The sequence below is a fragment of the Ochlerotatus camptorhynchus genome, unplaced genomic scaffold (genome assembly GCF_037179485.1).
Source record: "Ochlerotatus camptorhynchus isolate MF236.1 unplaced genomic scaffold, CSIRO-AGI_Acam_v1.1 ptg000002l, whole genome shotgun sequence".
Lineage (NCBI taxonomy): Eukaryota > Metazoa > Arthropoda > Insecta > Diptera > Culicidae > Ochlerotatus > Ochlerotatus camptorhynchus.
In genome coordinates this window covers 944,690-1,045,867 of record NW_027040494.1, presented here as the reverse complement: position 1 = coordinate 1,045,867, position 101,178 = coordinate 944,690, and the positions used below count along the sequence as shown (strand labels likewise).

At 41.4% G+C, this 101,178-nt stretch overlaps 3 protein-coding genes across 3 annotated transcripts; 2 read left to right on the top strand and 1 right to left on the bottom strand.

The window, feature by feature from the left end:
- The first annotated feature begins 844 nt into the window (after nucleotides 1–844).
- LOC135700797 (G-protein coupled receptor Mth2-like) lies at nucleotides 845–82,118 on the top strand. The gene is made up of 5 exons (XM_065221479.1): nucleotides 845–1,859; nucleotides 1,934–2,069; nucleotides 63,726–64,148; nucleotides 64,215–64,575; nucleotides 79,858–82,118. The coding sequence occupies exons 1-5, from the start codon at nucleotides 1,332–1,334 to the stop codon at nucleotides 79,982–79,984; spliced, it is 1,575 nt and encodes a 524-aa protein (XP_065077551.1). The 5' UTR covers nucleotides 845–1,331; the 3' UTR covers nucleotides 79,985–82,118.
- A 3,258-nt stretch (nucleotides 82,119–85,376) lies between these two features.
- Nucleotides 85,377–85,961, bottom strand: LOC135717447 (uncharacterized). Its single transcript, XM_065239568.1, has one exon. It carries the CDS (start codon nucleotides 85,959–85,961, stop codon nucleotides 85,377–85,379), a length of 585 nt encoding a protein of 194 aa, XP_065095640.1.
- Nucleotides 85,962–88,145: 2,184 nt separating this feature from the next.
- Nucleotides 88,146–89,559, top strand: LOC135699114 (probable G-protein coupled receptor Mth-like 1). Its single transcript, XM_065219356.1, has 3 exons — nucleotides 88,146–88,600; nucleotides 88,667–89,089; nucleotides 89,150–89,559. The coding sequence occupies exons 1-3, from the start codon at nucleotides 88,498–88,500 to the stop codon at nucleotides 89,500–89,502; spliced, it is 879 nt and encodes a 292-aa protein (XP_065075428.1). The 5' UTR covers nucleotides 88,146–88,497; the 3' UTR covers nucleotides 89,503–89,559.
- The last annotated feature ends 11,619 nt before the right edge of the window (nucleotides 89,560–101,178 follow it).

Sequence of the window (101,178 nt, the reverse complement as noted above, 5' to 3'; positions counted from 1 at the left end):
GTTGTATACACCAAAAAAAAAATGATGGTGATGTAAATATCCATGCATGCTAAACTTGAAGCATGTAAACTTCCTTTTCAGGTGAACTAGCAACTTGTAAAAAATATTGCTTACAAAAATGGATGGTTGCACACAATATTTAGAATATTTCATTAAATGACTCATAAATTTACACGATCTGTAATGTGAATTTGTATGATATGTGACGCTCCATTTATGTGCATCATAGTGACAGAAATTTACACTACTTTTTCGAACTGTGTAGCTTTAGGTATCAGTAGAGCTTCCTTCCGCAAAAAGCAAATAGTTCCACACGGCAAGAGAGCACAATACGGACTCCTGATTCCCATGTTATATATCTGTTCTCATGGATTCATTGAAATTCTCCCGAAAATTTGTTTGGAATTCTCCATGTATTCTACTTAAAATTTCTTGAAGTTTTTGATATTTTCCTTACAATGCCTTTGGAATCAAAATTGGTGATTCACAGAAGTGATCATTGTTTAACCTAAAGCATTTTCCCAAAAACGCAAGTCCAGTCGTCTGTGCAAATAAATTAAATTCCTTTCCTAACAGTCCTACGGGGCGGGGCGGGAATTTTGTGAACATCGGTCACAATTTGAAACAGTCACCAAAATGGCTAGTATTAAAAATTGTTCACCAATCATTTTGGCGCCTCTCGCCCAAGACGTGAGTGACTGTGCTAATGCCTGTTGGAAGTGCTTAGTGGCTGGAGCATTACCGTATGCTATCCAAATCACTAACTAACCCAGCAAGCAAAGCAGTGCGGCTGTTGTGGTAGATAAGTGCGCACGAGCTAGTAGTGCCTCTCTTGGCTGGCGTCCGCTCGCTAGTCTACATATGACCACCCGCCGATAAAGTTGTCCGCTCGAGCTAAACTTGCAAAGTGTGCTGCTTACACTGTTTGGTGCAAATGGGGTAAATGGTTTTATCGTGGTGCTTATTGAAATCGCTTGTTGCGTCGAAGACAGAAATCAATTGCAGAAGTCAACAAAAGATTCAAGCACCTTAGGTGCCAATTGGGAGTGTCCGCGGTTTCGGATTCGGGAAATTCGTTTCCCATTTATGATCATGTAAACATTTACGGCTTGTGGCGAGGAACAAATAGTGTTGATAAATAAATATATCCTACATCCGATTTGCCTGTTTGGAGAAGTGGTCATTGCCGGGCAGGTGTTTTATACATTAGCGAAATAAGGAATGAACCAAGCTAGGTCTTTGGTTGGTTTCTATGATTTGGGCAGAGCTCAATTGTGAAGTGACTTTCGATCGAAGCTATCCGAATAATCGTGTGGTGATTTACTCGCGCAATGCCAAAGATACGGGCTGGTGGGTTCTTATCAGTTGCGCACAGCTTAGTCACAGTTGTGGTTCTTGTTGTTGCTGCTGCTGCTGGAGGAACTGATAGCGCTGGGCAGCTGCCTTGCGAATTTCGTGATTCAGTGAACATAACTAGCGGAGTGCGCGATACCCTGGGGAATATCCTTTACAGTAACATTAAGTACACGCCAGAGCATTATGCGGTGATAAACTACGATTATGTTGAGTATGACGTCAGAATTAGTGTTCCGAACTACTATCGAGGCTGCGTATGCCAAGTGACGAACTGTGTTAGATTATGTTGCCCAGTGGGCCAGTGGTTCGTCAGTCGTGAGGAAAGTGTCACCACCTGCGTCGATGGTAATAGTCTTTTGTCGCCTGCTTTGTTGACGAATGTAACGACTGCGAATGGCGTTCGATTGGTGAACTTAGTTGAGGATCAAATATTTGGATTTGTCCATCAGAAACCATGCCCGGCGCTGCTTATCGAGGATGCTTCCCAGTGGGCGTTGGATGACGTAAGTTTCAGTCGTGCATACGGGCATGTCAACGGAAAATGGAGGTGATTATTCACTTGTTCGTTCATCCTCAGGCTGGAGCTATTCTATTGATGGATATGGTCGTACCCCAGGAGGAGTACTGCCTGGCGGTGGGTGATGACACGGGTTTAGTTGCAGCTTACATGTGCCCGTTGCCGCTGGAAGAAGGAAGCATCACATATTCTATTGGTAGGTGGACGATGCTTGATTTTTTTCGGCTAATTAAAACTGATGGCGCCATAGTTGATGGGAACATATTTGACATATACCTATATAGACAATCTCAAGAGTAGATGAACTGTACGTTACCGATTTGATCAATGTGGTTAAAATATGAATTATACAGAGTGTAGTATTAACGGAAGGGCGATGGTGGGCTGAAGCCAGGGTTCCCAATTTGGAGGAAGCCCCCGGCTTAGAGATATCAATCATATCCTTCTCAACTTAGCGGCGCCGGTAGTGTAGGGGTAGGCGTGATTACCTCTCAACCCAGCAGGCCTGGGTTCAATCTCAGTCGGCATGTTCTGATGCATAACATCTCTGAACACGCCTTCCTTAGGAAGGGAAGTAAAGCCGTTGGTCCCCGGTTTATGCGTTGATGGGTCGATAGGTAGGGTCCAGGTGTGGGAGCTGCCTCCCTGGCGTCGGAAGCATTGGTGCTCAGCATGGAAAACAAGATCGACGGAAAACAAATCAAGGAAAAAAAAAATTAAAGTGTTGTGTCCTAGACACGACCGCAGTATGACGTAGAACCAGAGATGCCAGATTTTTTGACGTAGGACTACGTCTTTGATTTCTATATGGGGGTACACTTTGTAAAAACCGAAAATGGAACATATAACAAATTAAGAAAGATTTCGAACGTTAATAACTGAGCTGCCCCTGGTCCAATTTCACTCATTTTATCACCAATCGATCAGAAATATGGCTACGCATCGATAGCAATGCTTTCGAATGTTGAATTTTAACAAGGAACTATTGAAAAACTGGTAAATGTCCAGCATTGTCCAAAAGCGTCGAATTACTTAACAAATCCACCAATTACCTACATGCATATGCTGCTTCCCCAGCACAGTCGTCAGAGAGTAGTAAGTAGACGAAACAAGTCGAAATGGCATTCGCCTCCGATCCTCGGGCGCGTGCGAATAGGGAGGATGGAATTGCGTAATATTGTGCACGCTCATCGCCATACTCAGAACCACACGCTCCCAACGACCACACCACTGAGTGGTGGTGTTCGGTCGTTGAAATTAGTAGCAGCAGTAGCAGAGCTTTCGGCGTGTGATGTTGAAAATTGTTCTCCAGTCACAACAACGAGCGAGCTGCAGAGCCCACATAAGCAACCATCAAAGGAGGAAGAAGCTGCACCGCTATGCTATGGATCGAAATCAGTAGCTCTTCGTGAGTCGCTGCGGGTCGGTCATCTATGCCAAGCGTGTCACCCTCGCTCCAAACGACATACAGCTCGACAGCCTCATCCGTGTTGAACACCCAGCTCAGCATTACTCAACCATCACTACAAAACGGTCCTTTTCAGGACCACCATAAATTTGTTAAGAGTATTATTTGGACATTTGTCAAGGTCATCAGTTCCCGCAAGCAGCTTCTAGCTATCAAGGCTCAACCTGGTCTCTATAGAAGGTGTGGAATTGTAGGCCCGAATGTATTGGTGAGATTAATCATCGTCCGACCATTTTCCAGAACACGCTGGTAGGAAGTGTTAAAAATCCATACATAATTGGAGGGAAGTGGGAATAATTCGCTTTGGGTGTATATTCAGTCCCCAGAAAGCCAATTAAATCAAATTTGTGAAAAAATTAGCTCTCACGAGTTCAATCTCTCGAAGTCCCTCCTTTTTTACATATTCTGCACAAACGATACTTCCTCCCCGCCCCATTCATATAATTCGGAAGGAAATCCTGTGAGGGGTGAATTAAATACACTTTAATACCAAAATGCACAAAACTTAAAAATTCATAAATAACAAGAAATTCAAAATACACCTTTTAAAGTCGGGTAGATGAATCGAAAATACTCAAGTTGACAGTCCCTTGGATTTTCTTCATCAACTTTCTCTTTGAAATACATACTACAAATTTGATACGCTTACAAATAAAAAACGGAAAGAGTTAAGATAATTGATTATTGATCAATTAAAAGAACTAAATGTTCACATTTGTTCCGTCCACTAGCGGTCCTACGTCAAGCTTCCGTTCGTGCCCCTAGGCACAGACCCTTCTACTTTTTCTATGCAATTCCGTAGACTTATTCAAATCTACGGATTTCTATGGATTTCTTTTTTAGTCGAAGTTGTTTTTTTAGTTCTAAGGTTTTATTTTACGTTAAATGATAAATCGATGAAAGAACTTTTGAAAAATTACTAGGGACAGCCCTCTGGGATTGTACGCAATGGTAACGTTAGACTACGTGGTCTTATATAATAAATGTTATTTGTTAACTGCAGCAGGAATTGTGTTTTGTGAAGGAATAGGAATTTGAGCGAGGTTCTCTAAAAAAAAACTTTTGATATAAATTTTAGTTGGGCATGTTCAGAAATTTAACTCTTTTGGAAAATCATGGTGGCCCTGAAAAGGGCCGATGGTGTACAGGCATGAATACCATAATACTGTTGCACCTGTAGTTTTTGGCATACTTTCACTGATTGCTTTCCGGAGATCCTATGGCTAAACAACATAGCAAGATGTGCGCGTGAGGACTTCCACGGTGCTGAAATTCAATCGTGTCAACCAGCTTGTTGAATAACACCCAGCACGTGACTGTATCATTATTCATCAGAGTTGCTCTTTGTAGTGCAGTCGATTCTTGGATAGAATCTGTTAAGTCATTGCCATTGTGTCCTTCTGACAATCGATGTAGGAGATTCAACAAGTGGGGCCACTTCATCTCATTTGCACTGAGTGTGAGAAACATCGTAGGCTTTCCCAATTAATTATATGACTTGAGTAGTAGCTATACTGAAGATCCGAGAGATGTCGCCCCTTCAGTGGTAAATAGGAAAATCATTTTTGCAGTATGGAGAATATCAGAAAATCCACGTTTTCTGACTAAATATACTTTCACAGAAGGAAACAAATAAACGAGTGTTTACCTAATCACCATAGTAATGTACTCGTGCAATTTTCATGCATCTAAAACTGCCCATAAAGACGATAATGAATAAAAACTGAAAATTTTCATGTATTTCCAAATGGTTTCCTACCATTCTCATACATTCGAAAGTGACTGGCCCTCTGGATGTGGATGATGTCAAAGACAACAAAACATGATTAATTGTCGCATTATGGTGAACAAATTTCTCTTCCTTTGTTGCCAATACTGTACTGAATTCGGTATTGATTTGAGGAAGGATAGATTTCGCTCAATGCACTGCTCCATGAATAAGGCGGTCCTTAAGGGTGACACGTGTGATATTTACGGTCCCCGGGAACTTAAAAATGCATTGCAAGCCTTCGGAAACTCTAAGGCGAAGAACTTTCATTGTCATTTACAACATATGTTGTGGTTTGGCCACACGCCGGTCTTGACGACGAGTTTCACTGGATGCAATCATGAGATATGTCACGCCGTGCTCGTCATATATTAATGACAGAGGAACCCTGTTTTGCGCGGGATTGATTTCCAGACATTTGTCCTCAATCCAAAGGAGCGTTTCCTGTTTCCCAAGCAGCAATTCTGTCTCATTATCCACGGCAATGGTTTCCAGCTCAATTTGAGGATCCACTGCAGGGGTTTCAAGACCATCTTCGGCGATCTGATCAATTGTGATCCCGTAGCGGTGGTATAGTGGTGTCGTAATCTAATAAGAAAGCCACGCTTTAACCGTAGTTTCCTTTTGAAGCCAGACAAGTACGACGACTTATGGATTACGTGATTTTTGTTGAACACGTTGAAGGCCTGATCATCATCAAGCTGACGGGGAAGAGAGCGTCGTCTCTCTTACATAACGCAAACGGTTGAACAACATTCGAGCAAAAATAAAATTTTCAAATAACTATCATATGACATATGTGATTTCGTTCTAATTCCTCAATTTGGTGTAAATTAAACCATTTCTGATCCGACCATAATAACTAGGACATCGTTGCTTGTTATATTCAGAATTCACACAAGCAAAACATTAGCAGCTGTTATTATGAGAAAAACTAAAATACATACATTCGTGACGGTCTTCGGCGACAGTGTCGTATGACAGAGCCTGTCATATGACATTTTAGTTTGGTACTGTAATTTGAAAGCTTGTTTTGCAAGTGTCGGAAGCAAAGGCAGTTGATTATCACAGAAAATGTGTCGACTACGGTGACCGCTTACAAGACTGGTCTCGACACGACTTTTATTCGCCTTCACACGGCACCGTCGAAAACATTTCTCTTCAAGCAAAGATTGACAGTATATTATGGGAACTTTCGGCGGAGTGAAGAGATGCCATGTTTCACACACAGTCTGACGTTTGCTTACGGGATATTTCATAGGAGGGAAGAACTACAGAGTCGCCGTCAACGCCAAATTATTCCATCAAAAAGCGGATAAGTGAGCAAGAAAACGGTTGACAAGTTGCAGGGGTATATTTTACTTTATGCTTCTTTCCCTTCAGAATCAGATTATACTCTAGATTGTAAAATTCGATTCTGAAGGAAGACGTACACTGAAGAAAAAAATCCGTAGAAACTGTACCGAATTCCGTAGATTTTGCCTACGGATCCGTATTTCCGCAAAAAATTGTAAAATCCGTAGATCTATGGAGATTTCCGTAGCTCTGGCATCTCTGCGTAGAACTACGCAAAATTGATGAACACTCCCGAGCATAAGCTTAAGGACACCCCCAAAAAACATGACAAATTTGTTATGTTCATATCTCTGCCATGATACGTCCAATTTTCGTTCGCTTTAGATCATATGAAAGGTATTGAATGGAATTTTTCTCGTAGGTAAATGGTTTAATATAATTTTCAAATTTTGTGTGCTAAAAGTTCACCCAAAATTACAATATTTTTTCAAAATTTACTCTGAAGAATCGTGACTGATTTTCTCAGAATTTTCAAATAAAAGTAGTAGTAGAACACTTAGGGATCGTCCATTCATTATGTCACACTTTCAGGGGGAGGGGGGGGGGGTTTTGGAAACTGTGACGAGCCTTACAAAAAACAATTAAGGTCCATATACAAAATGTAACAAAGGGGTTGAAAATGTGCCAAATGGGCGTGACATAATTAATGGACCTTCCCTTATGCTATACCATTCATACCATTCAAATAACCTTTGGAGATCGGAAATTGAACAAAACATATATGCATGGTTTTTTGGGGTGTCCTTAAACTTATCATCGGTGGTGTATGTCATACATTTTTAATTATTATACTTTATCTTAAATTTTTAAAGTATTTCAATGTTTCGGTTATGGTTCGCGACGATTCATGTTAGCATAATCAGACCACGGTTCATCTTACGAATGAGATAATGTATTTAAATTTAATATAATGGTTAAGAATTGACAGAATTTCCCCTACATAACTACCTTGGGTTGATCAATGTTGAGTTATTTTGCTGTGATCAATGTACAATGAATTTGACATTGACATCGACTACAATAGGAACTGACACTATTTCGTCACACATCTTTTGTTGATTTGCACCTCAGTATAGTACACAAAAACGCCATGCATGTTGTGGGATAAAACATTTGCCAAAAAATACATTAATTTTTTTCAGTAGCTCCATCATTAGTTTTAAGTTAGGATGCTGAAGCAGAGAAGAAAGTGAAGATTGCATTTTATGATAACGCAACATGCAGTTGTTCTACCTGTCAGAGGATAGTACCACAGACAAACAGACGTAACTCTTAGAAAAACTTGATCTTGAAAACATAGTATCTTAAAACATATAACCTCAGTAACGACATCTCTCTGGCTTCTCGCGGAAAACAAGCTTGCTCGCTAACTCGTAAACAATATTGCATAAAAGTTCTATAGAATATATAGAAACGTCAAAGTAATCCGATGCCAGCGCTGCGGCGAGTAGTTCGCGGAACTGATAATATTCTAATCAACCGTTAAATGCATGAACGAAGATACACAATGAAGAGTTACGTCTGTTTACGCCTACGTAGGGGAGGAAGGGGTATAACGATCCTACGGGGTTAAAGCACCTCTTTGTTCTCCATAACATAAACTTATCATGCATCATCATTTTGTACTTAACAGCGTGTTCGTAGAATGATGCTGTGACTTTTCTCAAATCAAACGTTTGGTTTCCAATAAGTAGGTGCTCCAAGCGGCGCCGGTGGTGTAGTCGTAAGCGTGATTACCTCTCACCCCAGCAGGCCTGGGTTCAATCCCAGTCGGCGCCGCCGGGATGTTCTGAGGCATAACATCTCTGATCACGCCTTCCTTCGGAAGGGAAGTAAAGCCGTTGGTCCCCGGTTCATGAGTTGATGGGTCGATAGGGTAGGGTCCAGGTGTGGGAGCTGCCTCCCTGGCGTCGGTAGCATTGGTGCTCAGCACGGAAAACAAATCAAGGAAAAAAAACGTAGGTGCTTAGTACAACATATATTGAAATTTAGGGGATTTAGCTATTGAATTTCAAAGTCAGTGCAAAAGCTTGTATACAGGTTCTCCACCTGTTTAATGTTTGATAGTAAACATCATAGTTAAGGTACACCGGTGTAAGTTGAAACAGTACGTATATCTCTTTGGAAGTGAATATTCACTGTAATTATTTTTGAGAGGCATTGTGTACTACCGCAAACTATATTAGAAATGATCTCAGTGATTATTCACTTCCGCGAAGAGTTACATCTACCGTTTCAACTTCCCAGGCGTTTCTACTTGCCTCTGTGTAGAGTAATGGATTTTGGTAGGACCAATTCATGTTATTTTCGCACTGCGTCCAAATGTATGCCGTGTTTTTACCCTTCTTACAAAGAAGGGTATAGATATCACTTGAAAAACCGACTATCGATCCGAGGCCGAGGAGGGCCGAGTGTCATATACCATTCGACTCAGCTCGACGAGATCGGAACATGTCTGTGTGTGTGTGTGTGTACGTGTGTATGTGTGTATGTGTGTGTGTATGTAACGAAATGAATGCGCTCACGTTTCTCAGCAACCGCTCAACCGATTTGGACAAACTTGGCGCCAAAAGATAGGTCTTGGGGTCCCATTGAACGCTATTGAACGGTTTTGGAATCGGTGAACCGGTTCCGGAGATATGGCCGGAATAAGATCCGGTGAATATCGGCCTTCACGCTGGATTTAACGGAAAACGTATCAAAACCATCATGCGACACATCAAATTACTACAGAATTCAAAAATAAGATCAATGCAAGTCGTGTTAAGTGTTCCAGACCACATTGGACACACTTGGACATGTTCTGGGTACTCCGGGGAAGTTGCTTGAATATGAATTGAATTAAAACCCATTAAATCACATTAAAATACGATGATAAGGTGATTGGTAGCCTCACCAAATAGACTACACCCGGATATAGTCCGGGTACCCCAGGCAGTGGCGTAGCGTCACTGGATGACACGGGGGTGGGGGGCTTGGTCACTGATAATGACAATAAAATAAATAAACTTGAATAAGTAAGAAGGGTCTGATCACACCATAGGTGGATAAATTCGGGTTTTTTTCTATGAATATTACATATGGACATGAAAAATGTGTGTTTTGTGAAAAATTAAACTTTCTAGTTTCTAATAATACTAAAAAAATGAACAATGTTCTCGAAATAAGATATTATTGAAACGCGGGCTCGTAATCACACAAGCAATCCTGAGTAATTACGCTAATTGGGTTCTTTTATTTAAAAAAAAGTTTGTCGATTTTTATACATCATCTGAAAGAGCTTCGTTTTTTTTAGCACAACGACATTTTTTTTCGAAACCGTAGACTTTCATCTCGATTTTTAAATCAAAGTTTAAAGCAAAATATTAACACTGTTTGACACTAAACTAACAAATTGACAGCTCGCTCCCATACAAAGTCCCACTGAGGGGCGCTAAGATGGTGATATTTGCTAAAGCAATTGCCCTTATTTAAAAAAATTCCAGTACTCCAATTTTGATTAAATTTCGAATTTCGGTTCCATGTTTAATGTAGATTATGAATATGCCTTTACCTCAATCCCCTTAAAGAGCCCAATTGGAAACAGTAGATAGAGCTTCTTTCTCTACGATGCGCGGTATATGCATTTGGGTTAACATTCGACGCCCCTCTCTCTTTACATATTCTGCACAAAAAATACTTTCTAAGCCCCGCCCCTGACAGGATTTCCCACCGTTATTTTTATGAATGGGGTGGGGCAGAAAGTATCTCTGGTGCAGAATATGTAAAAAAAGATGAACTTCGGATGTTTATCTAATTGCATAGATAGAGGTACCGTACAACGGGGTATCTTTGATAATACGGGTAACTTTGATAGTATAATGTAAAGATTAAATTTACTCGCTACACTTTTTTCAAATTGGAGACATTGGTTCCATGTTGTAGCTTAAGGTATTTCCGTTGATATCGTATATAGTTTTATATAGTATGTGTTACATATTTAACAAATAGATTAAAAACATTTTTCGTGTTTTTCGCCTGTTTGAAAAAGCACTCAAAGGGTGGTGTTCACTTATGAAATGTATCTCCGATATAGCCATCACAAATTCAATGTTGTATTCTTATTGCTTATGATGTTTTCTGATTACATACTCATTCAAAGTTTCATATTTAAAGAACTAAATTGTTAGAGTTTCACCCATTTTTTTCTACATTCATCGAGCATTATTTTAGTTAAACAAATTACTAACGAATTAACTGTTGGATCCTCAGTACTTGTTTTAAAAATATAAAATTTGAAAAAACATTCATTGCTGTAAAAATTATATAGAATATACTTTAAAAAACTATCAATGTTACCCCATTTTACGGTACCAGATATGTTTTACAGTCAGTTGGTGGTAAATCACCCACAGAATAACATCAAAGCGATTTTTTTCTCAAATTCGAAGCTCTCTGGGGAGTACTTGGGTAAAAAAGTTAACGGAATTAAACTTTTTTTTTACTGCATTGTTGTATGCTTAACAATTATTTCCCGGAAAAAAGTGATCGTTAAGGTCCATGTTTTTTTCAGGTTGTCGTTATAGAGGAGAGTGGGGGTTGTTTTGCATAAATAACTTTTCCGCGTTTCGTATTAGGGGCTGTTCATTAACTACAAAGACAAACTTTTGGGATTATTGCCCCTCCCTCCCCATCGTAGTTAATGAACAGCCCCTTAGTTGAACGTGACCAAATATATCATATTAAGGTTCAATTTACTTTGATGCTTTTTGGAAAATTTCAAAAGCAGTTTTTTCCGACGCATTATTTCAGATTGCAAAAAGCTCGCACTACTCGATTCCTTTTGATATTTTACGCAAAATGACGCGAGCTTTTTGCAATCTAAAATAATGCGTCGAAAAAAACTGCTTTTGAATTTTTAAAAAATGCATCAAAGTAAATTGAACCTTAACAATATGATCCATTCATGCCTTTTCCAAATATTGCAATGGCGACCCGCTAAATATTGCTGCACGCACCATCTAGCGTTGAAAAAGGTCAGCAACAATCATTCAATTACAATCAAGGGGTGCGAATATAGCACTTATTACAAAAGTACGAGTCACATTATTTTCATTAATTACATTATGTATATTACTTTTAAATTTGTCTGACATGTCACTGACATAAAATAATATGCTGAAATAAATTCATTTGAAATATTAAACAAATTTTCATTTGGTTTACCCCTCGTGACGATAAACAAATACATTGGTAGCCTTTTTGGCCACAGAGGTGCTTTCATCGCTAAAAATTTGGTTCGCCAGTTAAGTGAAAGAGTGGATCATATTGTTAATATAATATATTTGACGGGACCCAAGTCACTTTTAACCACTGAACTGCTTCTGCTTACTGCAGGACCAAGCGTCACGCCGTCGGAAGCGGTAATGAGCAGAAGCGACTTTTAAATGATCTTTATTTCTTGTGCTTGTGTGGTTTACATGCATGAATTTTCAAGTGACACAGATGCGTCTTTTCAACTTTGGTACATTTGACATTTTAATTAATAATTACAGTTCCTAGTTCTATCAGGCCTGTTTTAGAGAATGACCACCTTGGTGAGATTGGTTTGTTGTGAGCAGAAGCGCGACAGCAGTGCTGTTTTATATCTTTTCAGAACGATGTGCAACCAAGTGGTACTTGATGCCCCGTAACGTGGGTAGATCACCTTTTCGTGGTGCGTTACGGGATGTAAGATCTACCACCGATTCCTAGTCCTGACTACACAGCAAAAAAATAATTTTGATATCACGTCAAAGTGGATGCACTACAATCATGTCGAAAATATGGTGTAATATTACTTGCTAAAAAGGACAAAATTACACTAGTTTACAAAACAACATAAAAAGTGTGAACTTTAGTGGTTGACTAACGTTTCTAATGCAAAATCTTACGCTGAATTCAATGCCGTGATCAGAAAAAATTAAAGTAGAGCCATTTTTGAGATATACAAAAATTTTGATTTTTTGAATTATATTAAATATTATGTCTTGATTAAAAATTTAATTTTGAAGTCATTTAAAAATTTACAGAATTTATTTTTCCTGCGAATTTTCCATAAAAATCTTGTTTTAATCAACATTTTTAATGGGATAAAAAGATTCAAAAAATCATTACATAATTTATTCTTAAAGTCCATTAAAAACTGGAGAAAATGAGCCTTTAACGGATGAAATCGGTTGGAAATTGTCGAAGTTATGAAATTTTTTGTAAAATCATGGAAATTGAATGTTCCAAGATTGGCCGTTGTCCCGCTCCTAGGTTCATGCACCACTTCCAGTAAGCCTTTCTGCGGACGTGTACGCATACGGTGAATTTCACTAACACTACCAGCTGTCACGCAAAATTAAATGGGATATTTTCAACAATATAATTTACGCTAGTGTTTGTGAGACCGCTCGGCGAGAACCTAACGCAACCAACTCAATTTGACAGCTTTCTTTCTTTAACATTGCTTAACGATGTATACGACAAAACGTGAATTCAAGTGTAAAAATGATCCTCACAAGTTTTGTTACGCGTGTGGCAACTATATATTTACAAAATCGGTCAATTTCACTGCTTCGTTGCAAACTGTTATTTTAAAATTGATCCTGGAGACTTTGACGAACCGTGGATTCCAAAAGTATTATTTAGTTCGTGCAAAACGTGCTTGGCTAGGTGGATGTCAGGCGCAAGGTAAATTGATTTTTTGAATAACTTTCATATAAACAATTTATGTACAGCATGGTAGTGCTTTGTTCTTTCCTGATCGACATTATCTTACTTCATCTATTTTTGATAAGTGTTAATGTCTTACTTAAGTGAGTTATTATTTGTTATCTGTCAGTCGCTATTTGTCCTTTGACATGCCCACCATATGGCGTCGACCGTTTTGTCATGCAACGGATTGTTATTTCTGCTTGACAAAAGTTAAGCAACAAGGACGTCACAAAACAGTTGAGTATCCACAAGTGGCTTCTATGACAAAACCTGTTCCACATTCAAGTTCGGTCCCGTATCCTGTTTATCCAAAGCGGAAACGAGCGCCCTCTGTTGAATCGACCGTTACAAAAAGTGAGGAGGAATTCAAGGAGGAATGCGAGGAAGACTTCGAGGTGGAATTGGAAAGAAACCCAAAACTGTTTACACAATCCGAATTTAATGATTTGGTGCGAGATCTCGACTTATCGAAAGAGAAATCCGAATTGCTGGCATCACGCTTGAAAGAACACAACATGCTGAGCAAGGAGGTCAAAATTTCTTGTCACAGGAATCGTCACAAGAAATTTGACAAATATTATTCTACAAAGGACAAGGCATGTTTTTGCCATGACGTAAACGGCTTGTTTGAAGAGTTTGGTGAGCCATATGATCCAGCTGAATGGCGTTTATTCATCGATAGCAGCAAGTTGAGCTTGAAAGCCGTTTTACTGCATCAAGGGAATGAGAAACCTTCTATTCCATTAGCTCATGCCGTTAATATGAAGGAAACGTATGAATCAATGGCTCTATTGCTCAATTTGATAAATTACAATCAACACAATTGGAAAATTTGTTCCGATCTTAAGTGGTTGCCATGTTGACTGGATTGCAACAGGGATACACAAAATATATGTTTTTTTTTGTGTAAATGGGACAGTTGAGCTCGTAAGGAACACTACGTCCGAAAAGATTGGCCAAAACGGGATAATTTCACAATTGGTAAAGACAACGTTAAAAATGATCCTCTTGTGGTAAAAGAACGCATAATACTTCCACCACTACATATAAAACTTGGGCTACTCAAAAATTTCGTCAAAGCGTTGCAAAAAGAAGGGCCGGCATTCCAGTACTTGAAATCAGTATTTCCAAATTTATCTGACGCAAAGATAAAGGAAGGTGTATTTGTTGGCCCACAGATCAAAAAACTGCTCAATGATTCCGCATTCAATACAGTTTTGACACCAGATGAGGAAGAAGCGTGGAAATCGTTCCAGCGTGTTGTCACAACCTTTTTTGGAAATTTCAGAAGCCCAGATTATGAGGAAGCCGTCGATGAATTGCTCAAAAATTATGAGAAAATAGGTATAAATCAAAAATATTGTGTTTGTTACATATAATTAATTTCAAATCCTTTTATTTCACTAAACACAGGTGTGAATATGTCTTTGAAGATACATTTCCTACATTCTCACATGGATTTTTTCCCGGAAAATCTTGGCGACGAGAGTGATGAGCACGGCGAACGTTTTCAGCAACAAATGAAGATGATGGAACGTCGTTACCAAGGGTTTTGGGATGAAGCAATGATGGGTGACTATTGTTGGTTTCTGATTCGAGAAACAAGTACAAAACATCGAAGACAAAGTCATTCGATTCTCAATCATTTTTAATAAAACCTAAATAAAATTCTTTTGTATCAACTCGGTTTTAAATCCAGATATGCCTTAATCAAATTGATATGTAGAGAAAATAATCTCCCATGAAAACTTTACATGCGATTTTGATGCTTACAACGACACCTAGAAAAGGAACTCTAAAGCTGTTGTATTTCAGCAACAATTTTAAGTGTTTTACAAAAATGCTCATAACTTCGACAATTTCCAACCGATTTCATCCATTAAAGGCTCATTTTCTCCGGTTTTGAATGGACTTTAAGAATAAATTATGGAATGATTTTTTGAATCTTTTTATCCCATTAAAAATGTTGATTAAAACAAGATTTTTATGGAAAATTCACAGGAAAAATAAAAAAATGCTGTAAATTTTTAAATGACTTCAAAATTAAATTTTTAATTAAGACATAATACTGTAGTGAACGATAGCAAATTTATTTAGCTTCATTTTCATAAAAAAAAAGATTTAAAATTGGTGCACTAGTTCCAAAGATATTGACATTTTAGCAATCGTACTTTTGTCCAAAATTCAAAAAATCAAAATTTTTGTATATCTCAAAAATGGCTCTACTTTAATTTTTTCTGACCACGGCATTGAATTCAGCGTAGGATTTTGCATTGGAAATGATCATCACCTTACCGAGTTCAAAAATGTTGTAAACTAGTGTTATCATTAATACAATGCATGAACTGACATTACGCTGCTTTTACTGCATTTGTTTATTTATGTGGTCATAAAAATTACATGAAATTTTCGACATGATTGTAGTGCATCCACTTTGATGTGATATCAAAATTATTTTTTTGCTGTGTACTTCTAACTAGGGGAACAGGATTTTTCAGTAATCAAAGGGGCACATCTTAGTTCTTGCTACTTTTTATGCCTTGTTGACAGTGACAAAACTCGGCTTTGTCCACCGAGGATGATCTTGAAACAAGGAAAAAATGAGTTAGTTAGTCTTCATCTATGTGATTCCTAATCTTCTAAATATTCGTTGTTCACTGGTTTGAAGTGGTTAAGACTAGGGTGCTGATGCATGGTCATTATCGGTGTCAGTCCTTAATTTTGTTGCTAAGGAATCCAATTTTGACTGACAAAGGGGCACGCCTTTGGAGGGTTTTTCAAATCTCCGAAGGGTATAAATAGCGGGACCTTTCAATTAGAGTCGGATCCTTGCGATAAATGCAAGAATGACAACTGTAAAAAATCGAATTCTTCATCATTTCTCAATAGTGACGGAGTAATATGGCATGCACTAAACAAAGGACACGGGATATACTACAATAGATCAAATTGTTGGTCGCAGTGGTGTTAAGTTCCGAACAGAGGAAAAAAAAAGTGGTACTTGATTGTGATGACTAGGTTTGAGAAAAACGGTTATTAAATGAAAACAGTGATAAAATTATCATTTGTACATGTTTCAAAAGTTTTATTTCAGAATAATTGGAAAAATATTTAATTCAGCAGGTTTGTAATGTAATATCCTATGGATTGGCGTATTTGGATTTTAATTTCATCTATAAATGACAAAGTTACAAGCGTTCAAAACCTAACACTACTTCACCACACATATTTTTTGATTTGCACCCCAGTATAGTCGACAAAGACGTAGTTCTACGCCAAAAAAAGAAGATAAAAGCAGCTTTTCGCTATCAAAGGGGACCTCCTTCGAATGGGTGATATCAGTTGCTTAGTCATTTGACGAAGGCATGAATCATTCTCATTTGAGAAACGCTTGATATCATTCAATTGAGTGTAACCTACACATAAACGCTGCAAACCAGCGATGCCCTCAACGCCAACATTACTCAAGCCATCAACGAGATTCAGACCGATTTGTGCGCCAGAGTCATGGAATATGGAACCTCTCGGATGCACGCCACCAAGCGAAGGCCATTTGAAAGATGTCATAATACATACATAATGGTATTGATAGGCCTTTCAATCGAAAAATAAATCTCCTCAATATTTCACACACAGTTTGTTTTATTCAACTTTAAAGATAGGAAACGCCTCATGGAAAATCCTTAACTAAACAGTCAGGAATCCTTATTGCCGGTCTATGGGGGCTGTGGTGGATTATGTTATTTATTTCAATATATAAAGTTATACTGTCATGGACAAAGTTGTTGTACTGAGATAGACCAACAAGCCTGTGTCATTAGATTCAGGTTTAATTGCGAGCTACGCCGCTAGAGATGCTTTACTTTTAAGTTACTTATGACGGGCGCTATAATATATGGATCTTAGGTCCAACATGGAATATTTCGTGATCCTGGCCATATAGAAAGTTACTGTTGTTGTAAGTTGTTTAAGTGATCGTGTCCTTTTGTATGGCGTTCATATTAGTTCAGAACTCTCTCACTACGCAGCGCTAGTGTGCACATGAGCTTCGTATATAAGCTGTATCTCAAAATCCTGGTCAGATAGAAGGTTACTGTCTTCAGGAAAGTTGTTCAGATGATCATGTCCTTTCGGATGGTGGTCATATTATTTCAGAACTCACTCACTACGTGGTGCTAGTGTGCACATGAACGCAACAACCACCCTACTGCTTTCTCTCTGAGATGATCACGTTGGTCATGACGAGAGGAGCAACACAATAGTCGGGTAAAGAAGAACTGCATTATAACACACCATCGACTGGAAATACTTTCCCAACGTGGGGCTTTAGGTAGTGATGAAAACGTCGCTAGAACTATTCCACAGCCGCAGTCAGTTTATGAGCAAAAAGAGGGAGGCACATTTTTGCCTGTGGACTTAGAGACATACTTCAAGTCCCCGTGTACATCATACGGGTTAGGCAAAAATGTGCGTCTATCTTGAAAAACTGTCGCATTAATGGCCCTTCGCTCATTTTCAACTTCTATTCAATTTTCATACTGCCGTACTCTAACGGAACTATCCACCTACCCTCTTCTAAAGATCATTCTCTAGCTAATAAATCATCACACTAAAGCCACAGACAAACAGACATAACACTCGCAAGTTGTTCATCGAACAAGCATTTATCGGTCAATTTAAAAGTATCTTAGTTGGTAGTACCGCCACTTGTAGCGCGCATAGTCAATTCCCTTGCGTTTGACGTTTTCACACCACCGCCATCTGGTCAGCGTACTACCCACCACAGTGTACTCAACAGATGGCGGTTATGTTATAGCGACGATATTTTACAGTGAGAAATATTCTATGAGTTATGTCTGTTTGTCTGTGCTAAAGCTTCATGTTAGCATTTCCAACCAACTCAGCTAGAAGTAGCTGACTAAGTTCGCCAGATTTGCTTGTATAGAGGTTGAGTAAAGGTTTCCTCATATCGTATAAATGAAATGAGAAAAGCGTTTACATTGCAAAAATTGTTAGTTGGGATGGCTGCTATGCAGAATACAGTGTTGCCCACAGTACAGTTGCTTAATCATGCCATAAGATTATCTATCTCTTAAATAATTAATAACTATTTAGTTTGACACTTGGCTGATAATCGATCTTCTGCAGTTGAAGCTGATAAAATTCCCCATCCCAAGTAACAAAATGAATTTTATGGTACACTTGAAGAAGTATTCAAGACAAGTTCTATAAAACTGAACATAAAACTAATTATTCTACAAACCTACTCTAAAACAGCCATAAAACCATCATAAGACGAAGGAGGCCCATACTAAAGAAGGTTCTCAAGAGTAGTTTTTAAGGCTCGCTTAAAACTTGACATTCCTATCGATACATGCTTATATTGGCATTCAAGATCTCTTTAAACCTCTGATAAAACTACGACAAGTTGTCATTGTGTTATGTTTTTCTCTTCAAGAGTGCTTCCAGTACGTGATAAGTTTGTTTCACAGGTTCCAGTTTTTGCTAGATACGTAGCTTGTTTCTTGATGGAAAATCTGTTCGAGTTATAAATTCTTCGATTATTTGGTATTCCTTTACCTATAACGATGTGAATAAAAATTGGTCATGGACATATTAACAAAGACGATCATTTTCGAGCTTGTAGTTCAGCGATTTTCCATGCTATATTTATTTTACCGTCGTTAAGCAATACAAAAGTTCGAAAAATCTAACGCGCCTCGACGATATTGCTTAAATATTGATTTATTTAAAAATAATAATTTTATTGGCAAAGTGATAAATTTGAAACAGGCAGATTTTTTATGATTTTGAAAGGGATTTTACAGATTCCTTTGTCAAATCCAGAACCTTATTTGGAACGGTAATAATCAGTTGACATAACTGAAATCGAATGATTATTATCGTCATTTATGTGTCAATGGCTACATTCCGAGAATGTCAAAATCAATCGCCATTATTTTCAATGGTTTGAAATAAACCCCTAACAAGATTCTGTTAAGACTAATCTTTCTTGCACAGAACTATGGAGGAGCGTGATAAGTTCAATTAACCTTGTTGTTTTCTTGAATAAGATCAGTTGGCCTTGAATACAATTAGTGATTGATATTCAAGACAGATAAGTTTTATGTAAGATCGCCATGAGTTCAGTGCTTCTATCACAAACATTGCAAATGTTAATGTTCAAATGGAAAGGTCTTATAATCAATTGTTGTTGCTAATTCCAACTCCATCTTGATTTTATTAATTATTCTAAACAACACAACTTATGTAGAACTGTACAATGAAAACATCGCGATGTAATTAAATGTTTTATAAAGTATTGAGAAGTAAAGTGATTTGCAATGAATAATTTAATTTGGAATATTTCTTATACCCCCTAGAACCTTTTGGTATGTAAATTGCAGTAGACTAGAAAATAGCTCGTCATCGAGTTTGTTATTTGAGCATCGGAAGGATTGTTCTCCGGCTTTGTTTCCTTGTGTCTTTGTATACCTATTCGCACCTGTTCGTCTTGTTTTGAAGTCGATGCTTGCTGAGATGAAGGCATGTTAATATATTGGATAGGTTTTTACTCAATTTCCGTTTGTAAGATCCACTATTTTTCATTTTTTTCCACCTGTTGGCGTCCATTAGTTTTGACAGTTTGTTTATGTATTTTAGGAAAGTCTTTCTCAAGAGTTTTTACTCTCGGTTAAAACCTTTTTGTTTTAAGAAAGTTTTATGCCAGCATTCTCATACATTACATTAAATTTATAGAAGAATGCCATAAAACTTTTTCAAAACCGTTCTCAAGTTTTATGAAAGCTTAAAAAGAAGGCTTGATAGGGAGTTGAAGTGTCTCTTAAAACTGTTCATAAGGTCAATCACACATACAAAAGATGGAGTTTTATGAAGGCTTCTACAAGTATTCTTGAAGCACTCTTCAGAAATATCAATGATATGAGGCTAAATTTACTTGAAAAAAGCAATGATAAAACCACATAGACTCAGCCATGCTTTGATAAAACCACCAAAAACATGAATAAAACCAATTAACATTTGGATTGTTACTTGGGATAAGAATAGTAATAGAACATGTTAACAGTATAATATGGAAAAAGGCTAGAAGACAATGAACAAATAGTTTGGTTTTCCCATAGTAATTTCCATATGAACTTCATATGGTTTTTGCCGAGCCAGTTTTTTTTTTATTAAATGAGTTTAAACTTTCAGAGGCTAATCAGGACCCGATTTGGAACCGTTTGAGCACTGTGGAGCGAACATTTCAAATTTTGCATCGGTCTAGTGTCCACGTAGACATTCTGGAAACCCGCACCCCCCTCTTCTTAAGTTGTATATGGAGGTATATGGACAGCCCCTTTGTAGATCAATGGTTTGTCTATGTATAAGCTCATTTAAAAATATATCCCTTTTTAAACCAACAAAAATCCATTTGTGAGCACAAACTACTTAAAGAGTGGCAGGTGGCTCAAGATTGAACTAAGTGGATCTGAAATTAGATGATAAATACTAAAAAATCCAGAAGGTTTCATTTACTTTTAGTTGTATCCAACGACAGACAATAGCAAATTTAAAAGTACATTAGATGTCCATTAGGGTAGGTACTTCAAATGTAGGTTAACCGTTTTGAAATGTTGGCGCTGACTTTAATACAGTTTAGGTCATTCGTGACTTGTCCGGGGATGAGATTTGCACTCGTAACCTATAGCGTGAGTGGCATGGATGCTAACCACTATCCTTTACTTAAAATCACTTTAAGTCCTTGAGTTTGCCTTTGTTATTATTATTATTTAACTTTATTAAGGAGGCTTTCAGCCTTGGGCTGGTAAATTTGCCTTTGTTTCAAATACCACCACCAATCGCAACCGGTTCGATGAATCGTTAACCCTCCGTTACTCGCGCCAACTTTTGTAACACGAGTACTCGCGCATTGTACTTTGTACAACAGTGTGAGTTTTCCATTGCCATTTTGCAGCCGAGCTACCAATCGATATGAAACCAACGGGTATTCCTTAAAAACTTGTTTTTAATTAAACAAGCTAAACTTTTATCACAGTTTACCCCCAAACAATGCGGATAATAGTGAAAATGGGAATGGAAACCGCGTAAACGGTGTCCGTACTACGTGGGATTTGACTTAATTGCTTACAACATGGAAAATCTCGAGATCCTGACCAGATAGAAAATTACTGTCTTCGGCAAAATTGTTCTAAAGATCATAACCTTTTTGCTGGTGGAGAGTAGTTGAAAAAATTATCACTACGTGGTGCTAGTATATACGTGCAATTTTCGCATATACAATAGCTCGAGTTCCCAACCAGATAAAAAGGCATAGTTGTTCAGGAGGTCAAGTATTTTCGCAGGTGGACAGTAATTCAGAATTTTTTCACTACGCGGCGCTAGTGTACACGTAAAATTCTCATATTGTGGCTAAATCGTCAAACCTGCATAGATAAGCGCTCTGTTTTCGAATCGGTTTTAATAGTATCGTTTAATACCATTTGGACTGCAACTTCAGTGAATCGATAAACAATTAGCTCCTGTATCATCCAACATAAAGGGTGATACGGTCAAAATTTGGTCAAGGGAAAACGCGTGTAAATCGGTGAAATCGTTTATTTAAAAAATCAAATTAAATTTCTTTTTCAAGTTCAATTAGTATAAAATTCAGGAAAAATATTCAGTTAGGCTTCCGCTTTTCCAAATCCGAATTGCCGGGCCTTACGCTTGACCCCTGCCATCAGATTTTGTACAGCCACCTTGTCCACCTTCTTCGCCGCAGAAAGCCAGTTTGCCTTGAACTGCTGCTCGCCCTTAGCAGTTTTTTTTGGTCTTCTTTAGGTTCCGCTTGATAATAGCCCAGTATTTCTCAATTGGGCGGAGCTCTGGCGTGTTGGGAGGGTTCTTGTCCTTGGGAACCACCTGCGGCGTACCACTCCATGGCCTTTTTACCGTAATGGCAAGATGCCAAATCCGGCCAAAACAGTACGGAACAACCGTGTTTCTTCAGGAAAGGGAGCAGACGTTTATTCAAACACTCTTTCACGTAAATTTCTTGGTTGACAGTCCCGGAAGCTATGAAAATGCTGCTTTTCAAGCCACAGGTACAGATGGCTTGCCAAACCAGATATTTCTTTGCGAACTTTGACAGTTTCATGTGTGTGTGTGTGTGTCATCCTCTATCCCTCACCCAGCCGGGGGCGTTGGACAAGTAGAACTGCGAATAATTTGATCAAATCTCATGCTCCGTAATGGTGCCCTTTATGTTGTGAAGACTAGTACTTCAAAAAGGGTAACTTTTAAGGCAAGACAGGGTGTCCTCAACAAGTTAAGGGAACAGGATGCACTAAATGTCCACAACAGGTACAGCAAAACATCACATAGACGCCCTTATTCACACTAACTACTCAGGGGGTAGAAGGTCAAGAAGAGCCACCGCCGCCAACTAAAGCTTGAACCGGGTACCTGGGACTCCCACGATATACCCGCGGCAATTGTCAGCAGACGATGCCCTGTGCGTATTTAGTATGTAATATGTTTTATTTGGATACACAAAATGTTTGAAGTCATGCGTCATCTAAACCATAATTTGCATCACCACAAATACACTTGTCAACAATCTTTAACTGGAACGTTCTCACCAAATCACTTCACCCGGGAGCGCATTCCCGATGCTTCCACGCATTTTTTTTTCCCTCCACTCCAACCACACAACAACCAAATATCACTTTTCTTCACTTTTCTTTTTCAAGTCACTCCGTGCACAAAAGCAATGCACATCTCAAAACCCTGAAAATAGTTCAGCGCACTTCTCATCACCGCGTAAATAAACAGAAATTTCACTCGCGATGCCACAAATTTCTGGTCCGGGAGAAACAATCCAACCACGCCAATTTTGCAAACATGATGAATCATGTTTTCTTTCTCGATTCTAAAACTTCTCGGAAAGCGAGAAACCAACACTCACACACGTATAACCGTCCGGGAGGCAGAGTGCCAGCGCTAATCCGGCAAATGAAGCCGAAAACTATGAAAGCGAATGCACGCACAAAACAGAGAACGAACTTAACACACAACCGTATCCAAAGGCGTTAGAAACTCGACTCCTTGCGAACTTTGACAGTTTCATGTGCTTGAAAATATCTGCTACCTTTCCCCTTCCTTTTGCCGTATAAAACTCCTGTCCCGGAAGCTGCTTGTAGTCGGCTTTGACGTAGGTTTCGTCGTCCATTACCACGCAGTCAAACTTCGTCAGCATCGTCGTGTACAGCCTCCGGGATCGCGCTTTGGCCGTCGTATTTTGTTTATCATCGCGATTTGGAGTCACTACCTTCTTGTAAGTCGATAGTCCGGCTCGTTTTTTGGCTCGATGCACGGTTGTAGACGATACACCCAGCTTATTTGCGGCATCTCGGAGAGAGAGGTTAGGGTTTCGCTTGAAACTACCGGCAACTCTCTTTGTCGTCTCAGCGGCTTCCGGTTTTCGATTTCTCCCCGATCCAGACTTCCTGGCTGTCGACAAACGTTCCCCAAACACTTTAATTACATTTGTAACGGTTGATTTGGCAACTTTTAGCGATTTTGCCAACTTTGCGTGCGAGTAGCTCGGATTTTCGCGATGCGCGAGCAAAATTTTGATACGCTGCTCTTCTTGCTTGGACGGCATTTTGACAACTGAAGAGTGAATTCCAAAATTAAAATAAGAGCAACATTCTACACACACACACCTTCAAAATGAGGGGTGTTCAGGTTTTTTAAATGCAAAATTGAAAGAAATACGTCAAGTTGATATTGACCAAATTTTGACCGTATCACCCTTTAAAGTACGCATCGAGTTTTGCCCAAATCGAAGTGGTGAGCTGGTTTAAAAATTCACTCCCTGCTTCTATTCTGCCGCCATTGACAGTGATATTTCGTTGCCAGGAGTGTTTGTGTTTTCTTTAGGGAACGATCGGTGGTGTTACTCATTATCTGCTTTGTGCTCATACTGTATCTGTGTTAGTTGCTCTTTGGGTAGTACTAGAATTTGCTGTTTCTATTTTGCTTCAGTTATTCACACGTTCCACTGTTTACGATTAGATAGGATAGCGATAGATATACGACAGTCTCAAAAGTCGTGTTGTTCAACCTGAGCCAGTCCTGGTCAGAAGTTAAACAGTGCGTTGTAGCTAGCCCGGACGATCCGTCTCTAAAACGTGTGGCTTAAGCGCCACTCCACAAGGGAGACCACACGCCCAATGTAAATTTGCCCGGTTGAGATTCTCCTAAGGGCGAGTCCATTAAATTTCCTAGAAAGGATTTACGGATCAGGCAAGCCAGCTTCCAACTTAACGGCCAAACGAGAATTCCCTATTATCCCCATGGATTCTCACTCAAGAAAGTCACTCAGAGAAACGGTAGAGCTCACGCATACCCTAAAACTCTACGAGAGAGAACTTCTCATCATTGGTCAGTCCCGTCACCTGCCACTAGACGTCTCCCCAATCTGGTAGTGGGATGTACTTCCCACCATTCAAACTCAACAAGAGGACGGGCAACGAAAACTAACACGAACGCGGAGTGATGTCAAACACATTCAAATAATTAAGCTAGGGAGATTTGGAATGGGAAAACAACATTTATTAAGGTTCAATTTACTTTGATGCTTTTTGGAAAATTTCAAAAGCAGTTTTTTCCGACGCATTATTTCAGATTGCAAAAAGCTCGCACTATTCGATTCCTTTTGATATTTTAAACAAAATGACGCGAGCTTTTTGCAATCTAAACTAATGCGACGAAAAAAACTGCTTTTGAAATTTTCCAAAAAGCATCAAAGTAAATTGAACCTTAATAACATGAACGACGATATATGGAGTGCCTCTTACTGTTTATACATTCGTACAAAGTTCGTTTTATTTCTGTTTCTGTGTGTTCTTTCCTATTCGCTCTCCTACTGTGTGCGGTTTTTCTCTCTCCCTAGCATACTCTCCTTCTCGTTTTGTCTCTCATGTGCTCATGTGCTCAGTGTTATGTGTTGTTGGGTGTCGTCACAAATCGGTAGCTCAGCTCTTCCAAGGCATGTGCTCCTGGTGACAAGATTTGCCGCGTCGAATTACGCGCGCATGCTTTTGGCGGAATTGACGAGTCACGAGTTTCGGCAAATCGTCACGGAACTCGACCCAAATTACATCAGCCTTAGGACTGGCAAAAAAAAACTCCGTGGCGCCCTCACCGGACGCCACACTCCACAAAAAATCAAAAGATTGGTTGACTCACCAGATGATGGCTTGTTGTAGCTTACGTGGGTTTCGGCCAACGGTTACAGTCGATGACCGGTTGGCGGGTTCGATGCACTCGGTGTCGCGTTCGATGACCGTAGAGAAAGCGTAACCCCTTTGATGACGGTGGCAAATGGCGGTTCGGCGTTTCACACGCCGATGCGATGGCGGTTACTATGCCGTGCCGGTTTTGATGACGAGCCGGCGCCTGGATCCTGTCCACGTGGAGGTCCCTCGAGCCTCCTCGGACCGATGTGTTGACGGATTTTCCGCTTCCGGCCGGTTGGCAAATGCCGGGAAATTCCGTCCGACGGGGAGAAGAATCGCGCTTGGGTGCGCAATTGGTTGCTGCGGAATGTAGGTACAACACTACAACAGAAAGTTGAACACAAGCACGAGCGCGGACAAAACAGCACATTTAGAGCACACCAAATTACCTTTTTTTTCTATGCAACTATCTCCTACCGCACAACTCTAATTCACGCACACTTTAGGTTCTAACTAAACTAAAGAACGAACAGAAAAACTTTAATTAAATTAAGTATCCGACATCACTTTAACATAGCCTACTTTTCGCTATACTAACGGACACGAACAAACGCGCACACTTCTAGATTGGTGGAAAGTCACGGACGAAATGGTCGAGCCTGTGAATCCTCAGATTAAGGAAATGTAAGACTCGGACGGACCAGAAGTCCATCTTTTCCCGAAACTCATCGTGTACTTTCGTGAGTCCAAAAACACGAAAGATAACTTGGCCGATAGAAGTGCCGTTGTCTCTTTCCTACCTTATTCATAAATTAAATGGACCCGCCTTAGGAAAGATTTCAGCAAAAATGCTTGTGTCTTCCTACTGCCTACCCTAAGGAATTTAATTCAATAATTTAAACCTATTAAATTATATACAAATTCATGCAAAATTCCTGATCGTTACAGCGTGCGGTGCTGATGCGTGAATAGAGTCGCTGTTGTTGTGTATATCGGCGTTATTTCGCATTGTATAGGAAACCTAGCTTGCAATTGTACAGTGCAGTTCTAGTTTCAGGGTAGATTTCTGAGTTTTGCTATTTCCTGTTTCCAACTGAATTTACATACTTCTCCTGGTAGGGACTTCTCTCTGAAAGTGTGCTGCAGAAACGTAGGGTGAATTTGATGATCATGGATCCATGTAGAATTTGTGGCAATCCAACTGAGCCCACGGATAAGACCGTCCTGTGCAGTGGATCATGCTCAAATTTTTTTCACCCCTGCTGTGTTGGATTAAACGCGACGAATCACAAAGCCTGGACGGCGAATGTGGGACTACTGTGGTTTTGTGACATCTGCCGAGTAAATTTCAATCCTGTTGTCATGGACCGAGAGACAGTGCTGCTGAAAACATTAAGGGATCTTCTGGTACGTGTGGATTCCATGGACCTGCGCATCGGACAATATGGAGAAAATTTGAAAGTTCTCAATACTATGTTATACTTCCTTCAATAATACTCGAAAATTACAATTTGCATTTAATGCTGTTACAAGATATGTTTATAAAATTCCTCGCTTTGAACATATTGGCATCAATCACAAGGGGATTTTAGGTTGCACTTATGAAAATTACGTGAAGCTGAGAGTATGTACCCAAGCTTACAAAATTCTGAATGAAGGTCCTGTTTATTTGCATAATTTCTTTTCATTTTTGAGGTCATCTCGCTCAAGAAATTTAACACTCGCTAGATGTCGTACAGAGATCTACAGATGCTCTTTTCATCAACGTGCTGCGAAATTATGGAATGAACTGCCTATGAATTGCAAACAAGCTGCCTCATACGTATACTTTAAAAATCAATGTAAACAATTATTTTCGAGACGGAACCGATCATCTCTCAGTGTAGTACGAGCTTTGAGAACACATGTGGTTATTTGTACTACGCTTAATACTTGTATTAAATAAATAAATAAAATAAAATAAATAAATATTTAATATCTCTAGATTCTGACTCGATAGAAAGTTACTCTCTTCGGCAAAGCTGTTCAGGAGATCATAAACTTTTTGATGGTGAACAGTAGTTCAGAATCTTCTCACTAGGTAGCGCTCGTATACATGTTAAGTTCTCGCATGTGATATATCCTGACCAGATAGAGAGTAAATGTCTTTGGCAAAGTTGTTCAGGAAGTCAAGATCTTTTCGTTGGTGGACAGTTGTTCAGAATGTTCTCACTACGCGGTGCTGAGCAGATAGAAAGTTGCTGTTTTGGGCAAACTTGTTCAGGGGGTCAAGACTTGCTGGCTGGTGGACAGTTGTCCAAAATTTTCTCACCACGTGGTGCTAGTAAACGTGTACAATTCTCGCGTATGCTATAGCTCGAGATCCTGAACAGGTAGAAAATTACTGTCTTCGGAAAAGTTGTTCATGAGGTCAATGCCTATTGCTTGGTGCACAATAGTTCAGAATTTTCACATTACGTGGCGTTAGTATACACGCGAAATTCTCGCATGTAAAATATCTCAAGATTCTGATCAGTAGAAAGTTACTGTCGTCGACAAAATTGTTCAAGAGGTCATAACTTTTTCGATAGTGAAAAGTAGTTCAAAATTTTCTCACTACGTAGCGCTAGTATACACGTGAAATTCTCGCATTTGGTTTGTATCGAGATCCAGATAGAAAGTTACTGTCTTCGAGAAAGTTGTTCAGGAGGTCAAAGTCTATTGCTTGGAGTACAATAGTTGAGAATTTCCTAAGCGACGCTAGTATACACGTGAAATATTCACATATAAAATATAACGAGATCCTGACCAAATAGAATATTGCTGTCTTGGGCAAAGTTGTTCAGGGGGCCACGGCCTTTTGGCTGGTGTACAGAAATTCAATTTTTTTTTTCACATCATTGTATTTGCGCTGTTATACACGTGCAATTCTCGCATTAGATATATTTCGATACCTGCTAAACTGTCATCGGCAAAGTTGTCCAAGAGATCAAAACTTTTTCGTTGGTCGACAGTACAGAATTTTCTCACTACGCGGTGCTAAGGTATACGTGAAATCTTCGCATATATAATATCTCGAGATCCTGAACAGCTAGAAATTTACTGTTCTTGGAAAAGCTGTTAAGGATATAAAGATCTTTTAGCTGATGAAAAGTAGTTCAGAAATTTCTCAAAACTTGGCGGGCGATTCTCCCATATCAAATATCATATAATAAAAATACAATTTACATCATCCTAAGTGGGATAAGACAAATAAATTCTGGACACCCTACTGGACACATAAATTGGGGTGAGTCGTTCCACTTGTATACCTCTGATAAATTAGTGGTGACTGTGAAACACGTATCTCAGATGGAAAACATTATCTTAAAAGATCAATATCGCTGAAACTTCCACCAAATGAATGTTTAGAGTCTCCCTTTCATTTTAGGCTGATTTCAAAGTGTCTTATCGAGGGGTCTAGAACAAAAAAAAAATCCCTGTATTTACGTGTGCACGGACAACGAGACTAACTCAGAGAGGGAGGCAATTTTGCTTAGTTGAATGGAGAAATTTATAAAATCGTACACTCCCGATTATGTGTTTAAAGACACCCCCAAAAAACATGTTCATATCCTTGTCATTTTACGTCCAACTTTCGTTTTTTAGAACATTTGAAAGATTTTGAATGGAAATACGAAGAAGCAAATTGGTCAATATTATTTTCAAAAAACTAGAAGGGTCTGTGCCTAGGGGCACAAACGGAAGCTTGACGTAGGACTGCTAGTGGACGGAATAAATGTGAAGAGCATTAAGTTCTTTTAATTGATCAATTATCAATTATCTCAACTCTTTCCGTTTTTGAATTGTAGGTGTACCAAATTTGTAGTAATCTTTTTAAAAGAGAAAGTTGATTACGAGAATCAATCAAAATCACTTGCACCCCTGCTTCCAAGTCAGTGTGGTCGTTGGGGGCTTGTGTTTCTGAATATGGACAAACAAGCACAGATAAATTCTATTCCAACTCTTTACTGATGTAAGCTTGATGGCCCTGAAAAGGTCCGTTTTACTGAAGAGGACATCCATGGCCACTTACACTTGGCGTGTTTAGTGTAGGTGACAGCATCACGGACCTCATTTTCCAGGAACACCTTCAGCACACCTCGTAGATCAGACCGGAGATACGTCAGACATCGCCACAGTGAGCCAGCTGCGGATGGTGGTTATCTCGAAGAATTTGCAATGACGATTGACACCTCCTTTGCCACGACCAGTCAATTGTTGCTTATTGGGTTCCTACTTCCTACTGCTGCTATAGCTGACCACGCTGTCCGCAGCGAAAATGAGCTGATACCAGTTAGTTAGTTTAGTTTAAATGATCTTTATTTTAGTTTAACTTGGACGATTACCATATAAATTTTTTACTAAGTGATTTAATTGCTTTCTTCATCTTTAGGTATGGGCAAAATTCAAAATTTGTTTTACAGAATTAGTCCTAGACTTAGTACACGGTCGACCACCTTGGTGGGATTGGTTTGTTTTGTTTTTAGAATTTGAAGAGAAACTACTTAATACTACTATTTACAGCTTAAAACTAACCTACTCTACTATAAACACTTAACCTACTATGTACAAATTGCTTATTAAAGCATGTTCAGAAAGATTGCATTTTTGAATAAATTTAGTTGTCATATCATCAATTTTGGAATCTACTTTGGGAATTTCTGCCTCTTGATGGAGGTCTGCTATTCTTGTGTCGAATGGACGATCTAGGATCATCCTCAACACTCTATTCTGTGCAACCTGGATTTTGTTCCTGTGGGTCTGAGCGCACGATTCCCACACCGGGGCGGCATAGAAGATCGCGGGGGCTATGATCTGTTTGTAAACAGCCAGTTTGTTTTGCCTTGAGAGGCGGGATCTGCGGCAAATGAGCGGATACAAACACCTAACCAAGGCGGAGCACTTAACTAGGGTTTTCTCTATGTGCGAGCGGAACAGGAGCTTCTCATCGAACAACATCCCGAGATAAGTAACATCAGTGGACCACTCGACCCTTGTACCATCCATTATTACGGTACAGGAGGGAGACGGTTTAAGTTTTGGTGATTGTCTGTGAAGGAACATGATCGCTTGGGTTTTCGAGGCGTTGATTTTGATTTTCCACGTGGTGGCATAATCAGTAAAGGTGTCAAGGCATCGTTGGAGCTTGTTCGTAATTTCACGAGGCATCCTACCCTTGACGGCTATCGCGGTGTCATCTGCAAACAGAAAGAACACGCAACCGTCTCCTAGAGGAGGGATGTCCGACGTGTAGATGCTGTAAAGCAGTGGTCCCAGCAGACTCCCTTGCGGAACACCTGCTGGGATCGGAAATTGTCCCGAAAGGGAACTATTCAACGACACCCTGAACGACCTTTGCTGGAGATAGTTACGGGTGATTTTCACAAGGTATGGTGGAAAGTTGGAGTTACAAAGCTTGTATATAAGTCCGTCGTGCCAGACATTGTCAAACGCCTTTTCGACGTCTAACAAGGCCATGGCTGTGGACTTGGATACAGCTTTGTTACTTCGGATGTTATTTATCACCCGCACTAGCTGATGATTGGTGGAATGCCCCTTGCGGAACCCGAACTGTTCCGGAAGAAGAATGTCATGTTCCTCCACAAACTTGTTTAGTCGGCTGAGGATCAATTTTTCGAACAGCTTGCTCAGCGCTGAGAGCAGGCTAATCGGTCTGTAGCTTGACGGTAGTGAAGGGTCTTTCCCAGGTTTGTGGATCGGGATGATTTTTGCCACCTTCCAGATGCTTGGAAAGTAGTGCAGCTCCAAGCATCTGTTGAGGATGGCAGCCAGCAGCGAGTGCACCCTCGCGCTGAGATTTTTCAACTCTAGGTTGAATATTCCGTCAAACCCGGGAGCCTTCATGTTCTTACTGTGTTTCAGCGCTGAGCAAATTTGTTCCTCTGTAATCCGTTCTTCTGGAGGGACGGCACAAGGGGAGGCATCTAACGTCTGGACGCACTGCACAACCTGGTTCTCGAGTGGACTTGGGATTGTAGAGCCAAGCAAATGCGACTGGGCAATGTGCTCCCCAATTGCATTGGCCTTCTCTTCGTTGGTGATAAGCCGTTCGTCATTGACTCTAAGTGGTGGAATGGGCTTGGGGTGAGACTTCAGCACCTTGGCAACCTTCCAGAATGGTCTGGAACGGTCGTCCAGGTTCTGAACGAGCCGCCCGAAACTCTCGTTCCGGATTGAGACCATTCTGGAAGCGATCTGCCGATTCAGATCGACCATTTCGTATTTACGCTGCAGATCCCCAGTCCGCTGAAACTGGCGTCTACGAACATTTCTGAGCCGAATCAAGAGTTTGGTGTGGGAATCAATTGCTTGAAACTTACCCCTCACAGGAACTCGTCGAACGCACTCTTCGTCAGCCACGGATATGGCTTGATGGAGACCCTCCAGGGCCCGGTCGATGTCATCCACTGTGTCGAGCGGTGGGTTGTCGTCGATGTGGCGGTCGACCACGCGTCGAAACTGGACCCAGTTGACTCGATGGTAGTCCTTCCGCTGGCACGGTGCAGGGGCCACGTTGTAGCCCAGCTCGGTCAGCACCGGTTGGTGGTCCGAACTCAGGTCGTTGACGGCAACCGGCTTGGCTAATCTGGTGTTTGCCAAGAACAGGTCCAGCGTCGATGGGTTGCCCGTCGGTGATGTGAAGATTGGTTCGTCCGGAAACCAGACGGAATAGAGACCATGCTGGGAATGGTCGAATAGCAGGCGGCCGTTCTGGTTCTGCTGGTAGTTCCGCCAGGCCTCGTGCCGGGCGTTCAGGTCCCCTCCGATTACAAAGCGGGCATTGGTGTGGGTTATGATGGCAAGGTCGTTCTTGAACTGCTGTGCTGTACCATTGCTAACGGTACATTGCCGGGGGCAGTAGACAACGATGAACCGGACGTTTCCGGTCGATGTTTCCACCTCAACGCCGACGGCCTCGATGATGGAAGTGCGGTAGTGGGGTAGGGTGCAGTACTTGATGCCTTTCTTGATGATGACCGCGACACCGCCCCCCCTGGAGCTGGTGCGATCAAGCCGGACAATGCTGTGGTCGGGCAGCCAGAAGCTGTCACCGGTCTTGAGGTGGGTCTCGGTGAGAAGGCCCACGTCGATGTCGTGCTTGCGGAGGAAGTCTGCAAGCTCAATGTTTTTCGCCCCTACGGAGCGAGCGTTCCAGTTGGCGATCTTTATGGGTTCACGGTCCATAATTAGCGACGAAGGAGATGATAGCTTGGAGCTGTTGTGTTCTTGTTGCGCAGGTGCGCTTGATGATGATGGCCTGGGCCAACAGTGTGACGATCTCATCCGTTGACAGCGGAGAATCGTCTGTAGCTTCACCGGTTGTACCGGCCAATCCCGGAGCAGGGGGATCCGTCGATGGCCCGGAGGCTTGACCGGGTACTGCAGCGGCAGCCAACTGTTGGTTGAGCGGGAGCGGCGGCAACACTGGAATTGGCCGTGATTGGACCGGTGATAACGGAGGAAAGTTCTGCGCGTTGTTTTCTGGAACCTTCTTGCGACCGGGCTGGCTGTTGGACGAGGCCTTCTTCTGGATCTCGGCGTATTCGGCCCGCTTCGGACAGGCCTTACTCGTGGCCTTGTGGGCGGCACCGCAGTTGGCGCATGTGGGAGTGGCTTCCTCGATGCTGTCGCAGTTGTCGATCTTGTGGTTTTTGCCGCATTTGATGCAGCGGCTGGCCATGCGGCAATTCCTGGTGCCGTGCCCGAACAATAGGCAGTTCGAGCACTGAGTGACGCCACGGTGGGTGGGTTTATACCGCTCCCACTTCACTACGATGTGGAACAGTGTGCGTGTCGTCTGGAGATCCTTCACGGTTGTGGAGTTCTTTTCCAGATGGACCAGGTAGAGCTGGTCACGATACTTGATGGCCTTGCTGCGGGTCATCTTGTGGACTTCGACCGGCTTGAGGCCGTTCGCCTTAATCTCGTCCATTAAGGTGGTGGTGTCCATGTCGTGGAGCCCGCGCAGCACCACTTTCAGCGGCTTGGTGGCCTCGATGTCGTGGGAGAAGTACTCCAGCTTCATCCTGTCCAAGAGGGCCTGGACTGCGTTGTAGTGATTTTCGGCCGAGACCATCAGTTTGTAGCCTTCCGTGCACCGTTGAATGGTGCAGCGAAGGCCCTGCTTAATGTAGAAATCCAGCTGCTCCCATAGCCCGGGAGGGAAGCCCTTCACATAGAAGGGTGGCAACTTAACTTTTTTCGGCACCGTCTCAGGGTCCGACTGCGGCTGGGCTCCGTTCTGCAGGGCGGAGAACGGATTGTTGCTCAGCAGCTTTTTTGCTGCTGATACGGTGGCGCTGCTGTCTTCAGGTCTGGGTCGTTTAGTTCCGGGAGGCCCCGGCTGCGGGTCCGCAACGCCTGTCGGGATGGGCAATGGGGTTTTCTTCTGCTTCTTCTAGGCTGGCTCGGTGGTCGCGCCGTCTCCTGGGAGAGTCTGTTTTCCCGGTAAACCGGCACTCGCGTTACCGCGCGATTTCTTACCCATGGCTGGGTCAGCGAGAGCGTCACTACACAACGCGGAGCTAATTCGACTTGCGAACGAACGAACGAAACTAGAGAGAATTCAAATCGACTGAACTGCTCAACAGTCTGGCAGCGAATGAGCTGATACCAGACAGCAGCGCTGCTTTATATTTTTTAGGTTAAAGCAGAATGATGTGCAACCAAGTGGTATAAAAGCTACAAAGACTCCTCCCATAATGAGTAGTTTGCTATCAAGTAGCGACACTGGCTCTTTTCTTTTTGCGTACACGGCGAATGAGAACGACCCAAATTTGAGTTTAGTTCACTCATAATCGCCAAAAGTGTAGGAACTCAGCGATGTGTAAATTTGTCTCTTGGTTTCCTGTGGAAAACCTATAAAATCTGCCATAAAATGAGGAAATTGACGAAAATATTATTCAGTCTCGGAGTAGTACAAATAGACTTAGTGAATCCAATCTTTACTTTTCTCAAATTCGGGAATTTTTCCCTGGAAAAACCTGGGAAAACATTAGGCAAATTTACTCATCGCTGAGTTCCTGCACTTTATTTCTTATTTCTGAGATAACTAAACTCAAATTTGGGTCGCTCTCATTCGCCGTGATAGATATCGGCGCCGGTGATTAGCGTGATTACCTTTCACCCCAGCAGGCTTGGGTCCAATCTCAGTCGGCGCCACCGGCATGTTCTAAGGCATAACATCTCTGGGAGCTGCCTCCCTGGCGTCGGTAGCATTGGAGCTCAGTACGGAAAACAAATCTCGCGTCACTTTTCAATAGGCCCTATCTACATTGATCGATTCACTTCATCGACACTCTCTTTCGTAAATAACTCGGCTTCACAAATGTTTCCTGCCGTCTTCGTCGAATTAGATGCTAGATTGTTGCTTCTACCATCGAAAATATCCGGCCGTGGCGATTCAAAGTTGATCAAGGTTGATCAAAATAATTTGTACACCTGCTTCCAGCTTGATTACATGAGCATTTTGTGTGGTCGTTGTATCTGAATATGGACAAACAGGCAGATGAATTCTATTCCTACTCTTTACTGTAATAAGCTTGGTGGCCCTGAAAAGAGCCGTTTTGTTGCCAAAGTTGGTGATGATTTAACCTCCTAAACCAAACAGAGTGCGTCTCTGTCACTTCAAAACGTAGATGACATCCATGGTCGCTTACGCTTGGCGTGTTTAGTGTAGGTGACAGCATCACGGATCTCATTTTCCAGGAACACCTTCAGCACAGCTCGTAAATCAAACCGAAGATACGTCAGACACTGCCACGGCGAGCCAGACAACGGATGGTGGTTATCTTGAAGAATTTGCGTTTGGTTCTGAATATGGCGATGAGTGTACAAAATATTACGCAATTCCATCCTCCCTATTCGCACGCGCTCGAGGATCGGAGGCGAATGCCACTTCGACTTGTTTCGTCTACTTACTACTCTCTGACGACTGTGCTGGGGATGCAGCATATGCATGTAGGTAGTTGGTGGATTTGTTAGTTAATTCGACGCTTTTGGACAATGCTGGACATTTACCAGTTTTTCAATAGTTTCTTGATGAAAATCAACATTCTGGAGCATGGTTATCGATGCGTAGCCATATTTCTGATCGATTGGTGATAAAATTATTGAAATTGAACCAGGGGCAGCTGAGTTATTTACGTTCAAAATCTTTCTTAATTTGTTACATGTTCCATTTTCGGTTTTCACAAAGTGTACCCCCATATAGAAATCAAAGACGTAGTCCTACGTCAAAATGAGAGAGATTTTAACAAAACACATGTGTATTATGTAAGTACTTAAGCTTATGATCGGGAGAGTAGGTTACTCAGCGCTGAGTGCACTACGATTTTTGGAAATTTCTCCGGACAACTGAGTAAAACAATCTCACGACTGAGATAGTCCTATGGCTCGACTGAGATAGTCCTAGACTGGCTAACTCGTGTGTATATATTTTATACATTTTACATTACATTACACATTTTAGACGAACTGAGTAGATTCTTCTCGTTTAGATTTAGGATAAGTGTATGTAACCATAAATTCGACATCACACTCCTAGCAGCGTAGGAATAACGGTATAATGAAAGAGATGATAATTTCATATTATCAGGCCTTTTATTTATGACTTTGGTTGTACCACTTAGCAGCTCGGTATTTTATTTTGCTGGATCTCAACGAAAAACTTGCCACGTGGTGAGAAAATTCTTAACTACTGTCTGCCAGCCAAAAAGTCTTGACCTCCTAAACAACTTTGCCGAAGACAGCAACTTTCTAGCTGATCAAGATCTCGAGCTGAATATGCAAGAAATGCACGTATATACTAGCGCCACATAGTGAGAAAACTCTGAACTATTGTCACCCAACAAAAAGATCTTGACTTCCTGAAAAACTATGCCGAACACATTTACTTTCTATCTGGATCTAGTGTCATATGTAGCTAAAATCATTTACGCCACAATTTGCCGATAAGACAGAAAAATGCATATCATGCAATTGCACTCACGTCTGCAGCGTCCACTTCTACCATAGCCTTGCCAAACAGAATTATTAATTTACCTTTCCTACACCCAGAACAGCGAACCCGAATGCGCGGATCATGTTACATCTTTCAATACGCTAATAGCCTAGCAAGCACATTGACATCAATGAAACAAACATAGAATTGTCACACCGTTATAGGCATCTCACTTTGCCTACAGTAATTAAATATAATTCTCACCATGCCGATGCAACAAATTGTATTATGACAATAACTCCGTATATAAACCCAAGCAGTTGATTAATAAAGCCAGATAGTTTCGATCAAAGAATCACTTTGGATTGCGATCCTCTCCTGCCCAACTTGGGATACACAGGTTTGGACACCGCTAAAAGGAAAAGAAATTCCTCAAGGTTCTGCGATCCACCGCATCCATGCCTTGATTATGCCGCGAGCCTGCATACTTGTAAAAAGGCATAATACTAGAGATATTTTATAGGTGAGAATTTCACATGTATAGTAGCGGCGTGAAGTGAGAAAACTCTGAACTACTGTTCACCTGCGAAAAGGCCTTGATCTCCTGAAAAACTATGTCAAAGACAGTACCTTTCTATCTGGTTGGGAACTCGAGATATTTTATAGGTGAGAATTTCACATGTATACTAGCGTCGTGTAGTGAGAAAATTCTTGAGCACCAAACAATAGGCTTTGACCTCCTGAATAACTTTGTGCAAGACAGTAACTTTCTATCTGGTCAGGATCGATAATTTCAATGGGATTCTGTCCAATGTTACTATGGAGATTCATTTTTATCAAATTTTAAGAAATCTGGCAATTTTTGGGAGACTTTCAGGGTCATTTTGGCAAAGTACTTGAGCACTTAGGAAATACTGAAGAGAATTTCAAAACAATTCTGATCTTACCTACAAAGCAGTTCAAAGGATAAGTTTGAGAAGAATGTGACGGTCATTCTGAAGAGCATACCAATACATATTAAGAATATTCCAAGTGAATTTCATAGAGAAAAATTGAGACAAAATTATGCCGATTCTTGGAAATTATTACCAGTTTGAGGGAACTGTGGAATGAGAGAGCGATTTATAAGAGATTACAAGAGATAATGCCAAGCACTCATAGAATGTTACTGAAAAGGTTTGGATACTATCAAGATTACTTTAGGGGAAAAGACGTATGTATGTGTATGTGTATACAATTTAACTTCCACTGTCCGGCAGTGATTTTATGGAAGAAAAATGTTTGCAATATAATCTATTATTATCTTATACTGATCCCATTGCAAACAATTTTAGCCCGGAAGTTGAAAGGCGATAGCTCTGTTGAGATTCAGAAACCCATTTCAGAATGCCTGGTCACTCACGTCCATTCCGAGGTTACTTTCACTTACAACAAGCCCCGCATACACGTAGTATCGATATAAAATGTATATTGGTACTGCGTGTACACTTCCATCATCAAAGCAATTCCTGCTTTGTAGATGGCACGTATTTTGTAGGATGCATTTCATATTTTTATATCTAGTTGTAATCAGTTAGATCTCACCGCTTATGTATTGTGTCCTTGCTGCTGAATCTTTGTCATCTTGAGTCTCGTTGCGTCCTGTTGAATAATCGGCATCTGTAGTGGAATACTCTTCTCTCTCTTCCTGTATCACTTTTCGATGTTTTTCGTATCTTTTCTTAAATCCCCGTTTTAAATTTCAGTTTATTAAAATTGTTTCAAAAATTGTATAGAAATCCAAATGGAAAAGTCTCACCAGACTCCACCAGTTGCTCAACATTATCCAAAGCCTTCACCAAACTTCCTTCTCTCATTCTTTGTGAGTATGCGCTATTTCACTCTTCTTCTAAAATTTCTTAAGGCACTTCACCCAGGTTTTTCAAACACTCTAGAGGTGCCTGTTTTGCCCGCAAATCGGTTCCGGAAGATTCCCTCAGAGAAATAACGTTTTATCCTCGACAAACACAAGCAGCACGGAACGGGTTCCCCTCGACAAGGACACATTTCAAAAGATTTTTGTCTGAATCACGAACACTTTAGAACACTTTTGAAAGCATCACTCGCGTTTGAAAATTGCATAAAATCATAAAACTTCATTCGAAAAATTACAGCTGCAAAAACAAAATACGTCAACTTTTCACCGCGGTCTACCACGATCTTTGGGGAATCCAGAAAAGACGTATGATGAAATTCTAGGATGATTCAAATTGAACTCTGAAAAAAGGACGAAGATATTCTGTGAAGTGCTCCAAGTAAATTCAGACTAACTAAAAATGTAATGATCTGAGACCCAGGAAATATAAATTCCAGAATTTGGAATCATTTCAAGATCCTGAGACTTCAAAAGTGACGCTTTCAGAACTTAAATTTAGTTATGTGATAAAATTATTCTTTGGCATAATTATCTGTAATGGTTATGTAGTTTAGGTTATCTGTGTGTGATGTTGGCCTTTTATTCTCACTTCAGCCAGGAGGATTTTAGTTTAGAATAAAATTGTCTACTGGTCTAGCGGGTGTTGTGAGTTGTATGACTTCAAGAATTAAATTTTAAGTCTGATAAACCTCAGGGTAATATTATAATTATTAAGAACTGGTACAACATCAAATAGTAAGGACTAAATCGCTTAGCTTGGCTTAAACAAATCATCCCATGAAAGTTGCTTGATTCTTTGCTGCTTCAGAATCCTAAAAACATTTTCTGCAGTTTAACTCAATTTTGAAATGCTGCGTAATGGATATTTAAACTTTATGGGTACACTGTGTCAATACTTTTCTTAACTTTGGTATGATTTAAGCAATACTAACAAGTTTGCTTTATATAATTTTATAATTTTTTAAAACTTGGAATTCATAAACATTCTGGTACTTTGAATAAATTCCAGATGATCATACTGAGCGATTTTTATCGGAGATCGGCAGCTCACTTTGATTTCAATAGCATTATGTTACAAACAAGATTTTTTGGAGCATTCCAGATTTTTCCAGATTTTATATTTTGACTAGTCCAGATTTTTCTGAAAATGACCTGGCAACGCTGCTTATAGCTCAATCTCAAGGCTGTCGTAGGGAAAAGAAAGCGACAGCCGTTGGAATACTGTCATGAGGCGGTACTTTTGGTATGCCTGGTTGGGAATGATCAACAAAAGATGTTATAACAGCTTTAATGTTGAAAACAATCCTAATCAAGACGGTGGATACGCAAAACGTCAATAGCTCGTGAGATTTAAACAATAATAGCTGGATTAAGCTCCCATGCAGTAAACAATGGAATAGTATCTTTTCTCCGTGTTGTGTATATTCATCACTGCTACTATTATTTTGATCATTTGTGATACATTTGCCGTTTTTATATTGCTTTATCAGTATGTCATATCACTATTTTGAGAAGCGACCGAGATAGACTGACCAAAGTCATTTTCCCAGTAAGGTATTACATTTCGAATGGAATGTACTACTTGACTGGGACCTACATTCCAAATATCAAAGGGTTCTGTCAATCCCTTATCCAGAAAAATACGCCTTTTATTCAAGATTTCTGCACAAGGCAGGGCTGGTAGTGGATAAGCTATAATAAAGTAGTGAGTATAGTAACTAAAATAACGAAAATACTGACTAATAGTGACATTTATTGATCAGAAAAAAACGGTTACATTATTTCGTTGACTGCGACCCACTTCAAGAAATTTTATAAACTCACAATCACAACCGATCCTGAGCATTTTTAAAAGCAGTTTCCATTGAAGAAGACGAACAACCACCGGAGTAAAAATTAAATAAAATAAGCTAAATTGAACAGTTCCAATCTTCCAAAGATCGATCCAAGATCGCCCAATCCTAACGCAGAGCGACAGTATCTGGCCGGTACCGATTAGACTTCTTCACTCCTCCGGTGGCCATCTGTTTGAGAGGAGCCTTTCCTCCGGTGGACTTAGAGCAACCGTAACGGTCGTTGTCATTTGCGCGACTATTTTAACAGTGCACAGCGCTCTCATTTTAGTTTAGTCACTCTTCTCTTCACCGGTCGCTGCTATCGTGGTTATCAAACACTGGTGGTGAACACTGTAGAAATGGTGAACACGTAATCATTTTGAGCTGGCGCAAATAAGAAATTGCTAAGTTAAAATCCAAGTATAAATCACCATCTGTTATTTCTAGCGAGAATAAAGTGTCATTCCATCGTTTTCCGTTGGCGGTTTAAGAAAATACTGTGCGGTGAATCAAATAAACCAATAAACAAAGTTCACACTTTTTGGTGCCTGGAAGTCATTTTTACAATCGATGACAATAAAAGACGTGATCCGAGCAGTGTGCTTTGTGTTGGTGCTCATCTGTATTCCGCCTTCAACCAAAGATGTCACAAGATCAACTTGCACCCAAGCAGCTTCGAAGTGGTTCAACAGCTGGAAAAACAAGATCGGACTCCGACATGAGTGTGTCTGATCTTGCGAATCTAATGAAACTGCAGTTTGCATCGTATCAACAAAGTACGAAGGAAGAACTCAAGAGAATGAGTGATTCCCTGAGTGATTTCGCTTTGTGTCAAAAAACCACCAAAGAAGAACTAAAACAAATGGGTGCCTCTCTTTCGGCTCAAATGAACAAGCTGAAAGCCGATATTTCTGTTGACATCGAGCAGCTACGTGAGGAAAACAACAACACCTTTAGTAAACTGAATGTTTCCATTGAAAGGACCAAGTTGGATGCTGTGTCTGCAGTGGATCGGAATGTGCGTATGAACCACCTAATTGTCAGCGGTGTGCCGTTTACACCGAGAGAGGATCTATCTGCATATTTTTCGACGTGGTGTTAGTCTCTGGGATATGCGGAAAACTGTACACCCATGGTAGATATCAGGCGACTTACGAAAGGAACTCCAAAGGCAGGAGCCGCCAGTTTGCTGTTAATCCAGTTTGCCATAACGGTGCAGAGGAACGATTTTTTCGCACGCTATCTACGCTCTCGCAACCTATCGCTTTTGGAGATTGGATTTTTGGTGAATCAGCGGATCTTCATCAACGAGAACCTTGGGCTCGCTACGAGGGGATTACGATCCAAAGCACTGGCGATGAAGAAAAACGGACAACTTTCGGGAGTCTTCACTAGAGATGGGATCGTCTTCGTCAAAACGAATGGAAGTGATCGTGCGGTTGCTGTAATGTCCGAGAGTGAACTGGAAGATATAATGCAACGTTGACCTATCCTTTCTTGCTATTGTTTACATCCTTGCCTCCGCTCCTTTTTATCCCGTGTCTCCCCTCCTAAAAGTTAAAGTTTTTAGTTGAACTATAGTGCTGATGTTGTTGCTGTTGCTGCTGTTGGGCCCGAGGACTGGGCGGTACGAGAGATGGAATGGAGCGTTGCTGTATTGGTGAATAATGCTATTAATAATTATTTGCGTCACATCTTGTAAATGAAGTACAATAAATGTTTGATAACGTAGATTTTAGTTTAGTACTCAATTATCGTTTCCTCCTAATTGCTTCCGCGTTTTCTCATGCTTATGGCTGATAATTTCATCTATCACGTCTCAACGAACGTGTGTTTACCCAGAGTAGTACTGAAATCGGCATTGGTTCAAGGGAAGCTTTCAGTGTGTTGCATCAACAGCCAGAGTATTTGTGCTCGCAAGCTTAGTAAACTCGACGAATTACGCCAAATACTTTCTATAGCAAGAGTTGATGTTGTTTGTTTGACTGAGTCCTGGCTCAATGAGAGAATAGATAGCACCACTTTATCAATGCTAGGTTATAATCTCGTTAGACATGACAGAGTGGGACGACTAGGAGGGGGAGTTCTGATTTATATAAAAAAGGAATCAAATTCAATGTTGTCGGGAAATCGGAAAATCGAGCTAATGTATCGCAGACCGATTACTTAGCGCTGGAAATTTCAATACGAAATGATAAAATCCTCCTTGCTTGTTTCTATAATCCTCCTGAAGTTGATTGCACTGATGATATTGACAACATTTTACTGAACTTTGGAACTAATTACGGCCATACACTTTTACTTGGAGACTTCAATACAAACCTACTTAATATTAATGCTACCAGAACCTCTAGATTAATGTCAGTTTTTTCATCGTTCAATCTTTCTACTCTAGGAAATCAACCAACATTTTTCCATACGAATGGGTCTTCTCAGTTAGATTTAATGCTTTTTAATGATGAGTCCAAAGTTTTAAGATTTAATCAAATAGATGTCCCGATGTTTTCCAATCATGATCTTATATTTGCTTCGTTTGATTTTGACATGGAACAGTGCGATAACATAACTTCTTTTCGGGATTACAATTCCATGGATGTTGATGGGCTGTTGGATGCTTATAATGAACTCGAGTGGTTGAGTTTCTATCAAACTGCCGATTCACACACAGTTCAATAAGCAAAGCTATGGTTGATCGTGACTTGGCGTACAAAGCGTGGAAAAATTCAAAGCTCATTGATGATCACAATTTATTCAAACGACTACGCAATAAAGTCAACCAGCTCATTCATAATGCAAAAAAAAACTATTTTACAGTGCATCTAGATCCCAAATTACCCGCCCAAGAATTATGGAAAAGATTAAAATCAATGGGTGTTGGTAAAACCAACTCTTGTCCGATCAACGGATTAAATTCCGATGAAATTAATGTAAGTTTCGCCAAGAACTTTAGCTGTTCTAGTAATTCGAATGAATATAATTTCCAAAGTCAAAATGAAGAACACATTCCTGAGAATGAATTCTACTTTGATATCGTCAGTGAGGTCGATGTAATTAATGCAATGTATCATGACGGCTGTTCGCAACGGGACGTCAAAATCGTCATCGGCGACATGAACGCTCAGGTAGGACGGGAGGCAATGTATAGACCGGCAATCGGGCCAAACAGCCTGCATGCCGTATCGAACGACAACGGCCAACGATGCGTGAACTTTGCAGCCTCCCGGGGTATGGTAGTTCGAAGTACCTTTTTCCCCCGCAAGGATATCCACAAAGCCACCTGGAGATCACCTGACCAACACACAGAAAACCAAATCGATCACGTTCTAATCGACGAGAAATTCTTCTCCGACATTATCAACGTCCGCACGTACCGCAGTGCGAACATAGATTCGGACCACTACCTAGTTGCAGTATGCATGCGCTCAAAACTCTCGACGGTGCATAACACACGTCGAAGTCGAACGCCACGACCCAACATTGAGCAACTACGGGACACCGGAGTTGCCCAGGACTACGCGCAGCAGCTGGAAGTTGCACTACCCACGGAAGAGCAGCTTGGCGCAGCTTCTCTTGAAGATGGCTGGAGGGACATCCGTTCAGCCATAGGTAGTACTGCTGTAGCGGCACTAGGTACTGCAATCCCGGACCGAAGAAATGACTGGTTTGACGGCGAATGCAAACTGTTAGTAGAGGAGAAGAATGCAGCACGGGCGAGAATGCTGCAACACCGCACGAGATTGAATGTGGAGCGATACAGACAAGCGCGGAACAGACAAAACTCGGTTTTTCGAAGGAAGAAGCGTCAGCAGGAAGATCGAGATCGCGAGGCGATGGAAAATCTGTACCGCGTAAACGACACACGGAAGTTCTACGAGAAGCTAAATAGTTCGCGCAAAGGCTACGTGCCGCAAGCCGATATGTGCAAGGACTTGGACGGTAACCTTCTCACGAACGAGTGTGAGGTGATTGAGAGGTGGAAGCAGTACTATGACGAGCACCTCAACGGTGAAGCAGCAGAAAACGAAGGTGGCACGGCAACAGACCTTGGAGCACGCGCAGAAGACGACAGGCTACCGGCCCCTGATCTTCAAGAAGTTGAGGAGGAGATCGGTCGGCTGAAGAACAACAAAGCAACTGGTGTAGATCAACTACCAAGTGAGCTATTGAAATACGGTGGTGAAGCACTGGCTAGAGCGCTGCACTGGGTAATTGCCAAGATTTGGGAGGAGGAGATATTACCGGAGGAGTGGATGGAAGGTGTCGTATGCCCAATCTACAAAAAGGGCGACAAGTTGGATTGCTGCAACTACCGCGCGATCACACTGCTGAGCGCCGCCTACAAGGTACTCTCCCAAATTCTATGCCGCCGTCTGTCACCATATGCAAGAGAGTTCGTGGGGCAATACCAGGCGGGATTCATGGGTGCCCGCGCTACCACGGACCAAATTTTCGCGATTCGGCAGGTTCTGCAGAAATGCCGCGAATACAACGTGCCCACACATCATTTGTTCATCGATTTCAAATCCGCATACGACACAATCGATCGAGATCAGCTATGGCAGATTATGCACGAGTACGGATTTCCGGATAAACTGACGCGATTGGTCAAGGCGACGATGGATCGAGTGACGTGCGTTGTTCGAGTATCGGGGACACTCTCGAGTCCCTTTGAATCTCGAAGGGGGTTACGGCAGGGTGATGGACTTTCGTGTCTGCTGTTCAACATCGCGTTAGAAGGTGTGATCAGAAGAGCTGGGATAGACACGAGTGGCACGATATTCAGGAAGTCCATCCAGCTCCTTGGTTTCGCCGATGACATTGACATTATGGCACGGAACTTTGAGATGATGACGGAAACGTACATCAGACTGAAGGCTGAAGCTAGACGGATTGGACTTGCCATCAACGCATCAAAGACAAAATATATGAAAGCAAGAGGTTCTAGGGAAGACAATGTTAGCCTCCCACCCCGAGTTCAGATTGACGGTGACGAAATCGAGGTGGTCGATGAGTTCGTGTGTTTGGGCTCACTGGTGACCGCCGAAAATGATACCAGCAGAGAAATTCAAAGACGCATTATGGCAGGGAATCGTGCCTACTTTGGACTCCGGAGGACGCTCCGGTCGAATAAAATTCGCCGCCGCACGAAGTTGACTGTCTACAAGACGCTGATTAGACCGGTGGTCCTTTACGGCCACGAGACCTGGACTATGCTCGTGGAGGACCAACGCGCCCTTGGTGTTTTCGAACGGAAGGTGTTGCGTACCATCTACGGTGGAGTGCAGATGGATGACGGAACGTGGAGGAGGCGAATGAACCACGAATTGCACCAGCTGCTGGGAGAACCATCCATCGTCCACATTGCAAAAATTGGGCGACTACGGTGGGCTGGGCACGTCGTAAGAATGCCGCACGACGACCCAGTGAAAATGGTTCTAGAAAGCGACCCAACAGGAACAAGAAGAAGAGGCGCGCAGCGGGCAAGGTGGATCGACCAAGTAGAAGGTGACCTGCGGACCCTTCGCAGACTACGAGGCTGGCGAACTGTGGCCATGGATCGAGTAGAGTGGAGACGACTTCTTCGGACAGCAGAGGACAACAAGGCCTTAGCCTGATTGGTAAGGTAAGTATCATGTAAAATCAAACGCAGTTGGACTAGATTTGCTTCCATTGAAATTTTTGAAAACTATTTGCCCTTTAGTTATAAAACCAATTACTCACATATTTAATTCCATCATCTTATCCAGCCGATTTCCCGATGGATGGAAAAAGTAAAAAATTATTCCCATAAAAAAGAAATCTTCCAGTGATGCCATAGACAACCTACGTCCGATTAGTATTCTAAGCGCTTTATCCAAAGTTTTTGAACGTTTGTTGAAGCTGCAAATTTGTCAATACGTCGATCACAATAATCTTCTCAATACCCATCAATCAGGGTACCGTCCAAAACACAGTGCGAAAACTGCGATGTTAAATTGGAAGAAAATTCAGGAAGTTAAATAATGTTTAAAAACGTATTTCCCGATTCCCCCGGATTTACCAGAAAGAGCCATCGACTGTTTATTGATTCATGTGTAGCCAAAAACGGTGAGGAAATTGAAACATTAATCGAAAGAGTATCCGTAAAACATGATTTTTTTAAATTTTATTGGCTCAAAAAATTTGAGATATTCAAAAGGATACAAGTCTCTCACAATAGTTTTCTCCGAGATTCGAGCGTGGGCTGACAATAATGATTTTTATATTTAAAAAAAAAACGGTATAAATTGGTATAAAACCTCAAAAATCGGTATGTTTGTACAACGTTATACATATGTACATTTACCTTACACACTGTATCGATACTACAGACTACAAAACCTCATACAAAACAATAAACAGTGTCTCACATGCCTCCGCCATGGCAGGGCGGCCGAACAATCGGTGTGCTTTATTTCTTTTCGTATCAACACAACGTAGGAATCCCACCCGTGCGCGATCACGGTATTATGAGGAACCTTATCTGTATGTATATCGGTTATCTAGTTCGGAAATCGGTATAAATACCGAGAAATCGGTACATCTGGCATCGTTGGTCCTACGTCACCATTGCGTACAACCCCATAGGGCTGTCCCTTGTAGTTTTTTTTTTCGTTAGTTTCCACCGGTTGCTGGTACTGCATGAACCATTCGCTAATGTCTTGTTGTCTCCGGAGATGAGCAATGTCACCCTCATGCTTCCCTGGGGAGGACGGACAAAAAATATATGCCCTGTGTTTGCTAAAATCGAAGGCTACAAATCAAGAAGACTGGCAACTCTTCCAAAAATCCGGAGACAGTAACGGCAACGCCTCTTCTGAGCAAAAGTAGAACCTGTGTATGATGGTTTTTTGTTAATTCACACACATAGGTCGAAATAAATAGCTGCCAATTATTGCTTTTGTTATGCTTTATGCGAGTAAAATTCCAGCTGAAACTGAACAGATGCGCAAGTAAATTTGTTTTGAAATTTTAAACTATGGCAATGATGCCATTCACAATGATGGTGGGACCTTCCTCGATTATTAATTTGCTATCTCAGAATAATCTTCCACTTTTTCTACGCCCTTTAGTGATGCATTTATGGACATTCGTATGTTGAATAAGTAGAATGTATGCCCGTTTTGCACAGCTTTGGCACCTGGCCACAGCGAGTGGAGTTAAGTTGTGACGCTCGGCAACTTGGCACAGTACTTGCCGACTATTTGAATGTCACTGGCCAATCCGACACTGTTGTCATCATTCTCTGGAAGGGGTCGGTCGATTCCAAGAAATGTTAAAGCATACAGAGGATCACTATCCGGTGGTTTCATGTTTTGACAACATCTAAAATGGAAATATATTATTTATCAATACATACGTACCGCTTGGGATTGTAGTCCTTCAACCTTCGCCTTCCGTTGGATCGTGATGCAGGTATCGAATCTTTCTTCTTTTTGAATCCTTGAATTTTCAGCAGCTTCCGAATGACGGTAGATCACTCAATGGTGGTGGAAGCTGCCAATTCCTTATAATTGATCGCTTCCAACAGGCAAAATAAACAATATTTCGGTTCCTCGTTCACAATAGAAATACTCAAAGGGAGAGATGGGCGAGAAAAACAAAATACAATTCGGCAGCAGGAATTTGTACCTGAATTATCCTGAAACCCTTACTAGTAGCTAGCATTTCGGATGACTTTTATTTTTGATTCGATTTACGTGTAGAATAATAATTGATTGCATCGCAATATTTTGCACATTTTTTGGTGCCATCAATTAACCAACTAAGGTCAATTAATCAATAGAGTTACAATATTGTTTTTGATTCCAAAAACTAGTTCAATTTGAGAAGCACACGAAACATAATGGTGATTGAATTTCTGTTCGATTGCAATACTCTTAAATTCAATCTAGTAAGAACGAAAAATCCTCGGAAAATTCTAGTGGGAATGTTCGATTGGCTGAGATTTTGACAGTTCATTTGACTCAAAACATTCTCTCCGCCCATCTCTCCCTCTGAATATTTCTACTTTAGCTAGCAGCAAGGTTGCAAAGACTCATTTCAGCTGAAATAATGTTTTTCGGAATAATAAAACCAAAAGATGGTATGATGGCATGTTTTACTTGTAACTTACAAGAAGAGGTTACAAAGTATGCGTTGGAAACATAAAACCTGTAAATTTTGCTTTCTATGAGTCACAATCAGCGATTTGCTGATCGCTGAGTGCGTGAGTGAGTGAGTGAGTGAGTTTGTGAAAAATCGCTGATTGTGACTCTCATGAAGTGAAATAAACAGGTTTAATATACTTTGACTATATGTTTTTAGTATTACTTCTACGTGAAGTCAACGATTTACATAGTATGAAGATGCTAATTTTAAATAACAGACTGTAGTAGTAATTTTTATACGATAGATGGAGTAGATGAAAGCATAGAGTTGATAGTTCCGTTAGAGTACGGCAGTGTGAAGATTGTATATAGATATTAGACAAGCGAGCTAGGACAACTTTTAAGGAAGGTACAAATCGGTTTTTTCATCTCTCTTTACCAAACTCCCCCTTTGGAGAGGGATGGTGAGGGGTGTCCCCCCCCCCCCCGCCACCACTGGCAAAAAGAGATGAAAACCGACCCGTTCAAGTACCAACTGTGTGTTTGAAACAGTTCTACCGATTTTTACCGCACTTCAATTGTTATTTGAAGGAAGGCATCCAGTCGTAGGTTTGGAAATTGCAACTATTGTTTACCCCTACCACGATATGTGCTCCTGTCATCGTCGACTTCACGATCTCGAGGGGACACGGGTGGGGTAGGTGCTGCTACTGTACCTTTCGACCATTGACAGTAATTGATGGTATGCTCCCATCCAGAGTTATGTACTTTGACTATATGTTTTAGTATTACTTCTACGTGAAGTCAACGATTTACATAGTTGAAGAAGCTAATTTCAAATAACAGACTGTAGTGGTAATTTTTATACGATAGATGGAGTAGATGAAAGCATAGAGTTGATAGTTCCGTTGGAGTACGGTAGTGTGAAGATTGCATATAGATATTAGAATAGCGAGCTAGAACAACTTTTAAGGAAGGTACAAATCGGTTTTTTCATCTCTCTTTACCAAACTCCCCCTTTGGAGAAGGATGGTGAGGGGTGTCCCCCCCCCCCCCCGCCACCACTGGCAAAAAGAGATGAAAACCGACCCGCTCAAGTACCAACTGTGTGTTTGAAACAGTCAAACACATTCTTTGCAACCTCTTCTTGTATCCTACCAATTCAAAATTTGATCATGGCATCTAATTAATTCATAATTTAGAAAAACATTGTTTTAGCTGAAATGAGTCTTTGCAACCTTGGCTAGCAGTAACACTTCCTTCAGCAAAAAGCAAATTGATCCACAAGACATGAGTGCACGATGTGGACTGATTGCACTGATGCGTGGTATTTACGTACTGGTTTGCATCGGGATTATTTACTGCATGATTAATACACACTAAAAGAGTGCAATCAAGCTTTAGGAATATTAGTTCGTTCGAAGCTGTTGACACAAGCAGCTGTGTGTTTTTTTTTAGGTGCGAGTCACGCGGTAGTCTGTTTTTCGATAGGAACTCATTGTTGCGGTTCCTGCTCATTGGTTGAAGTTCGTTCGTTTTGGCCGTTACCCCGTTGGAAACAAGCAACTAGTGGAGATTTCGGTGGAAATAAAGCTGACGATCAGATTTAGCTTCCCACATGGATCGGGGAAACCATCAATGGAAAACATTGCGAATTTTATGAAATCGCTGGATGTGGATCCCACTCAGATGATCGCTACATTTCGAATAGCGAAGGAAACCAAGATCAAATCAGAGGATTCGATGCTTTTTATTGTTTGAAAAACAACCGTGAATAATTAGTTTTTCATTATACCGATGGAAAGTCAGTCGAGGTACACATGTCGCCTAGAGTGTTTCAAAATAGGTCAAATCTGGGATTTCAAACGCTACCCTCTGGAATGGTAGTTTGGGGGGTCAGAATCACCCTGCCAAAATTTGAAGTGATTTGGTTCACGGGAACCCCTCGCTCAAACGGCTTGAAGTTTGTATGGGGAAAATCGACACATTCGCGGCTCTAGGTGGCGCTGTAGTGGGTTGATTTTCTTCGTGTACAAAATGTAGCACCTTTGGAGTATTGGGAACATCTTGGCTCAAGACCGGATGTGAATCCGAGTTACCCCCGAAAAGTTATTAGCGTTTCAAACGAACACCACTTGCTTTACTTCTGGGGAGGGCCTAACGCGCTTGTGCAGTTTTTATTTTTACGAACAGGTATACGAATAGCAATGTTTGCATAGGTATAACTTTTTTGTTTAACAATGAAATTGGTTGAAATTTTCACAGTGAGTAGAAAAATGTTCGAAATTATGGTCTACTAAAAATTGGAACAGATTGGCCAAGTGGTTCCGGTTTTATTCCGGGTTTCCGAGAGGCCATCGGGGGGAGAAAAGGTACCACTCGTCTAGAACAAGGTGGTGCTGGAAATCCACAGCAACAGGCATCTATGGGTAGTGCTGATTAATATTTTAACAAAATCAACCCATAGCCTGGTTCTAAATACTGAGCGTCCACTGGAAGGCCTTCCGATGACCCGGATCAACCTTAATCTGGTTTATTATGTACTTTTTATCAAAGTAGGCTTTGATTATTCTCTGCAACTATATGAAATGTAGTAAATTAATGATTTTAGATACATAAGCGTTTCAATGGCTTCAAGTGGTCACCAGATGACCCACCGGAAGATCCGAAACATCCGTAAAATTGATTGCTGTGTAAATTTGATCAAAGTAGGCCTTGATTTTCCTCCACAATTATATGGAATACAGTAAAATGGTGATTTCTGAAATATTAGCTGGTCATTGGCTCCAAATGGTCACCAGATGACCCACCGAAAGATTTGGAACATCCGTAAAATTGGTTGCTACGCAAATTTCATCAAAGTATGCCTTGATTTTTCATTGCAACTGTATATAATGTAGTAAATTTATGATTTTTTATATATTAGCTCCACTGGCTCCAAGTGGCTCGCCGAAAGATCCGGAACATCCGTAAAATGTATTGCTGTGTAAATTTGATTAAAGTAGGCCTTGATTTTGCTCTGCAACTACGTGAAATGTAGTAAAATGGTGATTTTTGTTATATTAGCTGTTCAATTGTTCCGAGTGGTCACGACATAACCCGCTGGAAGATCCGGAAAATCTGACAAATTTATTGCTGCGTAAATTTGATCAAAGTAGGCCTTGATTTTACTCTGCAACTATGTGGAGCGTAGTAAAATGGTGATTTCAGATACATTAGCTGTTCAATGGCTCTGAGTAGTCACCAGATGGTCCGTGAGAAGATCCGGAACATCCGTAAAATTGATTTATGTGTAAATTTTATCAAAGCAGGCCTTGCTTGTTCCCTGCAACTAAATGGAATGTAGTAAAATGGTAATTTTTTTAGATATTCGCTGGTCATTGGCTTCGAGTTATCACCAGATGGTCCAGAAAATACGGAACATCCGTAAAATTTATTGCTGCGTAAATATGATCAAAGTAGGCCTTGTAAAATGTAGTAAAACGATGCTATTGATGTTGCTTCTTACAGTCGTTAGTTAACTGCCTCCTGTCAAAGTTCATTCATGAGTAAATCTTCATCTTAGCTTTCTTCAAATTAAATTCAACATTTCAAAACAGTGAAAAAAATGTGGTAAGCATAGGGTTTAACATATCAGCATACACCTGCAATTTATGTTGAAAGCTGTTGAACAACATCGCCGCACGTTTCCAACAAGTTCACGGACTACATTAAAACAATGTAAACATAACATTTATCTTGCACAATAAATAGCAGTGTGAGTGCTAAACAAAACTCAGAGTACACTGGAAAAATAAACTCATAATTTCATAAATATATTACTTTTGCTTTCCTTTTTGCTCGGGTATGCTCTTGGAGTTAAAAATTGTTTAAATTTGACTCCTTAAAACAGCTATATTAAATTGCTTCTTGTAATCGTTACTTGTTTGTTGACTATTTTATCTTATAACGGCGCCGGTGGTGTAGTGGTAAGCGTGATTACCTCTCACCCCAGCAGGCCTGGGTTGAATACCAGTCGGCGCCGCCGGGATGTTCTGAGGCATAACATCTCTGATCACGCCTTCCTTCGGATGGGAAGTAAAGCCGTTGGTCCCCGGTTCATGAGTTGATGGGTCGATAGGTAGGGTCCAGGTGTGGGAGCTGCCTCCCTGGCACGTCGGTAGCATTGGTGCTTAGCACGGAAAACAAGATCGACGGAAAAAAACAAACCAAAGGACTATTTTATCTGCAATAAAACCTTTGAGGCCGTATTTCACTCAGCAACTCATTTTGCTTATTTCTTCCGGGGACTTTATTTTATGTATACTATCTGGAAGTGGGCAAATATTGTGGTTGAAGGGACTATTTCATACAAAAGCATGTTTCAAGTAGACCTGGAAACCGGTCATGTAATCGGCATCGGTGGCGCAGGAACTATTTTCGCCTTGGTAGTACTTGCCACACAACGTGATGCCGCTGGTTTAAATCATTGATAGAATAACCTGGAAAAAGTTTCTTGGTACATACTCCCAACAAACCCCCCGCCGACTGTGAAATGTCAGGAGCGACAGCACAATACCGAACAGCAGCTTTTTATCACCTCGGAACTCATAAATAAGAACGGCTATTTCGTAGATTCCATGAATTCCGAAGAAACCAAAAGAGCTAGCTGCCAGGACACCCAATTTTGTCCTGCCGCTCATCGGAGAAGTTATAATGATCTACGCCCCCAGAATCAAAGCCTGGAGAGGTAATGTCACCAGCACACTTAACGGAAACCTGACTAATTGAGTGTTGTTTTCAGCACAGTTCTAAGCCATACCTTACCCGCCGAATTGGAGAACAATTCCACAACGAGTCCTACAAACATTTTCGAAGGTAGAAATATGAATAATTCTGCTGGGAGAAAATGTTCTAATTATAATTTGTCTTGTAGCTCCCATCGGAATGGGTGAATCTGACAGACACCTAGATGCATTCCAATCAGAAAAAGGCCTTTATATGAGGTAACCAAAACGATTTAATTTAGTCATAGCTGGAAGCTACTCGCTATGCTTATACAGGGCCATTTCTTTCGTCGTCACGCATTTCTCTCGGTGAACGGACTACAAATCTGGAGTGACAGAGTCAAAGTTATCATACATGGGAGTATTCGCCATTAAGCAGTGGTAGTGGTTAAGTAGCATTGTCATCACGGGCAGCATCCTTCCCGCAGCCAGAGTAATAACCCGCAGCAGTAGCGTCGAAATACACTGCTCGGGCAGAAACACCATGAAGCTCAAGTAGTGGTAAAGAAACAGTGGACGGAAAACGGCGAAAGTAAACAGTAAGTTCACTATGCTTTCAAGTACTGTGGTCGTAAGAACACGAAGGTTCGAAGCAGCAGCATCAACACAATGCGAGGTACCTGCTAAACTGGTGTAGTGTGTAACCAGTATCCAAATTAACTGGTTCAGAAGTTATTAGTTAGTAAGTTTTTGAGGTTAAGGCCCAGTTAGGTCCAGGGGGATTACCACCGTTTATTGGAATCCTAACCGATGAGTTTAGTTTCCGTCGGCGGGCACTCTCTAAGACTCATCGAGCCGGTACCCCATACACGGAACCCTTGGAGTCTTCATTCCTTGAAAGACGACACCCAACAAACCATCCGCGACCCTATGTAGGATGAGCCAAAGAAGCTAAGTCACACACAATAACCGTGAACCCAGTACCCACGATTCAGACTACGAAATATCCATCATCTTAGGTATAAGTTATATTGTGTTGGTATGTGTAGGTATAAGTTTTATCATTTATTCCCTCCTCCTCGTATGTACTAGCGAAGCTCTTACCCTCATTTATGTGTTTACCTGAATAAACGTAACCCTACACTGATAAATTGAACTATTCCCATTTTGCTTGAAATTTAATCAATTTGAAATTAAACTCAGTTTAATCATATCGAATGACTAAAAATTAATCCTCTCTTTCTCAAAAATAAGCATCTGATATTAATCCCAGTTTAATCATGGTTGATTAGATTGTAGATTATCTTTTTTTGAATAAATTTTAATCATTTTTGATTCTATTTTAATAATTTTTGATTGAATTTTAATATTTTTAGATTATATATCAGTATTGAAAAAGAATAAAATTTAATACTGGAAAGATTATTTCGAATTTAATCATGCATTACTACTGCCGAAGTAATCACGGCTCGGACTCAATAAGGTGAAGCGGGAAACTGCATACTTTTTAAGCTTTTTTGATTTAATTTACCTTAGAGTGTAGCAGCACACTTGTCGCAAACGGCAACTCCTATGTGATTTATTCGGGTTACAATGAGGTTGCCTCAACCTTTAGAGACGGAAGTGTATTGCTTGGGAAATTATGCTTAGTGGGACTAATACACATTACATTACGATGCTTTCATCTGATATTCAACTGGCCTTTGCGCACAAGGAGCAATTGGCTTCAGTCTTTTTGGATATTAAGGGCGCATTTTATTCGGTTTCCATAGACATACTGTCAGACAATTTGCACAGTAGTGGATTACCCGGTATTTTGAATAATTTCTTGTATAATTTGCTGTCAGAAAAACAAATGACCTTCAATCTAGGTCAACTGACAACTTCTAGAATTAGCTACATGGGCTTACCCCAAGGTTCATGTTTAAGTCCCTTACTTTATAATTTCTATGTCAAAGATATTGATAACTGCTTAGATAATCTATGCACGCTTAGACAGCTTGCAGACGATGCCGTGGTTTCCATGAGAAAAAAAATCTTGACCAAAAATCAAATCAAAGACCATTGCAAAATTCCCTAAATAATCTGTCTTTCTGGGCAAGAAATTTAGGGATCGAGTTTTCACTGCAAAAAACTGAATTGGTAGTGTTTACAAGGAAGCGGTTTCCAGCCCAACTGCATCTAAATCTTTTGGGCAGAGACATTACCCAATCTTTAACCTTCAAATACCTTGGAGTCTGGTTTGATTCAAAATGCACTTGGGGTACCCATATTACGTATTTGAAACAAAAGTGTCAACAAAGGATCAACTTTCTACGATCAATTTCTGGGACATGGTGGGGTGCTCACCCGGAAGACCTCATTAAACTATATAAAACGACTGTTCTTTCAGTTCTTGAGTATGGCTCTTTTTGCTTCCACTCGGCAAGAAAAAGCTAACTAATCAAATTGGAACGTATTCAATATCGTTGTTTACGTATTGCCCTTGGCTGTATGCATTCAACACACAATATGAGCCTAGAGGTCCTAGCGGGCATAAAACCCCTGCACAACCGTTTCTGGGAGCTCTCATTAAGAATATTGATTAAATGTAGTGTCAGTAACAACCTTGTGATCGAAAACTTCGAAGAAATGCTCGAATTGAGCATCCAATCTAGATTCGTGCGAATCTATCTTAATTATATGTCATCGGATATTAGCCTTCCCTGCTATAACCCCTCTCGTGTATGCTTTACTAACTACAGTTCCCCCATTGACTATGATCTCTCCATGAAACAGGCTATTCAAGGAGTTCCAGATCAACTTCGACCTATCTCAATTCCCCGCATTTTTGCTGAAAAGTACCAACAAGTCAATTGCAATAGAAGATTTTTCACTGATGGATCACGCATTGATGGATCCACTGGCTTCGGCGTCTTCAATTAATACTCAACCGCCTTTCGGAAACTTCAGGAACCTTGTTCCGTTTATGTTGCTGAGCTAGCAGCAATCAACTTCGCATTGGGGATGATTTCCGATATGCCCATAGACCATTACTTCATCTTCTCGGATAGTCTCAGTTCGATTGAGGCTATTCGGTCGATGAAACAAGGTAGGCACTCATCTTATTTCCTTTCAAAGGTAAGGGAGCAGATGAGTTTGCTGGTCGAAAGATCATATATGATTACCTTTGTATGCCTCCCCTCACATTGCTCAATCCCAGGCAATGAGAAGGCAGACTCTCTCGCAAAGGTGGGCGCACAACAAGGCGAGATTTATGATAGAAGAATTTCACATGATGAATTTTTCCCACCAGTACGTCAGAGTTCTCTTTTAAGTTGGCAAAACGATTGGACAAATAATTCTCTTGGGCGGTGGTTACATTCCATTATTCCAAATGTTTCTTCGAGAGCGTGGTTTAAAGGTCTGGATGTAAGTCGGGGATTCATTCGAGTGATGTCAAGACTTATGTCCAACCACTACTCGCTAGACGCACATCTCTATAGAATAAACCTCGTTGACAGCAATATATGTAGGTGCAGAACCGGTTATGATGACATCGATCACGCAGTTTGGTATTGCCCGGGTAATGACGCCTCCAGAGCACAACTATTGGATACCCTAGTGGCCCGAGGTAGACAACCCTTCCGTGAAGTAAGAGATGTATTGGGAACACGTGATCTTCCCTACATGCAAGCGATCTACGAATTCCTTTGTTTGTCTGATGTTGGAGTTTGATGTGACTATCCCCTCCTTTCCAAACAATTTCCCGCTATTGTGTCCCAGTCTTATTATCCTCCTGTTCCTGTGCTACTTGCCCCTGCCCAGCCAGGATTTGGTCAACCGTCCGAGAGTAGTATCTGAAGGAGGCTTCAGAAACCAGTTTCCTACCTATATCCTTCCAATTGAAATTGTTACCTATTAACCTCGAGCCCGCCACGAGTAATTGGTACCCAATACTAACATAGAAATACTGCTATTTAAAATGTAAATCAAACATTACTTATTTTGGCTCCGCAAAGTGTCACACACGACTGAGCCTAGTAAATAAACGAACTAGTTAAAAAAAACCTGATTGTAAAACTCAATTTTGAGACTTGTTTTGGATATCTTAAATATACAGAAAATGATGTCTAGTATATGTTTTTTGAGCTTCTGGAGTAAAGTGTAGATAACATTAACTAGTTGTTTTATTTAATTTGTGCTGTAAAGTAAAGTGTCATAAATAGTAGTAGATTTTTTAAAATGTCCACAGGCAAACAAATGTTTGAACACACTTTTATGAAAATAGACGAAGGCTACAAGCGATCTTTGACCATACACAGGGTTGCTTCCACTCACTTGCTATAAAAAAATATTATTCGGAATTATGCAATCATTAGATGCAATAATGCTATGTTGTACTTGTAAGTAACAAGAAGAGGTAGTAAAGTATGTGTTTGACTCATAAAACCTGTCAATTTTGCTTTGAGAGCGTCACAATTAGCGATCTTATGATTCGTGAGTGTTCACTCAGAGTGAGCGCTCACGAGTCGTAAAATCGCTGATTGTGACGCACTGAAAGCAATTTTGACAGATTTTATGTGTCAAACATATACCTAATGATCTCTTCTTGTAACTTACAAGTACTAATTAGCATTATACTATATCATGATTTCATAATTCCGAAAAACATTTTTTTATAGCAAGTGAGTGGAAGTAACCCTGACCATACATACGAAGTACATTGTGATCATAACCAAGTGTACTCCTAATAGCTACGATAAATTTACATATTTTAAGATATTTTAAGATATTTTAATTAAATTTATGTGTTGGCCCAATGTCAGGCGCCATAAGGTTTTACATTGGTCTATTGTTTAATTAATTTTTAGTAAAATGAGCTTTCAATTTCAATCAATTATTTCCATGACATTCGTAAATATATCATTGATGAATATATTAACATGCTTGACATTGTTTTCCTTGCTAAAATGTGAACGTTGTTAGGTAGGGAACGAATTTTTTTGATTTTTTGGCCCAATGTCACCTCCGCTTACGGTATCACTAAAACACTTACCAAACAAAATCTTACACTATCCCATTTAGTTTAAGGGTAGTGTTAAAATGTTTCCCCGAAATTACATTTGAACACTACCATGAAAAGAAAGGGGATAACTTAAGGCTTCGTTGGATGCGTGGCTCAGAGATACTGATTTTTTTTTAATATCCTGAAACATTTTATTTGATGATGGAAATGTGTGTCAACCAGTTTGCCAATCGATTAAAATACATGCGATGTTTGTGTGACTTACACGCCTACACACTTGCTAAACCACTACGCCGGAGCTGTCCTCATACGAAGCAATTAATTTTACTGATGTTACAATGAACAGCTAATATATAAAAAATCACCATTTTACCACATTCCATATAGTTGCAGAGAAAAAGCAAGGCCTACTTTGATCAAATTTACGCAGCAATAAATTGTCAGATTTTCCGGATCTTCCAGCGGGTTATGCCGTGACCACTCGGAACAATTGAACAGCTAATATAACAAAAATCACCATTTTACTACATTTCACGTAGTTGCAGATCAAAATCAAGGCCTACTTTAATCAAATTTACACAGCAATACATTTTACGGATGTTCCGGATCTTTCGGCGAGCCACTTGGAGCCAGTGAACAGCTAATATATAAAAAATCATAATTTTACTACATTATATACAGTTGCAATGAAAATTCAAGGCATACTTTGATGAAATTTACGTAGCAACCAATTTTACCGATGTTCCGGATCTTCCGGTGGGTCATCTGGTGACCACTTGAAGCCATTGAATCGCTTATGTATCTAAAATCATTAATTTACTACATTTCATATAGTTGCAGAGAATAATCAAGGCCTACTTTGATAAAAAAAATACATAATAAACCAGATTAAGGTTGATCCGGGTCATCGGAAGGCCTTCTGGTGGACGCTCAGTAGTTAGAACCAGGTTATGGGTTGATTTTGTTAAAATATTAATCAGCACTACCCATAGATGCCTGTTGCTGTGGATTTCCAGCACCACCTTGTTCTAGACGACTGGTACCTTTTCTCCCCCCGATGGCCTCTCGGAAACCCGGAATAAAACCGGAACCACTTGGCCAATCTGTTCCAATTTTTAGTAGACCATAATTTCGAACATTTTTCTACTCACAGTGAAAATTTCAACCAATTTCATTGTTAAACAAAAAAGTTATACCTATGCAAACATTGCTATTCGTATACCTGTTCGTAAAAATAAAAACTGCACAAGCGCGTTAGGCCCTCCCCAGAAGTAAAGCAAGTGGTGTTCGTTTGAAACGCTAATAACTTTTCGGGGGTAACTCGGATTCACATCCGGTCTTGAGCCAAGATGTTCCCAATACTCCAAAGGTGCTACATTTTGTACACGAAGAAAATCAACCCACTACAGCGCCACCTAGAGCCGCGAATGTGTCGATTTTCCCCATACAAACTTCAAGCCGTTTGAGCGAGGGGTTCCCGTGAACCAAATCACTTCAAATTTTGGCAGGGTGTTTCTGACCCCCAAAACTACCATTCCAGAGGGTAGCGTTTGAAATTCCAGGCTTTGACTTTTTTCCATATAACGCTGAAACACTCTAATGTCGCCTGCTGGGGACACCGTTCAGTACGTAAGAGTTTACGACCTAACACCAGGAGTCCCGGATAGCGATCTAGCATTGGTTCTAGGGAAATACGGTGATGTAAAGCTTTCAGATGTGTGAGGTCTATATGTGGATGTAAAAAAGGAGATTCCCAATTCGCTGCATTTTCTCAATCGGAAGGGGGACATATTGCAAGTAGATGCAAGTAGATGCGAAATTCCCTGAGTTTTTTTTTAAGAATTTTAACGGAGGTTTGCGATAAGAAAGCGTTATTAAAATGCATTTAAAATATTTTATTTTTGGAATAACAACAACAACGGAAATTAACGTTCTCGTTTTTAAGACATGACAATCAGCTTTACTATCAAATGCATCAAATGCTGCAGATTCACATTTACTTTAATATAGTTTGTCGAAGATCTCATAATATTCAATGTCTTGAAGTTTCGTATTTCAAGCACAAGTGCAAGTAATTCTCGTGACACTTGAGTCTGTTAAATAGACGAAGTAGAACAATGGTGTTTCGAAGCTTGTTTGTTTAGATAATATGTTTTACATTGGAGTGTTTTTTTTTAAATTCAATGTCGATTAGTTTTAAAGATTTCATCAAACGTGTTTCGAATGTTTTCAAAACCAAGTGTTTAGACTTAATCGTTATTCTTAATATTAATTTTTCACATTTTATTCTTTTTTTTTATTGCATTATCTTTTCTTAAATTTGTAACATTTACGATTGAACTGTTGGTGAAATAACCGAATCAGCAGTATTATTATGACACATGTTGCTAAATGTAAACACGCATACCATTGGCGATGACGGCGGAGATGCGTTGAAGGGATAGTAAGGTACTAAAGAAAAACACGTTCAAACCCATTTTAGTTTCAGGTTATTTATTTGCTAATTGCCACGTAAGTCTAATCTGTAGTAGTGATTTTTGTTAGGTTTTGACCTTTTTAGTACTGGTTGCCTTTATTTTCTAATGCTGTTTATTTTAAGATGACTTCCATCATAGGTTTTGTTCGTGATTAACCCATACTAGTAAATAAATATTGCTTTTGCAATTATACATCATTTCTATTGCCTACTTATCGTCGATGAACATTGAAACAGGACGAATTGAAGACTGGCAGTTTTTGATCCATTGGGAGCAAATAATTCCGTAAAGTTAAAGAACAGGGCTTAGTCGATTAGTTGTTAAAGAAACTCCAGGAGCGAAATCTGGTTATCCAATTCAAACAGTAGTGTTTGTTTTAAGATTTTATTCACACTATTTATATCATTGAACCGATTTGATGTTAGTGTATTAGATACCGAAAATAGAATATTGCAAAGAGGTTGTTGAACTTCAACATAGTTTTCAGTAATCTTCAGATGAGCTAAGCTAACCTTGACCATTGAATCTGACATTTTACTTACATAAATTTTTTGAAAAGTACTCTCTGACCTCTGATTTGCTAACGCATATAATAAACATTATAAGTGACATCACTGGGAACAAAATATCAATAGATCCATCGAAAAAGAAAACTATGACTATCCCTACAGTGTACTGAATTGTTAAAGTGATGCACATTAAAATCGCAAAAAAAAACCATTTTCTATATTTGCCTGGTAGAATACTTTTGCTACTTGCCAAACCCAAGAATACTATACTAACAACTGGAAGCAATATCATAACTCCAAGCAAAATTTCATATCGTTCATAAATTACGAAAAGCAAGTATATTGCTCCTGAAATTCCCCAGCCATAAACGCAACTCAGGAAAAACCTATTTCTCCCAGCTTCATCTGCATCTTCATCGTTGGAATATCGAGACGACATATAGCAATCAAAGCACATCAAATTCATCCACACCATGCTGAGTATAGCACCAAAGAATTTCTTATCGCTGTCTACTAGCAAGCCAATGAACATTAAAATGCTGCCAACCATCACGAAACAAACTTTGCATCCATGCAAATTGCGAAGGTTTGGTACTATCAAATAAATGGCCAGCACTATAATTGGTAGCACAGTACAGATGCTTATAACTGAAAAATGAATATTATGCGGTGTTTGTTTGTCCAAGTAAATTTCAAACCAACCTGCAGTGTCATCCTCCATTTTGGTATCTTTGTAACACTCCTAGAGTTTCTATTGAGCTTGCAAGCTGGACACGCACTGACGACTAAATCTGGCTACTTGGAATATAAAATCCTAGCAAAAGCACACTCAGCATGAGAAGACAATCTAAACCTGTTTTGGGCAAGACGATGGTGTTTTAATGAATAAATTGGTTGATGTTAAGGCAGGGATTCCCCCGATCCCCTCTGTGGTATGTGGTGAGTACAATTTCGAGAATCGAAAAAGATATCATTAATTCCGAGCAAAGTTTTTCGAGTTTGTATCCAATGTTTGTGTTCGTTCATTCACATTGATTTGAGCCTAAACTCTGGAACGCACAAAAATTATTCAACTTCAAATTGGTGTATTTCTGTTTAAAATGCATAAACATCCAGAAATGCTGCATTTGGAAGTTGAGTGTATATACAATGGTTGCTATGATGAGTTTTCACCGTTTGCTCTCCAGTTTTCAAAATGAAGTCCAAGCAAGAGGAGCAGCGTGTCAAAATTTTGTTCGCGCAGCAAAAAATCCGACGTTCTCACACGCCAAGTTGGCAAAATTGCTAGATGTGGCCAAATCGATCGTGATAAACGTTTTAAAAATCTTCGAGAGCGTCTGTCGACCGCCAGAAAGCCTGAGAGCAGCGACAATCGTAATCCGAACGTGGCAGCAACGACAAAGAAGGTGGCGGTGAAATATAAGCGGAATCCTAACCTCTCCATCCGGGACGTCGCTGGCAAGCTCAATGTCTCCCATACTACTGTGCAGCGGGCCATGAAACGAGCCGGATTGTCGACGTTTAAGAAGGTGAAGGTGGCGAACCGAGATTGTATGTATGTATGTAAGGTAGCCACCATCCCTTCAAGACTTGTCTTGTATGCAGCTCCACTTAATAGCAAGATCAATTTGAGCTACCGATCTGAATTCACAATATCGCTGTATGAAGGGCCAAAAACGGAAGGGCGGACCCGTAAGCAGAGACACTTACGCGAAATCCACGGGAATTTAAGAATCTCCTTCCAACAATACGCTCCAACAAATCGAATAACACAATTCGCAATACTTATTAAGCTTCCTACTGGATGGTTTGTTAAGAAGGGCGCGTCAATCGCCCTGAAACTGTTGGAGTAGAATTCACACCATCACAATCGAATCGGTAGGATAAAGAAAATGATAGTGTTTATTCCCTCCTAGACTCCGGTTGTCATACCACTCCATCGTCCAGTCCCAGGTCAAATGATATCCTGATGCTCCCTCCCAACCCAGTATTTATTTATATAATAAAAATATATGCAATGGAGAAATGAAATATATCCGAACATTAACATATGACACAATGAAATACATTTATATGGATAATATAGTTGCTACTGCAATGAAGAAGTATTTTACATATAAGCAGCTCTATACTTCCTCAGCTCACAATGGCACGTGAATGCAGCACTGAAATATATTGGCTATATTAAGCAATTAAATATATTTTGCTCGAATGATACTAACAATAATGCTCAAAATTGTGATGAATAACTTACATGACGAGAAATAACCTGCTTAATAATTATATACAAATAATATTATTAAATGTTATTTCCTCTGCTTCCTCAGCTTCATATTAATTTCGATGACTTGCTTGGGTAAACTGAAATATTAAGCTAATAGTAATAGTATATCATGCAATGTATAATTTATATAATATATGTAGTGAAATGTATGTAGTGAATTCAACTGACTTGATCAAGTGACTCGCCCTGTCTAAACCCAGCTTTAGAATACTCCTAGACTCCGTAAAATTGTGTTCACATGCACTCGCTTACATTTCTGTTCTCCTTTTTATTACTTCGTAGATATAACAATGAACACAATTTGTCTGACCCAACCCGTCCAATGAAAGAGGGTTATTTTCACTTACTCAAGTTATCATCCCAACTTTATAGGATAAGGTTGCACCGGTTATGACGATTTTCGCGTTTGGTTTTCGTTTGCTAGGGAAACACATTTAACTATATTTCAATTACTATTTAATTTCAGGTCTGATAATTTCCATCCCCTTCCTGGTGGCGACGCTGCTGATCTACGCATGCATCCCGGAGCTCCGAAATATCCACGGCAAATCGCTCATATGCTACGTGCTTGCACTAACCTGCGTGTATATTGTGATGCTGATGACGCACTTCGATACTTCGATTGTCCCGTGTGTAGTTCGAGCATATTTGTTCTACTTTTTTGTGATGGTCAGTTTCTTCTGGTTGAATGTGATGTGCTTTGACATTTTCTGGACCTTCAGCAGTGGCGTGTTGATCAAAAATGAGAAAAAGCGATTCCTGTACTACTCACTCTATGCCTGGGGTTGCCCGCTGATATTAGTGTCCATGGTAGCCGTTTTCGAAAACACAGAAATACTCAATGAAGATCTAAGACCTGGCTTTGGATTAAATAATTGCTCGTTTATCAGTAAGTTGGTTTTGGCAGCAGATTTGTGTGGGATCATATTGATTTGTTTTACCATTCGATTTTCAGATGAAAAGCTGATCCAATTCCTATATCTGTACCTTCCGCTGCTGATACTGGTAGCCATGAATTTGTACTTCTTCATAGTCACCGCAATCCGAATCATTCGAGTGCAGAGAGCTACGGAAGCTGTACTGAGAAATGATTCCGGACGGCACAGTCGGTTCGAGAAAGATCGCTATCGGTTCACGCTGTACCTGAGACTGTTCATCGTGATGGGTGTCACGTGGACGTTCGAAATAGTGTCCTGGGCTATGGAAAACAACATTTGGCTCTTCTACGTCACTGACATTTGCAACTGTCTGCTGGGAGTTATGATCTTCTTTCTGTTTGTTTGGAAGCAGAAGGTGCGGAAGTTGGTTGCTAAAAGGTAAGGATTTCAGAAAACTTTTACACAGTTTGGCTGTGACCAAATATAAAATGTCCATTAGTTCTGTGTATTTCAGTTGATAGAGTTGGTTATTCTACATATTATCTGTGTTCGCTCTTCGATAAGCTGCACACGCGGCGTGGAATATGGCCACAGAAAACGGGGGAATTCGGATCACTCGGACGAACTATAAATTAAACGCGTGGACTACACAGAAACGACCGTATCGTGCGGTGGTCAAAAGCCTAGTTGGCAGTTTATTCACCCTCCTTACCTAGCTTGCCCTATAGAGTCTGTGTTCGGGACAGACTGTAAAAATGCTCTCTTCTCTCCACTAACACAAATGATTACAAGTGATAAGGGCAGATAACAAAAGACATCAAGAGAAACTCTACACAAAACATCGAACCTTCTACCTAGCTATTCTAGTCGTTTTGTACTGAACAATCTGTGAAAATCAAAATCATCCTTCGAGGGTATCGTAAGATATCTCGGTTTTAAGAATTTGTGCGATTTTTCCTTACAGCGTCGGTTATTTGAATATGTTTGGGCAACTTCATTAACCTATACCTTTTTTTGGATGAATTCCTAGAAACACGAGAAATGATAAAGTATTCGAATTTTTAACAGTTATCATTCTTGGAATGAGGTTCCAGTGAAATGAAAGGCCAAGAGTTTGATATAAAACAGTAAATTGGATTTATTGAATAAAATGGCGCAACTTGCTCAGTGGCTTGTAGACAGCTATAGACTGGTACACATATTATCAACTGATACGTTATTAGGACCATCGTTGCACCTTTAACACTCCTCTTTTTATCTTTTTTTTTTTTTCCTTCGGTTTGTTTTTCCGTCGATCTTGTTTTCCGTGCTGAGCACCAATGCTACCGACGTGCCAGGAAGGCAGCTCCCACACCTAGACCCTACCTATCGACTCATCAACTCATGAACCGGGGACCAACGGCTTTACGTCCCATCCGAAGGAAGGCGTGATCAGAGATGTTATGCCTCAGAACATCTCGGCGGCGCCGACTGGGATTGAACCCAGGCCTGCTGGGGTCAGAGGTAATCACGCTTACCTCTACACCACCGGCGCCGTTATCACACTCCTCTTCAACGAACATGTTTTGCTCACGATGATAGACCTAGCATTCCAGCCAGCTTATGGTGCTTGATGATACCTAATGGCTTAGTCAAAATATCAGCCACCATATTTCCCGTTGAACAGTACTCTAGATCCAGCACCTTGTCTTCGAATAGCTGCTTTATGTAGTATTGCCTTGTTTAGACATGCTTGGATAGACGAGTAGCCCTTTCTGTACCGACAAACTTGATACAACTTTGGTTGTCCTCACGAATAGTTACCGGACCACCTTGTTGCACACCAAGATCTTTAAACAGACTCAACAACCATACCAGCTCCTGGCTTGCTTCACTCAGTGATACATATTCCGACTCCATTGATGAAAGCGTGACACAATTCTGTCTTCGGCTAACCCAAGAAACTGCTCCGCCTGCATAGTGGAAGGCGAAACCAGTTGTAGACTTGCGTGTTTCAATATCGCTAGCCCAATCGGCATCGGAATGGCCAATTAGACCCTCATCGGTATTAAAATTCAACCCCCAGTCCTTCGTAGTATTCAGGTAACGGATCACTCTTTTGGCCGCGACATAGTCCGCTTCTGTTGGCGCACTCACCTTTCCGCCAAGTATCGCAACGCATGTCGCAACATCCGGTCTTGAGCACACCGCTATATAAAGAAGCGCGCCGACCAAACTTCTGTACATTGTAGCATCCGATAGTAATGAACTTTTTTTTTTTTTTTTACTTTAAATGATCTTTATTTCTGGTATTTGTGTGGTTTTACATGTATGAATTAACAAGTGACACAGATGCGTCTTTTCAACTTTAGTTCATTTGAAATTTTTAATTATTATTTAAAGTTTCTAGTCCTATCAGGCCTATTTTTAAGAAATACCACCTTGGTGGGATTGGTTTAAATTGGAAAAGGGAAACTACTTATAACTACTATTTACAACTTCAACTAACCTACAACTACTATATGCACCTAACCTACTATATACAAATTTCTTATCAAAGCATGTTCTGATACATTACATTTTTGTGCAAATTTAGTCTTAATTTCGTTTATTATAGAATCTATTTTGGCAATGCCTGCCTCTTCGTGTAAATTTGTTATTCTAGTGTCGAAAGGACGATCAAGTACCATCCTCAGCACTCTATTCTGAGCGACCTGGATTTTGTTCCTGTGAGTCTGTGCACATGATTCCCACACCGGAGCTGCGTAGAGCATCGCAGGTGCTATGATTTGTTTGTAGACGGCCAGTTTGTTCACCCTTGAGAGGCGGGATCTGCGGCAAATCAGCGGATACAGACACCTAACTAAGCTTGAACGCTTAACTAACGTCTTTTCTATATGCGAGCGGAACAGGAGCTTCTCATCGAATACCATTCCAAGGTACGTAACTTCAGCAGACCACTCAACGCTTGTGCCATCCATGACTACTGTGCAAGAAGATGCCGGTATCAGTTTGGGTGATTGCCTATGCAGGAACATGATAGTTTGGGTTTTGGAGGCATTGATTTTGATTTTCCAAGTTTTTGCATAGTCAGCAAAGGTGTCAAGGCATCGTTGTAATTTGTTTGTAATTTCGCGAGGCATTCTGCCCTTGACTGATATCGCGGTATCATCTGTGAACAGGAAGAACACGCAACCGTCTCCGAGGGGAGGAATGTCAGAAGTATACGAGCTGTAGAGCAAGGGGCCCAACAAACTGCCTTGTGGAATGCCTGCCGGGATGGAAAATTTGTCGGAGAGACAACCATTCAACGATACCTTGAACGACCTTTGCTGAAGGTAGTTACGGGTAATTTTGACCAAATGCAACGGTAAATTGAAATTGCAAAGCTTGCATATAAGCCCGTCATGCCAGACATTGTCAAACGCCTTTTCGACGTCTAGCAAGGCCATGGCTGTGGACTTGGATACAGCCTTGTTACTTCGAATGTTGTTCATCACCCGTACTAGCTGATGGGTGGTGGAGTGCCCCTTCCTGAACCCAAACTGTTCCGGTAGGAGAATATTGTTTTCCTCCACAAACTTGAGCAATCTATTGAGAATGAGTTTCTCGAACAATTTGCTCAGCGCTGAGAGGAGGCTGATCGGTCTGTAGCTTGACGGCAATGCTGGATCTTTACCGGGTTTGCGGATCGGTATGATTTTTGCTACTTTCCAGATGCTTGGAAAGTAGTGCAGTTCCAAACACCTGTTGAAGATTGCGGTTAGAAGAGACTGCACTTTCATGCTGAGTCTCTCCAAGATCAAGTTGAATATACCGTCAAACCCGGGAGCCTTCATGTTCTTGGTGCATTTCAGCGCTGAGCAAATCTGTTCTACCGTAATTCTATCCTCCGGAGGCACGGCACAAGGGGAGTAATCTACATTTTGGACGCATTGCGTCACCTGGTTTTCGAGCGGACTTTGGATAGTTGAGCCAAGCAAATGCGATGCAGCAATATGATTGCCAATCGCATTTGCTTTCTCTTGTGGGGTTATGAGCCGATTGTCATCATTTCCGACTCTGAGAGGTGGAACGGGTTTGGGATGAGTTTTCAGCACCTTGGCTACCTTCCAGAATGGACGGGAGCGGTCATCCAGATTCAGGACAACACGCCCGAAACTTTCATTTCGGATTGAGTCCATTCTGGAAGCATCTGCCTGTTCAGATCGGCCATTTCACGTTTCCTCGCTAGATCTCCAGTCCTCTGAAACTGGCGTCTACGCACATTTCTCAAGCGAATCAGTAATTGGGTGTGGGAATCAATGGCAACAAACTTACCCCTCACAGGAACATGTCGAACACACGTCTCGTCAGCCACGGATATGGCCTGGTGGAGTCCTTCAAGTGCCCGGTCGATGTCCTCTACGGTGTCAAGCGGCGGATTTTCATCGATGTTTCTGTCAACCACATGCCCAAACTGCACCCAGTTGACATGATGGTAATCTTTGCGCAGGCTTTGAGCAGGTGCCACGTGGGTGCCGACTTCAGCCACCACCGGTTGGTGGTCGGAACTGAGATCGTTTTTTTTTCCTTTGGTTTGTTTTTTTTCCGTCGATCTTGTTTTCCGTGCTGAGCACCAATGCTACCGACGTGCCAGGAAGGCAGCTCCCACACCTGGACCCTACCTATCGACCCATCAACTCATTAACCGGGGACCAACGGCTTTACTTCCCATCCGAAGGAAGGCGTGATCAGAGATGTTATGCCTCAGAACATCCCCGCGGCGCCGACTGGGATTGAACCCAGGCCTGCTGGGGTGAGAGGTAATCACGCTTACCACTACACCACCGGCGCCGTTAACTGAGATCGTTGATTGCCATCGGTTTGGATAGTCCAATGTTCGATAGAAAAAAGTCCAACGTGGAAGGGTTTCCCGCCGGAGAGATGAATGTCGGTTCAACAGGGAATTCCACTGTATACAGCCCATGCTGCGAGTGGTCGAAGAGCAGATGTCCGTTCTGATGCCGCTGATAGTTCCACCATGCTTCGTGTTGGGCATTTAAATCGCCCCCAATGACGAATCGTGAGCTCGTGCGAGTGATGGTGGTCAGATCATGCTTGAATTGGATGTCCAATCCATTACTGGCAGCATACTGACGAGGGCAGTAATGGTGATTCCACCTCCACACTAAGGGCCTCGATGATAGAAGTGCGAATATGCGGTAGCGTGCAGAACTTGATTCCTTTCTTGATGATGATCGCAACACCACCCCCCCCTGAAGTCGATACGATCAAGCCGGATAATGTGGTGATCAGGCAACCAAAAGCTGTCACCGGATTTAAGATGGGTCTCTGTTAGGAGGCCCACGTCGATACTATGCTTGCGGAGGAAGTCAGCAAGCTCGAGTCTTTTTGCCTTTACAGAGCATGCGTTCCATGTGACGACAGTTATCGGTTTAGACACCATACTGAATAATAAACTTACCGAGCACTTGGATCTGTTCGGGCTTGCTGCGGCACTGACGAAGAGCGCTGGTCATGTCGACGAAAATCTTAACCAGCTCATCCGCAGAGAAGAGATCGGGATTGGCGTTTTGTGCTGGTGGTTGTCTCCTGGGTCATCCCTGCCTTGGATGGGTGGAACACCTCCACCTGTCCCTGGTGGGGCAACGTCTCATCCAACACCGAATTCAGACAACTTACCGAGGCCAACCAGCATCGTCCACACGCAAAACACCATCTTTGATCACGCCGCCGTTGGGACATCCCTGTCCTGGGTGGGCGGATCCCCTCCGCCTGCCCCTTGTGGGGCTCTGTCTTATTCTGGACACAGCGAACTGTCAAGCAGCAACTCTAGTCAGACGCAAGCCTCCCACTTGTTTGATATCAGCGAGTTGGAAGACTTGAGCTGTCCCTCCGAGGACGTTACCACCAGCAGACACCCCGTTCCTGCTCTGCCAGTACCCATCAACTTTATCCTCCAGTGGAACGTGAACGGTTTCCTGAACCACCTCGGCGACTTGGAGATGCTTTGCCACAGCAATCCACCCTGGGTGATAGCTCTCCAAGAAGTTAACAAGGTGACGGTAGACCAGATGGATCGTTCCCTTACCGGAAAATACGCCTGGACCCTCAAAAGAGGCAGCAATTTTCGCCACTCCGTAGCCATTGGTGCATACCTTTTAACGAGATTGACCTGGGAACTGATCTTCCAATAGTTGCTGTTCAATTGGAGAAGCCGGCAAACATTGCGATTGCCTGTGCATACCTGCCATGTGGGAGAACATTGCTACAAAATCTGTCAAATAAAATCACCGGCGTTTTCAGCAAGCTACCCGAACCAAGGATGTTTGTCGGAGACCTCAATGGGCATCATCCAACTTGGGGCTGTCCTCGTCCCGATCCTAGAGGAAGCATCCTAATGGACCTACTCGATCAGGAAGACATGGCGGTGCTCAACCATGGAAACCCAACATTCTTCAACGGACGTCACGCCACGGCTATCGACGTCTCTTCGATCAGCCGTTCCATAGCAGGAAAAGTCACGTGGTGCACCAATGCAGATTTGTACGGAAGTGATCATTACCCCATCCAAATGCAGCTTTCGTCAGCCACGGCCCCAGAAGTCACGAAAAGGCCTCGCTGGCGGTACGACGAGGCTAACTGGGATGGGTATCAGGGGAAAATTCTATCGCTGATCCTCGAACGCAATCCGCTAACCATCCCGGATTTTTCTAAGTTGGTGTTAGATGCTGCATCCGCTACCATACCAAAGACCAGTAGCCTACCTGGACGAAAAGCCCTCCGTTGGTGGAGCGAAGACACCAAAAAAGCCGTTAAAGCCCGCCGGAAAGCTCTACGGAAACTCAGGCGAACCCCGAGAGATGACCCAAACAGGGAAGAGCTACTAACCCGGTACCGTGCACTGCATATTCAATGCAGAAAAGAAGTGAGAAGTGCGAAGCTAAACAGTTGGTCTGGTTTCCTTGAAAGCATCAACGCCTCCCAGTCCTCTGCCGATCTCTGGAGCAGGGTTAATGCTCTCAGCGGTAAACGGCACTCGACGCCATTACATGTACAAGCTAACGGAGTTACCATCTCCGAACCGGCAGCCGTCGCCGAAGAACTCGGAGGGTATTTCGCCGAAATTTCGGCCATCTCCGGTTACGATATCCACTTTCAGCGGTTGGCAAAGCCTACCCGTACATCAGTCGCTGAGTTCAGTATCCCGCCTGACACGGACAACCTCGAGATCAACGAGCCTTTCTCCTGGGAGGAACTCCAGCACGCACTAAACCGCAGCAACGGCAAATCTGCGGGACCTGACGATCTCGGGTATCCACTTTTAAAAAAGCTGCCCCTTGAGGGCAAGTGTTGCATGCTTGAGATGCTCAACCAACTCTGGGTCTCTTATACCTACCCGACGCTGTGGAAGGAGAGTCTCGTCGTGCCCATCCCGAAGGCAAACGAAAAAGACAAGGGCACATCTAAGTTCCGACCGATCGCTCTCACATTCTGCATGGCCAAGGTATTCGAACGTATGGTGAACCGTCGACTCAAGATGTTCCTTGAAACCAACAGCTTGCTCGACCACCGACAACATGCCTTTCGACAAGGTTTCGGTACGTCCACGTACTTTACCACTCTGGGGGACGTGCTCAAGGAAGCTTACGACCAGGAACACCACGTTGAAATCATCTCTTTGGACATCTCCAAGGCTTTCAACCGGACGTGGACGCCAGCCGTCCTGAAAAAACTAACAAACTGGGGCTTGAAGGGGCATATGATGTATTTCATACGAAACTTCTTGACCGACCGGTCATTTCGTGTATTGGTGGGGAACACGCGGTCGAAAAGTTTCAGTGAGGAGACTGGAGTCCCTCAAGGCTCCGTTATCGCAGTCACGTTGTTTCTGGTGGCAATGAACGGGGTATTATATATTTGTTTACGCTAATGATGTGCTGATTGTGGCCTCCGGTCCTACACAGATCCGAACCCTACGGCAAGCGCAAGCGGCAGTCTCTGTCGTCGTCAAATGGACCGACTCGATGGGTTTCCAGCTATCCGCCAGGAAGAGCATCCGATGCCACGTATGTCCGTCTCAGCACCGAGTCAATAGCACCCCAATTACGATCCACGAGCAAGCCATTCCAAACAGGAAAACAGTTCGCGTCCTCGGCGTACTGATCGACCGAACGCTCTCCTTCGACCAGCATTTCCAACAGGTCAAAAAGTACTGCCGCAGTAGACTCAACCTCGTTAAAACGATCTCTCGGCCTCACCGATCCAACAACCGCGATGTTCGGTTCCGGGTGGCGCGAGCCATCATCGACAGTAGGTTGCTTTACGGGACGGAAATTACTTGCATCGCTTCCGAGAAGCTGATTAGAACCCTAGCACCAGTCTACAACAGCTACATCCGCATCATATCTGGTCTCCTGCCATCCACTCCAGCAGACGCCGCATGCATCGAAGCGGGTCTTCTTCCTTTCCGGTTCTGCTTAAAAGCAAATATTGCCACAAAAGCCGCCGCCTTTTCCGCCAAGACCTCCGGAAACAATAGGATCTTTCTCCTCGACGAGGGGAACAGAGTCCTCCGCACGGCCGCCGACATCGACCTCCCCCCAGTGGCCAAAGTCCATTGGCATGGAGAGAAAAGTTGGCACTCTTCACGAATCCAATTGGACAATCGGATCAAGAACCGCTTCAAAGCAGGGGATGCTTCCATCATTTTGCGCAGATCGGTCGCCGAGTTACTTGGTTCCAACTATGCCGACCACGTACATCGGTACACTGACGGCTCCCGATCGATAAACGGAGTAGGTATCGGGATTTTTGGAGACGGTATTGCTGAAAGCAGCAGTCTTCCTCCACAATGCTCGGTTTTCTCGGCCGAGGCTGCAGCGATCTTCCGTGCCGCTACGACGCCAGCCAACAAACCGATACTTATATTAACTGACTCACACAGCGTCGTTCAAGCAATCACCTCGGAAGCACCAAAACACCCATGGATCCAGGCGATTATCAAGTACGCCCCACCGAACACCGTGTACACATGGATTCCCGGACACTGCGGAGTGCCAGGTAACGAGTCTGCTGATCACCTTGCCGGAGCCGGGACATCGGGTCCCAGACTCACCAACAAGGTACCCCTACAGGACGTCAGACGGTGGATCATGCGGACCATTCGAGCGACATGGGAAGCTGAGTGGTTCCGCAACAGAACTGCCTTCATCCGCAAAGTAAAAGGGTCAACTGAACCATGGAGAGAACTGGACAACCTGAGGGATCAACGCGTGATTTCGCGGCTTCGAACCGGGCACACTAAACTCTACTATAACTATGGTGGCCTGCCGTTCCGCAGAAGCTGCATCATCTGTGGGGTACCCTACACCGTCGAATACATCCTGTGCAACTGCCCGGAATTCCAAAATCTTCGGGAGTCACTCTGCCTAACTTCCAGCATCAGCGATCTGCTCGGGAATGACACTTCGGCCTCGGCAGCACTAGTAACCTTCTTAAAAGAAGCCAAAATCTACCACTCGGTATAGCAGGAATTTCTTTCGGCCGTCGGGACATCTCAGCTGGATGGATTTCCCCTATTGGACCCATGCCAGCTGAGCTCTGTTTTGTTTGGATTAATCGTTTGTAGCTTGTCTTAAATCATTTTGTTTTCTGTTGTTCTTCTGTTTCATTATTTTATATATTGTTATTTTTTCATAAAAGTTGAAGAACCAGCAACCAAAGTTATTAACTAAATGTTAATATACCATGTATCTAGAGGTTACTCACTCTGAGCCCTCTCCTTTCTTCGGAGATGAACTAGCCATTGGCTAAAAATCTCCTTAATAAAGAACTAAAAAAAAAAAAAAAAAAAAAAGCCGGCGAAAGCACAATTAGGTCTGTGCGCCCTCTAAAACTCTTGGGGGTTATGCTCGACGATAAGCTCAGCTTCGGCTGCCACGTCGAGTACGCCTGCAAGAGAGCGTCTATGGCTGTGGGGGCATTATCCCGTATGATGTCAAACAGCTCGACAGTGAATGCCAGTAAGCGCAGGCTCCTCGCTGGGGTCGTAGTATCTGTCCTCAGATACGGCGGCCCTGCGTGGGCTGCGGTACTGGATATTGACTGCCACAGGCAGAAATTAGAAAGTACACACAGGCTAATGTGCTTGAGGGTGGCCAGTGCATACCGCACTATCTCGAGAGAGGCCGTCTGTGTCATAGCAGGGATGATGCCAATCAGCCTTATTATTAAGGAGGATGTGGTGTGCTATGACGCGAGGACCGTTCGAGGGGTGCGCAACAACGCGCGAGTTGTGTCGACCGCGAGATGGCAATCGGAGTGGGAAAACTCCACAAAGGGGAGGTGGACTTACCGCTTGATACCTTCCGTATCAAGCTGGGTCAACAGGCGCCATGGGGAAGTAAACTTCCACCTGACACAGTTCCTGTCAGGCCATGGCTGCTTTAGGAGCTACCTGCATAGGTTCGGACATGCATAGGTTCAGAGCGCGGTGGTGACTGCGGTCACCCACATAGTTTCGGTATTACAACGACAGTGGCGAGCCGAGCAGCAGTTACCTACTGCCCGACCAGATCGTTAGAGTATTGCTAGAGAGGCGCCATAGCGCTACAGCGGCCCCTCCCACGAAGTAATGCCTTCGGGCGGTTCCGGGGAGGTTAAGGGCCAAGCGCACAGGGTAAGGTTTAGTGGGTCGGGAGTGAAGTTCTCCCATCCCCACACCCTGAGTTCCTTCTCAGGTGTCTGTAAACAGATTCCCCCCTGTATAAAAAAAGGCCTTCCCCTGCACTAACTTCACCAACTGTTGTAAGGCGGTTGTCTTCTCTGCATTACTTATCTCCTCTGTTCTCGGAACTTCTGGCTGCTTCTTCAGAATACTGATGAATCTCTGTACCCATACCATAACATGAACCATTCGTCGATAAGAGCTGATGTTCACGAATATAGGGAATGATTCAATGGGTTGCTCGGCACTAAGGTTGACAGCTACTCGAATTTCAGGGATTTCTTCAGGATCTTGGAACTCCTGTAGCCACACAGTTTCGGTACTTGACAGGAACTCAGGACCATTCCACCACAAAGATGAATTTTGGAGATCCTTTGGCATCATTCCTCTCGATATGATGTCCGCTGGGTTGTCATTGGTGCCTACGTGACGCCACTTCATAGTCGATGTCAACGCCTGGATATTTGTGACATGATTTGCCCCAAATAGCTTGAGTTGTTCTGGACGTCGATTGATCCAAGCAAGAGCGATTGTAGAATCGCACTAGAGCACGGTTTGATCCGTAGAAATGTTTGATGATTTAATGGTAGCAGTGACTTATTGAGCTAAGAGCAGAGCACCACATAATTCCAGCCTGGGTATTGTAAGATCAGACTGCGATTTTCTTGGGCTTGTGGATTTCTTGATAGGGGCCACACGTGACTTTGAGCATACTAGCGATACATTGTCCTGACCGTTTTCTTAAGCGGACCTCAGATAGAAGCACGCACCGTAGGCGTACTTTGATGCATCACAAAAGCCATGGATTTGGATAGAGACCGATGCAAATGGCAGAATGCAACGCCTCAGCTTGACCTTTCGTAGACACTCCAACTGCGACTTGAAATCTGCCCATTCTTCGACGTCTTCTTTGTCAGCATCCTCATCCAAATTTTTCTCCTTCTTCCACATGAATTGTATGATGAGTTTCACCACGATGATTACTGGCCCAGTCAAGCCAATCGGATCGAAGAACTTTGAGATGCTCGATAATATAGTCCGCTTCGTAGTCTCCGATTTACCGACGATGATGGAATCAACGTTGAACATGAAAACATCTTCGTCAGGTTTCCAAACAATTCCAAGAGCCTTAACCGATTGTTTCTCACCAACCAGCATCTTCTTCTCAATGCTGTCCTGAGGGAGGGTTTTGAGAAATTCACTGCTGTTCGAGAACCACTTGTGAAGCTCGAATTTGCCGCTTACAAAAAGTCCCATGATCTCATGTTGCAGTTGGATCTCTTGATCGAGTGTTTCTGCTCCTGTTAAAACGTCATCAATGTACGAATCTTCAGCTACAACCTTCGCCGCCTAAGGAAAACGTGCTGCTTCGGCGATACAAAGTTGCTTCACTGCTCAAACCGCTTGGAATGGTGCACTCGCTAGTCCGTAAGTCACCGTTGTAAGTCGATACTCGATTGGATTTCTTATTTCCTTGACTGTCCACAAGTTGAAATTGTTGATGCTTACCTGCAGTTACTACCTGTCGATACATTTTACCAACGTCTGCCGTAAACGCAATCTTCGGAACTCGGAACTTCATCGATATTTCATTTAGTTTGAATTGTATCACCTGTTCAACAAGAAGGTTATCGTTCAGTGCTACTGTCCGGTTTCTTGACAGCATGGTGAGGAAGGAACTAAATGTGTCCAGGTTCAGATACGTAAATTTCCAAAGGACCAACCTCCACTATATGCCCCAGACTGATGTATTCATTAATGAAGTCCTCGTAATCTCCAGCCAGCAACCAATTTTTGATTAGTCTCATGTCTAGGACATGAAGTCGTTTCAATGCCATCTGATTCGAATCACCAAGATTAGGACAGCCTTGCTTGAAGGGTAATTCCACCACGTATCGACCATCCTCCTGACGACGGTAAGTCGACGTTCTGCTTGATCTTCTTCAGTCGTACACTTCGATTCAGTACCACAATCTTCCACTTCCCAGAAACGCTTCAGCAATTCATCCAGATCCTCGTTTGTGACCAAAGCAGAAACTAGTGGCTTCTTGACTTCCACTTTTCCACCAATCACCCAACCAAAAGGCGTTTGTTGCATAACAGGGCTACCATTCAGCAGAGGGACCCGGTTGTTCTCCAAGACCTTCGTGTATACATCCATACCAATCAGGAATCATCAAGGTATCTACCTCAAAACCTTCGAGAGGAAGATCTGCTGTTATCCGCTTAGTAACCAGACATTCGATTTCGGTCTCGTACCTGGATCTCCCTTGGGTTTTCACAGCCCAAGCCACTGAACGCAGTCTTCGGTAATATAGTGGACCATGGATCCAGAATTCAAGAGCACTCGGACCTTGTGTAACTTCTTGTGGTAGTCTTGTTGTTCACGTTGATCTTTGGGTTGTTCAATCGGTACATTCTCCCTCGGGACTACGGAAAATGATTGTTTGGTTTCCAAATGCAGCAATGTATGGTGTTTCTTCTGGCAGGTTCGACACAAACTCCGATTGCATTGACTCGACGTGTGGCTGTTGGACAAACAGTTGAAGCAAAGGTTAAGCACTTTCGCTTTCTCGATAGGTTGTGGATAAGTCAGCTACAAGAAACCTTCACACTGGTTGATGCAATGGTTTTGACGACACAAGAAACAACTGGTTTTGCTGCGCTCACGAGTAGTAGTTGTAGCGAATGCACGATTCGATGATGACGATCGAGGACCAGAAGCAGAGGTCAAAGGTTTCGACGAACGGTTGGCAGTAACAGGGGCACAACTTTTGTTTATACATTCCAAATTCTCCAACATACGGCAGTGGTTTCCCAAAAAATCTACCAATTCCTTCCCTGATGGACTTTCACTTTCTCCGATTTCTGCTCATACTACCGACGAGTTCGTGGGTGAAGACGCATCATGACCATTTGGCCGAAAACCAATTCGGACATTTTATCCAGTGTAATTCCAAGGGCATTCAAAGTTCGAATGTGCTTCAGGAAACTATCTAGCATTGTTCGCAAACCTGCAGCATTTTCGGACGTCAGAGAGGAAATCTTGAACAAATCACCCAAATGTTTTTCGATCGACCATCGCTTTTTTTCGTAGCGACGGGTCAATGCATCCCAGAGAGAGGAGAAAGTCTTTTCGTTGCATTGCAAGTTTCTTGCTTCCCCACACAGACACATTCGTAAATAGTACAAGCGTTCGAAATCGTCCAAATTCTCACGACGACAGATAATCGAATTAAACTGATCCCGAAAGTAAATCCAGTTTTCGTAATGACCGTCCAATTTGGGAAGCGGAGTGTCGGGCAATTTGGATTTTGAGGAATGAGAATCAGATTATTGTTTCACGGAACTGTTTGTTGAAGGTCTGGCTTCCCGAGCAAGAACAAATATCTCGATACCTTAAATTGGTATGGATGAGCCTGACATAAGAGGTAAAATACCAAAAAATAATACCAAAAACATGTTCGCAAAATATCATTCCAATACCAAATTATGATAATGCAATACCAAAACAATACCACCCAGGTATTCTTTTGGTATCCAAATATCATTTTTTGGTGTTTACAAAGTATTTTCCATGTAATTTTTTGGTATTATTCTTTGGTATTTTACCTCTTGTGTCATGCTGGTCAATACCACATTTTGGTATCAGATCAGAATCAGGTATCAAATCAAAACGGTTCACCTTTAGGAAACTATTTTCAATCGTCTCACTCACACTCGCAATGAATGCGATGGGAAATTTTGGTTATTTCGCTACAAAATTTAGGTTTTTGGCTAGCTAATCCCAACAAACATTGAATGTTAAATAATAGCTTATTCAGGCAAAAATAAGCTTCTTCAGCTAAAAAATGGCTTATTCAGCTGTTAATCAACCCAAATTGTTTGCTGGGAATTTATTTCACACACTCGCGATCTCCACTTTCGGTATGGCGGTACGTTAATTGTCCGTACTTTATTCGCAATTCGAGTGCAAAGTCTCGAAATTGCCACGAATCAAATTTTGCACGTGCTCTGCTCGATGGTCATAAACACAATGGCGAACAAAATATTTTCTGCTGCTTTTATTTGCACGGCTTATACACTCGCTCCTCGGCCCAGGTGAGAAAGAGAGGTGCCACAGTCGGAAGAAGTGTGAGTTTGTTTACTCAAATGAACCATGCCCATTTTGTTATGGCATGTTTGCTATAAGAAATGCTCCACGTGTTCATTAGCGAAATTCACATCAAAGATTGATTAACTGCGTAGGAAATCAGTTTGGCACGGCATTTGTGACCAGCATACACCTTCCGGTCGTATGAAACAGGTCAAAAACTGTCCAAATCCACAAATAAAAATTTTTGTTTTGAATTTCTGTATGGCAAAATAGTGAACTTTTCGTGAACATTAACGGCAAAGAACTCACCAACACTGGGAGACCGTGAGCGAGATGGAAAATGACAGGTGGGCAGGAACTCACGGTCTCCCAGTGTTGTTGAGTTCTTTGCCGTTAATGTTCACGAAAAGTTCACTATTTTGCCATACAGAAATTCAAAACAAAAATGTTTATGGGCGGATTTGGACAGTTCTTGACCTGTTTCATACGACCGGAAGGTGTATGCTAGTCACAAATTCCGTGCCAAACTGATTTCCTACGCAATTAATCAATCTTTGAAGTGGATTTTTGCTAATAAACACGAGGAGCATTTCGTATAGCAAAGCTTGCCATAACAAAATGGGCGGTTCATTTTAGTAAACAAACTAACACTTCTTGCAACTGTGTCACCTATGTATTAGGCGCCTAGGACCGTGAGTTCCTGCCCACCTGTCATAAAACCGTCTTGCACTCGCTCGGTACGTCACTCGCTACAGAGAATATCTCACCAAACTCTCGATGAATGATTTTGATTTTCACAGAGAATACGTAGAGTAACCAGCTACATATATCGACTGAAATACACATAATTGACATTTTTTGTTGTGGAAAACAATGGTGACATGGAAACTTCGTTTTATTTTCGTTCCGATAGGATAGGACGGCATCGCAACTTAGGCAGGAAGAAAACTTCCGTTAACGCTACATCGACCATGGGTGGATCGAAATACACCAGTGTCCAGGATACAACGACGATTCCGTTGAATACAGTGTCCCCTTGAGGATCAATGGCTTCGCAACTCTGTGGGCCAGATGCGGCTGCATGCATGACTCTTATCTACGCTTATTTTATATGCATTCTTAGAGGCACAGAGTATGCTTCAAGTGTGCTGAAATAGAGTAACGAGATCTTATTTTGTAAGTGTCACCAGAACTCACGATTGATGCAGGTAATGAAAGTAAGCAGTTTACCAAAGAACACAGCTGTTTGATGGTTTCCATGGACAATGTCATACATTTAGGCAACAGTTTGTTTAAGTCAGTAAAATATACAAAATAGGAGAATAGTACCACGAAACCCAATCGTGCAGTATTTCTTTAGAATTTTGAGTTCGAGTAATTAAAAAATGATTTGAACAAAACACCCTTAAAAACCGCGAACAAGCATTTACAGTGTATTTTTATATATTCTTAGTTTAATAGTCAGATTATGCGACAGTTTTTCGAAGACAAAAGATATAATGCTGGCATAGTCTTAATGCTCAAGATAGAAATTATAGTCAATAGTTTTAAATATGTTGTTTGATTCAGCGCTTTACAATACACGACAACATTTTTGTGTGTACATGATGATGTCTAAAATTGGTACACAATCAATATTTTTTTTTCTGCGATAAATAGAAGAACCTTCTTCGCCACTAGTTAATAGAGGACTACCAAAGTAAAGTATTTTTTTAAAGCATTGGCAATTTGTATTGCGGAAAACTATGCAGAATCCGATACTCTGTTGATGTTTTAAAATATTTGTTAGATTTCCACGTAAACGTTCCTTCTGTTTAATCATTGTTCGGTATTGTATGTAGCAAGTTTGATGATGTCAATAGGTTTGGATCATTGAAGTCGATAAGTCAATGGACGGAAACAATCGAAACTAGTGCGTAGTTTAAGGTAGGTAAATGTAAGTTTCTCGGACCAAAGAAATCACCAAACATTGTACATTTATAAGTTATCCAGAATGATAAACTCCAGTATATACAGCACTTATTCATACAGAGAGCTTTCATGGATAAAATACAGTATTACTCTGCTAATTCAACAAAATCACGTCAAAGTTTTCGAATATTGACTCGATACTTCTGCTTCATGTTAAAACAAATATACAAAACCGATAGCATACTCACAACAGAAAACCATGTCCGGATTTGAAAATCCGAAAGTATCCGAAACCACATGGATTATGTACATCCCGCGCAATCCATGACAAAGTAAATACTTCTCCCTAGGGGTAGGTCACTCCGCACACCAATCTTGGGTCATCTTTTTTGTCAGTGTGCCGCAAATATGCCGATTTTGCCGGTCATACAGCAAGCTGCGATTGTTAGTAAAATACCCATCCCGGCAACCCGGTATTTCTGACACCTTGAATGTTTTGGTTTGAAATCGCAAGGATAAATAAATCGGATTGAGGATGACGCGGGAAATGGAGGGTGTGCGACATTTCAGTGATTTGTGATCCATAGGGCAATAAAAGTCCTGTGTTTTAGTGTTTTATAATGCCCTCAAAGGCAGACCAGAAACCTAGCCTTTCGGCCGGAAAGAGTTGGAACCGGTGGGGAGCATTGTTGGAGACCGGCTATAGTGGGTGATGAATAAACTTCTTTAGTTTGTTTAGTTAGAGTTAAGGGTACTAATGAGGTCCGATTAACTGCCTCTTTCTCTTGAACCCACTCTTGAACCTACATTTCGTATTTAGATCTATAAGAGAACTGCTGGTCTGAGTTCCTATGATATATTCAATTAGAAGATGTTCCTGAACATACAGTCAAACAGCACGCAATGTTCTGAACAACTTGAATGACAGTTGTTCAGCAGTGCTCCCATTTAATTAACAACGAAATGGGAGCACTGCTGAATATAATTATTTAATTATAATTAATATATATGTAGAATATAATTTCGACACAATCAATACTTACCCCTTGACTTCTCCATTATATCGTCTTGTCATAGCTTGTCACAGATTTAAGATTTTTCCCACCTAAGAGCATGACATACCTAATCGATTGTTCCCAAGTGTAGCTTTCTGTCCTTCAATCCGTATTAGGGTCTGAATTATGGAGTGTTGGTTCTGCCGAGGTATTCATGTATTTAAACATTTACATTTGTACAACAACATTTAAACTGTGCTAGTGCTGATAAAATTTTTGTACTAACATTATAGAATATGATTAATCGATAGTCTAGTGTAAATTTGATTGCTAGAAATACAATGAGTTGTGGAGCTGACCATGAACCCAGAAAGTATATAGTTGGATTCTTTTTGTGAAATTTCAGACCTTGATCCAAACGGAACCTTGTTCCATTTATGGTGCTGAGCTGGCAGTAGTCAGCTTCGCATATTGGAGACATTGGCGTAGCTAATGAGGGTACCTAAGGGGACAGCCAATTCAAATACCTATACCTATACCTAACTAAAATGAATAGTTCAACATGTATTAACAGATCTTCTTCAACGTCTTCAATCCTCGTCGACGTTGCTCTCCAAAACTTATGCATCCTCTAGTGCTCTGCGATCGGGAACTGGTCATGACCGTCCGTCAAGCCAAATCAACCGTTGGCGGTACTTCTGACCTAATCCATTTATCCCGACTGCTTGTTATGCCTTCGGTTAAATTCGCTGCTCACATACTTCCGCCTTGGTAAGCAAATATGATGGCCTCTGCAGGTGGAATCGGTCTTCGTATCCTGTCGAAGAATAAGACGGCTTGATTCCAGTACACATTCGTAAGATAAGGGACATAACTTAACTGTCGCCCCCTGGCGTTAACAGACGAAACTCTCCATTCTTGCCAAAGTGTGCCCCAATGGGGGCGTGAAATTTTCAACGGAAGTAGCTGCGAAGACGGTCAGAGGTCGAAAGGTTTCTGTTGAAGAGGAAAACAGATCAGGCTTCGAACAACTTATTGGATTTAGGAAACATAACTTTCAGGGCGACCCCTGGCGATTACAGCTGAAACGCCGTCAGCAGCCAATGTGCCCCTACTGGGGCCATACTTATCTGAGATTTCCCGAGGTGGATGTTGATCCGTGGAACGAGCATCGAATGGTTGAGCCTTGGAGATGATTCTGGTGGAAGGGAATTCGATTGGCTTCCGAAATACTACTTAATTCTAATGAACGTAACTTATGCTGCGGCCCCTGGCATATATGACATGGAGTGTCGTGAACCGTCAAATTTGCCCCAAATGGGGCCATACTTAGCTGAGTTGATCTTCAGTGATCGAAGCGATGGCCTTCCGCGCCTGGCAACAAATCTTCTTAGAGCGGCCAGAAATGCATCGGTCGTAAGGTCCATTACGACTTCAACGTGGACGGCAGACGTAGCATTTTACAGGAGGCTGCAACTCAAACGGTCCACAATAATCGATTCCCACTCGTTGGAAAGGAGGGGCTGGCGATACTCTTTCGAGTGGCAAAGCTGCTCGTGAGCTCGTGGTTTCGCTCTGAAACAGTTCATGCATTCGTGCGTTACCTTCCTTGCTAGGTTTCTGACGCTCAATGGCCAAAACTTCTCACGAACGCAGGATATCATCAACTGCGGTCCTCCGTGCAGCAATTGATGGTGGTAGTTTATCAAAATTAACCTTGTCAATGGATGTCGGCTATGCAAGATCATCGGGTGTTTTTGCCTTTGCAAAATTGAAGCATTTCCAAGTCGGCCACCGACGCAGATCGTCCCGTCGATCATCACAGAGTTCAGATTACGAAGCTTCGATGATGGCTAGACCTCACTCTTTGCTGCAAGATCCGATAATTCCAGCGGGAAACATTCCAATTGCGCTAACTGCACTAGAACTAGCAAAGCTTCTTCATGTTCAGTGGCTGTTACAACTCCGATTTTTTTTCTGCAACTTATTTCGGGGTTTGCAATTAAAAGAAAACCGCCGTAACCAAGCGGTCAGACGAACAAGGTTTAATAGAGTCGAACGTAACGTGAAGATCTCAATTGGAGGCAGAATCTGTAGGACTGCTGTCACTAGCGGTTTCTCCTCCAGGATCACTGAATCGAACTGCTGATCTGGAACCTGCACGTTAACTGGCCAGTACTGTGTTTCCTTCTTCAGCCATTCTGGACCATTCCACCACAGAGTGTTGCTTGCTATCTGAGCTGGAGTGGCTCCTCTCGAAATAATGTCAGCAGGATTTTCGATTCCCGGAACATGATTCCAGATTCCACCCTTTGTCACATGTTTTATCTCTGATACACGATTGGCCACAAAGACCTGCCATCTTGACGGGTGTGATGAAATCCAACATTTTACAATCGTAGAATCTGTCCAGAAGTAGGATTTGGCTGCTATCAGCCGAGGTGTGGATTGCGTCTTCTTTCTTCTGTTGAGGTCATCCAACGGCGCGACCTTTGATTTGGCCATCAGTAGGTTGACCATGACTTCTCCGTCCCGGTTCACACATCGCAAGTATACCGCAGCACCATATGCTTTACCGCTTGCATCGCTGAATCCGTGGAATTCACATGAGATTACATCTCTTCCGAACCTGATCCGTCGAGGAACAGACACATACAAAATTGGTTCTGAACTCCAACCATCGGGACTGAAGCTCATTGCTTAGTGGTTCATCCCAGGAGTACTTCGCCTTCCAAATCTCTTGGAGAAAGAGTTTTCCTTGGACTACTACTGGACCAACTAGTTCGTAGGGGTCGAAAAGACGTGCTATCTCGGAGAGAACAACACGATGCGTGATTGTCCTGTAGCTGACGATAGATGTGTCAGAATCTCCCGGCAACAATCCATCCCAGCTGCGTATTTCGTAGTATAAGTCCCGAATTAGAAAGCTTCCGCTGGGCATTCAACAGAAGATCGTAGAACATTACTGCTCCCAAAATCACATTGATGACTCCGGATTCATTGAAAGCTGGATCCGCAAGAGAAGTTCCCTCTGGGAGATTCCAGGACGAAACATCGATGCTTTGCTGTGACAGGTTTGACGTAATTTTTGATAGCACGTAGAACTTCAGCTCACACGACACATACGATGAGGTACACGATGAGGCTTGCTTACTAACAGATAAACAACCACCCACTCCTTTTACAGGCAGATTTTCCCGAAGGCGTTGGAAGTTTAGTCTCTGAGACAATGTTTCAGATAGTATGCAGATCTGAGATCCGTTATCCAACAAACGCGTGCAAGAACGGTGTTTCCGTGACGATCACCGAGCTTCATGATAGCGGTAGATAGTAGCGCAATGTTTGAATGATGGTGTGTTTTGGATGGTGTAGCAGTGTGGTGTATTGTTGGAGTATTGGTGGGAGGTGGACGTGAATTCTGCGAAGATGTACTTGGTGTTTGTGTAGACTGTGGGTTGGGGAGCGAAGTGTTCCGGTTTTGGGCCTGATTGGATTGCTGTGGTGGTAGATTCGCGGCTTGAGGTCTCTACGGTAAAACTTGGGAGGAGGGCTGACTAGAAGTATGCTCCTGATTCACTGGACTCACGTACGGATGAAGCAGATAATGATGATTCTGTCCGCACTTGCTATACGTAGACCTCGAACAATCCATTACGAAGTGCCCTAATCGTAAACAGTTCAAGCACAATTCAAGTTTCCTAACAATCGCCTTCCTATCGATGACCTTCATCTTCCCAAAGCGCCTACACTGTTTAATGGAATGTGTTCCGCCGTTGCAGACTTGACAATTTCCATTGGATGACACTGCAGCGTGAATCACTGGGTTCTTGAACGGTCGTTTGAAATCACTGCTTCTTCGTGCAGACGTAGACTGCAGGAAAGCACAGTGTTTCTCCAGGAACTCCACCGTGGACTTGTACGACGGAATGTCCTTTGAACTATGATGCGTCTCCCAGTGACGAATCGTATCGTCATCCAGCTTCTGGGAAAGCATGAAGGCTAGCAGAGTGCTCCAATCATTAGTATTCTCTCCTAACTTCTCCAACTGTTGAAGGTTGATTCTGAACGTTGTTAGGACATGATTCAGCCCCTGGAAGCTCTCGGACTTCATTGGTGCAATCGAGAAAATTGTCCTCATATGTTCCTGTGCGATGAGCTTATGATTCTCGTCTTAGATTCCAGAATAGCCCAAGCAAGATTGTAGTTCGCAGCAGTGACTTGAATCTGGTTGATTTTTAGTAGAGCATCGTCCTTCAACGCCGTACGTAGATACACGGAAACAAATCCGATTCCATTTTCATGAATAAAAAATCATGAAATGAAAAAACTTGCCATCCCATGAAATCGTAACAATGATTCATGATTTCGTCATGGAAATTCATGACTTCATAATGCAAAATACGAATCTCAAAAAGTGCTTACAGTTTCTTCTTCGTCGATATCACTGTTCTCGCCGTTGTCATCCTGTGATGGCCAAAAGTTGCAGAGCATCCCCGGAGTAGACCTCACTTTTATTTTTCGGTAGTTCAATCATGTTGAAAATTAACGGATCGGAGGATTCCAGAAGACGGTGAAGAAGATCTGTATTCGTGGCTTCTCTGGAAAACTTTCTTCTGTGGTGGGTTCTGTATTGCTTGGTAGCTTTGTTTCTGCTTTCCTTGGTCTCTTTAGGTAGTTGCCCAGTGGGTATTAGAAACAACGATATCACTTTCACACCGTGTATGAGCACTTTATGAACAGACACAGGGAAATAGTACAATGGATATAGATCCACTAGTTTACGAGCCGTTTCTATTCCGTTTCTATTCCGTAGCTTTCGAACCTCTCGCTGCTAATTTCGTAGCCTGAAGATAGTTTAAGAGTTATTAATTGAATACACATTTATCCAAGTATTCATATGATTTATTACCTGACGTTAATTTCCAACATAAGGGAACTACCAAGGTGTGCTCCAGGGATGCTCTGCAACTTTTGGCCATCACAGATGACAACGGCGAGAACAATGATATCGACGAAGAGGAAACTGTAAGCACTCTTTGAGATTCGTATAATTTGAATCGGAACGTTATAAACAGTAAACATGAATGATTTTGGTATTGTTTATTGACAAAATCGAAAAATATTTATAGTGCATAAGCGATTCAGTCAAGGGTCGTTTTGGGGTGGTCTGGTTTTGATCCCGAGTCATTTTTTAGTCACTAGAAATAACCCAGGTTGCTTGGTTATCCATTTGTATGCCTCTTTTCACACCTACTCGATAACAGTCCTGTGGTTTAACAAAATCGCCATTTAAAATTCTGAAAAGTGAGAAATTTAAATGCAAATATTTCGGGTAAGAGTCACGTGGGGGCGGTCTGGTTTTTTCACCATTTCATTGCATTTTCTTGTACTTTCAATTGCTTAAAGAATGACCTGCTCGTTTTTGCCCGTTTAGAAGTTATTGGTATTGGAAGTTGGGTAATTCTCAACCAAAAAATGTGAATAACTTTTCAAATATTAATGATAGCAATTTGCAGTCTTTTGAAAAGATATGTAATTTGATATATCTATCATCTTTGCAGAGCAAGCCAAACATGTAGAAATATTGTAGAAAAAGTTACAGATACAAAATTGATTTTAACGATGTCTACACAAAAAAAAAACCTTTATATCTCAGCAGTTATAAGAACTACAAAGTTATAGTCTTCAACAAAGTTGTTCACTGTAATGTTTTCTATAGCTTTACCGAACCCAATTAATTTGTATTTCATCATATTAAAAAAAAAATTGCATCTCACTTTTAGGTGGATTAATCTTTAATATTCTGTTACCATAAGAAGGAGTGTTGTAACTCGAGAAACTTCTCACAAGACACCTAGAACCTTTAATCAACCATTTCAGCGTAAATAAAAAAGCGCGTGTTTTGATACCCTTGGCACCACTGTGCACCGTATTTCAAGTGATGATCATCGCTTCAAAAGTAAGAAAGAACTCTTTTTTCCACCATTTATTATTTTCAAAAATCTGTAAATCTCTTCGACCAAAATTAAAAATCTATTTAAAGTCTTTTACGTGTAAAATGTCCACTAGAAAAATGAAAAGTCTGCACATTCACAGACATGTCTAAAAAACTGGCATCTCTGGTCATCCTTCGCCTGAATAATCCAGGTTTAATACACCGGATAAAAAAAAAAAACAAAATTCAGGTGCTCAAATCCTATGCTGTCAATTGATACAAATACAAACGCTACACCGTTTATTTGAATTGTGTGTTTCCCATCTACTACCATCAGCAACCAACCATCAGCGAACGAATGGGTTTTAATTTGGTCGTAAACAGTGCCGATCATCCATCAGCGCCGTTCTCAACGAGATTGAATTCATAATATTGGGCAAATTGTGTTCGCACGTTAGGTATGGGAAAACAAAAAGAAAAATAAATTCCGTCCTCTATTTTTGGCCGGCGCAAAAATATAATCATTCCGTTACTAAAACATCACCAATCTGCGGCGCCGCGCACACATACGGTCGTTTACAGTCACAGTAACTGGTCTCACGCAGTCCAAGTAGCTAGCTGAATGCATTCGCCACAAAGTCTAAGCGATTCGATTCGGGAAAAATGAGATTTGAATTGTGAGTGAAGTTGACGGATCTATTAGACTGTATTTATGGCGCCCACGTCGATAATCGAAGATGACTGGAATTCTACCGTGTTTGATCTTTGGGCGGAAGATTCCAAGGAAGTTGGCAATAGTTTGTGGTACATTGTTGGTAAGTTGACTGTAGTGGATTTTTTTTTTTTCCGAGTGGCGTTTACAAGTGGTGGTTACTTAACAGGTTGCCTCATCTGCATCACTCTGCTGTCGATCGTGCTGATCCTGTACATGATCATCCCGAACCTTCGATGCGTCCGGGGATATAAGACATGTTTTTTCCTGCTCGGATTGATCACGGCTTACCTTGGTATGCTGGCAATGAATTTGAGAACGATGGTGATTCCATGTCAAGTTCAGGGATACTTGTATGCCTTCGGCATCGTGATCAGCGTGTTTTGGTTGAACGTGCTATGCTACGATTGCTATGCACTGTTCCGTAGCAGTGGAGGAAATAGTGCCGAGAAAAATCGTTTCGCCTACAGTTGCTTGTACGGTTGGGGAGGTCCGCTGGCACTATTGCTGTTTACTTTATTCATGGAACGTGCCAAAACGGTCCAGGAGACCCTGAGACCTAACTTCAGCACTTGGGCTTGTTATTTTATTCGTGAGTATGAGTTGTGATGAATTTTTGCCAACTAATTTGTATCATTCATTTTCCCGACAGCCAACAAAACTGCCGAATTCCTGTATTTTTTTCTCCCAGTGCTACTGCTCATGATCATTGGAATATTTTTCCTATTAGTTGGAGCTTATCAAGCGAGGATACTACATCGTGTTCCGAGGAATGTTGTTCGATTCGATAGAAGTAGTGATCACGAGAGATTTTTATTCACATTACGAATATTCATCGCTACAGCTCTGACAGTTACATTGAATTTAGCATCGTGGGTATTCGCTGAAGCACTCTGGTTACAGTGGACGTCCGGTATTTGCGGTTACATCATGGGGGTGGCGATATTCTTGCTGTGTATTTGCAATCCCGAAGTGACACAATGGTTAGCGAAACGGTGTTGTTAGTGGAAAAAGATAGACTTTCGTCAATTGTAAGCTTTCCATAATATAAATCATCGCTAAGTGTACAACAGATGTATCGATTTTGGCGGAAAGGTCTTTTGAAAAACACGATCGGTGAAAATACATTATTTTTAGTTGACTAAACAATCGTTCATTAATTTCACTGATGCAATGTTTAAAAGTGTTGTTCTAAGGTGCTCAAATATTTCCAAATCGACTAACTACTAGCCATAAACAACTCAATTGATGACTTTCAAACTAAATACATACCCTAGTAGCACGCTTGTCACAAATCGGTTGTGGCAACTTCTATACCACTTATATCAGCCATAAACAAGTTGCTGCAATTTATTGTGACAGAAATGTGCTACTCGGGTAGCAGCTGACAAGACGTAAACTATTAGTAATAAATATTTGCACATGTCACACTACTACTTTTTAAATTTGCGGAAGGAAAAAGGTGTACACTATTTCAGATCTCTCAAACTGAGTATCTTAGAAGTCAATGGCAATTCGTAGAAGGTAAGAATTCATTTTCAGGAACTCCCTAGAAGGTTGGGGACCTTCGTAAAAGTTTAGGAAATTATAACAAGGAACTTCATACATTTTCAGAAGCTTTATAGATCTGTGGAACTTCAGCTAGCTTTCTGGATGTGCAACAAATTATCTTCTTATAAAACTTCAATGAACTTCGTAGAAATGCAGATAATTTGGTAGAACAACATCAGGCTTTATAGAATGTTATAGAAATTTGGGGAGGTTATTTGTGTTATTTGCATATTTTACCATTACTGTTCTTTTAAAAACTTGAGATGTTCAAGAGAAATCCAAGAAATGCAGAGAATCTAATATAAATTCATAAGGTCTCGAAATAATTATGGGAAACTTCGAAGAAGTGGAAAATTTTCTTCTTTTTTTTTTCCTTTATTTAACGTCGGTCTCTGTTCCGCAATCTAGTGCCAATCACCGACGGACTTCGATTGTCATACACTGACGACAATCGAATGTGCAAGCAGGCAGCTTCCACACCTGCGCACGATATCGCACCCATTCACAACACACATGAGCCGGGACCAACGGCTTTACTTCCCTTCCGAAGGAAGACGTGACCAGAGATGTTTATGCCTCAGAAAAATCCCACCAACCTCGGCTGGGATTGAACCCAGACCCATTGAGGTGTTAGAAAGCAGTCACGCTTACCGGCGCCGGCATGTGGAAAATTTTGATTTATAACTTTATTGATTTCATGCAGCATCTTTTACTTAAGGGCTTCTTTAAAGATAGGACTTGTAATAGTTCAGAAGTGCATCATTTTTTCTTGATGGAACTAGACAGAAAATCATTGAAATACTCAAGAGGTCATAAAGCTTCATAGAAGTGAAGGGAAATGATAGTAGTTCAGCGGTCTTTTAAGAAGTTAAGCGAATAAAGTTGATTTTGTAAATGTTAACTATGTTAAACCTTAGTGTTCGTAGGGGCCCAACAAAGTCAGTTTTAATTGAAAATCTTGAACACGATGGAGCCGTTCCATTAATATCGGTAGTTTTGGAATCGGGGTGACGTCTAGAGATCGAAAATTAGACGCTATTCTGAAGTCCAAGATTTTTTTCCTTGATTCGTTTTCTGTCGATCTTGCTTTCCGTACTGACTACAAATGCTACCGATACCAGGGAGGCAACACCCCCCACCTGGACCCTACCTATTGACACATCAGCTCATAGACTGGGGACCAACGGCAACGGTTTGACCAACCGGTGGAAACTAACGATTTAAAATTGGCGAGATCAGAGATTTTATGCCCCTAAGAAAATCCTGGCAGCGCCGACTGCGACTGGACCCAGTCCTTTTGGGGTGAGAGGCAATCTCGCTTACCACTACACCACGCTGTGAAATCCATAGCGGCTTCCAGTTTAAGAAAAAAAAGGGGAACCCAACTAACATTTTCAGCTTTATAAGCTAGCTTTTCCAGCGTTGTACTGTAAAGTAGCTGAAACAAATCTGCAGATACAGCTACAAACAGAAGCTGGCAGAATAATTTTGGAGAGCGTTTTCAACTTTTTCACAACCATTATTCAATTTGTCACCGCACTGAATAACATCACCCAATAAACGCTAATGTGACTTATATGCAAATATTAATCAACTTGTAACGTTCCCTGTGTTACGCTAAGCTGACGGCTTAAGCGCCACCTTTCAAAGAAGGACCGTCAACTCGTTCTTAATTACCCGGCAAGAAACTTCCCTTCTCAGGGCAGGTCACTCAGATGTTGACACAAACGAACTTACATATTTTGACCCAAACGTCTTTAGCCAACCAATCAGATTAGGATACTCAAATTTAAAAACACCAATTCAAACCGCGAAAATGAAATAATTCTTTAAAATCAACTAAGGGGAAATATGCAATAGTTATTTAAATCCAAACCAATCTAACAAATATAAACATAGACAAATAACGTGACGCAAAAGATGTGTGGAGTCAATAATCTAAACTAGAAGTAATTTTTATTTTATTCAATTTACTTGGACGAAACCCGAATATACTAAATTTAAATTTATCGAGCTAGCGATTTATTAATTAAAATTCAAGGGAAATCGAAATTTATTGAATTAAGGCAAACCTAACAGTTTCCTACTGTGACGTCACGTTTCTATTTCATGTATGTTAGCATATCCATTCAAGATCGAATAAAACTAATGTGAGCAGTTTTCGGACAGATCTGACCTGGTTCCTTCAGCGTCCGGTCCCTCGTCGGATGTCCCGCGACGTTCTAGTACGCGAACTCAAACAGGATCAGTTGGTCACCAAAAGCGTACGCACCAAGATGACTCGGGCGTGGGCAAGTAAGGGGTATAGCAGGCGTCCCCAAGCGTAGTGGAGTGATGAGCTGTAGTAGCGGAACGCAGTTTACGCCGCACGACTTGGCGAGACGAGTCGTTCCAACAAAGGCTACCAATTGCGCAGTAGCAGTGGTAGTGCGTCGTAGCCGAACGAGAAAATGCGCATTAGCAGTAACGGGTGGCCGTTTTTTTTTTATCTAGTTCGTTTATTTGGAAGGCTCAATCGCGTTAGCTTTACGGAGCCGATAATTCATTGTTCACTGTGTGTAACAAAATTCACTTAATTCTATGTCTAGTAGGAGTTGGGCCGATTACTCGCGGCTTACTCGAGGTTAAAAGGGTACATTTTCGAAGGATAGGATCAGGGGAGGAGCTTGGGGTAGGGTTTCGTTGTCTCATCAGAGCGTTGTCGCCAGTATGAACGGTAGTGCTGTTCTAGCTTCGTCCGGAGTTCGACCGGCTATGGTGGGTGACCAGTGGGCGACGATGAGACTCATCGACGATGAGACAAACAAAAACTAATAAAGAGAGACAAAAGACAAAAGGAATTAAATTCTTATACTAGACATTTGAAGAAAAACATAAACGGACTGCATATAGCAGAGATCACGGGTTGCCAACACGTCTGTGATAGGAACATAGGGTTGTCTTCCTTGGGCCTCGAGGGTATTCATAAGTCGCTCTCTGGCGGCGTCATTATCCGTACATTGCCAAACTGCGTGTTCGATGTCATCGTAACCGTTTCCACACCGACAGATGTTGCTGTCCACGAGGTTTATTCTATTGAGATGAGCATCTAGCGAGTAGTGGTTGGACATAAGTCACGACGCGAATGAAGTCACGACTTAAGCCCAAGCCTTTAAACCACGGTCTCGAAGAAACATTAGGAATAATTGAATGTAACCACCGTCCATGATTTCCAGTGTCCCAGTCGGTTTGCCAACTCGAAAAGGTACTCTGACGCACTAAATGGTAAAATTCATCGAGTGAGATTTGCCTGTCATACAATTCGCCTTCCTGCGCGCCCACCTTTGCGAGAGAGTCCGCCTTCTCATTGCCTGGGATTGAGCAATGTGAGGGGACCCATACAAAGGTAATCATATATGATCTTTCGACCAGCACACACATCTGCTCCCTTACCTTTGAAAGGAAATAAGATGAGTGCCTACCTTGTTTCATCGACCGAATAGCCTCAATCGAACTGAGACTATCCGTGAAGATGAAGTAATGGTCTGCGGGCATGTTGAAAATCATCTCCAATGCGAAGTTGATTGCTGCCAGCTCAGCAACAAAAACGGAACAAGGTTCCTGAAGTTTGCGGAAGGCGCTACAGTTTTCATTGAAGACACCGAAGCCAGTGGATCCATTGAGACGGGACCCGTCTGTAAAATATTTTTTCATGCAATTGACTTGTTGGTAATTTTCAGTAAAAATACGCGGAATAATAATAGGTCGAAGTTCATCGGGAAGCCCATGAGTTGCTTGTTTCATGGTCAGATCATATTCAATTGAGGAACTGCGATTGGTGAAGTGAACACGGTCTTGAGTATAACAAGGAAGACACATATCTGATGATATGTAGTGGTGGTAGATTCTCATAAATCGAGATTGTGTGTTCAGCCCAAGAATTTCTTCAAAATTAGCAATTATAAGTGTGTTTGTCACTCCGCATTTGATTAGTATTCTGAGAGAGAGCTCCCAGAAACGGTTCTGGAGGGGTGTTACTCCTGCCAGAACCTCGAGACTCATGTTATGCGTTGAGTGCATACAGCCTAGAGCAATACGCAGACAACGATATTGAATTCGTTCCAATTTTATTAGGTGACTTTTTCTTGCCGAGAGAAAGCAGAAAGAGCCGTACTCTAGAACAGAGAGAATAGTTGTTTTATAAAGCGTTATGAGGTCTCCCGGATGAGCACCCCACCATGTGCCGCAAATTGAACGGAGAAAGTTGTTCCTCTGCTGACATTTTTGCTTCAAATACGTAATATGGGCATTCCAAGTGCACTTTGAATCAAACCAGACCCCAAGGGGTAATGTTTCTGCCCAAAAGATTAAGCTGCATTTGGGCTGGGTACCGCTTTAGAGTAAACACTACCAGTTCAGTTTTCTGCGGCGAGAATTCGATCCCTAGATTCATAGCCCAAGAAGACAAGTTATCTAAGGAATTTTGCAATGGTCCTTGCAAGTCCACGGCATGTGGACCTCTTACGGAAACCACACCGTCATCTGCAAGTTGTCTTAGCGTGCATTGTTCTGCCAAACAGTTGTCGATATCTTTGACATAAAAGTTATAAAGAAGAGGGCTGAGACATGAGCCTTGGGGCAGGCCCATGTAACTAATTCTGGAAGTTGTCAGTTGTCCAAGAGAAAAGTTCATTTGCTTTTCTGACAACAAATTGTACAAGAAATTATTTAAAATTCCAGAAAGTCCACATCTGTGCAGATTGTCTGACAGAATTTCAATGGAAACTGAATCAAAAGCCCCCTTAATGTCCAAGAATACTGAAGCCAATTGCTCCTTGTGTGCAAAGGCCAGTTGAATATCTGTGGAAAGCAGCGCTAGACAATCGTTTGTTCCTTTGCTCTTGCGGAACCCAAACTGTGTATTTGATAGCAAGTTATTTCTTCCACCCACTGATCGAGTCTCCGAAGGATCATTTTCTCCAACAATTTCCTAATGCACGAAAGCATAGCAATCGGACGGTATGAGTTATGGTCAGACGCTGATTTGCCAGGTTTTTTAATGGCTATAACTTTGACCTGTCTCCATTCAGGCGGTACAATGTTGTTTTCTAGCAAGGAATTGAATAAATCTAGCAAGCGTCTTTTAGCGATATCTGGGAGATTTTTCAGAAGATTGAATTTAATCATATCGCTTCCCGGTGAGGAGTTGTTCGATGAAAGAAGAGCCATATAGAAATCCAGCATTGAGAATGGTCTATTCAGAGAGCCGCCGCTAGGAGACGCTTCTCGAAGAATATTTTGTGCTGGAACTGAGTCCGGACAGACCTTTTTAGCGAAATCGAATATCCATCGGTTGGAGTATTCTTCACTCTCATTGAAAGATGAGCGGTTACGCATGTTGCGAGCCACCCTCCACAAGGTGTTCATTGAGGTTTCTCGTGAGAGTCCCTCGACGAAATTGCGCCAATAACCGCGTTTTTTTGCTTTGATTAATTGTTTCAGCTTTGTCTCGAGCTTTAAATATTCCTCGAAGTAAGTGGAGGTTTTGTGTCTACGAAAAGCTTTGAAAGCATCAGATTTTTCTACATACAACTTTGTGCATTCTTCGTCCCAACCAGGTGTGGCTGGTCTCCTTTTAAAGGGTGCACTTGGAACTTTTCTTTTCTTTCACCGCCGTTGCATATTTCTGCCAGTCGATGTTCTTTGTAAGATCAAATGGAACCCGAGATGGTAACGGGTGGCCGTAATGGCCGTCCAACTAACAGCCAGCATAAGACGGTGGATGTCCTAGCTGCTTGAAACAGCCCGCTCCAGTTTCGACGATATTTGCCAATTCTAGCACTAGCCAATACAAGCCGATACAAGCCGCCCGCGTTGACTGGGCAAGGAGGGCCTGTTAACGCGGAAATCTCACATAATTTGCTCACCAATTTACTACTAACTAATTAGGCTTACCTGAATTTCAAATTTCACCAACTTCACAATATATATTCAATATCAATTTCCATTTTGAACAAAAAATGATCCTGCACTCGACAAATTCAAAACTGTGGAAAATTATTTAAATGGATTTAAATCATCAAAATTCACAAACCGCCCGAACTTACTTCGAGTTTAGATGTTGCGCAGTAAATTTCAATCTATTGTCTTCAACTTAAATCAGCAATTATCAACTTCTGATTATTTCAAAGCACTCCACTCAAATGATTCGATAGACGCGGAGTAGCTTGGGTTATGCCTAAAAACTACTGCGTAATTTCTTTCTATTGGCAGATTCGAGAGAATAAACGTAGTTGTACAAGGTGTTAAGCACAATTGGCGTCTTGCAGTGAAACTTTTCCAAGCTTTCGCCACTTACATTTTAAAGTGAGAGCTACTAGAAGGAGGATAGTTTTCAAATTTTTCAAGTAAAACAGACGCTTTTTGGGGCAAATCGGTCCATAAAGAAAAACTAATAATTTCCCGTGGAAACTTTTGCTTGAATCGTGTAAGAAAACGTGTTTGAAAACTACTTGTTTTTATTTCGGTATGGATCGGAGATGTTTTCATGGCAAATTATGCATAACAAGTTTGCACCCACAGGGAGAGGTTACCTCCTGCGCAGCTGCATTTTTCAGAAAATGGTAAATATGTACGATTTTCACTAAGATGAAAGTGAAAATTAAGTGAATTTACTTAGGAAAGGTTGTATCATGCAGATGGTAATAGAGAATTGGTTGTATAGGACGCCAATATTCAATAAATGTTCATTTTGGCCTTTTTTAAGCAAACATATTGATACTCACAACACAGACAAACAGACGTAACTCTTTGAAAAACTTGTTCTTGAAAACATAGTATCTCAAAACATATAACCTCAGTAACGACATCTATCTGGCTTCTCGCGGAAAACAAGCTTGCTCGCTAACTCGTAAACAATATTGCATAAAATTTCTATAGAATATATAGAAACGTCAAAGTGATCCGATGCCAGCGCTGCGGCGAGTAGTTCGCGGAACTGATAGTATTCAAATCAACCGTTAAATGCATGAACGAAGATACACAATGAAGAGTTACGTCTGTTTGTCTGTGCTCACAATTTTCGACGGAAAACGCACCGGAACTTGATTTACTCAACACGCACCATACTATAAAATGGTGCTAGATGGTCTTCAAAGTGATAACAAGATGACAAATCAACTTTATTTTGAGTAATTGAACAATTTACTTCTGTTTACCACCATATTTACGATGCAGCATTGATGAAGCCGTGAAATGAAATGAAAATATCTTATGAAAGTTCATCTGGAAAAGTCAAAGATGCACATCAGTCTGATCGTGAAAACATTTTCTTTTTCAATTCGAATGTTATATTGGAAGGATTTTACGCAGGCTTGATGAAAATTATGATTTAACGCTAATTTTCACGAATTTTATATGCAGTCTGTCAACATTATCATCATCATGCAGTGGCGACATCTGCGTTGAGCTTTTACGGCAATCTTCCAATAGCCAAATCTATTGAATTCTCTACGACGCAATGGTTTTAAATTTTAAAAATGGTATCTTAACTGCCGTGTCAAAAACTAGGTGGCGTCTACAAAAGGAGTGTGTCTAAAATAGTATACAGACTGACAGCATGCTCTGAAAATTCATGGACATCCAAAGCTTTCATGAAGCTTATCTTTACTTGTATATATACATATACATATAGGTAGTACGAATGAACGGGTAAACATTAATAGAAAAATAATAGGGTTCAAAACAACGTTACAAACTTTCAACTTTTAGCTTCAAAACAAAGCGAATATATTACTTATTTGATGGTTTACACAACCAATCACTCTTGCTGAAGAACATAAAAATCAAAAGTGCTTTTTCAACAACTTATCAACCTGTAGTTAGCTAATAAACTGTGTTAGCGCTACTTTGGAACCTATTTTACCGTCAACTAGGTTTATTTTTAGACTTGTGCAGTTTTACAGCTTTTACTCTGCTCTTTTAAAAAGCTGCAGTAACTAGTCAAGAAAAGTGATGTGCACTACTATAAAGCCTCTACTCAGCGATCTTGTTGTAGAAGGTCACGTAGATTTGTTTACATCAGTTCAAAGTGTTGGCTTAGCGAAGTTGGTAGTGTCAAGGTTTGCCAATGCGGTCGTCATGAGTTCTAATCCAGCTTCCGGTGCAGGGTAATAATGTTGTGGTGTGCTTATAACTAATTTCGATTAATTTGATTCGCAGTATAAATTCCACCAACAAAAAAAAATTAAACAATATTTAACCTGGAGTCAAGAGAAAGCTGTGTAGTGATTATTGGATAAACGAGAAAAGGTTTAGTAAGCGCATTCTAAGTTCACACACAGTTAAACAGCAGGATAACAGCTGAATAGAAGCGTTAATAGATATGCAATAAGAGCTTGTCCCAACCGTCACAACAGCGATAAGTAGCTGACTAAGTTCGCCAGATTTGCTTGTATAGAGGTTGCGTAAAGGTTTCCTCATGTCGTATAACATTTGAAATGAGTAAAGCGTTTACATTGCGAAAATTGTTATTTGGGAATACTGTCAAATACCCACTAATGTAAGAATTTTTGGAATCGGAATGACGTCTAGAGAATGAAAATCGATATTCGACAACATTTTGAAATCCAAGATGGCGGCTTCCGATTTCAGAAAAAAAGTGGAAAATACTGATGCCGACCTATCAATATTGGTTGTTTTGGAATCGGGGTGACGTCTAGAGATTGGAAATAGATATGCAACGCAATTTTTAAATCAAAGATAGTATCTTCCAGTTGAAGAAAAAGTGGTATATACTGTCAATTACCTATCAATATGAATATTTTTGAAATCGGGATGAAGTCTAGAGAATGAAAATTGATATCCGATGCCATTTAAAAATCCATGATGGTGGCTGCCGGTTTAGGACAAATTGGGAAATTCTATCAAATACCCATATATATGTTTTTTCAATCGTTGTAACGTCTAGAAGCCGAAAATCGTTATCCGATTTTGAAATTTCAGATGGCGGCTTACGAGTTGAGGAAAAGTGACAGAAAACCTTAATTTCACATACCCACTTACAAATTGTAGGTGTCTCCGGCGTACGTAGAGTAGACAATGGCCATCCGTTAGTGGCACAACTTTTTTTCACATCAGAAAACATGTTTTTGTTTCATTTCATGTGGACGTCGAAAGCTAGCCAAGAATAAATTTTGAGTGAGACGTATTACTTATGTCGCAATGTTTTCCTAATATCTTGGAATTTAATCAATTTGATGAAATCAAAGTTCATTATTTGGCATGATGGGTTCTTTGTTTTAATTCTAATCTGGTCTTGGTGATTCCCCGGGGGTATCTAGGGCATGCCCTGAACTGACAAATGTGGTCCGCGGCGCTCGAAATGGCCACAATTGATTTGGTTATCATATTTTGAAGTAATTTGTTTTGTCACAAGATAGGTTTTATTCCATTTGCAGCACCACCCAACTAACAATTAACACAATGTAAACGCTTCACTCATTTCATGTATACAGCCTCAAGCTGTATTCAAACGTTATACGATATGAGGCAACCTTTATTCGACTTTTATACAAGCAAATCTGGCGGACTTAGTCAGCTTCTTATAGCTGCTGGGATGATTGGGACAAGCTCTTATAGCTTATCCATTTACGCTTATATACAGCTGCTATCCTGCTGTTTAATTGTGTGTGAGCTTGAGAAAGGCGCTTATTCAACCTTTTGCCAGTTATGCAATAATCACTACACAGCTTTCTCTTGAAGCCGAATTAAATATTTTTCACGTATTTTTTTGTTGTTGGAGGAATTTATTGAGTTAATTTTGCTGTGAATCAAATTAATCGACATTAGTTATAAGCATAACACCAAATTATCTACCCTGCACCGGAACTTGGTATCGAACTCGAGACGACCACATTTACAAACCTTGACACTACCAACTTAGCTACGCCAACACTTTAAACTGATGTAAACAAATCTACATGCCCTTCTATAACAAGATCGCTGAGTAGAGACTTTATAATAGTGCACATTAGGGTGCTTCATTCTGAAAAAAGTGATGAATTTCTGATGGGCCACCCTCCAGTTCGATTCATAGCCCCAAAATATGAACCTGTGCAAAAATTGGTAAAGATTGATGAAGGTTTAGAGGTCGCGCCAATGATTTGAAATTTGTATGGGAATTACTATGGAAGAATTTAAAAAATCGCTTATATCGCTATAACTTTGCTTCTACTTGTCCAAATGTCGAAAAAATTTAGTATGTTATTGCTATGGCAATAAACAAAAAGCCTACAGTTGCTACGCTCAGTTTTGCAGCGTATCAAGAATTATAAAAATGTGAAAAAATGGCAAAATAGGGTAAATTGACAGATGAATATGTACAAGGCAACAACGCCAATTTCATCGCAACAACAACAGGCTTGTTGATCATTGTCATGACAACCACATATTTTTTTTTTTCAACGTTTGGACAACTACAACCAAAGTTAGAGCAATGTAAACGAAAATCAATAATTTCCCATACTAATTCACCAAAATCTCCATACAAAATCCAAATCATTGGCGCGACCTCTAAACCTTCATCAATCTTTACCATTTTTTGCACAGGTTCATATTTTGGGGCTATGAATCGAACTGGAGGGTGGCCTATCAAAAATTCATCACTTTTTTCAAAATGAAACACCCTAGTGCACATCAATCACTTTCCTCGACTAGTTACTGCGGCTTTGTAAAGGAGCAGAGTAAAAGCTGTAAAACTGCACACGTCTAAAAATAAACCTAGTTGGCTGTAAAAATGCTTTCAAAGTAGCGCTAACACAATATATTACCTGAATACAGGTTCTTTAGTTGTTGGAAAAGCACTTCTATTGTTAATGTTATTCAGCAAGAGTGGTTGGTTGTTTAGAAGCCATCAAATAAGTAATATATTCACTTTGTTAGCTTTGTTTTGCAGCTGCAAGTTCAAAGTTGATTAATATATGTAAAGAAGTGACATTAGCGTTTATTGGCTGCTGTTATTCAGTGTGACTGACAAATTGAAATATTGTTTCTGCTCTCCAAAGCTTTTTTCAGCTACTTTACAGCACAACGCTGGAAAAGTTGGCATATAAAGCTGACAAAGTTAGTTGGGCAGTTGACTGAATCTGAATC

Excerpts from the sequence above, each read along its gene's own strand:
- LOC135717447 (XM_065239568.1), bottom strand. The coding sequence starts at position 85,961 with ATGAAGTCCGAGAGCTTCCAGGGGCTGAATCATGTCCTAACAACGTTC.
- LOC135700797 (XM_065221479.1), top strand. The coding sequence starts at position 1,332 with ATGCCAAAGATACGGGCTGGTGGGTTCTTATCAGTTGCGCACAGCTTA. Across the intron at positions 1,860-1,933 it reads CCCAGTGGGCGTTGGATGAC|GCTGGAGCTATTCTATTGAT; the intron begins GTAAGTTTCAGT and ends GTTCATCCTCAG. Across the intron at positions 64,576-79,857 it reads CGGAAGTTGGTTGCTAAAAG|GATAGGACGGCATCGCAACT; the intron begins GTAAGGATTTCA and ends TCGTTCCGATAG.
- LOC135699114 (XM_065219356.1), top strand. The coding sequence starts at position 88,498 with ATGGCGCCCACGTCGATAATCGAAGATGACTGGAATTCTACCGTGTTT. Across the intron at positions 88,601-88,666 it reads TAGTTTGTGGTACATTGTTG|GTTGCCTCATCTGCATCACT; the intron begins GTAAGTTGACTG and ends GTTACTTAACAG. Across the intron at positions 89,090-89,149 it reads TTGGGCTTGTTATTTTATTC|CCAACAAAACTGCCGAATTC; the intron begins GTGAGTATGAGT and ends TTTTCCCGACAG.